At 38.3% G+C, this 144,179-nt stretch overlaps 2 protein-coding genes and 2 long non-coding RNA genes across 17 annotated transcripts; 1 reads left to right on the top strand and 3 right to left on the bottom strand.

Annotated features, from left to right (window-relative positions):
- Positions 1-11,155: 11,155 nt before the first annotated feature.
- On the bottom strand, positions 11,156-33,632 carry LOC309624585. Its single transcript, XR_014242035.1, has 3 exons — positions 28,574-33,632; positions 28,220-28,327; positions 11,156-16,810 (listed from the first exon to the last, which is right to left on the bottom strand). It is a non-coding gene; the product is annotated as an uncharacterized lncRNA (long non-coding RNA).
- Positions 17,040-18,700, bottom strand: LOC309624591. The gene is made up of 2 exons (XR_014242041.1): positions 18,433-18,700; positions 17,040-18,090 (listed from the first exon to the last, which is right to left on the bottom strand). It is a non-coding gene; the product is annotated as an uncharacterized lncRNA (long non-coding RNA).
- TCERG1 (transcription elongation regulator 1) lies at positions 28,442-87,349 on the top strand. Of its 14 annotated transcripts, XR_014241991.1 has the most exons (25): positions 28,442-28,555; positions 34,388-34,613; positions 36,837-36,989; positions 38,038-38,479; positions 38,790-38,909; positions 42,798-43,040; positions 47,277-47,339; positions 48,539-48,739; positions 49,466-49,578; positions 50,706-50,794; positions 60,710-60,870; positions 62,196-62,252; positions 62,397-62,463; positions 63,545-63,595; positions 64,985-65,120; positions 65,934-66,023; positions 71,742-71,860; positions 75,871-76,021; positions 80,141-80,305; positions 80,569-80,751; positions 82,701-82,880; positions 83,572-83,655; positions 84,977-85,077; positions 85,901-85,994; positions 86,273-86,408. XR_014241991.1 is itself a non-coding variant. In XM_082382645.1 (24 exons), the coding sequence occupies exons 1-24, from the start codon at positions 28,497-28,499 to the stop codon at positions 86,472-86,474; spliced, it is 3,456 nt and encodes a 1,151-aa protein (XP_082238771.1). In that variant the 5' UTR covers positions 28,442-28,496; the 3' UTR covers positions 86,475-87,349. The 14 variants fall into 14 exon arrangements, 13 of the variants coding, with proteins under 13 accessions (XP_082238771.1, XP_082238776.1, XP_082238772.1 ...); XM_082382645.1 differs by lacking the exon at positions 85,901-85,994 and having other exon boundaries at positions 86,273-87,349; XM_082382650.1 differs by lacking the exons at positions 63,545-63,595; positions 85,901-85,994 and adding an exon at positions 63,842-63,871 and having other exon boundaries at positions 86,273-87,349.
- A 1,544-nt stretch (positions 87,350-88,893) lies between these two features.
- GPR151 (G protein-coupled receptor 151) lies at positions 88,894-92,541 on the bottom strand. Its single transcript, XM_082382751.1, has one exon. It carries the CDS (start codon positions 91,994-91,996, stop codon positions 90,725-90,727), a length of 1,272 nt encoding a protein of 423 aa, XP_082238877.1. The 5' UTR covers positions 91,997-92,541; the 3' UTR covers positions 88,894-90,724.
- Between the last annotated feature and the right edge of the window lie 51,638 nt (positions 92,542-144,179).

The raw sequence follows: 144,179 nt of genomic DNA on the forward strand, positions 1-144,179 counted from the left end.
AAAGAAGTTAGTTTGGAGATTATTTATATGTGAATACTCTTTTAGAGTGATGCAAATATTTTTATTTACTTGTTTTGATTTTCTTATATTTTATAAGAATGTCACATTTGTTACATACTTCACATACCGTTTATTTCAATTTAGGGAAAATAGTTTCTCTAAATTCAAAAGAATTCATCTTAAAAAGGCAAAATAGCCAAACTTGTATCAGTTTGAGTTTTTGGAGTTTCTGCAAGCTTTGGCTAATATTATTATAGCAAGCAGCAGTTCACAGATAAATGTGGGTAGTGCAAATTCAAAAATAATTTTTTGTCAAAGATCACCATTCTCCTTACTTAAGGATCATCTTTTCTCTCTTGTACAATTCTAGTGCATCTTGTCATCTTGTGTAAATTAACTTTTATTGCTTTAATGGTGTTTAGTCAGCATTCCCTTTGTGTGTCTGAAAGTGGTTGTAGTGGTGAATATGACATGTTTTTCTTATCAAGATATTTCATATTTGGGCAAATATAGAAAATATCTTATGTAATCATTGAATTGCTCCAAAGATGCCATACTTAATACAGTTGAGAACATGTCTCTGAATAAGAAATTCAAATGATGCATTGTCCATGGATCACGAAAAATGCTTGTTCCTTCCCAATGGCTATTATTGTTAGCTTGCCCTCACTAGTCTTTCAATCAATGCCTGAAATTCAAAGTTATTTTTGCAGTTCAACTTTTTACAGTCGGCATGAAACCAATAAAATGTTCATTAATTTTGACTTCCTCGATTTTTATCTTTTGATAGTTTGACAATACGTGTGATGAATGTTATTTGTTCAATATGATTTGTCCCAGTATACACTAGTTAAATTAGTTATCATTAATGTTAAAAATTGTATGTGTAATTTCTTTTCTCACCTTTAATACTATTTTGAATTCTCTATTTTTATATGATTTTTTTAAAATTAGTTTTTAATCTATCTTATATTCTTGGCCATTCTGGCATCAAATTTGAAAGTAATTTTTTCTACCAAACTAGAAAATGTCCATTGTTTTCTATGAATGTTGTGCTGTTGCCACACAAAGCTTGGCTAAATATAGAACACCTATGATTATTCTTTTTTTTTAACTTGAAGTGTAGTTGATTTACAATGTTGTGTTAGTTTTAGGTGTACAGCACAGTGATTCAGTTACATATATATATACGTATATACATATATACATACATATACATACACACACACATATATATTCTTTTTCAGATTCTCTTCTCTTATAGGTTATTACAAAATATTGAGTTCTATGACTATTCTTTAAGAATATCATAGCAATATTTTATATCAGTATTTACATGTTTACTGGTTTCTTGGTTGATTACTATTTGCTATTCTTTTAGGTTTTTTTTTTTTCAGTTCTAGTATTTGCATATGCTGGGGTTTTTGTTTGTTTGTTTGTTTGTTTTTGGTACAGGTAACATTTTGTATTCTTTTAATTGAGAACCTCAGCATTTCCAGTCACAGATAGTTTCACTGGCCAAAGCTAATTGTGAAATATGTAACAATAGTAACAAAATACTTCGGTCTTTTTCAACTTAAAATATTAAAAAGTTTCTGTGGTTTCTTTCTCTATTTGAAAAACATTTTATTTTGATGTGAAGTAATTAAAATAATTAAATTTTCTGCCATGTTTATTCAATGGAAAATTCATAGCCAATAATTTGAGTCATCTTACATTTTTCCTGAAGTAGTCTCATGATTTCAGAAGACTATGACAGACTTTTTCCAGGATACTTTCCAACAAACAGTAAAGAGCCAAAGTTTTCATATTTCTCATCCAATTTGCCAGCTTTCTTGCAATTTCTTTATCTTCTGATGGGCAGGCCAGAATTGCATGTGTTTCTTCTGAGTTGTGAATTTTATAGGAAAAGTATATTTTTCATTGTTTTCTTTTGATCAGGAAAAAAATTTAATTAGTAAAGAACATAAAGTAACAGGTGTTTCATTCAACCTTTTCGAGTCGTGGATGCTAAGAATACATTGGTTGCGTATTTTCCTTGTTTTGCTCAGTAACTAAAATACATTAAATAAAGAACTTGTCATGCCTGTTTGTGAATTGTGTGTGGGTCTTGCTCAGCAAAAGTCTGTTTACTTTCAATGTCTGCAATTTAAAAAATTGAAGCAGACCACCTTTTTGAATATATTTTACTTATATCTTTTCAGTCCTTAGTATCCTGAGCCCCACTTTCATATTTTGTGGTTCTACCCCAATCTCAACTTGTTCTCATTCTCAGTGATCTATAGAATTAAAAGATAAAATGTAATCATATTCAAAAGATTCCAAAATTGAATATGTGTCAGCAAAAGTATAATTAAAGTAAATGTTAAAATATTGAAAAATTAAAATTATTTTTCTTATTTGTTGTGTCTCACAGAATAGGGATCCCTGAGGAGAGGGACCTCCTCTCCTCAAAAAGCCACTTTTTTTCTAAAATATCCAAAATAATCTATTAAAATTAAAAAACAAAATAAAAATAATAATTAATGATCATTAAAATTTAAACAAAAATTATTCAAATAAAGCTTAGTTTTTACTTTAGTTTTAAAATGTAATTATATCTTATAAAATATTCTCATAAACAAAATTATTTGCAATTCTTGCATTCAATATCCATCTGCTGCTAATGCCAAAAACTGGTATTATGCTTCATGCCTCAAACATGTTATATCTAGAGTATGCATAAAAATGATTTTTAAAAATATTTATTTATTTATTTATGTATGGCTGTGTTGGGTCTTCGTTTCTGTGCGAGGGCTTTCTCTAGTTGCGGCAAGTGGGGGCCACTCTTCATCGTGGTGCGCGGGCCTCTCATTATCGTGGCCTCTCTTGTTGCGGAGCACAGGTTCCAGACGCGCAGGCTCAGTAACTGTGGCTCACGGGCCTAGTTGCTCCGCGGCATGTGGGATCTTCCCAGACCAGGGCTCGAACCCGTGTCCCCTGCAGTGGCAGGCAGATTCTCAACCACTGCGCCACCAGAGAAGCCCTAAAAATGATTTAAGGATAATATTGTTTAACATTGCAAAATGTTCTCTGGCTGCCTCGTGTAACTATTGCAAATACTGCAGTAATTCGCGAGTGCTTACAGGTCTAGAAACTGGAACTCGAAGAAAGGAAGAAAGTAGATGCTCAGCACTCCTGGGAAATGATACTTTATTATGCAAGAATCTATAGCATTCATGACATCTGAAAGGAAGGATTTGACAAGTGAATTAATTTGTCTTTTCTCTTACCTAAATGCTTCCACAGCTCAAATTCTCCTTACACTCCTAAGCAGTGTCCTGTCACAATGCTGGCAGCAAGACAACCCATGATTCTTCTTGACATTTGAATCAAGTCACCTTTTGCTTTCAGGACAGAGGGCAAGAGATGTGGAGAAGCATTTCCTATGGCCTGAATGGTGTTAGTCATCAGTGTGGATGTTTAGGGTGATGGCTGCTCTGTGTCAGCAATGGGTTCCCAATCTCATAGGTTCTTTAATAAGCTTACCTTTTCATTGTGTGTTTGCAATTTTCAGACTCTCTAATACATAAGGTCCAAGGTAGGAGCCCCTCTTGACCAGATCTAAGGGTCATCCTGAGCTCAATAAAAGAATTCAACACTACCTATCTGTGCAACCCATATGTATAAAGTGGAAATAGCTAACCCCCACTAGTATCTGAATAAATTACCATATAAACAGTTGGGTGTTTCTTTTTCTAGGCAACTTTTACACTAACGTACGCACACATATATTTTTAACGTTTTAAAAAATATATAAATGATATCATACTATAAAAACTTTGTAAGCTTCTTCTCTGACTTAACATATTATATACTGCTTTCCATATTGTTATATAAAATTCAACATTGACTTCACCTTATTAAAAACTACAATGATATCACTAAATTTTTAAGCCAGTTCCTCCTTGATTGACATTTGTTTTTTCAAATTTTTGTTCTAGATGAACAAGATATTCTCATGAACCTCAAAATATGAGCAGGTGGAGGAAAACTACCAATAGCTCAAGAACCACATCGTATCAGTGTCTGCGCAGGAGGGAGCCGTGAGGTATCTGACAGACCTGAGAACAGAACTCTAAAACTGGCAATAGCACTCACTGAAAAGCAGGGTAGACCAATTTGAGAACAACTGCTAAAACTGGGAGGGGGTTTTCTACACTTGAGTAAAGATGTGGGTGTGTGGGGTCCAAGATAAGGCCTAAAGGAGCTGGTGTGGTTTTGGGCTCTGTGAACTTCAAATTACAAAGCTCCTTTTCAGAAGAAAGTCTCACACCAAAAGAATACTTCTGAGAGTAGAATCCAAACGAAGAAGGATGGGGTAATAGAAGCAAAGGAAAAAGAAAGTCTAGATAAAAGAGCAGAGGAACTACATCTCAGAAAGTACAGGCCATTAAAAAATTCTTGGTAAGGACACCACAAGATGGAAATCTAAAGTAATGAAGCCAGAAACGTTATCCTGATTCACCCTTCCTTCATAAAAGAAAAAGTAAATTCATATAAAAAGGAACAATAGAATAAGATTGTGTTCAAATCCAACACTAAGTTAGATGTGTTAACTAACCATATTGTGGTGATCATTTTGCAATGTATAAGTGTATCACATTATTACATTGTACACCTTAAACTTACACAATGTTATATATTAATTATATCCAATAAAGCTGGAAAAAATCCAACACTAAGTCATTATAAGAAAAAAAGAGGACTTCCCTGGTGGCACAGTGGTTAAGAATCCGTCTGCCAATGCAGGGGACACGGGTTCAAACCCTGGTCCAGGAAGATCCCACATGCCGTGGAGCAACTAAGCCCATGAGCCACAACTACCGAGCCTGCATGCCACAACTACTGAAGCCCATGCACCTTGAGCCCATGTTCTGCAACAAGAGAAGCCACTGCAATGAGAAGCCCACGCACTGCAACTAAGAGTAGCCCCTGCTTGCCACAACTAGAGAAAGCCTGCGCGCAGCAATGAAGACCCAACACAGCCAAATATAAATAAATTAATTTAAAAAAATTTTAAAAAGTAAAAAGAAAAGAAAGGGCAGAATAACATTCTAATAGTGAAAACGTATCAGAAAGACATGCTTATAAAACAGATGAAAAATTTATTATTTCAAAATGAGCTTAAAAACTAACAAAATAATATCAGGGAAGGACTATATAAATCAGAATTAGAGAAGCTTAGAAACGATGTCAGAGAACTCAGAATTAATATTAATCATTTGAGAGATGGAGACTAAAATAGAAAAAAACAGAAGAGTGAATAAATATATCAGATAACAGTAGGTGAAAAGGAGGGAATTCCAACAAATCAAAGAGATCTGTGAGAAAGTGGTAGATGTAGAAAGGTACACAAATGAACAAACTATGTATAATAGAAGACCCACAAAAAAAAAGCAGAGGAAATTTTAAAATAATTTAAATTTAAAAAGCAAACATTTAAGAAAAGTTTTCCTGAAGTAAAAAGAGATTTGACACTAGTACCTGGGAAAATCAATACAGAATGACCAATGTCAAGGTATATTCTCAGAAAACTTCTGGACTTTACAAGAAAAGAAAAAAATCTTTTGGGCATCTAGGCAAAATATCAAGTCACCTAAATGGGAAAGAAATGATTGTCTTTGAACTTTATTCCAGAAGAAGTAGAGAAACAGGGACTTCCCTGGTGGTCCAGTGGTTAAGAATCCGCCTTCCAATGCAGGAGATGCGGGTTTGATCCCTGGTCGGGGAACTAAGATCCCACATTCCACGGGTCAACTAAGCCCGCATGCTGCAACTACTGAGCCCACGTGCTCTAGAGCCCATGTACCACAACTAGAAAGCCTGTGTGCTCTGAAGCCTGCATGCCGCAACAAAAGATCCCGCACACTGCAACAAAGATCCTACATGCCGCAACTAAGACCCGATGCAGCCAAATAAAGAAATAAATAGAGTAACATATTGAAGATATTCAAGGAAAGAAAACATGAGCCAACGATTTTATATCTAGTCAACATGCCACAAATAATGAACATGAAAGAACCAGAGACTATTGCTCCCATGAATTTATTGAAGAAAGGTTTTTTAGACAACCAAAATGGAAAGACATCGACATAAGGACTGATGGTGGGCATAAGATATGTATTTACCTGTAAAACTATGATGGTTATAAGAAGAGTACATGACCAGGCAAAGTAGATATTATATAATAATTAAAAGGGAAGAATGGTAAGACGGATGAAATATAGAATATACTTGTTGCTGATGAGGATAAAAGGATATTTATTCAAATGAGATACTGCTGGATAGGGATAAGAGAGGAAAGAAGAAATTATTAATTAATTTCAATATTGTTGAGGAACCAATAGAAAATAACAAAAATAAGATGGGGGGGATGGAGTTTATTTTAGTTTTAGTATAAAAGTAACAATTAAAATAAAAATAAAACCTTCCTAAATACCAAATACATTTGAGAGAGCAAATAAGTGAAACACCAGTGCTATAAAACACTTGTATTTGTATAACAAAACAATATGAAGTGAAAACAATAGCGTGCAAAAGAGTATATGTGGTATACTAATATTTGAATAAAAAAGGCAAAAATGAGGATATATGTGTGTTTATGCATGCACATATACATATATATTATTTGCTTATTTTTGCAATTAAGAAAGGATAAACCAGAAACTTATGCGCAGGGGTTGAAGAAAACTACTCTCTGAGTTACATTTTATATAGTTTTGACTTTTTAACTATGCTACTGTTTTACGTTTTCAAAAAATTAAATTAGCTCTTGCTTTGGCAGCATGTATACTAAAATTGAAATGATACAGAGAAGATTAGCATGGCCCCTGCACAAGAATGACATGCAAATTTGTGAAGCATTCCATATTTTTGTTATGGATGTTAACTAAACTTTGGTAATTGTATCAATATATACATATACCAAGTCATTATGTTGTATACCTTAAACTTACAAATCTTATATAGCAGTTATATCTCAATAAAACTGGAAAAAAATTAAGAAGCCCACTATCACAAAGAAAAAAATTAAGTCAACAAGGAAAGGAAAACTCGAACACTGAATATAAAGAGAAACAAATGAACCTATTTCGAGGTTAAAAGTTTTTTTAACAGATCTTTTTACCTTTAGTGGGCTATATTCTAGGGATAAAAAAAAGCACTGCAAACAATCTGGAACTTTATTGGTAGATTTGTTGTTGGTAGTGGTACTGATACAGTAATTCTGATATATTGGGTGTATTGTAGGGAGGAGCAAATGAGTAAATATATTGATGTTGGATTGAAAGCCAGCTTCTCAATGTGGGAGAAAAGAGATAAAATATGGACTGGGAGGAAAAGAGGAAGAATCCTGTGGTGTTGGATTGGAGTTGGGGGCTCAAGATAAACTTACGATTTAAAATCAAACATACTTCCTGGCTCTGTCCACTGAAAGGACCTAGACACAATGACACCCCAATAGCAATGAGCACTCTTACCACCCAGTTTTTGCTTTGTATGAACTACTTCTCACTAAAAGTAATCAAGTTATCTTGGGGAAATGGCTGATTCTAGGTCTGAATCAAAGGAAAGTACAAAATGATCTTGGGGTTTCCTCTGCTAGAGAGCAAAGAAATGCTCAATGATGGGGTTATGTCTGAAGGACAGAGACCAGCTGGAAGGGGCTCCCACCTTGAAGGGGCCAAATTGGGACAAATTGAGAATCGAAAAGAAAATTAGTGGTAATGAAAAATCTGAGTTCATAATAATACTCAAGAAAATTAAAAAGTGAGTGTGAGGGAAGAGAAAGCTCTTTTCCTTAAGCAGTAGAATGCCAGCTAATAAATGTAGAGAGGAAATGATAAAATTCAAAAAAATGTGATCTTTGTAATCACATAGTTGATTCAGGCAAGGTTTACTAATGGCTGCTAAAACATTGGGTGAAAGTTGTTGGGGAACAAGATATTCTCAAAGTACTATCCCACAGATTACTTATTAATTGTAAAGACATCTTTTCAAACTCTTTATAATGGAGAATTCCAGCAGATAGCACCTTAATCAACTGATTAAACTTAGCACGACCAATAATAGGACACAGTGGCTTCCTGTGCCTCTTGTGATGTGCTAAGAAGGACCCAACATCACCTCTGTAGAGTTTTTGCTAAAAATCTTTAATGAAATCTAATTCTGAAGAAACAACCAGATAAAAACAACTGGCCTGAAAGTGACAGGAAAAACCAAAAAAAAAAAAAAAAAAAAGCAGAAGAGCTGTTTTAGAATAAAGGAGACTGGACCAAACAAACCAAAAAAATGCTCCAAAGGACATTACTGAGAAAACTGAAGAATTTAGTAAGATTTTTATATTAGAGAATAATCAGTGTTAAATCTACTATAATAACAGTTTGGTTATATAGGAAAATGTTCTTGTTTCTTAGAAGATAAATGCTGAAGTACTTTGGGGTGAAGCTTCATAAATTCTCTAACTAACTTTCAAATGGTTCAGTGAAAAAAATACCCTCATAAATATGGAAATATTATACAATGAACATATACAGCATTTAGCTGCATATGTTAACAATCTAGGTGAGGGACATTTCAGTGTTCACTGTATTATTTCCTCAACTTTTCTGTAGGTGTAAAAATTTTCATAATAAAAGTTTGGGGCAGGGGAATAAACACATGGATTGGAGGTAGGTGTGTGACAGGATAGCCAGCTAGTGACCTGGAACCCGAGTGACCTGGCCTGAAAAGATGAGCTATACTGTATCGGTCAGGATCCTTTTGGCTTCATGTAACAGGATACTGGAGTCAAAGTAGCTTAAACTGTAAGGATACCTAATTATCTCATGTAACAAGAAGTTTAAAGGTACATGGCTCTGAGGTTGGTTAATTTGTCAGCTCGAGGCTTTGTAGCCCGATTCTGCCAGTTCCCCTCTAAGTCTCTTGGCTTTACTTCATGGTTGCAAAATGGCTGCCATGGCTTCATATATCATGTCCTCACATGACATATCCAAAGTAGGCAGGAAGGGGATGGACTAGCTCCTCCTTGGGCTTTGCCTTCTTGTATCAAGGATAAAATTCTTTCCATAAGCCTCCCAAGAAGATTCCTTTTACATCTCATTGCCCTTAACAAACCAATTCTGGTTCATCACCTTGGGTTGTTCACCTGAACAAAACTGATTGGGAGGGATGATTGTGGGATGGGCAGCCAATAGTGTTTTGCCACATGAGCCAATCAGACTCTCTTGCTCAGAAATCTGAGCCAAGAAACCCAGCCTGGGTTTGCTGTTAGTGAATGGACAGCAAACCAGAAGTTGAGTTGAGGCCATGACACACCAGGCCATGTACAAGCTAAGGTTATGACAAGAAAAATTCTATAGAGAGGGTGAGGAAGCCATTTGGTAGAGAAAGGAGAATGGCGCACATCTGCAGAGGTGGGTGGAGCTGCCCTGAGGGATAGAAACAGTTCCCTAAACTGCCTAGATCCCTGATGTTTTCTGGTTATGATTTCACTTCCAGGCTAGAGAGAATGTACCAGTTAGACTCAGAAAAAAGCAAACCAACAAAAACTGCCCTAGCACAAAAGAGGAATTAGTTATCAATGTCTTTCCTACCCAAGGCAGGAAGTTTACCCTGTCCTTAGGAAGTACTGGAACCAGAAAGGGCCAGAATGAGGTGACTTCTGTCTGCCTCTTCCTCTGTGTTTCTCCGTAGTTTATTGCATTTTTTTTTTGAAGTATAGTTGATTTACAATGTTGTGTTAGTTTCAGGTGTACAGCACAATGATTTAGTTATATATATATTCTTTTTCAGGTTCTTTTCCATTATAGGTTATTACAAAATATTGAGTATAGTTCCCTGTGCTATACAGTAAGTCCTTGTTGGTTATCTATTTTATATATAGTAGTGTGTATATGTTAATCCCTACCTCCTAATTTATTCCCCATCCCCGTAGTTTATTTCATTCTTATCTCTGCAGTAGGATATCTCTGCTTCATATTCCCCATGTTATCATACATCCGCCCACACCTTCTAAATTTGCGTTTAAGTTTTGTCCCCCTGAAGAACCCAGCTGGTACTCAGTCCCTGGGTCCTAGTTTCAAATTCCCAAAGGAAAGAAGCTGAGACACCTAAGTTGGGTCAGATGTCCAATCTGCCCAGTCCATAGGCTTCAGGTCACAACACACAAGCATGGGATAGTGAGGAGCAGAACTAGGAGAAAGGGGTCATTGACTCAGGCTGGAAAGACACCCCAAAAGATTTCCACCATGATCCTTAAAAGAATGGCTTTCAAGATTGGGGGGTAGGGACTTCCCTGGTGGCGCAGTGGTTAAGAATCCGCCTGCCAATGCAAGGGACACGGGTTTGAGCCCTGGTCCGGGAAGATCCCACATGCTGCAGAGCAACTAAGCCTGTGCGCCACAACTACTGAGCCTGCACTCTAGAGCCCGCGAGCCACAACTACTGAGCCCTTGCGCCACATCTACTGAAGCCCGCACGCCTAGAGCCTGTGCTCTGCAACAAGGGAAGCAGCCACCTCAATGAGAAGCCGGCGCACCACAACGAAGAGTAGCCCCCACTCACCGCAAGCAGAGAAAAGCCCGCGTGCAGCAACGAAGACCCAACGCAGCCAAAATTAAATAAATAAATACAATAAAAAAAAAAAAACAAAAAAAGATTGGGGAGTAGGAATTTGCCCCCCAGGGACATTTTGCAATGTCTGAAAACATTTTTGGTCATCACAACTTAGGGGATGAGTACTACCTGTATCTAATAGGGAGAGGCCAGGGTTGTTGCTAAAATCCTAGAATGTTCTCACAACAAAGAATGATCTCATCCAAAATGTCCATAGTACCGAGGTTGAGAAACTCTGCCTCCCTTTTGATTCTAGTAACTGTTCTTTCAATCAAATGGAGCGTCTGTACCCACAGAGCACACACCCAGGCCTGGTAAGTCACAGGGCTCAGTAAATATTTGTAGGGCAGAGATCAAATGAAAACACCATCTTGGGGTTCTGTGGATGCTGATTCTACCGCTGATTACCTGGATTCAGGGTGCATTCTTGGTGAAGGAGCCCACAAAGGCAGGAGATGCCGAGGTTCCTGCCCTGGGTGGGGGATTGTTAAACAAAAAGGGAAGGGTTTCCCTGGTGGTGCAGTGGTTGAGAATCTGCCAGCCAACGCAGGGGACACGGGTTCGAGCCCTGGTCTGGGAAGATCCCAAATGCCGCAGAGCAACTGGGCCCGTGAGCCACAACTACTGAGCCTGTGTGTCTGGATCCTGTGATCCGCAACAAGAGAGGCTGCGACAGTGAGAGGCCCGTGCACCGCGATGAAGAGTGGCCCCCACTTGCCGCAACTAGAGAAAGCCCTCACACAGAGATGAAGACCCAACACAGCCAAAAAGAAAGAAAGAAAGAAAGAAAGAAAGAAAGAAAGAGGCTTTCATTAAAAAAAAAAAAGAAAAATCAACCAGCTTAAAAAAAAAAAAAAGGGAAGATGGAATAAGCAGAAACAGATCCAAGCAGAAGACACAACTAGAAACACACACACAACTTGCTCTTACAAATGCTCAAAACATAAACAGCAGCTGCCTAGCTGGTACCTGCCCCTCCCCAAGCACCATAAGGGAGAGCTGTAAATCCTTATGTCCCAAACAGCTGTCGGTGATGACAGGGGCGTCTTTTTTTCCACGCTAACTTGTCTGGCAGGGAGGTACAGGCTCCAGGCCATTGGGTTTCTTTTTGGCTTAGTCAGTACAACATCTGCTATCATCTCCTAAGGAGCATTGTCCCTGGAATCTTAAACAAACAAACAAAACAAAAAACCTGTAAATGACTCAGAGAGGAGAAGGCTTCAGGAATAAGGAGAAGAAAGAAATTTTAAGGCAAGACATTTCCCTGAAATTCCTGATAAACTCGACGCTGCTATTTGGCAAAGGGGAATATGTTTTCAAAAGTTTCTGGAGGAAACCCCAGAAATTAGATAACTTAGCATCTTTGCTGCCCTCTACTGATTATGATGAAGACTAGCAGGGGCTTCGAGATGGAGAGCGGTGTTTCAGTGGATTGCTTCATTCCTTCATTTAATTTTCAACACATATTTACCGTGTATAAGTATACTTTGCCTATACCCTGTGCAGGTGCTGTGCTAAGCATTAGTGCAACGGTAAAAAATACATGTCCCTGTTCTCCTGGGATGTACGTTCTAACAAACGAGACAGACTATGTGAAAGTCAACAAATAAGAAACATTTAAAGTTTGTTCAGAGGGCTCTGAAAGCACTTAATGGGCAATTTAAGATTCGGGGGCTGGGAGGTGACATGTGAGCTGAGACTGGAAGGTTGAGACAAACTCAGCTGAGCTGAGAGAAGAGCCCAGGGCTCTGCAGGCAGATTGAGAAGTGGGTCCCTGAACATGGCGTGGGAGCAGGGGCCAGTGCGGAGGGAACGCCAGAGGGGCGGGTAGGGGCTGGGTCATGCAGGGACCCTGCAGTCTGCGAAGGAACTTGGATTTTCTTCTGAATAAATCTTACCCAATAGAGGAAGCTGTTGAAAGGTCGCTATTTTTGTTTTTAAAAGATTATTCTGGGACTTCCCTGGTGGTCCAGCGGTTAAGACTCTGCACTCCCAGTGCAGGGGGCCCAGGTTCGATCCCTGGTCGGGGAACTAAGATCCCACATGCTGCGACTAAGCCCCTGCAACTACTGAGCCCGCGTACAGCATCGAAGACCCAGCACAGCCAAAAAAATAAAGAAATAAAATTTTAAAAAGATTATTCTTTCAGTAGGACATTTTCACTCTAGGATTTCCATAAAGATTTTTCCAGAAATATCAGAAAGTTTACAGGTGCGTACATGAAAGAAATAAGTAAACATCTAGAGGATCACTCTGTCTCCTGTGTGGATCATGGAAGGTAGGGCAGGGGACAAGCCTAGGAGGCAGAGCCAGGTGGGGGCTGTGTGGGAGGTAGGCTGGACCAGACTGGTGCCGTGGACATGGGCAGAAATGGATGGACAGAAGATGCCTTTGGGAGCTGCACCTTCAGGACCCACTGATGAGTCAGACGTGGCAGAGGATGACTGACAGCTGCCAAGGCTACGAGGGCATGCCGATCAGCCGTGACACGCGATTGAAGAAATGTGGCACCTGCAAGGCTCCGATCCGGGCTCTTTGCAGGCCCAGGGGCGAGGACCATTACTTGCAAGCCTTTGCTCTCTCCTTGTGCTCGGCCTGGGTGACTATACCTGACAGGTCTCAGGGAGGCAGCCCTCATAAAAATGGCTGTAAAGCCTTTTGCTAATACGCAGCCTCCCATAAATGTCAGGGGATGAGAATTACAGCCCCCCAGGCTCATCAAAGAGAGAGGGGGCTGCAGCTCGAGGAAGCCACAGCGACTGTAAGGGCACTGAGCTGTCTTTCCAAGCTGTATTTTAGTGTCAGGGAAGATGTGACCAGAGGAAGTGGAGTGCTAGCCGAGGCCAAAGTGGCCCAGAGCCTTTCTTGTAAGTTTAGTTATCAAATCTGTCTGCAGAGCTCCTCTTCACTCAGCCCAGGGCTTCTTCAAGGTGAAGTGGGGCACAGTCTTCACTTGTACCTATTCAGCCAGGAGGAGTGGGGATGTTAGGGAACCTGGCCTCGGGGCAGCCTCTCATTCTGGGAAGTAAACAACATACTGTTTCCCACCTTTTCCAACCCTTGACCCACCTGTCAGCTAATTAGTACCTAGCGCCTAGGAGTGTTCCCCTGCTCACCAGCTGTCTGGCGGTCCTTTGATGCACCGCATATGTCTCACAGCCCTGACCCCAAACTCCCTTTCTTTCTCCCCTTTTATTTCTCTCTTTCTTTAATATGCACTCAACATACAGCTAAAAATCACTGGGATCATATGATAAGCATGGCATTGTGTTGGGGTCCTGGAAACTGGGCTGGGGAGGGTGGGTAAAGAAATATGATATGAAGACCCTATTCAGAAGAAGTTATTCATCTAGCTGGCTGCCAGCTGGATGAGTAACTTCCGGGAGCACAGACGCACTGAAAAAGTAGAACAGTAACAAGTAATGGTGGCTAACATCTCTTCCAAGGGCAGACGGAAAGCCAGGTACCTGCCAGGGGCATTGTCTCAGGGGGTCCTCATGATAACCTTATGAGGTGAGTACTATTGCCATTCTTGCTTTCAGATGAGGAGGCTGAGCCTTGGGGAGGTGGTGACTTTTGCAGGGTGACAGCTAGTGAGTGATGGAACCCTTTCTTAACCCAAGTCTGCCTGATCCTGAAGCCTGTCTACTCTGTCTCTGGCCCATCAATTAGGTTAACAGGAGATTACTAATAGCATGGGGGATAATCTACATGCCGCTCCATTTCTGAGGCCATGCTGCTTTTTGTTTTTCCCTAACTTCTACATACTTGTGCACACAAACACACACACACATACACCCCTTGATCCATACCCCCATCCTGACCCTAATTTTTTGGACCCTAATGGCATTTTTGACATTGAATCAAAATTATACCAACACTGTTACATGTTCATTGAGAAAGCATTTTCAGGATCAAAGTCCAATAAATCATAAACCCCAATAAATAATCCTCCCCCCAAACACCAATACTTTTCTGGATCAGTTTTCTGTATTAGACAGTATTTTTTCAGTTTTTGCTATTAGTTTTCTTATTTACTAAAGTTTCTTTTTTAAAAAAATTACTTATTTATTTATTTATTTTTGGCTGCATCGGGTCTTCATTGCTGTGCACAGGTTTTCTCTAGTTGCTGCGAGCGGGGGCTACTCTTCGTTGTGGTGCGGGGGCTTCTCACTGTGGTGGCTTCTCTTGTTGCGGAGCATGGGCTCTAGGCACGCGGGCTTCAGTAGTTGTGGCTTGCGGGCTCTAGAGTGCAGGCTCAGTAGTTGTGGCACGCAGGCTCAGTAGTTGTGGCGCATGGGCTTAGTTGCTCCGCGGCATGTGGGATCTTCCCGGGCAAGGGATTGAACCCGTGTCCCCTGCGTTGGCAGGCGGATTTTTAACCACTGCTCTACCAGGGAAGTCCCTAAAGTTATTTCTGACAGAATTAGTTCTTCATTTAAATTTCAGAGTGAAGATTTGAGTCATCCAGCAGTTCTGTCTGCATCAAATTTTACCAATTGTTATACAGTTGTGTGAAGTTTCTTCAATGACTGTTATTTCTACCAGGCTCAACTTTCCTGGCTCAAATTTTGCAGATTTGCACTTTAAGATTTGATCTTCAGTCAATTTTTAGTCAATATCACATTTTACTACAATGCAATGATAGCTACTTTCAGTTTCAATTTGTATTGGTTATTTTTACCAGAAATATCCGTTATGAATTGGACACCAGACTAATAGTTTGTATTTATTACTTAGCTAACCTGTGAGAAAATTGAGAGCAGTTTATGCAACAGAGAGAGCCAGGTAAAACAGAGAGAAAGATTCAGACATGAGAGATAAAGACAGCAAGAGGAGGTCAAATAATAAGAAAAAATATTATACTTATAGAAATGGTAATAGCTAATGTTTATTGAGCACTTACTATGAGCCCTGTTCTAAACACTTTAAATAGGCTTACATTCATTTAACCCCCACAGAAACTCTGCGGAGATACAATTCTTATTATTATTTCCATTTTAAGATGGGGAAACTTTGGCACGAAGAGTGGAAATAAATTGTCCCAAATTACGCAGCAGGTAAAAGGCAGATCCAGGATTCAAACCCAGGCAACCTGTGACAGAGAAGCTGCAGCAGTCCTTGTATATTGCTTGCTTACTTCTTGGTATTGCAGCACTGAAACATTCCCTGGAACAAAATGGTGGGGTGAGTCAAAATGTGCTTCTTCCATCCCATGCTTTGCTGCTACCTGAAATGCCCACCACATTGTCTGTGCCTAATACAATCACATGCTTCCTACAGGGGAGCTGGCCTGACCTCAGGGAGGAGGGGCCACTGCCCGCAGGGCTGGGTCTCCTTACCCTCTGCTGGGCTTCCCAGCATCTGAGCTAATCCCTGTTGGAAATTTTATCATCTGTGCTGCAGTTTTTGCTTCTTAGTCTTCCTCAACTAGACCATAAGCTCCTTGAGGGCAGGAGCTGGGTCTCATTATACTGTTTCCATTTACAAGTGTAGAACTGTACAAGGTAGAAAGGCTAGGAATGAATGTGTCATTTCACTAATAGTGAATTCCACTAAAAGTGATTTGCTTTATTATTTACTTTTTAGTATGATTACTTTGGCCTAACAAGTTCTTCTGCATAAAGGGACCTGTGACCTTTCATGTTAGTTCTGGAAACTTCCTAATTCAAATCTCATGAAGTTTTGATGTTCTGATGCAAGTGACTCGGCTGTGGGTAAACTATTTAATTTCCACATTCCTCCATTTCTGTTTTGTTCTAAAAATCCTACAGTATCTGGTTAACAAGGAAATTTGAATATGATACAGAGAGTCCAAACCCAGCAAGTCTATTTAGAATTTATGTCTGTGACTATAACTATATACTTGATCTTGAAGGTTGGAGAAGTTATCCCTATGTAACCCAGGCTGCCCCAGTTAGAAATCTTAATGTGGCCTAAAATTCCCCACCTGTTCCACACTCAAATCCAATCACTCACCTAGTTTTGTTGATTCTACCTTTTAAATAGCTCCTGCTCTGGGGCAGTGTGGGAACCAGCAATCTGTCAGGTGAGGTGCCCCGGAGGAGGTAGAGCACACGTGCATCTCGCGAGGTCAGGCATGAAAGAAGGCTGGCGGAAAACAGCGCCGGCGAAGGGAGACTGTTGGCATGGCCTTTGAGATAAGGGGTGAAGTAACAGATTAGGTATGAAAGCTAGTCATTTTCCTTCAACATGTGTCACTTTGCTGCCTTCCCTTCTCTTAAATTGTCTTCACTTAGCCATTAGCTTCAGCAACGCAGATCTTCGGGGGCTGAGGCTTGTATAACTGACCATTTTGTGTTTCAACAATCATCATAATCTCATTGAGATTTAAGAACCCTCGGGAGTTCCCTGGTGGTCTAGTGGTTAGGATTCGGCACTTTCACCGCGGTGGCCAGGGTTCAATCCCTGGTCCGGGAACTGAGATCCCTCAAGACGCACGGGTGCGGCAAAAAAAAAAAAAAAAAGAAATAGGAAAAAACAACAAAAAAAACCCCTCGCTTTGCTTCCACCTGAGTGGAAGAAAGAGAATAGAGGTATGTTCCAAATGGAATATGCCAATATTTCAAGCAAGGGCTACCCACAAAAAAGTTTGCAGAAAAATGGACAAATAGCTAAAAGTTTCTAAAGTCTTCTTTTTTGATATTACACCTGCAACCTCCTTGTTTAATTACAGGTGATTCCATCCTGTTTTACAAAATATATTTCTGAAAAGTTATATACATATATATATATATATATACACACACACACACACACACACTTACATGTAATAAGGACGAATCTATAAGAGATTACAAATTCACAGTTACACTTAACTGTTTGTTTAGAGCTTATCTTTGATGATGTATTTGCAACATTTCATATCTCTGGTCTTTGACCAACTCAAATCAAATAACTTCTAATTGGAAAAAAAAAAAAAAGCTCCTGAACCTGTCCCCTCTTCTCCAGTCTTGCTGTCATTGTCTTAGCTCAAAGTCTCATTACGGTCAATCACAACAATTTCTACTGTCGCAAACTTGCTCTATTCTAACTCATCATACTGACTGTAGTCAGCAAATCTGATCCTGTCACTTCCCTACTTGAAACCCCTGAATAAAAACGTATTACCTATGGAATAAATATAACCTCACCCACCTTTCTAGTTCATCTCCTGCCACTCCCCTGTACATCAGTGCTTTAGTTCCTAAAATTGCTCCCAAAATGCTATCCTTTAATGCATCCTTTCCTGGTCCTTGTTTGCTTCCTCAGTTTCCATCTTCACAGTGGACTTTCCCTCCAATCAGAGCCCCTGCTTCTGTGTTTCTGCCTGAATTCCCAGCAGTATGGCATAAAGATTCAGGGCAAATGCAATAGTGTGGAATTGCCTGACTACACCACTTAAACTGTATGAGTTTGGGCAACTCAATGAACCTTTCTTTTTTTAAAAAATTTTATTTATCTATCTATCTACTTATTTTTGGCTGCATTGGGTCTTCGTTGCTGTGTGCGAGCTTTCTCTAGTTGTGGAGAGCAGGGGCTACTCTTCGTTGCGGTGCACGGGCTTCTCATTGCCGTGGCTTCTTTTGTTGCGGAGCGCGGGCTCTAGGCTTGCAGGCTTCAGTAGTTGTGGCGCGCAGGCTCAGTAGTTGTGGTGCACGGGCTTAGTTGCTCCGCGGCATGTGGGATCTTCCCGGACCAGGGCTCGAACCCATGTCCCCTGCATTGGCAGGCAGATTCTTAACCACTGCCTCACCAGGGAAGCCCTCAATGAACCTTTCTAATTCTCAGTTACCTCATCCATGAAGTGGGGATAAATTGTTGCCGCATATGATTGTCATGAGGACTTAACTGGGAAGTTCCATGTAAAATGCTTGCACGTGGTAATCACTTAGTCAACACTAGTCATTTGCCATGGCTATGATTTGGTTTATCTACTTCCTCTTCTAGGCTGTGTACTCCATGGACAGCGACCCGTTTCTTTAGCAACTGTGATAGTTCCTGGCACACAGTAAGTGTTCATCAAATGTTTGCCAAATGGACAAATGAATTATCTTCTGAATTCAAAATTAGAACACTTGGTCTGATACGTTTTTGTAATGGAGAGGAGTTCATGTAACTTCTAAGATGGAGTTATTGCTACAGCAATAACAAATTATTACTTTACTTTGTCCTGAGACTGGTGTGGTGCTTAATGATACACTACAGATGTTGAGTTTTGTAAATTTTAAGAGACAGAGCTTTCAAATTGAACTGAGGAAGCACAATGTTGTCAAGACTTGGGTTCTAGTCCTGTTTTTGCCACTAACTGGATATGTGACTGTAAGAAAGTTAATAATCAAACTCTCAGGGTCTCTGCTTCCTCATCAAATTTGTGCAAAGAATGTTGGACTAGATGATCTCAAAGATTCTTTTTAGCTTTCCAATTAACTGCTTTTGCAACTTCGCAAGGTGGCAATTTGGGGAAATTGTGTATGACAGTATTTAAAACAATTGCATTATAATAGAGTCTTAAATATTACTTTTATGAAAAAAAAATAAAGACTAAGAATGTTCTTTAGCCAACTTGAACACTTTCCCTTGGGTCCCAGGATTGCTTTAGGGACACACTGTCTAAGACAGTACACCCATTCATTTTACTATGTGTAGGGAAAGTACTTGTTGTTTTAGCTAGCTAATTAAAGTCTTTTAAAAATAATGTTATCTTTTAGAGCTGTCCTTTCACAGCTTTCAATCATAACACCTCTTAAAATAAACAAAATCCTTAACTTCCTAATTAAAAAAATAACCATTATGTGAGGATTCCTGAGATGATGTTGTTTTAATTTTGAAAAACAGAAAAATTTTAATAGTATGATTTTAGAGCTGGAATGAACCCCAAAAGACATAATTGTTGTTGCTAGAAGAAGGAAAGCGAAATGCCTCACCAATTTAGTAAGATAAATAGCAGTTACTTTAAACAATGCGTTTGATTAACAGTTTATATTAATGAACCAAGAGATTAGAAATGTGTCATTGAGTATTTTGGAACAAATCCAGAGTTTCTTTGAGTTAAACCAGTAAAATGCATATATAATACAATGGGCTTAGGTATAGTCATTTATGTTAATAAACCAAGAGATTGCAAATGAGTGGTTGATTATTCTAGGACAAATCCAAATGAGGGTAATCCTAGGGAATGTGATTATCATTTAATAAGTGGAAGCCTAAATAATTATATGGTATTCTATTGGGAAAAAATTGTGGAAACAAAACATAGATGGTCATCGCAGAGTACTGTACTCTGTGGCTTGCAGATCCCAGGAGGTCCATGAAATTATCTTAAAGGACTGCAAATTCATGAGCTCACTAATTATTTATTGTTTGTTGACTGAATCAGCCAATGATGTTAATAATAAAAATGACTTCCTTTCTGTTTGCTTCCTATAGAGTGGAACAGAAAAAAACACACCTCTTTTTAAATTTCCTATTAGCTAGAGAAGTAAGCTTAGCTATATATACAAGGAAGAGGCTCTTGGGTGGGACGGGGAGTTCCCCAATGCAAGAGTAGGCAAAGACGCTCTAAGTGGAAAGTATATCTCTATTTGGAACAGTGAATTTTCAGACTATCATGACCCAATCCCATTAAAGATTCAAATCAAATAACTTACTGCCCTTGTTCTGGTCCAATCACATTGAGCTGCTTTCTGATAATTTTGCTTGCTCTGTAAATCTGCCCACAGAGAGGATAGGAACGTCTGGCTCACCTGACAGGTGTAATTCTCTGTAAATAAATTGGCATTCTGGTTTATTGAAATGGATCTTTGGTTCTAGTGTTTGTTTGTTTTTTTAAATAAATATATTTATTTATTTATTATTGGCTGTGTTGGGTCTTCATCGCTGCGTGCTGGCTTTCTCTAGTTGTGGCGAGCACGGGCTACTCTTCGTTGCGGTGTGCGGGCTTCTCATTGTGGTGGCTTCTCTTGTTGCGGAGCACGGGCTCTAGGCGCGCAGGCTTCAGTAGTTGTGGTACATGGGCTCAGTAGTTGTGGTTTGCGGGCTGTAGAGCGCAGGCTCAGTAGTTGTGGTGCACGGGCTTAGTTGCTTCGCAGCATGTGGGATCTTCCCGGATGAGGGATTGAACCCGTGTCCCCTGCATTGGCAGGTGGATTCTTAACCACTGTGCCACCAGGGAAGTCCCTGGTTCTAGTCTTATTTTGCCAAGAAAATCGATTTGGAGAACTGTAAAGCTAGGAGTACAATCCTTAACCACACGTATTTCCCAAGGTCAAGGGTACCTTGGGTGCTCTCTTGGCACTCAGGTAACTGAGCCTTTTCTAGGGACATTTCTGTGCACTGCTTGCCCTGATCATTGGATCAGCATCTTGTCCAACCCTCTCATTTTATAGATGGATAATAAGGCATATATCACAATATGGCTGTGGTTTCCACCCTCTGCAATTGGCATCATTGAGAGTTAGCTATCTGGAAGCTGAAAACGTATTTTAAAAACTTTTTATTTTGAAATAATTTTGGATTTACAGAAGAGTTGCAAAGTTAATACCAAAATCCTCTGCACCCAGCTTCCCTTGGTGTCAACATAACCATGGCACATTTATCAAAACTAAGAGGTACAGGGGACTTCCCTGGTGGCACAGTGGTTAAGAATCTGCCTGCCAATGCAGGGGACGCAGGTTTGAGCCCTGGTCCACAAAGATCCCACAAGCTGCGGAGCAGCTAAGCCCATGCGCCACAACTACTGAGCCTGCACTCTAGAGCCCGCGAGCCACAACTACTGAGCCCACGTGCCACAACTACTGAGCCCGCACACCACAACTACTGAAGCCCATGCACCTAGAGCCTGTGCTCCGCAACAAGAGAAGCCACCGCAATGAGAAGCCTGCGCACCGCAATGAAGAGTAGCCCCTGCTCGCAGCAACTAGAGAAAGCCCACACGCAGCAATGAAGACCCAGCACAGGCAAAAATAAAACAAACAAACAAACCTAAGAGGTACAATACTAACTAAACTACACACTGTATTCAGATTTCCATGGCTTTTCCCGCTAGTGTCCTTTTTCGGTTCCAGGATGCAGGCCAAGATCCCACATCGCAGTTAGTTGTCATGTTTCCTTTGTTGCCTTAAACAGTTTCTCTGTCTTTACCTGTGTTTCATGACTTAGCCACTTTTGAAGAGTAGTGATCAGGTGTTTTGTAAAATGTTCTTCAATTTGAGCTTGTTTAATGTTTCCTCGAGTTTAGATGGAGGTTACAGATTTTGCGGAAGAATAGCACAGAGGTGAAGAGCCCTTCTCATCATGTCATATTAGGGGTGCATGCTGTCACTGAAGATGTTAATCTCCATCACTTGGTTAAGATGATGTCTGTTGGGTTTCTCCACTGCAAATGTAAGCTGTATCTGGTGGTCATTAAGTCTAACTTACACTCAAGGAGAGGGGACTTAACTCCATCTTCTGAAGGGAGGACTGTCAAAGAACTTGTGGACATATGTTAAAACCGCCACAGTGTTTTATAAATTTGGGGTGGAGATAGTTGGAGTAATGCAATATCCTGTTTCTCCTTAAAGTTTCACCCACTAATTTTAGCACTCATCAGTAGACCTTGCCTGCAGCAATGATTACCGTGGTGTTCTAATGGTAATTTTCTGTTTTCCTCATTCCTTTCATGTTTATTTAAAAACAAGGTTTTAAATGGATATCTATTTGTACCCCAGTGTGTTTTGTGACCTGGTGTCTTTTTATCTGGCTCCTCAATTTGGTCAACTTGGATAAGTCCTTCTCTTGAGGATATCTTTTCTTCTAGAAGACAGATTCACAAGTTTCTTATCCCCTTCCTTTTGTAGTCATCAGATTTTCTCTAAGTTTTGGCATTAAAAAAAAAAGCATACAGCATTGTTCGCTTTCCAACAAAAGGTCAAACATGAGTTAATTATATCTCAATTTTTAAGAAGTCAAACATGGGATTTTTGTTACCTTAATCTCACTTATGAAGATGTTTTTACTCTTTACGTGTGTTGGGGTACATCATATCATCTCCTTTACTTTCTCATCGACTGTCCAACTAAAAACTAACAATGTAAGCAGACACATTTTGCTGTGTATCAGTTTAAATACTTTTAGGCAGCTTCCTATAGTTGAATGTTTCAAGGGCTTAGAATATTTTCTCTATGAATGGACGATTTCAATATTAAAAAAGTAGAGAGGATAGTATCATAAACCCTCATCTCCCCATCATCTAGCTTCAACAGTTATCAAGGTATAGTCAACCTTGTTTCATCTATAACCTGCTGCCCTCCCCTCACATTCTCTCCCTGACCTTGCTGCTCCCCATTCTTGTTTATTTTGAAGCTAATCCCAGATATTAGTTTATCCGAAAGTCTTCAGTAGGTATTAGAATTTGTTTTTTTTGGTGTCAACTAGAAATGATAATCATTAACTAATTTGCGCATTGACTTATTTATTAACTGGCACTGAGCTATATTCAGGAGAACCTGATTAAAAAACATGAATGCATTCCTACTCTCTTGGAGTCTGTATTCAACTGCACATTGAAGTTACTATCTGAGCCACCTTAGTAAATTTCTTAGTTACCTAACTTCTCTTTGTCTCAGTCTCTTGATATGTAAAAGAGACAGTGATGTTACCTTACTTAGATGATTGTTGTGAAAAGAAAATGGATAATGTATGAAAATTCTAGCATCAAAAATGATTATTGATTGTAGCTAATTGAAACGGATTGAATAACTGAAAACCCGTGAGTCTGTAATAATACTTAAAGAAGTCAGAAAAAAGAATCTGTCCCCAGTTGAGATGACTATCAAACCATCATTTTATTTTGAAAGTTGATAAATAAAGGGAAAGAACTAAGCATTTATCCTCTTTTAGCATAGAAGCTGTATTTGGGGGCAATAGCCCCTGTTGTTGAAGGAAATCTCTAATTTACAGAAGAATTGTTAGCTAGTAAATGTAGAAAGTAACATGTAATTAGAAAATCATTATTTTGCTAGCCCTAAGGAAAGTATTGATTCAGGAAAAGATAAAATCATTAAACCATTAGGTTCATGGTGGATAGGTAGGGTGACCATTTGTTCAATTTTGCTGGAGATGGTCTTGGTTTATGACTGTTGTCCAAAAGGGATTATTAATAGTGCAGATAACATTCTGATTACAATGTAAGGATTGAGCTGTCATAACCTTAACCCAATGTCAGTGATTAAGGGTGGGTAATTTAGATATTCATGTGTCTCCTGGTATGATGTAACTGAAATACACAGTACTACTTATGAAGTCCTCTTGATAAAAATGTTCAATTTATATCTGATCAAGTCTTCAGATCTAACTTCCAACTTATAAAAAATACAAGGGTTAGAGGAGTCAATCAGACAGATCCAAAAGGTGGAACTGGCCTGGGATCTTCAGCAAGTCAGTGTCATGAAAAAACGGACTGTTCTAGGTTAAAAGGGTCTTAAGTGACATAGCAACCAGATGCATTACATGGTTCTGAATTGGATCCTGATTTGATCAGAACCAACCAGTTGAAAAGGCCATTTTAGGGACAGCTGGGGAAATTTGAATATGGATTTGGTATTACTGCTAATTTTGTTAGAAGTGAAAATGTTATTTTTGATATATAGAAAACTGGAATTTTTTAAAAGAGATAAATACTGATGTAGTGAGGGATGGAATGTCATGATGTTTATAATTTACGTTAAAATACTTCATAATTAAAAAGAATAAAGTGAGTTGACAGGAAAAGAAATAACGTAAAATATGTAAAACACATTATACACATAATGCTCAATGTTACAATAGGTAGTAACAAGTGCTTGGAATGTTACAAAGGCATCTTGTGTGCTATAGGAGAATATGATAGGGGAAATTACCTAGATGGGGGTGGCTAGCAGTCAGATTTTCTCTCTGAAGAATGCTTCCTGGAGGAAGTAATTGTGTAAGTTGAGACCTGAAAGGAAGTGTGGTAGGTGAGATGGCCCCCAGTGATACCACCTCCTGGTATTCAGCTCTTGTGCAATCCACTCCCCTTGATTGTGGGCTGGATGTATTGACTTGCTTTAATGAATAGAGTATGGGCAGAAGTGATGGAATTTCACTGCTAATATTAGGTTACAAAATGTCTGTGGCTTCCATCTTGGGTATTCTCTCTCTGTCTCTCTCTCTTCCTCTCTTTCTTAGATTGCTCATGCTGGGAGAAGCAAACTGCCATGTTGTCATCAGTCCCGTGAAGAGACCCATGTGGTATGTCCTCAGTCTAACCCACAAGGAAGTGACACATGCCAACAATCATGTGAGTGACCTCAGAAGCAGATTCTATCAATACAACCTTGGGTGAGTCTTACCCCTGAGCCTCAGTGTCCCCATATGTAAAATGGGGACAATATGCCTGCCCTGCAGGGGATTAAAAATAGTGTATGCAAAGTACCTACCATGGGCTTAAGATAAGTGTTCAAAAATGGTAGTTATTAAGAAAAAAAAAACTGACTCAGCATTGGAAACACTTCTCAAGAGTCACTTCTGAAGAGTGACTTCATAACAAAGACTTAGAGCCCTGATGGTATTAATCAGTTTTGAGCCAACACTGCCTCTTCAGTTCACTTTGATATACTAAATGTTAGGATCTATAACTCAGTTACTGCCAATTGGGCAAAGATGGTACTTGTTTTTTTGTTCTGTACAGCTATGCCCATCTGTAGTATCTGAAGAGTTATCAGGCTTTGACTACAGGAAGTCTATTTGGTTTCTTAAAAGAGTCACTGAATTTCTTTAATTCTTTTTTTACATTGATTTAATAAAATGGTTCACTGAAGACACAGCTCATATTTGCATTATGTTTTTAATAACTATTGAGTGCAAAATACCTGAATTTCAAGGACATGTTTATGTGAGTAAACTATAGTAGTGAAGCAATGAAATGATTTTATATCTATCTATCTCTATATCTGTATCTAATATGTATGATACGTCTACGTATGTATATATGTCTGCCCCACAAGGCATTCTTCCATCCATTCAAACTGACAGTTTGTTGTCCTCTTTTATTATATGCCAGTGACTATCTTTCTGTAAGGTATCCATTTTGAGGTGGGTTTTTTTTTTGTTTTTTGTTTTGTTTTGTTTTCCAGCAGTGGGGATTAGTCTGTCTTGAGCCATCTATATAAGTATTATTTTTGGAATAGTTTGCCAGGACTTGGAGATGCATGCTGATGTTGAAAAAGGGATCTAACCATTCACTCTCCTTCAAGCTCCAGTTTGTTCAAATGTTATGTATTTAGTGAAATTTTAGCCATACTTTCCTTTTTCCAGACGATCATGGTCAGAACTGTGTTCAGCCTTTATCACATTTTATCATACTTAGCTGATTTTGAATATTTAATTGGCATTCAGTATAGCATGGTACTTATTGAAATACTGTAATTCACATACAATAAAATTCACTCTTTAAAGTGTACAATTCAACAGGTTTTTTTTTTTTTTAATTAATTAATTAATTTTATTTTTGGCTGTGTTGGGTCTTTGTTTCTGTGCGAGGGCTTTCTCTATTTGCGGCGAGCAGGGGCCACTCTTCATCGCGGTGCGCGGGCCTCTCACTGTCGCGGCCTCTCTTGTTGCGGAGCACAGGCTCCAGACGCGCAGGCTCAGTAGTTGTGGCTCACGGGCCCAGTTGCTCCGTGGCATGTGGGATCTTCCCAGACCAGGGCTCGAACCCGTGTCCCCTGCATTGGCAGGCAGACTCTCAACCACTGCGCCACCAGGGAAGCCCTCAGCAGGTTTTAGTATATTCACCAAATTGTGCAATCATCACCACTATCTAATTTTAGAATATTTTTATCATCGAAAAAGAAATCCCATACCCATTAGCAGTCACTCCCCACCCCTATCCTGGAAATCTACTTTCCATCTCTATGGATTTGCCTATTCTGGATATTTCATTAAATGGAATCATATTGAGGCAGGAGGTAGATGGGCCCCCCCAGGGTTAGCAATTGGAGTTCATTCCCTGTGAACAGAAACTCCAAAATATCAACAGCAGGACAATTGAGAGAGGAGGCTGGGCCCTGCCCAGATAAAAGATAAGAGACCACATATTTCTCATTCTTGAAGTCAAGGAGACCTTCCCGACTAGAAAGCTCCTTGGAGGTCAAAAGGGGAATGATGTCAAGTCTACCCATAGGCCTCTTCGCTGGAATCCATCTTGACTGAGAGATGTGCGCACACACATGGGAGGATCCTGAGATATACCAAATACGGACTCTGAACCAGGCAAATCAAAATGATTGGCCAAAGAAAACCCGTAAGAAATACCCCACATAAATGATTGTAATCTACCACGAGGACACGACTCTATCAGCCAAGATTGAGGCAGGACATAGTTGGCCACACACCCTGCCCAGGGTAAGCAACTGGAGTTCGTTCCCTGTGGACAGAAACTTCAATTGCTTACCCTGCGGGGGGGCCCACCTATCTCCTGCCTCAATATGATATGTAGCCTTTGGTGTCTGGCTTCTTTCACCTAGCATAACGTTTTCAAGGTTCATTCATGTTGCAGCATGTATCAGTACTTAATTATTTTTTATGGCTGAATAATATCCCTTTGTATAAATATACCATATTTTTAAATCGATTCACCAGTTGTTTGGACATTTTGGCTATTGTGAATAATGCTGCTATGAATATTTTTGTACAAGTTTTTGTGTACATGTATGTTTTCAGTTTTTCTTGGATCACGGTGTTTAGCAATGGGCTTTGCTGACATACTGTCTCAGGTTTAAAGCCAGGCTCTGCCATTTATTAGCTGTGTAAACTTGGACAAGTTACTTAACTTCTCTCTGCCTCGGTCTCATCTATAAACTGTGGCTATTCATAGTACTCACCTCTTATAAGGCCTTTTTATGAGGCCTAAAACAGATAATACATGGAAAGTAATTAGGACAGTGCTTGGTATATATGCTTAAGTCTGAGTAAAATATATCTATTAGTTTAATATTTTGAGTTCCTTAATGGTAGAAATCATCTTCATCGTGACTTTGAAACTCCAGTGCCTAAAGTTTTTTTTTTTTTTTTTTTTAATAAAAAGATAAATGAATATTCAGAATTCCTTCTGGGTATCAGGGTATGCTAATTTCAGACAAGTGTATTTTGAAATTGAAGGACAGATGGTTTAAACTGTAAATTGCCGAGGCTTGCCTCCCACAACTTACTTAATACAGCAACTTACAACACTTCTTAGCCTGCAACTAATTATTTAATACAATTTGAGGTATTCTTGTAGTTAGTAATATATTATTTAATAACACGTGTATAATCCGGTGGTGCCTTAAGACTCCTGATTCTGAAAAGCGGGGAAACGGCTCATTTCCACAGCAACTCTGTGACTGGCTTACCGGCGACCCAGGTCGATTTTTGATTGGCTCACGCAATGGACATGGTCTCGGCCCGAGCCAATATGTCCAGTATGAGGCCAATATGGCTCCACAACTGACTTTTCTGGAAGCCGGCAGACACGTGGCTACCGCAGGCCGAGCAGTACGTGGGAGGACCCAGTTTCACTTACCGCGAGAGGGCGCCGGCAGTTCCCCGTTGCTGAAGTCTCGTTTCCCATAAAGCCTCCGAGCGACCAATCAACTGGCTGTCTCCAAACCGCTTTCAAAGTCGGCGGGCCCTTTCACCAATAATAAGGCAGATACCATCCTCAGCTCGAGGATTGATGGAAAATCTGACCAGTCATTTCACAGATCTCTGCTATCTCCGCCTCTCTCGCGCGAGATTGACGATCCGCCCGGCCAATAGGGGACGCTGAGGCGGCGGGTGGAAGAACGCGGCCCTCTGTAATGGCGGAGCGTGGCGGGGACGGGGGGGACGGTGAGCGATTCAACCCGGGGGAGCTCAGGTAAGGGCGCTGCTCTACCTTACATCTTGGCGCTCCGGCGTCTCAGGGGCTCGGCCCGCCGCGCGGAGGGCCGGGGTGGAGGGTGGGCCGAAGACGCGCGGCGACTGGGGGACAGGACCGCATGGGATTGGAGAAGGGGGAAGGGAAGGCGGCTTGAATGAGGGAGCCGGGCCGGGGCTGGGTCGCGGCCTCCTGCACGTTCTCGGGGCGCTTCCTGCGGTTTTCGCGGGGCCCCGGTGCCCTTGGCGGCCTGCGGCCCTTGGGCCGGACCCGGCGTTCCCGCTTTGGGGCCCCGCCTCAGGCGCGGGCTGCCTCAGCCTTGCTCCCGGCGCGACGCCGGCGCGGGCCCAGTTTTCCTCCCGGAGGCCTTCCACGCCGCAGGCAACTCCCCGGCTCGGCCTTCTCCACGCCTTTCGCCGCCCTTTGGGGTCCCCACGTCTGCCCTGTTCCTTCTTCCCCACAGTGCTTGCTTTTCATTAAGTTCGTGCGGCCTTCCTTTCTCTTATCCTTTGGTTTCTTACCCCGTATTTGTGAGTAGTAACAATAGCAGCAGCCGTTTGTTAGGTGCTTCCAGGGGCCAGAGGACCCTTTCTTTCGACTTGTCTCTTGTGATCCTCACACCCATCCTTTGGAGTAGGTGCTGTTCTTATTTTGCAGGCCCCAGTGCAAGAGCCATCTTCAGTTAAGTGATTTGCCCATCTTACAGGTGAGGAAACTGAGCCTCGTAGAGGTTGGGGAAGTAGAACCGGCTCGGTTTGGTGGAATCGTGGCTCCAGGAAGTGGCTTGAACCCAGGCAGCCAGGCTCGGTGCCGTCTTCCATTCCTCTCCCTTCTGTTTGTCTGCTCACGCCATCGCCCTAAGGATGGCAGTGACCTTTCTTGCCCTGGTTTTTCCCTGCCTCTGGAATTTGTAATTAAGTGTCTTGGAGAGAAAAATCTTTAGTCAGTGGTTTTTAAGGAAAACGAGGTACTGAGCTTTACGTGTATTTGATACTTTTTTTTTTTCTTTTTTAATGTTTCTGGGTGGGAAAATTGTCATGTCAGATGTTCAGCTCCCATTCTGAATTGTGCCAGTGTGAGTCTTTGAGAATGAAAAAGCGCAGAATAAGTTATGAGGACTCTGGTATTGTCTAGAGCACCAGATGAAATTGTATAAGGAAAACGGGTATTGTTACTCAGGTTTTCAGGGAAAAAGAAAAAGTCATGTCTTTTAGATTCTGAATGGTCACAAAAATTCTTACTTTGGCAGGAATAAAGTCTTATTTCAGGGATGTATCTCAAATCCTTTAAACCCCACGTGTACACTTCAGTAATGAGTGATCAAAGTGCATTGCCAGGGTCGTTCAGTGTTAGTGATGAAAGGTTCATTCCTGATTCTGATCTTAAGAGGTTACTAGTCTTACAGGTTTATTTGGGAACATTACTTTGCATTTTAGAGAGTATTTTTCTTCAGTTTTACAATGAGTAGCCTTTTAGACTTCGTTAGTAGTAGTCTAGACATTGTTGCAAAACTGATTTGAATAGGGCTTTAAATTAGGTGTGTTCTGTTGGAAATGTTTTATACCTTAGCCTGTTGGGTTGGAAGTTCCTTCCAGAGCATATTGTAGAGTTTTATTTTAACATTTGTCATGGTTTAAGAGAAATTAGTTGTTCTTGTGGCTTCTGATGGCAGAAATTGGGGCTTAATTTTTGTATTTGTATTCCGAATGCATGTCATGGTGTGTCACTATCATAAGGCCTGAAGAATAAGGTGTTCAGTGTATATATATTGTAAATAAATGAATAGAGGAGATTTAGAGGTGGTCCGTTTAGTGGACCCACATTTATTAAGTGTGTGCAGTGTGAGAGTCACTGACCTAGGTGCTGGCAATAGAGTCTGGAACCAGACTAAAAACCTTTTTCCTCAGGGACCTTCCATGCTAATTAAGATTGATCTAAATTCCAAACTAACCACATCAAATGAGGAAATCAGCCTGCAAGTGTGAAGAGACTTACACAGGGTCACCGAGGTATTGGCAGGGTCTGGATTAGAACCTAGGTCTCCTCACTTAGTCTTCCTTTTAATTTGCCTGCCATATATCAGCATTTAAAAAATTTTTGCTCTTCCTGTTATATTAAAGTATTTGCAGACTTGTCTTCACCATTGGGAAGATTGCATATCTGAATTTAGTACTTCTAAGGAAATACATTTGTTTTTGTAAAAAAATTTTTTGTGTTTCTGTTCATGCAAGTAGGCTTCTGTTTTCCTCAAGATTGAAAGTGGTAGGAATGCAAATAACCTACAATAGACAGAATTTATTTGGAGTTCCAAATGCCTTTCTATTCCTTTATGGTTGAGGGCCATTAAGATTTAGAGTTATATTTGTATAGGTCCTTTACCCAGGGCCTTTATTTACTTATTAGTGCTTTATGACTTATGACAAGGTACTTGCAGTCTAAATTTCCTCAGCTGTATAATGGGAATAAGAATATGTTGGTGTTACCACTGACTAACTACCATAAACAAGTTCTTTTTCTGTGCCATAGTTTCCTCTGTAAAAATGGTGCCAAACTTATCTCATTGGGTTGTTGTTAGGATTGAAAGACTTAGTACAAATAATGTCCCTAAAACCGTACCAGGTATATAGGAAGTACCCAGGGTTCACTATCATTATTAAAACAATAATTGAACACTACCATCCTGGACACTGGGATGCATCACTATAATAAGGAGAAACTATGTACTAGTGGGTAGAGATAATGCAAAAGTAAACAAGTGAGATTTTTTTTCATAGCATTTATCATAATTGTAAACTCAAATTGGGTAATGAAATAGAGAGGGGCTGGGAGAGACTAGGGTGAGAAAGGAGTTTAAGGTGAACTTTGAGCTGAGACTGAAGAGTGAGTCAGTTATATAAAGATCTGGGGAAAAGCATGCCAGGCAGAGGGAACAACTGCAGAGGCTTCAGGGTAATCAAGTAGTTGATCAGAAAGACTAGAGTCTGTAGAGAGGTCAGCAAGGGCCAGGTTATATAGAGCCTGCTAATAATAATTATAGTAATAGTTAACACTACTAATATTAATACCATTTAACAGTAATTTTAGTGTTTTACTAAATTATTAGTATTTTACTAATACTATACTGATGTTACAGCAACAGCAATAGTAGCTAATACTTATGTGCTGGGTGCTGTTCCAAGTTCTTTATTAGCTCATTTAATCCTCAGTGCAGGTCTGGTGAGGTTGTAGTGATGAAGCAGTGTATATAAAGAGCTCAGCACATACCTGTGCTATACATACCTGACATCAGAAAATGGCAACTTGAGGCTGTCGATAGAGGAAATTATGTGAATTTTGCCGCCATTTTCATGGCAGACTTTGAAAGCCATCTAGTCAAATTGGCCACCAAGTGCTTTTCAGGTAGAGCACTATGCTAGATTTTGTGGGGGAATGAAAGTAATGATAGTTAAAATAGTTTACTGTGTACCAGGTACTATCCTAAATGTTTCATGGGGATTATCTCATTGAACAGAGAGAGGTTTTATTTCTATTCCCCCCCGCTCATTTACATCTGAGTATATTCAGGCTCAGAAAACATGTGAACAGCCTGACAACAAAAGGCAGAGCCCTGATTTGACTCTTCATGGTTTTAGAACCTAAAATGCTTAACTTCAAGTTATAACTAGGAAGTGTGAAATTCTAAAGAGAAATAGTGTAGATTTTTTGAAAAGGAAGAAGCAGATTCAGGAAATCTAAGATTAAGACACATTATTAACTGAAGGCTGAAATGGAATATCTTTCCTTGGTGGTTAAGTTTTTTCCTGCCCCAAAGGTTAAGACATTGCTTCAATAACAGTGACCATCTGTCTTTTGGGAGTGCATATAATTTGAAAAAGACTGATTATTCTTTTTGCAATCACTTTTAAACTCATACTTTCTAACATTGAGTGTAGGATCATTTGCAGATTTGGTGAAATATATTTGGTATGGTAGTTCTGGATGTGTTTACAATCCTGGTGCTCTCCTAGAAGGCAAATTGGTTCTTTATTAGGATTTTTTGTGTCAGAATTGAATTACGATGTGGAAAATTTAGAGGGGTAGTCTTAAGTACAGGATTGAAAAATGTAGGAAAGTTGGAAGAGCCTGGTGAGGAGAGAGTATAAGAATGATTACCATCAAATGTACATGAGGAATATAATTGTTAATCATCTCTTGAGCACTGAAATGTAAATTTCATGTATGATGGAGAGATTATCGTAGCTACTTGGAAGACTGTGATAGATGCTCAGTAAATTGACTGGCAAATTATAGTAAAGATTTTATTAAGATTCTATATACTCTATTTGTAAGATACAGTATTACCTAGGTGTTCAATGGTACATTCAGCAAATACTTATTGAGCCTTACTATGGGCAGGCATAACTATGTGCTGGAGATATAAAGGTGAACAGGACAGACAATTCTTGCTCAAAAGGGGCTTAGATAGAAAGCATGGTATAGCGTTTAAGAGCCATTCACCTGTGTTTGAATTCTGGCTTTACCACTGAACCAGCTGTATGGCCTTGGGCAAGTTATTTTACTTTTGTGCGCCTTAATCTGTAAAATGAGGTTGATAAAATCGATCTCAGGGTTGCTATGATGATTAAATAACTTAAAAAGAGCTTATGGTTACTGCCTGGCACATACTAAGCACTTGTTAGAGTTAATAATTTTTTTTAAAAAGCACTTAGGAGATAGATAATGCCATCTTATGTGATATTGCTTATCTGCTTGAATGCCATGGAGAAAATACAGTAGGGTGTTTAGCTAGAGATTGAAGGGTGGGGTGGGGTGCAGTGTACAGAAGGGCTTTCCCTTTAGTTAGAGAATACTAATGATCTCTTAAGCTGCTACCCTCCCCTGCTATAAAAACCTTGTATTTGGAAGTAATTTCAAACTTCCAAAAAGTTGCAAAAACAAAAATAGTACGCTTAGTGTTAATATTTTACCTGTTCTGCTTTATTGTTTGGTCACATACATGCTCTCTCTTTCTCTGAGCCATTTGGGGGTAAGACACACACACACACACACACACACACCATTTGAGGGTAAGACACACACACACCATTTGAGGGTAAGACACACACACACACACACACACACACACACACACACAGACACACACACACACACACACACACCATGGCCCTTTACCCCTAAATGCTTGAGTGTTTATTTTCTAAGGATAGAGATCTTCTCTTAAAATACTTTAATCTGTTGTCCATATTCCAGTGTTGTCTATTAATCCAGTATGTCCTTTATAGCATTTCTTCCCTCTAGTTTAGGATCCTGTCTAGAGTTGGTATTGTGTTGTCATGTCTCTTTGGCCTCTTTAATCTAGAACATTTCCACAGCCTTCCTTTGTCTTTTTTGTATAACATCAATATTTCTGAAGAATATACTCCCTGCTGCCCCCTTTCTAATAGAACATTCTTCATTTTGTGTTTGTCGAATAGCTCCTTACTAGATTGAGGTTATGCATTCTTGCCTGGAATAGGTAATGTTGTGTCCCTCTCAGTCACATTAGGTCAGTTTCTCTATTGCATAGGTGTTTTGTTCATCCTTCTTTGCAACTGTAAGAAACATGTGGGAAGATACTTTAAGACCATCCAAATAACCTCCCTCATCTAAATTTCCTCCTAGATTTGGTGTCCATTGATCATTCTTACTGATGCACTCTATTGCAGTGGTACAATATGACTTTCCAACTCTACTTGCTCTTAAGGGCTTTTAAAATTCGATGTAATTAGAGATTAGGAGTTACATTTTTGTTACATTGAGAAAGAAAAATTTATTCATGGCTTTCCCACACAGGATGGCTCAACAGCAGGCCTTGAGGTTCCGAGGCCCAGCTCCCCCACCAAATGCAGTGATGCGAGGCCCACCACCTCTCATGCGACCTCCTCCACCTTTTGGTATGATGCGAGGCCCTCCTCCACCACCTCGGCCCCCATTTGGACGTCCTCCTTTTGATCCTAATATGCCACCAATGCCTCCTCCAGGAGGGATTCCTCCACCTATGGGCCCTCCACACCTCCAGGTAAAGAATATAGAGGTAGCTCTTTCTTTGTTGGCATTAGTGTCAATATTATATATGAGTTTTGCCTTTAAAACCTGCGTTCTTGGTTTTTTAGGAAAATGGGAACTAAAGAGAACATCCTTATATTAATGTGTTGCTCTAAAAGCACTGGTAACAATAATTAGTATGGAAATTCAGACTGGAAATGTATATGGTGATAGAAAAATGTATGTGTTAAGTTAGGATTGAATAAGGTAGTTCTAACCTGCCTTCGTCTCTGAGAATTGTCTTTAGTAATCCATCTTCTTTATGGGAAATGAAGTTTGAAATCTTATGTATAGAGTAGGGGAAATTTGTTTTCAGTGATACATATTGCAAGTAAATTTAAATATATATGTATGTATATTCCTGAGCAGTTCTCCCCAGAAATGATGCCTAGTATAGAATCTAGAAAGTGACAACAAACACATTTTTTAAGCACAATATTTGGATTTTTTTCCTTCCCCAGAAAAAAAAGTACGGTTATCTTACAATTTTAGAAATAGAATTGTTGTGGGATTTCTTTAAATAAAAACTTTTCTGGTGTTTTAACCTGAGGCATATATCCCTCTTAAGTGTAAATAGACCCAGTTATTGTCTGAAATGAGGTTATGAAGGTATCAACTCTCAAAAATACCTACTTTTGAGATTATATTCTTTTTGACTGAGTATGTTTCTGCGTTTTCTTAGTTTATTCAGCCTGTACCATTCTGAAACGAAATAAATACAGTAGTATCATCTCCCTTCTGTTAGCTTGGATAATCAAGAATGAACTTACTAAAAATAGAAAGAGATAATGAGCTACTGTTTAAGTGATGTTAACTCTGTTTCAATAGGGTTATATTTATGGAAGAAACACCAGGTTTTAATACTTTGCTTAGTAATTTTGTTGCCTTCCTAGTAATGAGCAGCCCCCCCTTCCCCCACCCCCCTTAAACAAATTGTTAAATGGTTTTATGTTTTCTTCAGGATTAGAATAGGAAGTAACTTTTTGACCTGCTGACTGTGGTATAGCTTGTTACATGTGAATTTATTCTAATTTGTGCCTTTAATAGTTAAAGTCCTTGCAGAATATTATAAAATGTAATGGATTAATGTAACCCTCTAATGGAAGTATATCAGATGTTATAATGGGATACTTTCTAATGTTGTGATGCTTTTCTTGGTCTTGATGGATGATTGTGTGGTTTTATAGTAAATCCAAGTGATTTCCAGCTCCTGGTGCATGAGATATATTTGAGGTGGATATTTTATAGAACATGGGCCTGTGTGCTGATGCTTGAAAGACAGCGAGCTGAATCCAGAAAAACTGGAGTATGGAAAAGAAAACATTTTTAGGAAAATGAAATACAGTTGCACATTATTAGCATAATGTCAATTCCATTATCCAGATTAAGATGCTTTGGATAATTGAATTCTAATGTTACCTGTAGATTATAGAGGAAATCTTTTAATCCCTGTTCAAAATCTGTTTTCAAAATGGCTGACCTCTTTTCTGCTTTAGTGAGTAAGATATAGTGGTTACAGTTAAATTGTTTGGTTCAAGATCTTGGCTTGGGTCAGCAGTCGTCGAAGGAATTATCAGAGATAGTGTTGAATCAGTAATGAATGGTTCCAGGAGTTGTTTTTTTTTTTTTTTAACTATAATATATACCATTTAAATTCTCGTTTTCCCGAAAAGTAAAAGGGATAATTTTTTTTATTGTATCTTTTAAACTTACTGATGTTAACATCTTTGGTGAGCTACATTATTATTATTTGAAAAATAGGAAATGATGACTATTTTCCTAGCTAATATTCTTTTTTTTCTTGTAGGAAAAGAGAACAAAAGGTTAGGTATATCTGGTTTTTCCTTTTTAGTTATTGCTATGTTATTTGTAAATAAGAACCAGTTTTTTTCTTTTGAAAGTAATCTAATGCCCAATGTATGAAATAGGCAGTTAAGGTATAAAGAACAAAGCAAAACTCACCCATAATGCTATAACCCAGAGATGACTATTGTTAGTATTTTGATGTACTTCTTTCTAGTCTGTTTAGTAATCATTTTTATTACAGAGAAACTTCTCTTACACAACCTAGATAAATGTATCTGAATTGACTATAAAACTAGTTTCTCTTACAGTGCTTTACTTTTGGGTAGAATTTAGTAATAATTTGAAGGAAAAAAGATAAACACAAGTGACATTACTTCTTATGAATTAACAGAGACCACCTTTCATGCCTCCACCCATGGGAACCATGCCTCCTCCACCGGGTATGATGTTTCCACCAGGAATGCCTCCTGTGACTGCTCCTGGTACTCCAGCACTGCCTCCTACTGAGGAGATATGGGTTGAAAATAAAACTCCAGATGGGAAGGTAAATTATAAAATGTATTTAGGTTGTTAACTTCTTAGTAACAGAAGAGTAAAACAGGAGTTCTGGCAGATTGAGATCAGTGACTGTATCTTTGCCAATTAAGAATGAGCCTTGGGTAAGCCAGGGTGGGGCAGGACTCCTGGAAAGGCTCACTGGATTGGACTTATGCACAGACATAAGGTGGCCTGGAGCACTTACATAGGTTTGCCTATGATTCTGGAAGCCTGTATTTTAAATATGTGCTTTGGGTCCCCAAAACAGCCCTCAGGTTTAGTGTTTGCTAGGAGAACTCACAGGACTCAGCATGTAGTTGTATTTGCAGCTAAGACTAATTACAGAGAAAAGATACAAAGCAAAACCAGCAAAGAGAAAGAGGTGCATGGGCTGCAGTCTGGAGCAACCAAGCACAAGCCTTCTGGAGTCCTTTCAGTGGAATCATATAGAATGTGTTTAATTCCTGCGACATGGCATTGTGAACACACAGGTGAAGTGTTGTTTGCTGGGAAAGCTCTCCTGAGCTGAGGAGTCGAGGGTTTTCATTGGGGACTGGTCCCATATCTGGCACCATCTGCCCGGCACATACCAAATTCCAGACTCCCAGAAGGAAGGCATGTATTCAGCATAAACTGCATTGTTTGCATAAACAGTTTAAACATAATGAGCCATTCTTATCGGTTAGGGAATGATGGGAACCCTCCTGAAATCTAAGTTTCCAGATGCCAGCCAAGGACCAACATTGTGGGCAGGGCTTTCTAAGGATAGCAGTCTCAGGCCCGCTATGTTAACTTTGTGCACAAAATATAACCTTGGTTCTCCTTTTTTGGTGTGTGTTAAAAATATAGTGTGCTCATTATAGAAAACTGGGGGGAAGGAAAAAAGGAGTGAAAAATTACCTTTAGTCTCATCATATACAAACAGCCAACTTTGATGTACTTTCTGTTTTCTAAGGTTTTTTTTTAATACTGTTTAAGACAAAATATAGTGTATTATTGTTTATAAATGATAGTTGGCAGATTCTTTGATACTGATGATTTTGCTTTCTCTGCAGGTTTATTATTACAATGCTCGGACACGTGAATCTGCATGGACCAAGCCAGACGGAGTTAAGGTTATTCAGCAGTCAGAACTGACACCTATGCTTGCAGCCCAGGCCCAGGTTCAGGCCCAAGCCCAGGCCCAGGCCCAGGCCCAGGCACAGGCACAGGCACAGGCACAAGCTCAAGCTCAAGCTCAAGCTCAAGCTCAAGCGCAGGCCCAGGCACAAGCGCAAGCGCAGGCGCAGGCACAGGCTCAGGCCCAGGCCCAGGCCCAGGCCCAGGCCCAGGCCCAGGTGCAGGCGCAGGCGCAAGTGCAAGCACAAGCAGTGGGAGCTTCCACCCCTACAACCAGTAGCCCAGCACCTGCGGTATCCACTTCAACGTCATCATCAACCCCATCCTCTACCACTTCTACCACAACAACTGCCTCTTCAGTTTCGCAGACAGTATCAAGTGAGTACTAGTCAGCATGTGTTTTCATTTAGGGGCTAGAGAAATGGACAAGTGGGAATGCATTCCAAAATGATCCTAGTGTTTTAGGTATTATCCTTGATGTTATTTAAAATATGTTTTTGACATTAAGACTTCTGGCTAAAAAGAACAGAAATTTACATTAGTAGAAGAAATTATTTGCTCAGTTGAAATTCATGAAGCTAAACTGGGGAAGTATAGAGTTAGCTATTCAACTTGGCCAACAGTAATGCTGGGTGATGTGGGGTTTGCAGAATAAGTGTAAGTCTTGGCCCCTGCCCCTATCTTGCAGAGTTTCCAGTTTTTCTAATTGAGGAGGCAAGAATAATGCATGTGAAACAATTAGAGAATAGCGTGCAAAGTTATGCAGCGAAAATAGAAGATATAAGAATTCAAGAAAACGGAGAGACAAGTGAGTGGACTACATGGGTATTGAGGTTTATCATAAAGGATGTGTGATAGGATTTGAATAGGTTCAAAGTTTCGGAGAGGTGTTTCAGGTAGTGGGAAACGTAGATCAGGAAATGAGGATAAATATAGTTTATGAATTGTTAGGTGGGAGGATTTATATTGGTTAATATATTGAATAAGAGACCAGGTTATGAAGAGTTTTAAGAACCAGGCAAATGGGTGAGGCAGGCAGGCACTAGGCGGTCTATATGAATGCAGTATTCTGGAAGATTTTTATGGCACTCGTTTTTTGGGTAGTGTTGAAATCAGGAAAACTTAGGAACTTTTCAGTAATCTTGTTTAGAGGTAGATGGGTCCCAGAATGGGATGCAGGCAGATGAAATGTGGAGTTGTGTTAGAAGCAGTTCGAAAGGTAAGAGAATTTTCAGGTATGAAGACACAGAGGCCCGAAGGTTACATCTTTTTTATAAAGATGAGAGACAATTAATAGATTTCAGGGATGAGGAGAGAAGAATATTAATTTGCTTAAAAGATTGTCATTAATATTTATGCTACTAGTTCTGGGTTTTATTTTGTTTTTGTTTTTGTTTTTTGATATAAGTATGCTGCTACTTTTTCTACAGGCTGAGATTGAGCCCCCAAATATTTAAATAATTTTATTGATTTGATTATTTATTATGATACTGGCATGAAGATACATAGTTATCCCTACAAGGCGATTATAATTTAGATTATTTTGCTACCTGGACAATGGGTGAGAATTAAAAAAAAAAAAGCTGTCTCTCTTCCCTCCCCCAGTAGCTTCAGGGACTAGGGAATTATTAGTGTATATTACCTTGTAAGAAATACGTACATGAGAGAAATTTAGTCATACTACTAAATTTAAATTCAAATTTGATTTTATTTTATTGACGTGAGTAGTAACCGAAGAAGTAAGGTACATGTGATACGGAGACAGTTTTTTTAAAGGCCCTATTTGATATTTTTTAGAGGGCTTGGGAGAAAATGTACTTAATAGGAAGATGTAAATAATGCTTTATAGGATTCTTGTAGCTAAGTTGAATTCTGAAAATACAGATTAACAGTGATACTAGCTAGTTGGTTGAGGATCTTTGCCTTTTTATAGGCAAATGCTTCTAAAACCTGTGGGGCAAGGCAGAAAACAGTCAGTTTTTATGGGGTACTTGTGGTGGTGATGGGAAAAGGAGATTAATTAAAAGCAGTGTGGTTCTACGTGGAGGCTCTGTGTTGCTTCTGTTTTGTTCCCTGCCTCTTCGGAAGGAAAAATAGTAGTACTTTGTTTTAAGGGAGGTGGGTAGCCAAAAACTTTTAACTGTTCTCTTTGTATTCCATTTCCATATCGGAGTGGTCTATCAGTAGGCCCATAGGTATCTTGTCATTACCAACCGTTCTATTCAGAATTCCTGTTTTTCATTTTTTGTACTACCCTTCAGTGATAGGGAGGCCTTTATTCTAAGAACAGAATAGCAAAATCTTGTTCTTTTTACTGCGTTTAAACATCAATTTTGATGTTGTCTTTCTGAGTATTCCTGATAGCTGTTTTTATTTCGCTTGATTCAGTGTCAAGAAGTGTTATCAGTCTTAATGTTTCTCCATCTGTTAGAGGTAGTCACTTGTCTTTTTTAGTTAAGATCTGAGGCTGGATTAGTAGTATATTTTGAGGTCTAGTGTTACACTAGTCATTTTAGCAAATGGAGTTAGTAGGAATTTACCTACTATAAAGTCCTAGCTACCATTCTCCCAGCCTCCCAGGTAGTTCTTTTGTTGCCTTTGTCCCTTTTCTCTCATGACGCATGGCAACTAATCAGATTCAGAAAATCCTGTGTCAGCAAGAGGAATAGGTTGAGTGCATACTTTTTGCCATCTCCATTTGGTGTTCCTTTCCCCCTGAAATTTGATGCCTTTGTAACTCATTTTATTTTCCTGACTCAGTACTTTGTATTGTGAGTTTAGCAAATATTACTAAATACTATTACCATGATTTTTTAAAAAATGTAATTCTGTGAACTGCAGTGTAAACCTGTGGGTAAATTGAACTAAAAATTAAGGAATTTATATTTTAACCTCAGTTGAGCATAAACTCATTTTATCCTGTGCAAGTTTGTGAAAAATGCTGATGAAATCCTCCTCAGGGAAGTTGGGAAGAATAACTTGATATATTTTCAGCCACTGCAGTAGATTACAAATGCTAAATGGTATATGTATGGGACTGGGCAAATGTTGCATGTAATTTGTATTTTTCATACTGTTATAAAATTATATTAATATGATACTGTACCCTAAGGCTAGGTCTATGCTAGACCACCAATTCATTCCTGGGCCCCTGAAGATACTTGTTTGGCCCTGCTGTCTATTTAGCCAAGGTGAGTCCCTCATTAACAAGTATGAAATTGCTGACATCTTCCCAGCCTAAGTGAGTTTTTCATTGTTAGGAGCTGAAGGAAAGACAGTGAGAAATTTTTTCAGTTGGATTATTGGGTGGTTTGCATTAAACAGTGTGCTTTTCCTTAGAATAAAATTGGCATAAAGATTGGGAAAGCACTGTTTTACTTAATTTGATAAATTCATTCTTATTCCAATATAGGTAAAGTTTGGCATTTTTCTTTATATCAAGATAAAGTATTAGTTACCAATGAATTATGAAAATGAATTTTGTTTTGGAACTGGATGGGTTGTGAATAAATAACAAAAAATGTTTTGTAATATTTGAGAACTGAAACTTAAAAAAAAGGAAATACGAATTTTAAATATTTCGGGGGTCACAAAGTGTGATGACTAGGGATGAGATGTTTTATTTTTGATATTTAAAAATAACATATTAGCAGAACCAAATTATCCTGAATTTCACATTTTGCTGGTCTCTCACACTGGAAACCTGAGGGGTTTTTTTTCTTTTTTTACCTTTTTCTTTTGAAATAATTATAGACAAACCCAAGTCGTTTTTGACTCCATTTGTTCATATCCAGTCAGTCATTAGTTATTGCATACCTTTTTCTCTCTGTTCTTCCTTGCTTGGACAACTCCAGATATGTTGAAATTGATTTTCCCACCTCTGTTCTTCCTTTTCTTCCTATGCATCCGCCAGGTTAATTCATCAAATGAACAGTGATTGTTACTCTTCCATAAAGAAACCTTCATTCTACCTCCCCCACATCCCTTTTACATTCATGAAGTCACATAAATAACACGTGAATGCATTCTTATAAAAAAAAAATCAAACTCTAACGAAGCATGTGTAGTAAAAAGTAAAAGGTGTACACAGATACGTTTTGGTGTTCATTCTTTTAGATCATTTCTCTACGTTTACATAAGTTCTTCCCTTTCCCTACCCAATCAAGTGCAGACTCCTTAGTCATCTGTTCAAGGTCTCCCACTTTATGCCTCTGGCCTGCCTTTCCAGCTGTAACTCACTGGTTCTGTTGGTATGCCTAGTGTTTTACTAGTTGACTGCTTGTCTTCTGTTTTCTAAACAATACCTTGTTGTCCCCTACTCTTTGCTTTTACTCACTTTTCTCACCACTTGCTTATTTTCTCCTTTCACTTTGTCATTTTCCTTGTTGAAATCCTAATCTTTCAAGGCCTATCACCACAGTATAAAATTTTCTGTACCGTCTCACAGTAAGAAATGGTCTTTGGATCTTGAGTTACACTCCTATACATTTATCCCATTTCACTTTGTGTTTTAGTTATTGTTTATGTTTCATTTAACTATTTTCAAGCTTCTTGAAGACAGAGACCTTGTTATAAATTCCTTGCAGTGCATGGAATGGGCCCTAAATACTTACATACTGAATGAGTGAATGATGAATGAATATAGTAAAATGGTTTAAGAAGGAGTGATACATATTTCTGTTTTATCTTTTATCAGCACCCACAACACAAGATCAGACCCCAAGTTCTGCTGTTTCAGTTGCCACGCCTACAGTTAGTGTTTCAACTCCTGCTCCTACAGCCACACCTGTGCAAACCGTTCCTCAGCCGCACCCCCAGGCGTTACCTCCTGCTGTTCCTCATTCAGTACCTCAGCCAGCAGCAGCAATACCTGCTTTTCCACCCGTAATGGTACCTCCATTTCGTGTTCCCCTTCCTGGCATGCCAATTCCACTTCCAGGTAAACCAGTAGATTATAATAGTTTTTCCAGCTATGTTTTCATATTGTCAGTTAGTTTGTTCTCATGTGTCTGTTGCATTTGAAATTTGCCTTGAATCTCACTTGTTTGAAACATTTTTGAAAGATTCATGGCTAACTGCAATATTTTTCTCTTCAGTTTTGGTAAATGTCCTTTTCTGTTGTTGTTGTTTACATGTCTTAAAATTAGAGCCACATTTAAAGCAACACTCATTTTGGATAATGGCCCCAATGAATTGAAAATGATCATCTTTTTGTGTAAATATGTTCTAAATGCAATATTTTAAGAGATTGAGTGTATGAAGTTGAGAAATCACAGGTCACAAGAAGTAACACAAGTTAAGTGATTTCTGTATCATACATTGGCCTAAGCACTTTACATGGAACAATTCGTTTAATTTTCACAACCATCTTATGAGGTAGATACACACACAGGTTAAGTTACTTGCCCGTGGTCACGTAGCTAATAAGTGATGGTGTTGGGGTTTGAGTCTGGGCACTCCAGATCCAAAAATCATGCTCATAATAATTACGTTTTACTGAAAAGAAAATGTGAGTCACTTAACTTTAAAAAAATCATCTAAAACAAAGCATAAGTTTCCCTTGTAACAATTGTGAAGTAGAACAGGCACCATTTTAACATTTAAATAATTATGGTGAGTTCATGTGTTTTATTTTTTTAGGGGAAATCATTTCAACTAGAGAAGGAATTAAAAGATTGTGGAGTAGAATTTTTCCCATAGGGATTAAACAGTGGTAGTGTTTGGCATCGTAATTTGAGTGTGTTTGCTGTTGTCAAACATACTTACTCCTTAATCCATGGTCCGTTCTCCTAGAATTACAGTTGAAAATGTTGACGCCTTAGAGACGTCAAGCTCACAAGGCTAGTTTGCAGCAAAGATGAATAGAACCTAGGCCTCTTATCTCCTAATTTCACACTCCTTCCACTATGATTGCTGCTTTATTGTACTAGTTTTTGTGTAAGAATAGGGTTGTGATACAGCTATTTCTTAGATTTGCACACATTTTAATTATCACATTGTCTATTTCCTCGTAACTACTTCGAAAAGAACACTTTCCTATATTACACCTTAGCAAGAAAGAAACCAAAAATTTAAGAATTAGTGGGTTTTTTGGAAAACCTTTTTACATATTGTCGATATAGTGTTAGGTAATTAAATGACCAGTATGTGATGTTTAAGAAACCGAAATCATTTAAAAGTAAGAAGAAAATAAAAAATGTTTTCTCTAATACTAGGGATTACCCTTTTTCAAAATTAAATTTAAGATTAAGCAACTGATACTTTCCTCTTTGGATATACTCTTTGTAGAAAATTAAGTGATGAATGGATAAAAGCTTGACATTTGTCATAACCTCTTGCAATCTTGGTCTGCTTTAGGGTCAGGGACAGTGTTAAGACCAGATCCTGGATTCTGAGTGATCATAAGGAGCTGAGGTTGTTAATTCTGTAGAGAGAAGATTGAGAGGTAGCATAATAACATATATGAGGTATTGGAAAGGCTGTTGTCTAAAAGGACTTTGGTTTTGCTTTAGAGGTTCTTAATAGGACCAGTGGGTGAAAGAGTAGCAAAATTTATGTCTGTAGAAAGTGGAATTTTGTCACAGTAAAATCCCTTCAGTTATAGCTGTCTTTGGATGTCTTGGTCTTCTCTGGTCCTCACCCCACCGTTAAATTTTAGAACAGATGGTAACCGTTTGTGTTACCAGATGAGGTAGTACCTATGAAGTTTGGCAGTAAAAGGCATTTAATAAATGGCAGCCACTAATGATATTTTGTAGGTCAGTTGGAAGAGAACCTGAGTTAGATAATCTGTAAAATTTTATGCAAGATACCAGAGATTCTTTGGAGAGGGAACTAATGTTTTATAGAAAGTAATATTTGTTTTATATAGTGAGGCATCTTAGATATTAGAATTCGTTCATTTTCTCATTTCCCCTTTTAATTCAGTCATCTAAGGTACTTTAGTAAAAAAATGAATGGAAAAGAAGACCTGTTTTTCTCCTCCCCAAATCTTTGGTTTTATGTATAATGCCATCTATCTCTGTTTTTCCTTTTTTATATCAATTCAACAGTAAGGTAAACAGGAGGAATTTGGATGTAATTTATCTTGGAGCCTTATATTCTATTTGAAATAGCAATGTATGGTGCTAATGAGGATGATTAAAGAAGGGATAGTCAAACAAGATGAAGAAAAGGAGTGGAAGAGTTAGGTAAAATATAGGAGTAAGAGGTGGAGTTGGGGATAGTGAATTGGATTAGGATTACAGGATTTCTACTTCTTAGTCTGTAAAATCTTATTTGGAATTTTAAGAAGCTTATGGTCAGTGACATCAGGATTATCCAGAATTCTAAATGGAATTTTCTAATTTCCTGGTAGAATATAATTTGAGGGTAGAGTTGTAGGAAAATTGAACAAATGCTCCTTTTTAAAGAATGTTAAAAATTTAGATGTTTGGTTATTTTGTGAGTCTTCATGATATGCATATAGTCACCCTTAGAAAACCTTAAGTTGGTCTTTTTAACATGAGAAGAAACAGACATGTCCTTTTATTATGGCCTATAATGTTGATAGTCAAATACAAGAGTTCTGTGTTGGCGCAGCTGATATTTAACAATGGCAATTAGGCCTAAACATGAATATATTTGACTTTCTTCTGTTTAAGTTATATAGTTGAAATTACTTATTAGGGGATGGTTTTGGAGAACAGTCTTTGAGAGTAAAGTTCATATAGTCTAAGAATTGAATTTCTAGTGCTGACTTAGTAGGCTCAGTGATCCTGCAGATAGCAGTATTTATACTAATTTAAACCTAATATATGCTGTAACTTCCTTAATCAAACGAATTTTTCCATTGCTTTCTTTAAACATTATGGAAAATAAAACTATACATATAACTTTACTCAGCATACTTTTTTGATCCAGTGCGTTTGTTTTAGTTTCATTGTTAATAGAAAGTTTAGCTTTAATATTTTTACTTAAAATAGTAATTAAGAAATTAAGGCACTTTTCAAAAATTGGCAGTATTTTGTGTGTGTGTGCGCGTGAACATAGGTATGTTATTTACAAATGCAAGGGTTTAATTTAATTTTTGTCTCTGAATTAGGAAAAATTTATTTTTATGTACTTTAGTGGGGAAAAGAATTTATTACTTTTAATTTTTATCAGTACCAAAATAGGTTTAGTTTTTTTTTTAGCCAAAACAAATAGAAAATAAAATTTAACTTCCCAACCCTTTGCCTTCAGCCTTTTCCTTTAAAAGTTTTAAAACATTCACTCTTAATTTTGATTTTCCTCAATTAATCAGTCTTAGTTTTCCAGCTTTTCCTTTCATTCCCTTTTTATCACCATTGTAATGCATCATGATGAGTCTTCATTCTTCTAAGAACTGTACGTAATTTCCATGCTTTAATACAAGTGCTACTCCTTTAGCTGGCTTAAACGATTGAGGTTTCTAAAGTAATCAGCCCATGTAGTCATAAATGATACTAAAGGGGCTGTCTTCTTCTTAATTTGTTAGCCTGCCCCCACAGTGTTCCAAGCCCATGGCATTCCATACAGCAGGCACTACACATGGATATTTTGTCATTAGTTGAATGCTACCCTCCTCTTCATCTTTGCCCTTTTATTTGAAGTATTATGTGCAGTGGTATATTTGGATCTGTCTCATACTTTATTTTCTTCCTTTTCCTCCCGCCCCTCTTTGTCCTATCTTACTCTTCTTCTACTTCTGCATGGTTATGCTCCATGCCTCTGCTTTTGCATGTAGTTCCCACTTAGCAGCAGCACAGAGAAAGTGTCTTGTTAGTGTCATGCTGCGTCTGCCTTTCACTGGTGTCTTAAGCAGCATGGGTTTGATGTCCTGTGGGAAAATGTCCCACATGAAAACATGAAAACTTGTTATGCATATGTAATGAAGGGGCTTTCCTTTGTTGAATTTAAACTCTTGAGACTCCTTCAGATATTATCAGCTGGTTTGATAAAAAGGTAATTGATGCTATAATTTAGAATTAGTTATCATTGGATTTGGCACCACTTCCCACAAAATGTCAAACAAAAAGAAATTCTACTCCATCCTTGGTCTTTTTCATTGGAAATAACATTCTAAATTGTAGTGGTAAATTATTTCCCTGAATCCCAGTGGTAGCCGACATACAATGGCAGCTTTCCAACGTATGCTTGCTTATCCATTTTACAGGTGTAGCAATGATGCAAATAGTCAGCTGCCCGTATGTAAAGACAGTCGCTACCACCAAGACCGGTAATTTTTAAAACCATCTTAGTTTGTTTTGTCTGTAAGTTGGCATGGTAGTGAATGTTGTTGTTTATCCTTTTATTTATTTATTTTGCCCAAGTGAGTGGATTTTTTTATATTTTTCTTTTTAATGAGCAGTATAAATGCAGTTGTCATATTTGGCCAACACTTAATTTTCCCAATTGCCTGTAGTATTAGCTTCGTTGGTTCACAAAAGCAAATAAGGTCAAATCACTTTATATCTTAATTTTTGTAATAAGTGTAAACAACTTCATTCTCATATTCATAACATTTAATTTTATTTTTTGATGTGTTTTTAAGTTAAATATAAAAAAATCATTTCCATGTGTAAAGTGATGTGATTATGCTTGCATGCTAGTGAGTATATGTGTGTGAATATTTGTGTGTATAGTATAAATTTGCATTTTAAAGTTACTGAAGTTAATTACCTGAAACTTAAATTCTAATATAGGATTTGAGGGTTTTTTTTTTCAATTTTGATTCACATTTTTGATTATTTTATTTATAATACCAGCTTGTTTAGCTGTCTGGTGAAAAATATAAATCTTGGCTTATCTTTTAAAAAAAAAAAAAAGAAACATTGCTCTCTTTCCGGAAAAGAATAAACTGTCAAAGAGTTTACAGGCATATCTCACTTAATCACTTAGTATATTAAAGTTGATTTGATAATAAACTCAGTCATTTACTTTATTTTTACTTATTTATTTTTTCAGTCATTTACTTTAAAGTAGAATTCATATCCTTTTTAGGTACCTTAGAACAAGAAAACAATTTTGCCTCAGGAAATATGCTTAGTAAATGTGCTTGTTGCCTTGATTTCATTAGAATTTGAGGAAATTCTTTATAAAAATATATTTCTATTAATAAGTAGAGAATATACCATTATTTTTATAATTTATTATGTTATAATTTATTAAGATTTCACTTATAGTTGTGACCCAAATTTCTGACTGTTCTTAAGGTACTTCTTGGGTTCAATTTCTGAACCTAATTGAATTTAGGCATTAGAAGTAAGCCAGGGATATAGATTTAAGTAATTAAATCATAATTTATATGATTTTTTTTGTTTCAACTGGCTCATTCATTATTAATGTTTAATAGAAAGATTTAGCTCATATCTTAAAGCTTTATTTTGTATCACAATTTGATACTTGGATCTAATTTTTTTATTATTCTTCTTCTAGGTGTATTGCCAGGAATGGCCCCTCCTATTGTACCCATGATACACCCCCAGGTTGCTATTGCAGCTTCACCTGCTACCTTAGCTGGAGCAACAGCAGTTTCTGAGTGGACTGAATATAAAACAGCAGATGGGAAGACATATTATTATAATAATAGAACATTAGAATCAACCTGGGAAAAACCCCAAGAGCTAAAGGAAAAAGGTATAGTTTTAATGACGTGGTGGGACATAGTATAAATAGAAATGCTATTTGAAATTCTGAGTTAATTCCTTTTTTAAAACGTTTGAGGGATTTTCTAGTTACATAGTGTTGGATTATTTATTTCCTCTGAATTGATAAATATGTATTTATTTAAAAAGCCAGTTCTTCTACTTACGTGTTTGTCCATCACTTTATCATCTGGAGAAGTTAAATTATATGTACACACTAATATATATATTTTACTCTTGTCAGGAATTGCATAATTATTCTACTGAATAATTATCGTTATCATTATTGAGATTGATAGTAATGATCAGGAAGGAATGTGTTTATTGTATGTGTTCTGAAGAAAAACTTTAGGCTGTTGGAATCTTGGGGGAAGAGGACTCATAATTTTCTATTTCACAAGTCCCTGTTTCTGTTTTTTAGTATGTTATCCCTTTCAGCAGAATGAATGATTGCTACAAATGATATGTGAATGACCTGAAAGACTTTATGTCCCTCTGAAATCCTAGTAGTTCTTTTCTGCTGACAGTTTCCTAATTGGTATAGCAAGGTATTTGAAGTTGAACATTACATTAGATTCAAATCAATGATATTACAAGGAAGAACATTTTATTTTTGTGGTTAATAACTAGAAATGGAATATCTTAACTGCTTAGTCTCTGAAAGTTCATCAGAAGTTACATCAGAACCACTGTGTGATGTTATCTCAATTTTTAATAGAAAAATTAGAGGAGAAGATTAAAGAGCCAATTAAAGAACCTTCTGAAGAACCTCTGCCAATGGAGACGGAGGAGGAGGATCCTAAAGAAGAGCCAATAAAGGAGATAAAAGAGGTAAAGGGCCATTACCTGTTTCCCTGGGAGCCGGCATTGATTGTTGGGTGCAGTTTACTTGTAACTGAAAATCCATTTGCTGTAGTTTCATTTTTATTTTTTATAAATGTATTTTATTTTTGGCTGTGTTGGGTCTTCGTTGCTGTGCGCGGGCTTTCTCTAGTTGCAGCGAGCGGCGGCTACTCTTTGTTGCAGTGCGTGGGCTTCTCATTGCGGTGGCTTCTGTTGTTGCAGAGCACGGGCCCTAGGCGCGTGGGCTTCAGTAGTTGCGGCATGCGGGATCAGTAGTTGTGGCTCGCGGGCTCTAGAGCGCAGGCTCAGTAGTTGTGGCGCACGGGCTTAGTTGCTCTGCGGCATGTGAGACCTTCCCGGACCAGGGCTCGAACCCGAGTCCCCTGCAGTGGCAGGCGGATTCTTAACCACTGTGCCACCAGGGAAACCCATTTGCTGTAGTTTTAGATAATTGCTGTAAATCTGACCTGAAATTTTAGGGTTCTTTGAAATTTCTAATTCAGTTTTTCCTTTGAAAGTTTCATTAAATTACTTCTTATACTAAACCAAGACCCCCCTAGAAAGAAAGGACCTTGGACCAGAGCTGATGTCCCCTCCTGACTTACAGACTGGTACATGTTATAATTAGAAGTACAACTTCATATTGGGGAATGATCGTTGCATTTTATTTGTCCTCTCGTGGCATGGAATAATCTCTCTACAGCACTAAAAGAGCTCTGCTTTTTGGAAGCTTTTTTTATTCAATGAGGGACCAATGGTAGTCTTGTCTTATCAGTAAGGAATTTAGCAGAAAAAAGAAACGACCTTAAATGAAGAGGTCTCCTCTAATCTTCTATACCCTTTTCCTTCTTTCTACTCTTAAACAGATGGTTAGTGAGTCTGTAAGATAGGACCTGCTGCTGATGGGGTCTACTGTTATGCAATTCGGCTCTGTCTAGGGGGCAAGGATTTAGAACTTATTTAGAAATTCTGACTCTGAGTCTCTCCTCTGTATGCTAGCAACAGACCTTATGTTGGTTGTACTTTAAGGTATTTGCAATCTTCCTTATATTTGTGGGATATTCAGGTATAGTTTTGTGATATTAATTTAATGGGAGTAATATCATTTCCCATAGGAGCCCAAAGAAGAAGAGATGACTGAAGAAGAAAAGGCTGCCCAGAAGGCAAAACCAGTGGCTACTACTCCTATTCCTGGTACTCCATGGTATGTACTTGCCTTAAGCTGTTTGACTGATCGATCGCCATGCTTGATGATTATTATCCAATAGGAAGAAAAAGTACTTTAAAAAAGCATGTGTCAAATACCTGTTTGTTTATTTATTATTTATTTTGGTTGCATTGGGTCTTCTTTGCTGTGCATGGGCTTTCTCTCTAGTTGTGGTGAGCGGGGGCCACTCTTCGCTGCGGTGCGCGGGCCTCTCATTGCGGTGGCTTCTCTTGTTGCTGAGCACAGGCTCTAGGCGTGCGGGCTTCAGTAGTTGTGGCACGTGGGCTCAGCAGTTGTGGCTTGCGGACTCTAGAGCGCAGGCTCAGTAGTTGTGACGCATGGGCTTTGTTGCTCTGCGGCATGTGGGATCTTCCCGGACCAGGGCTCGAACCCGTGCCCCTTGCATTGGCAGGCGGATTCTTAACCACTGAGCCACCAGGGAAGTCCTCAAATACCTGTTTTTATCTACTGAATATTTTTTGGTTCTTGTTCATTGTATTTTGGGTGCTCAAAATTCAACTGCTGCAGTGTCTTCCTCCCTTCATGGAACTCGCCATTAATATTTATTGTTTAAAATTATAGATTTGAACCACTAAGATTCTGAATCTACTTTTTTATTGTTTAAAATGTTTTAAAATTGCTTTTGTGTATATATTCTCATATGTGATTATGTTTATAGAACTTTGTAAAATTATGTCTTTTTATCTTAGCATTGAATAGTCTATTTTTTCTTTCCTTCTTATGTTTGGTTTTCCCTTTTCTTCCTCTCCCCACATCAGGGCTTTCTCTCCTGTTCCTTTTCTAACTTATTTAATCCGTGTACAGTCTACACATGGCAATGAGTTGGCTTGTTTCTTAAGTCTTATAATCTACAGATTCCCCTCCAACTTGTTTTCCTTGCTTTTTCCTCCTTGCTTTTATATTGAAAAAATAAATGTGTTTGTTCTATAGAGTCCCACAGTCTGGATTTTATTATTGCATTCTCATGGTGCTCTTTAATAGAATCCTCCATTCCTGAATTTCCTGCAAGTTAGCAGGCAGTTACAGAGATGTGATCGGATTCATGTTTGATCTTTATCTCATACATTTCCTATTTCAGACCTAGATTCAACTATTTTCCAAGGAGCCCTGGTTTCTTTTTGTGAGAAGGGGCATTTATAGGCCATGTGGGATCTAGGGATAGTTGTTACTACTGAATTAGTCATTATTTTTAGACCTCTTTGGTAGACAGAGGTGGAAGATACATACATTTAAAGATACATCTTAAGTTCACACCATTACTTGCAGTTCAAGTCTACTACAAGATTTTTACTGACTCTCATCATCTATCTTAATTCAGTATCTCCTTTTCTTCTGGAAACCATCTTTGAGTGATAGCAACATAATTACTCATTTGCTTTTCTCACAGGCAAGACCAGTACTATCACCGACAGTGTGATTACTGAATACGGTTTAAGCTTTTTTTTTCCAGTTATTTTTATGTTTAGGGTATATTACTCTAGGGATGTATAGTCAAATCATTGTGTTTTAAAAGCATTTTGGAATAGTTGTTTTTTATGTAGTTATTCTACCAACTTGGTACACAGGCTCCCTTTTAAAAATAATTGTGCAAAATATTTACCCAGTTCTAGAATCAAAGTTATGAAAACAATTTGTTTGAAAGAATGTACTTCTAGATTGTGGTTTCTCTGAGTATTGTACATGAAAAGCCGGTAACCAATTCCAAACCCTACCAGTCTGGAGTTTTGTGGCCGTTATCAGTTTTCAGACTTGGGTCTTTCCTCAGATTAGTAAAATTTTCTTTTGGGATTTGTTTAATTAATGCTTTTCTTCATCTGTTTCTTTCCCCCTTTCTGGAACATTTGTAACTTGCTTGTTGAGTATCTTGTATTTATTCTAAATCCCTTACTTTTTCTCTTATGCTTTATATTTATAATTCCTGTGCTTTGCTTATTTTCTCATTGACCTGATATGATATTAGATGAATGCATACAAAAAAAAGCATACAATATAAAGGAATTATATGAAGTAAAAAATTACTTCATAGAAGAATTCCACTGTCACCAAGCCCTTCCTCGTTAGTAAAAGTTTGGTACATATGCTTTCTGCACCTTTTGCTATATTGTGTTTTATGCACATGTGTGTAGAGATGTGTGTGTGTTATACATGCACATTACAGTGTCTTTAGAAAGTATATTATTTCTGAATTTTTTAGCAAATATGTCCTAGACATTTTGCAATTTTAGTACATGTAAATCTATTTGTGATAGCATAGTTTTCTGTTGTATGAAAATAGGTAATTTTCCTACAAATGGGTGATTAGGTGGTCTTCTGTTTTTGTATTGTTTGTGGGTTTTTTTTGTTTGGTTTTTTTTTTGGTTTTTTTGCCCTGGCATTACGAAAGTTTCTGTTTAGGGCATCCTTTATACATACATATTTCTTTGGGAACACATGCAAGTATTTCTGTAGGATTTATTTCTAGAAGTGAAATTGTTGAATCAAGTGATACAGCTATTTAAAATTTTGGTGAATATTGCTAAATAGACCTCAGAAAGGGTTTTTTTTGTGGGAAGAAGGGGGTGTACCAGTTAATATTCCCAGCAACAGCCTGAGCGTACCAGTTTTCTCTCACTCTCACCAGTGTAGGGATATTCCTTTTAAATCTTTAGTATTCTGATAAGAAAAGAAATCTTGTATGTTTCCAGAATGTTGGTATAATTGAACCTATTTTATGTCTATTGGCTGTGCATTGCCTCTTTACAGTTTTTGCTCATCTTTTTATGGACTTGTCTTTTTCTTATTGGTATGTGGGAGCTTTTTATGTATACTGCTGTTAACTCTGACATAAAGAACTCGCACACCTCGATAATACGGAAAACAATCCAACAAAAAAGTAGTCAAAAGACATGAACATGTACTTTACAAGCAGCACATGTGAAGGAAGCTCCTTGTCATTAGTACTCAGAGAAATGTAAATTAAAACCACACCTATTAGAATGGCTAAAAGTTTTGAAAACTGAGCATGCCAAATGTTTTAGAGGATGGTGAGCAGCTGAAACTCTCATACACTGCTGATGGGAATTTCAAAATGGTAGGACCACTTTGCAAAGCAGTTGGACAGTTTCCTAGGAAGAATATATAATAAATAATTCAGCCATTCCACTATTTATTCGAGAGAAACAAAAACATATGTCTATACTTTTACAAGAATGTTCGTAACAGTTTTATTTGTAATTTATTTGGGCTGTTTCCAGTTTTTGGCTATTACAAATAAGCAGGTATCTAGGAGTGGAAAAACAGAAAACTAGAAACACCCCAAATGTGCATCAACAGGTGTATGGATAAACAAATTGTGGCATGCTATTCAGCAATAAAAAGGAACAAACTATAGATACACTCAACAACACAGATGAATCTCAAAGTCATTATTGCTAGGTGAAATCTTTTGTGGAAGTCTTTTTTGTCATGGAATCCAACCAAAAACTAGGGCTTACTGATCCTAGGGAATACAAAATACTTCTAGTTTTGATCTCTCTTTATAATTAATTTAAAGGCAGGAGTTGGGGGGTGGTGACTGTAATACATTTTCATCCAATTATTCAGTGCAGAGTTCTCTTCAAGAATTTCCATTAGAACCATCCTGAGACACTTAAGCGATCTTGTTAGATGTTTAACTTTATTGGGAAAAAACTAAGCCTAAATTTTCGATTCCAATTTCTGAAACACTGTTTGATCCATATTAATAGCAATAACTACTTTGAGATGGAGGTGATATTCTACTAACTCATGTTGGCTTCAGAATACCTAGGTGTGCTAATACAGCTCCAATGGTATTAGTGATAAATGTGGAGTGAGAAACTGTCAGGACATTTCAGCATTAATAGAAAAACTATGGACAAAGAATTCTTGTGTCACAAAACTCGCTGTGCTAATAATATGCATGATAAAGTGATTAGGGGTGAAGTGTACTGATAATCTGCATTTTTTAATGTATCAAGAAAAATAAGACTGGCAGATGCATTGATGGAAGGATAGATAAGTGATAAAGCATATATGATAAAATGTTAAATGTAAAATCTAGGTGGTCAGTATATAGTGTTCATTGTTCTAGAAACAGTCTTTCGATATTTCTGTATGTTTCAATTTTTTTCATAATATTGGGGGTAAAAAACTATGGAAACAAAAAAAAACCCTAAAAAAGCAGCAGTCAATTGATATAAATATATATATAAATAAAAATAAAGTCCCTGTGCCACTATAGTTAAATACAAAAGTTTAAATACTATAAGTTCAAAGATAAATTTTTAATAAGTTAAAACCCAACACAGATTACAGACAAATAAAACATGGCAAATACAGGCAGCCCTCAATTTGCACTTTGTACGGGACTGTAAAAAATTTATGGCAGGCTAAATCTTTGTGATGCAATCTTAGTAAGCAATGGAAAAAGTTATAGTTCTCAATGACCTTAAAAATTTTTGTCAAAACATTAAAAACTCTCTTAGAACCAGAAACTAAAGCTTGCTGATCTAGGAAATATAAAACGCTTCTAATTTTGACCTCTCTTTATTCTTAAAACAACAAAAACAAAAAGTCAGATTGATGCTCTGAGATACCAGGAAAAGAATTCTAGTATAATTAAGGAAAACATGGAACTTCACGTTTTACATTTAGCTTATCTCTAAAGAAATAATAATTTGAAGAGCAACATCTAAAGATATCAAAAAAATAAACTAATAAAATTTGATTATCCAAATGAAGTAGCATACTTGCTTAGCTGAACAATTTGTTTAACTTAGAGTTAGCACTTACCCATCTTATAAGAAATAGAAAATAATAAATTAGGGAATTAAGGTTACGCTGATAGTACATTCCTTCATCAACAGAACTTGGAAGATAATTTGGACAAGTGGTTATCTTCCGTGTATTCAGATGGACTGTAAAAACACTAGGACCATATAGTTGCATTTTTGGAGAAGGAATGGGGTGCTTCCTAAGAAAGACACACCAAACCTAGAAACTGTAAATAAAAAGATAAATAAATTTGACCTCATAAAAATATAAAATTTATATGTGATAAGGTTTCATATATTAATTTTGTAGACTAGACTCTTGCTAAATGCATTTATTACTGTTTTGTAGATTCTCTGGGATTTTCTACGTAAATAATTCTATCACCTGCAGATGGGAGCACATTTATTTCTTATTCTCTGATCTTTAATGCCACTTATTTTTCTCTTCTTATTGCTAGGACTATCATATCAGAGCAATGCTAAATAGAAGAGGTGAACATCCCTGCGTTATTCGCCATGTAGAATGAGAAAATTCAGTCTTTTTTTTTTTTAAATATAAATTTATTTATTTATTTTTGGCTGTGTTGGGTCTTCGTTGCTGCATGTGAGCTTTCTCTAGTTGTGGTGAGTGGGGGCTACTTTTCGTTGTGGTGCGCGTGCTTCTCATTATGGTGGCTTCTCTTGCTGCAGAGCATGGGCTCTAGGCTCGCGGGCTTCAGTAGTTGTGGCACACGGGCTCAGAAGTTGTGGCTCGCGGGCTCCAGAGCGCAGGCTCAGTAGTCGCGGCACACGGGCTTAGTTGCTCCGCGGCATGTGGGATCTTCCCGGACCAGGGCTCGAACCTGTGTCCCCTGCATATTGGCAGGCGGATTCTTAACCACTGTGCCACCAGGGAATTCCGAAAATTCAGTCTTCTACATCAGATATAATACTAGCTATAGGTTTTTTTTTTTTAAATTTGCTAGTGTTTTTATCATAAATCTGCACCTTTCGAAATGAGTTTTTCTCCTTCATTCTTTTAATATGGTGAATTACACTGAGTTTTGAATGTTAAACTAGCTTTGCATTTCTGGAATAAGCCTTGTCATGGTAGATTAATCTTTTTAATATATTGTTGGATTTGATTTGCTAATGTTTGATTAAGTATTTTTGCATCTATACTCCTGTGGGATATGGATCTGTAAGTTTCTTTTGTAATGTTTTTTGTTAGGTTTTGGTATTAGGCTTATGCTGGTTTCATAAAAATGAGTTGGGTGGTGATTGGTGATTTCCATTCCTCTGTTTACTGAAAGTTTGTAAGATGATAGTAAGTACTTTTTCCTGAAGGTTTTATAGAATTAACAAGTAAACCATCTGGGATCAGAGTTTTCTTTTCGGGAAGGATTTTTTTTTTTTTTTTTTTTGGCTGTGTTGGGTCTTCGTTTCTGTGCGAGGGCTTTCTCCAGTTGCGGCGAGTGGGGGGCCACTCTTCATCGTGGTGTGCAGGCCTCTCACTGTTGCGGCCTCTCCCGTTGCGGAGCACAGGCTCAGTAGTTGTGGCTCATGGGCTTAGTTGCTCCGCAGCATGTGGGATCTTCCCAGACCAGGGCTCGAACCCGTGTCCCCTGCATTGGCAGGCAGATTCCCAACCACTGCGCCACCAGGGAAGCCCTGGGAAGGTTTTTGATAACAAATTAAACTTCTTTAATAATTATAGGACTATTCAGTTATTTTTGTTGTAGTTTCTTCTGTCAGCTTTGGTAAGTTTTTCAAGAAATTTGCTTATTTTATCTAGGTTGAATTTGTTCTAATTATTCTCTTAATATCTTTTATTTTTTATATTTTTATTTTTTTAAATATTTTCTTTATTTTTTCTTTTGGCTACGTTGGGTCTTCCTTGCAGTGCATGGACTTCTCTCTAGTTATGGCTAGCAGGTTTTCTCTCTCTAGTTGCACCGTGTGGGCTCAGTTGCCCCACGGCATGTGGGATCTTAGTTCCCCGACCAGGGATCCAACTTGTGTCCCCTGCATTGGAAGGCAGATTCTTTACCACTGGACCATCAGGGAAGTCTCCTCTTAATATCCTTTAGATGTCTTTGTTCTTAATTATTCTCTTAATATCCTTTAATGTCTGTGATCTGTGGTGATAACCCCTTTTTCTTTCCACATAGTGGTGATGTGTTCTTTTTTTGGATCAGTCAAACCAGAGGTTTGCCAATTTTGTGGTCTTTCGTAAAGACCACCAGCTTTGGGGTGGTTAGGCCCCTCCCCCTTTTCCCGCTCTTATTTTCTTTTTTCTAATTACTTTGGGTTTACTTTATGCTTTTTCTAGCTTCTTATGATGTCCTCTTACATCATTAGTGTTAGTTCTTTTCTAATATAATCATTTAAAGCTTAACATAGTTTCCTTTTAAGCACTACTTTAGCACCAACCTACAGATTTTGGTATGTTGTATTTTCATTACCATTCAGTTCTTACTATTATGAAATTTACTTTTTGATTTTTTCTTTGACTCATGTATTATTTAGAAGTCTGTCATTTCATTTCCTTAATTTGGGGTTTTTCTAGGTATTTCACTGTTACTGATTTAATTGTGGTCAAAGCATGCACTTTCTTTGGTTTTGATACTTTCAAAGTCACTGTCTTTTTGTTGTTGTTCAGCAGATGGCCTTTAGTACTGTTAGTTTTGGGGTTTGGTTGGTCTGTCAGTTGTTGAGAGAGAGTTCTATTAATCTTTTATAATGGGATTGCATATTCCTCTCTAATTGGTCCATTCTTCATCTATTTTTAAGCTCTGTAAATAGGCTTATATACACTTTACAGTTGTTATGTGTTCCTGATTGTCTTTTTTTTATCATTATGAAATGACCCTATTTATCTCATAATACCCTTTGTCTTCATCTGTTATTAAAATAGCCATGCCTGCCTTAATGTTGTGTGCATGGTATATCTTTTCCCATCCATTTACTTTCACCCTTTCTATGACTTTATGTTTAAAGTTTGTCTCTTAAGACAGCTTATAGTAGTGTCTTGTGTTTTTATTCACTCTGTCAATTCTGATGCAATTCATGAAATAAATGGAAGAGAAATATGAAATCAGAAATAACAGAATATAATAACAGAAATTAAAGCCACATTGGAAATAGTAGAAAGGTGAACAGGTTCTGCTTGGTACATAGTCAAGAACAAGAAGAAACATTTGAGAAGGCTGAGAAAAATAAACAGAAAGAACAACCACATGAATGTAACTTTTGGTTGGATTTAGATCTATTATTTTTTCTGTCTTTTCTGTTTTTGTTCCTCTGTTCCCCCTTTACTACTTGCGTTTGAATTATTTGAACATTTTCTAATATTCCATTTAATAATTTATCTGTTGGCTCTCTGGTGATATCTCTTTGCATTAATTTTTGTTGTTCTAGGGATTACATTGTACATACCTAACCATTATAGCCTACTTAGAGTTATTATTGTACCACTTCACATAAAATATGGAAACCTTGCTACCATATAGGTTCATTTTGAATAATTTTTCGTACATATTTTGAAGAACTTAAGAGGAGAAAATATCTTTGATATTTACCATTTCTGTTGTTTTCCCTTCATTACTAAAGATCCAGGGTTTTTTTTTTTTTTTTTTTTTTTTGAAGAATCATTTCCTTTCAGAAAAACTTTCTTATAGGGCAATTCTGATGGAGATGAAATCTCTTAGTTTCCCTTCATTGGGGATTGTCTTCTTTTCCCTTGTTCCTGAAGGATATTTTTGCTGTATATGGAGTTCTAGGTTTGCATTTCCTTTTTCCAGAACTTTTAAGGATGTTGTTTTACTGTATTTTTGCCTCTGATTTCTGGTAATTAATCCACGATCATTGGACTTGTTTCCCTGTTTGTTTTGTGCCATATTTTTCTTAGCTGCTATCAAGGATTTTTCTTTATATTTGATTTTCACCTGTTTGATTATGTGTGTCTAAAAATGATTTTCTGGAAATTTATCCTGTTTGGGGTTCACTGAGCTTCCTTAGTATTTATGTCTTTTACCAAATTTGGAGATTTTTGGGAGCCATTTTGTCTTCAAATTTTTTCTGCCCCAATATTCTCTTCTCCTTCTGGGATCCCAATGACGTGTCTGTTAGGCATTTTGATATAGTCCCATAGGTTTCTGAGACACTATTCATTCTTTTTTTTCACAGTTTCTCTGCTTAGAACTTCTGTCTTCATTCATTTCAAGTTTTTGCTCATCTTTGTTTTTGTTTTTCTTATCTCATCAGACGTAATTATAACTGCTGCTGTAAAGTCTTTGATTATTTCAACAATAGAGGCTTTGTTTGATGATTTCAGCATCTAGGTCACCTTGATGGCAGCTGTGGATTAACTTTTGATTATCTGGTCATAAAGACCTGGTTTCTCTTAGAGTTTTAGCTGCCTGTGCTACTATCACTGTGCAACCAGGGGCCACCTCAGGGCAGAGGTTTGAGGGAGGAGGGGAAATTTATACCCTTGCTTCTCTAAATTTTGACTCCATACGTCTGTTTATTTTTTTAAAAAAACCTTACAGAGTTCTTACGTACTTGTTTTTTTCTATATTGTTGCTGAGTTTCTAGTTGTAATTAATAGGAACAGTGGGCTGTAGTGGGCTACAGTGCCATAGCACGATGGGGACTTCTCTTTATTTTTTAATATTTGATATAGTCAAATATTAAAGCCTTCATAAATGATTGCATTTGAGTTTGTAATCTGGTTTGGTAAGAAATATTAAGAAGTATTATGTAATACATAGGGTGCCATGGTCTGTTCTTTAGCTTCAGAACTGCTTAATAGCATTATTTTTTGCTAGTAAATTCATCTTTTGTGATAGGTTAAAATTGAGTGTGCCAAACTTCAGTTCCTGAGCACTCTAAATTCTGATCACAAATTGCTTTGCTTTTCCTGGTTTTCTCCATTAGTATGTTGAGCTGCTATTTTACCCTCAGCCAGTCAGCTCTCTTCTGTTCTAAAAATCATATTTTGCTCTCTGTAAGTAATAATAATATGAGTGTGTCCTTCCCCACCATCACTTCCCCTTTTGGTTGGATGGTAGTAAAAGACCTAACTATAAAATAATGTTCCATTACATAAGAAAATAATGTTTGAATCAATTCATAGGTGTGTTGTTTGGACTGGTGATGAGAGGGTCTTCTTTTATAATCCTACCACCCGTCTTTCTATGTGGGACCGACCTGATGATCTGATTGGAAGGGCGGATGTTGACAAAATTATTCAGGAGCCCCCTCATAAAAAAGGAATGGAAGAAGTGAAGAAACTGAGTAAGTTTTAAATTAGGAGTTACCCTCTAATTTTAATACTCTTTTAATATTTTTATGGAAAATGTGAGGCAATTTAGAAATCCTCTCTGTTTTCAAGAAATATTTGAGAAATGGAAAATAGACTGCTCTTCTAGGTTGAGTTCAGTAATTTAAAAAGTAGAGAATTTGGGTAAAATTATGTTTTGTAAAATATTATATATATATATTTTTAACTTCTTGTCCTTTTCAAGGTTGTCAGTCCAAGATATGTAGGTACTGCTCATGCTTGCTCCATGCTTATTAAAATGCTCTTCAGTGAGCCTTTTAGCACCTTTTGTGATTAGTAATGTATATTTTGAAATAAACTGTATAGAGTATTTTTAAAATAAAGTTTACTAAAGTTTTGTAAAATAAAAATGCAAAGGTCTTTTAAACTTGATGAAATTTAGGGAAGATAAGCCTTATTCCTGAGACTAGGGAGACTCCTGCACCTTATTAAGAGATAATCTTTTAATCTACTTTATGCTCAGATAGCATTTCAGTATATATGATATATAATAAATAGAAATATTTGTACATATTTTTATTGCATGTGTTTTATTGGTAATTTGCCATTGTATTGAAATGATTGTGTGTGGTTTTTTTTTAAATAACTATTTATTTATTTATTTTTGGCTGTGTTGGGTCTTCGTTTCTGTGCGAGGGCTTTCTCTAGTTGCGGCGAGCGGGGGCCACTCTTCATCGCGGTGCGCGGGCCTCTCACTGTCGCGGCCTCTCTTGTTGCGGAGCACAGGCTCCAGACGCGCAGGCTCAGTAGTTGTGGCGCACGGGCCCAGCTGCTCTGCGGCATGTGGGATCTTCCCAGACCAGGGCTCGAGCCCGTGTCCCCTGCATTGGCAGGCAGATTATGATTGTGTTTTTAAAGAACCCCCTTGTGTAGTATAGAAGCATGATAAATGAATCATTTAATACTTGAATTGAAACAAATCCTGGTATGTCATTTATAATAATTGAGAAATCTTCGTAGATTATATATACGTGGTACTAACATTTTCTGCTTACTAGTGATTTCCAAATTAGTGAAACTTCATCTACCCGGTGCAGAAGATATAAGGGTTTGATTCATTTATTTGATAAATACATGTGTTAATAAACATTTCAAAATGAATCAAAGATTTAATGTAAAGGGAAGATGAATAGAGGAGGTGTAGAATTATCATGCTTTGTTTAATGTTTTATAAAGAAGTGTTATGAGATAGATATATAAACAGTAATTTTTTAAAAGAAAAGATTGTGTACCATGTGCATATAACTATTCATAATATTTGAAATGTTTTTTTTGCCAGGGCACCCAACCCCAACAATGCTGTCCATCCAAAAGTGGCAGTTCTCTATGAGCGCAAGTGAGTGAACTATAAGTTGCAGCTTTAAAAAAATGCTGCTAACACCAGTGTTCCAGTAGTGGTTAGTGGAAGGATTCATACCTAACTATTTAAATTTTGGCTTGCTTATTTTTATTCTGATAGTTTAATTAAATTTTCTTATAGTTAAAGAAGAACAAGAATTAATGGAAGAAATGAATGAAGATGAACCTGTTAAAGCCAAAAAACGGAAGTAAGTAATACTTAACAGTTTATGTAATTTAGGTAGATTTTTACCTTTTGGAAGCTGTGTTTAGGCGCAGTCAGTTCATGATTGGGACAGGTAATGTGTGTGTTAGGAGACAGAAGTCATGATTGCTCTCTTTAGGCCTGTTATTAAAAAGCTTTGCTTCAGGATGTAGAAATGGTGTCCCTTCTGTTGCTAGATGTGCAAAAGATTTGGTTATTTAAATATGTATTATGAAGTCAAATGACATTCTAGGAGTTAGTTGATAAATTATTTTCAGACATTCATTATGCCTGAATTTTATAAAAATGTTTCCTCCCTAATGTAGACCCCAACAGACACCATTCCAAAAATGTGATAAATGTAGACCCAGATTTCTCTCTCTTTTTATATACTGGTCACTTCACTAGTCCTTGTGTCCGTGGTCATTACTTGGAGGGAACCCATCAGCTTATTAGAAAGTGCTCTGAGAGAAAGAGAGTGGTATAAGTGGAAGTATTAGCTTGACCCATGCTTGGTAAAATATGAATGTTACTAACTATGGGGGGTGAAAGGGTGGGGTAGAGGGTGTTTGTGTATGGGCCGGGGAGGCATGGGACCATTATTTAGCAGCAAAAAGGAAAGTTTGAAGATGTTACTATGGACTGGTTTATCGTAGTCCTTATCTGAAAAGGACAGATTGAATGCAGCCAAATTATGGCAAAGAAATCAGTAAGACAACCCCTGTCAAGGGTGGTTCTTTTATTAAAAAATTTCTTTATTGGCAACAATGTTAAAGAAAGTAAGATATTAAAGAGTCACTCATAATTGACCACAGTAACAACAGCTGTTTGAATTTTTATAGTTGACTTTTTTAGTTCTTGACCAAATGTATAAGTATTTTTATTGGTTGTAATCAACTGAATTTGTGTTCTTTTTTTAAAAAAAGGAGGATAAGACGTTTGTTTTCTTAATTATTATAAATGACTGTATTCATTCTGTTTATGTACCATAATTTTGGATGTTCCTACAATGTTAAACTTTCAGGTTGTTTTTAATTGTTTGTTCTTATAGACAACTCTGTAAGGTTTTTAACTGCTTTTATCAGGAGAATGTCAAAGAAGTCCTTTATGTGGATTGCCCGAGCTTCTCTATTTAGGTACAAAGCTAAAAGCCTATTTTTCCTGGCTTAGTTTTTCTTTATTTCTTTTATTGAGATAGATAGTGATAGTTTGTATTGTGACATTTTCATTTAGTATAATTCTATAAAGGTTATTTGTTTTCATTAGTTGTATTTCTTGGATGTCTTTTAACTCTTTATTTAAATAGTTCTTAAATGAATTATTATAAGAGGGTATATTGTTTGGCAAATTGCTTTTACCTGTTTGTTTTGTGCATATCTTAGGTCACAGACTATCTCGCTAAGTTCCTGCAGGTCACGGACTATATCTTCTATTTTTGATTCATTCCCTAAATTGCCAATTACCTCTCACTATATTTGTGGGCTGGCCTTATTAGTTCCATTCATCTCCTGGGCTACCTTCATTTTCCTATATGGCATGCTTTTGAGTTTCCTGATGTTCTGTTTTCCTAATTCTCTTAAGTTTATGCAGGAAATATGAAGCAGTTTTATTTTTATACTTAGCAGATCAAATTTAAGAAGGAAGATCTGCTTAAACACACCTGAATGTTACTGAATTACTTTTTTTGATTATTCACATGAATGGTCCTTCTTCATAGGGCAGAGGTTTGAGAGGTGACTCAATTGCATGTTTACAATCTCACTTGAGTACCGTACAGCAGCAGGGTTGCCCTTAGCCCTGAGGTGCATTTTTGGAGAAACAAGAAGTAGTTTAGTCATTGATGAGCAGTTCTAATTCCACCTAACTACTCCGGGGCCTATGTTGCTCTCTGGGACCTGTCCTTCAACTTAAATCTCAACTTATCACCCAGAAAGTGAGTAAAAAAAATGTCAGGTAGGTAAGGTATATATCTCACATATCCACTTGGCCAGGTTTGCAGATATTTTCATTTTATTTTCAAAATAAATATTTGAGATTACTAAGACTTATACCAATTTTTATTAGATTAAAAATTGTATGCATTTATAATGTAAAACATTTTGGAAAATATTGTTTTTCCTGTATCATTTCAAGAACTAAAAATTATATTCTGTGCTGTTTGATTTTAGCACATAGAGTTTTAGTGCAATATTAGATAAGTTTTTTGTTTTTGTTTCTGTTTTTAAGTAAGGTAGTTCATTTTGTGTATCAGCTAGTGTCAGGGAGAGACAGCACATTAAAGGTATTTTTCATTCCTAACAATGCAGCCGCTGTAACATCATTAGAAGCTCATTGTAACTTTATTATTATTATTATAGTGAAAGTTGCTTATCCCTTAGAGTTTATTTGAAACCCTCAATATAATTCTTTTTTGCCACAAATATGCTGCTCAGTAGTGAGTCTTGAATATTCCAATGATTTTAAGATTTTAATAAGATTCCTTATTAATATTTTGTCAGTTGATGCCTATATTTTCTTTTTTATAGGAGAGACGATAATAAAGACATTGATTCAGAGAAAGAAGCTGCCATGGAAGCTGAAATTAAAGCTGCCCGAGAAAGGGCCATTGTCCCTCTGGAGGCCCGAATGAAGCAGTTCAAGGACATGCTGCTAGAGAGAGGGGTCAGAAAACAATCTTTGGGGGAGATATTTCTGTTTTGTATAAGTATATAAATATGTCTTGCTAAAAGGTCAAATCTAAGGTTAGTGCTCATGTTGTGGGGGGCGGATAAGGGAAGCCTGTCAAATCACTGTACTCTTTCAAACAGCCTTTTTCCTGGCTAATATCATGTTTAACTAGATGCCATTTTACTGTCCTTTTAAGTACAAATAACATTTAACATTTATTGGGTCATTAAATTTTGGTGAGTAATATAAGACGAATATTAACATTACAGAATGGCGGACTACGCGGAATAGGTAAGGTATATGTGATTCTTTTAATATCTACAGAATGGCTTTTGGTTAAAGGAGAACTGGTACTTTATGATATTACTGTTAATGAAGCTTAATTGAGAAGGGATTTCAACCTTTTGATTATATTCACAGATTCATTTGAGTAAGTAAAATTGTTCAACTTTAAATCCCAACATTGTTCACAAGGTTGGAGCAAGCTTGGGAAATCAAAATGCAAATCTTCAAGGCTTTTTCTGATGTACTGATTTTTAAAATGTCACACAGTAGTGGTTATTTTAATGAGTAATTAAGTGTGTGTTATTTCTATATAATATAGAAATGTTCAGAGCCAATTAGTGTGGAAGTGTGCTATTGCTAGCCTCCCACTGCTTGTCATTTATTAGTGATGGAAACGGCAGTATGGTTTTTATTATGTGTCCTTTTTAAGCAGATGTCCTGTAGATTTCAAGCAATATTATGTGACCTTTCTGTTTTTAGAGCCAACTTAATTATGAGGCAATACATTTTTTTATTTTAAAGGTGTCTGCTTTTTCAACATGGGAGAAGGAGTTACACAAGATAGTTTTTGATCCTCGGTACTTATTGCTTAATCCAAAAGAGAGAAAACAGGTAAAAGGAAAATAACAGTATTTAAGTAATGTATATCCCTTGCCAGCACAATTTTTTAAATTAATTAATTAATTAATTAATATAAATTTATTTATGGCTGTGTTGGGTCTTTGTTGTGGTGCGCGGGCTTCTCACTGTGGTGGCTTCTCTTGTTGCGGAGCATGGGCTCTAGGCATGCAGGCTTCAGTACTTGTGGCACGCGGGCTCAGTAGTTGTGGCTCGTGAGCTCTAGAGCACAGGCTCAGTAGTTGTGGCGCACGGGCCTCGTTGCTCCGCGGCATGTGGGATCTTCCCAGACCAGGGCTCAAACCCGTGTCCCCTGCATTGGCAGGTGGATTCTTAACCACTGCGCCACCAGGGAAGTCCCCAGTATAATTTTTATATTGTAAGGAATAAAGTACGATCCTTTTTTTTTTTTCTAACATAGTACTTTAAGAACAGTTTCATACCTTAGAACATAGTGATCCTTTGTGTGGACATTTCTGCCTCAGAAATACTTGGATTTTTTTGCCATTGTGGACATGGCTTTGCCTCATGCACATTTTGTCCTTATGCTTCATACATACTGATGTTATACCAAGGTTTCAGGGTCATTTCACATGCATTTATTAACTTAGTTTTTACTGGTTAAATGATGCAAATTTAGAGTAGAAAAGTAGCAAAATACAGATGAGTAAAAAGGAATAAAACCTACCTCCAATCCTTCCCAACTGATAGGCCCATTGTTGAACACTTGACCCATCCCAACTGTTATGTGCTAATATACATATACATATATATGTGTCTGTATCGTAGATAGACAAGACTCAGCATGTTTTTATCTCACACATGCTACCCACACAAAGTCCACATCTATTAAGTGGCAACTGTTAAAATGTCTTCTCATTGTAAACTTAGAGTAATAATGGACGCTTCAAGGTCTCTGCTGAACTAGGATTATAAGAACTAGAGTTAACTTGTTACTGAGCTGCCATTTATTTCCACGATGATTCAGTGACACATACCATCTCATAGTGATTACTGCTTCCTCTAAAGCATTGCACACTTCCAACTTATATACTTCCTGAATTACCTGGACCACCCTGACACTCATTTCTGTAAAATGGTGAGTATGTCGAACCACTTGCTATAGTGCTGATGAGCTACACGATTTCATTTGGTAGAAGTAGTGTCCATCTTCCATATTTATAATTTAATTGTTGTAATAATTCTCTGCACAGTTTGTACCATTATGCATGTAGGTCTAATCATAGACATTTTATGAAGAGATGAAAGTTACAGTGTGCCAGACATGTATTTTAGACTCATAATAGGAAGACATGACTTGCCATATGTATTTGCATCTGTGTTTCATACACTGTAGTCTTTTTTATTTTAAACTATTTGTGTGTGATGGTCTCATATTCACCTCAGTTGATGGCCCTATCAAAACCTATAAATTAGCTTGATTCTTTACTTTTCCCCACTGTGCATTTCAAGTCTTATCAGCAAAATCTACCTCCAAAACTTTTTCTAAATTATTTACCGTTTATTTACCTCTTATTTACCATTTCTCTCACTATACCCTAATTCAAGGTACCATGATCATCTGTGTGGCCTCTAATTGATCTCCTTGCCTCCTTCCAGTCTTGCTCTCCTCTGTAGTCAAGTTCTTTTTCCACACAGCAGCCAGACTAATTTTAAAGTTTGACTGACAAATTAAGGCAGTGTTCCCTTGCTTAAAAAATGTGCATTGCTTGCTATTTCATTTAGAGTAAAATTGAAACTCTTTTTCATGGCTTATAAGATTCTACATACACTCATGTCTGCATACTTCTCAAGCCTCTTTTCTTATGTTCATTTATTCTAGCCACGCTGGCCTTGATATGCCTTGGCCAATACAGGCATATTCGGGTACTTACTAGTCCCTTTTCCTGGAATGTTCTTCCCTTAGGTGTTTGCATAGCTGACTAAATCATTACATTCCGATACTTGACCAGGTGCCTTCTGATTAACCTGTCTCTTTGCCTTCTTTACTTTCTTTGTAGCACTCAGAATTCTATCTAAAATTATCTTAACCATCCGTGTTTTCCTACCACAGAGGGCAGGAACTTTGTTTTGTTCATTGTTCTGTATGTGGTGCTTTAACCTGAATATCCCTGAAGACTTTTTAAAACTTTTATGACTTACTCTTCATGGCACTGAGTGTTGCAGTTTCTGAGTTAAATTACAAGTGCGTATTGAGAACTAAAATTCTTTTTTAATTTTGAAGGCATTTTATAAGCTGGTGGTATTATTAACTCCTTAATAGAGTTACAGTTAGAAAGAGAAAAAGTATCAAGCATTATTCTGTTTTAAATAAAAACTCAAAGGTTCTCATACTTTTTGAGTAAAAGTCTTTTTAAAACTGAAGTATAAGGAATGAGGGAACGTAAAGCCAATTGTATTGGGAGGCATGGCACAAATAATTAGGAGAAACTTGGAAGCATACCAGAATTTCTAATTTTCTATGAGATGTTCATCTCAGAGAGTGAATCCTAACCTTGGTGTGGGATATCCTAGAGGAGAGGATATGAAGTTTTTTTCAGCTTCTGAAAGGAAACAATATAAATTCACTTGGCTTTTATTTATAATTTAGTACTTTTACAGGTAAGAAAGTATACACTGAGATAGGAGAGGGGTTGGAAACAACACTCTTCCCCACTTCTGTCAGCCTACAGATACTTTCATGAGCTACTACAGTGCTATATTTAGGTTTTGAAAATGACCTACATGCCTAGCAGGGGACTGGTGAGATAATTGTATATATTTCTATATAGCTTTTAAAGATTTGTGGATATATATGAACTTACCTGGAAAGAGGTCTTAAGTATTTAGTTAGTTAGTTACGCTGGGTCTTTGTTGCGGCAGGGAGGCTCCTTAAGTTGCGGTATGCGTGTGGGATCTAGTTCCCTGATCAGGGATCGAACCCGAGGTCTTAAGTATTAAAAAATAAAAACTTTTTCTATTTTACCTTTTTCCAAGATGTGCATGCACATTTTTAAGGGGCCACAGAATTCTTTAAGATATGTTTGGAAAAATATTAGAGTGTTTTATCTTCCAGAAGACATTTCTTTCAGAGCCTTCTGACTTTCTTCAGTCTGGACTGGTTGCCCTCTTCACCTGATGTACGGCTGTCATTTTTGAGGATGACAGCTCTTGATCATCATCCTGGGGATTCCTTCATCTCTCTTTTTTTGTGGAGGGGGTAGTTTACCTGTCTCCTGCATTGTATGTCGTTTCTTTCTTGGTTTACTCTCTTTTAATGCATTCCATCTCTGTAGTAGCTTCCTGAGAGAACGTGCATGGGAAATAAATTTTTGAGGCCTTATATATTTGAAAACACTTTTATTGTACCCTTATTTGGAATTGTTTGGCTTGCTAAGGAATTTGAAGTTGGAAAATCTTGTTCCTTCAGGATTTTGAAGGCATTGCTCTGCATATAGTTTTCAGTGTTATTTTTGAAACTTCTGTTTATTACCTGTTCCCTTGTATGTGGACCTTCTTATTTTTTCTGTAACATGTAGGATCTTCTCTTAGTCCTCAGTGTTCTGAAATTTCATGGTGATTATGTATGGCTGGTGGAAGGGCCCTTTGTGCTAGGCACTTGGTGGCCCTTTCAATGTAGAAACATTTATCTTTCAATTCTGGTAGATTTTCTTGCATTGCTTTTTTGATTTGCTTCCAGCTGCTTTATTTTTCCATTCTGGGCCCAGAGCATTTGTGCTCTGGGCTGGTCCTCAGAGTTTCTTATCTTTTCTCTCTTGTTTTCTATTTCTGTCTTTTAAAAAAATTTTCTGGATGATTTTCTCAACTTTATTGTCTAATAACCCTTCAGTTAGATTTTTTATTTTCTTTGTCACGTTTTAGTAGTTCTTTTTTTGTTCTTTGAGTTTTCTTGTTTCATGGTTGCAATGTCTTAGTTTTATGAGATTGTTTAGGATTTTTTTCTTATTTTTCATTTTCCTGTATAGTCTCTCTTTCCCCTAAGTTTTTTCTGTCTTGGTCTCTTTTTTCATGTTGGAGAGTATCCTTAGATGTCTTTGTGGACCCTAACTGCTAATGATTAAGAACAAGGCGCTAAGATGCTATTTGGGCATTCTTAGCATCTGGGTGGGCTCTCATGATTGTTGGCCTTACTGTAGAACAGTGGTTCTCAACCAGAGCATCTTTGCCCTAGGGGACATTTTTGTTTGTCACAACTGAGGGAGTGCTGCTGGCATCTTTTGGCCAGGGATGCTGCTGAACATGATCTGGTCCAAAATGTCAAAAGTGCTGAGGTTGAACCCCCCCCCCGCCCCTTGCTGTAAGGTGGTTTAGGCTGGTTTGTTGAGATCCTATAGAGCAAGTAATTTTTAGGCTGGTTAGATCCTGGATAAGGACTTTTAGTCTCCTTGCTCTTGCTGCATTGGTTCTGAAAGAACTGTGTCTTGATATGTGGTATGTAACTGCTTAATTCCCTGTTTTCTCAATCTGGTACGCCTCATTCTTAATTTATGTTCCCCCAGACCAGAGACAGTGTTTTGCCTTTTAGAGCAAGGGTCAGAAAATTTTTAACATAAAAGGTTAGATAATAAATATTTTAGGTTTTGTGGGCCATGTGGTCTCCGTCATGATTGTGTAACTCTACTGTTGTAGTGTGAGAAGATCCACAGATTTATGTAAAGGAATGAGCATGACTGTGTTCAAATAAAGCTTTATGGACACTGAAATTTAAATTACATTTAATTTTCGTGTATCATGAAGTTTTCTATTATTTTCCCCAACCATATAAAAATATCAAAACTATTCTTGCGCTGTAAAGAAACAGGCAACAGGCCAGATTTGGCCAGCAGATCGCGATTTGCTAATTAACCCTTGCTCTAGAGAATAACCCCTTGCCTTACTGAGTTTTAGGAGTGGCAGTGCCCCAGATACATAAAGTTGGCAAGGAGGATCTAGTGATTAAACTGCTTCTTAAAAAGCTTTATTGTAGCATTACCCTATCCTCACTTCATGGGTATCTGGTGTTATCAATTCTGGAGCTGTTTGAGAATTCTCTAATTTAAAAAATTGGTTGCTTTGTTTTCTTGACTGCTGGTTTAGGGTCAGCTTTCTTGTGTCTGCCAAATCCTTTATCACCTCTCCATGTGCTTTTCAGCTTCCAGAGTTGCTGTTTCTTTTTTGCACATTTCTGTGTTCTTACTGGTTTGTGACTTTAAAAGTTCATCATCTTGACTATACATTATTAAGTGGGAAAAAATATATAGAATATGTGTAAAGCAAGATTACATTTTAGGTGAAAATAATTATGTCTTAAAGATAAGCAAAGAAATAAAATATAGGTTCCATATTGTTAATGTTTTTTGTAGAAGGGATTTGGGAAGACTGATTTAAACATTTTATATTGCTTGAAATTTTAAAACTAAACCTGTATTCAATTTGTAATCAGAGAAAATGAAAATTAAAGGGGCTTTTAACTTTTATTCTGGAAGCCTAAACAGAGGGCGTGTATGCTTGTGTAGTTCTGTCAATTGAAGCTTTAAGGTTAGACTTGCTATAGATCGTCTGCATATAATTGAGTTACCTATGATTAATATACTTCTCCTATTTTTGGACAAAGATACTGACTTAGTATTTTTTTTAATAGATTCTACACTTTGGTATTTAGATTACCTATATGAAAGACTAACTTGTCAAATTGGTTTATTTTTGTAATAGGTATTTGATCAGTATGTAAAGACCAGGGCAGAGGAAGAACGCAGGGAAAAGAAAAACAAAATAATGCAAGCCAAGGAAGATTTCAAAAAAATGATGGAAGAAGCAAAATTTAATCCAAGGTATATGGTTTATTACTATCAAATATCAAAGTATGTATATATTTTCTCCTAGATCAGTTGAATATATATATGTGTGTGTACACACACACACACACACACACACACACACACATCTTTTGGACTTCTGGACATGAAAAACTTCTTGTTTCATTATTGGTTTCTGCCTTTCTAAGAATCTTCGTTCTTTGGAGGGAATCCCTGGTGCTCTATGAGGCATTGGTTTTCAAGAAAAGGTACCTTTGTTTTAAAAGCTTCCCTCTGAGAATAAGTTTCCTTCTCTGGAAACTGGTAAATGATTAAATATCTGTCCCTGTCTTCTTAAAGTTTTACACATAATGAATTGCAGAGTGGGAACATTATTTTGATTGAGTTGAAGTGGTGAAGGACCTTCCATTTCAAAAATTTCTAAGTGTCTAGATGATTGTCTTGTCTGACATTTTCATTTAATTGTTAATATATATTGAATATATGTAAAGGACTAAAGAAAAGGAGACATTTTAAACTTATGTGCTTAGCATTATAATAACAATAATAGCATCAGTTATTGGATATTTTAGATAGATGTATGAACTTACACATATATGCAGTTAAAGTACATGCATATGTGTATGTATATTATCTCATTCAGTCTTCAAAACAACCAGTGTGATTTAGGTGCTCATATCCTACCTATTTTACAGATAAGGAAAGTAAGATCTATGCAAATTAGGTAACTTCCCTGAGTGAATGTGGGATTTCAGCTAGGTTCCAGTATTACACAGAATAGTCAAGACAGGGAGAATCACTTTCTTGTAGAGATATTAAGTTGCTTTGAATATACCAGAACATGGAGAATCTCTAAAACTATGGGGTAGAATCATGGAGTCTCTGGGTTAAATGGCACTTTTTATAAAAGTTTATCTTGTTTAAACAGTTATTTTTGTCAGTGGAGACAGGGAAGAGTATTGTTGTTTGGAAAAGTGTATTTGGTACACTTTTTCAAAAGTGTATATTTGAAAAATGAGAAACTTAACAGTGTTATTAATACAGATTTCATAAAAGCAAGCTGAGTATTTGTGAGCATAAAGAATGTAATATTCTTCAGAGGTTAACAGAGTTTCAGACTCTCCAGGGGGTCTTGGGCTTTTTCTTAATCAAAAGGGTAAGTTCATGGGTCAGTGTAATTGCAACTGGGTTATAAAAGACGTTTTGGAAGGCAGTTGAGGAAATTGGAACATGAATTGGTATTATATAATATTAGAGATTAGTAATTTTCTTGGATATTGTGGTTATGGAAGAAAAAGGATTTAGTCTCAGGAGATGCGTGCTGAAATGTTTATAGATGGAGTCTCATGATGTCTACAGGTTATTTTCAAATGATTCAGCAAAATGTATCTATAAAAACCCTTTATGGGTCTGGGAATAATTGAGACTCCAATGAGATTTCTCTTTTGTGGATTTGACAAATTAAGTCTTGCTGTATCACAATACCCTACTGATATTCTTTTGGGGCAGATAGAATTGTTGAAGTGATCTTTACTATGCAGGTTGCTTCAGAAAGTAAAGCCATCAGGCACATAACTGGAAGTCTTAGCACTTGGGGCATTGTGCTGTATTGCTAAATTGATGCATTTTAATACTAGCATAGAGATTAGGACCGATTTTAGTAAGTAGTAGAAAACAAAGAGGAAAAACTTAAAGTTGAGAAAATACCGTCCATAGACCTACTTTGAATTGGGAAAAGGCCACTGGCACAAAGTTCTTCAGTAGAGTTCATAGATATAAAACACTGGAGTTTATTCCAAGGGAAAGAATGACTGGGGAGAATTACCTAACTTTAGTGCCTATTTCTTCTATGTCTTTTTTCTTTTTTAATGGAAATTTCAGGTATACCTCCTATGGTCAACTCCGAGTCACTATGCTCTTTCCCATCCCCTACCACCAACCAACCATCCACCTCACTTTTTTCCTGCAAAGGATTCTTATACCTTGTCTGTTATAAAGTAGCATTTTTGGAATTAAAAGATGAGTCATATGAAAACATCTGTATGGGAATCTAATGCTAAAACTTCATTTTAGTCTCTTCTCGTAAAAAATATATTTTACATATTTTTTAACCTATTTTAAATAATATAAATATGTATAAAATAATTGAATTTCTCACTTTTATACATTGATTTTACATTTTAAAAAGTTTATTTAATCAGTAATAATTGCTTTTTTTGTCTTAAAATTATAAAGCAAGGTATACTTAATTTATCATGAAAAGAAAATAGATTTAATGGACTACATATGATCCCTTTTCTGGGGTATGCATTTTTATTTTACCATATAATTTTATTATGGTTATGTATCCATTGTATGTATATGTATGGTGACATACCCAGTTTTGCAATGTATCCTTTTATTAAAAATGTTGAATTAATGACGTTAGATATTGTGAGTAATACCAGTTGCATACAAAAAGATTGTTAGAATCTGGCTTTGGTGAGCAAAGCTTAAAAATAGCAAATGTTAGCAGTGAGTAGTACGCCTAGTCTTCAGTTGATGTTTTAAACTCTAAATTCTAAAGTTAACCAGCCAGTTTTTTCTTGATAATTAAAGTAGTAATTTAATCTTTGTTTTAATACCTAAGAGGAGATGTTTTATTTTTGAATTGAGATAAGTAGTTTTATAGGGGAAAGTAAGCTTTATTTTTCACCTCTAAAAACATGCTAAATATGGGAGTGTTTATTATAAGAGTGAATTCTTATTATATAAGGTGAAATATATCCAAATATATGAAAGCATTATAAATGCCTTTTATTCATGAAGAAACCTTTTTAATACTTAGTTTCATTAGCCCCCATAGACCTTAATTTTCCATATCTCTGCTGAAACTCCCTAATTGTTCATCCATTAAGATCATGTTTTAAATTCTTTGAACATATTTTTTAATTCTTCCAATATAATTGTAATAGTTTTAAAGGATTTGTCTATACCTAAAACAACATCTGGGCATCCTGGGATAATTTCTATTGGCTTAAAATTTTTTTTTCGTATGGATTCCATGTTTCTTTGTATGTTTAGTGATTTTTAATTGAATATTAGAAATTGTGGATAATAGGTAGAGACTCGAATCTGTTACCTTTCTCTCAAGAGTGTGTATTCTTATTTTAGCAGGCCAATTACAGGCCAGTCACTTTAATTTTAGGTTTGATTTTATGCTTTGTTAGTATGGATCTCAGAAAGTGGGAGGTGTTTTTGTCAAACTTCCGACTTTGTCTCCCTTGTGAATCTTTTGTGGGCTTTGTTGTCTTAATATTGTTCTTTTTCCAGCACTACTCAGTGTCTGGTATCTCTTTTTTGCTCTTAAGCATGTAGCAGTTTGGTACCGGGAGTGGTCTTTCTGCTGGTTTATAGCTTGGCCTTGGCTGTCTACTTATGCATGAGGGATTTCAAAATGGTATTCTTTTGGGGTAGTACCCTCTTTCTATAGCTTATTCCCCTGCCATTTTAGCACCGAAACTCTGATCTCTGCTGCTTCTAGCTCATTGGGACCACTGTACTCTGCTTGGACTCTACCTCTTTGCATTTTGGGAAATTGTCCTGAGGCACAGTGCCACGGGGCTTCTTACCTCAGTCTTACTCTACCTGTTGTCCACTGCTTGAAATCAGTTGCCTCATATATTTTGTCTGGATTTATAGTTGCTTATGGAAGGAGAGCTAATTCAGTAAGAGTTATTCCACCATGGCTGGAAGCAAGAATTCAGCCTCATCTTAGGGTGGAAATAGATGGACTCTTTAAGTCTCTTGAAGCACACAAATTCTTTGCTCTCAGATGTCTATCCCCCTAACATCATGCTGATAGTATACAGATCTCTAACCACATTTTCACTCTTCAGCCCTTTTCACTCCTTTCTGTAGGCAGATGTTGGGACTCATTGTCTTGTTGGCACATATTCTTACTGGGAAGATGGTATCGTCTGCTATACCTTTCTACAAGTAGAAATAGCTCTACCAAAGTTAGCACACTTGCCATTTTGTTACAGAGCTACTTTTAGTGAATTTGCAGCCAAGCATGCTAAAGATTCAAGATTCAAAGCAATTGAAAAGATGAAAGATCGAGAAGCCTTGTTTAATGAATTTGTGGCAGCTGCAAGGAAGAAAGAGAAAGAAGATTCGAAGACCAGAGGTGAGAAGGTAAGATGGTTTTAGTTCCAGTGGTGTGATTGATGGGAGTGTGAATGGGAAGGGACTGAGCTGGTGCTGTGTTTCTAATCTCATTCATGGGCATAAATAACAGGACGCACATTTATTGTTTAGCTTTTTAAGTTAACTTTTACAGTTGTTTATAATATCACTTTACTTCCATAATGCATACATTTTAGTAGTGTCACTAAGCTGCATAGATTTTCTTTAAATTTTATTAATACTAGGATGCGCAGTAAACCCAGAACTGGTTATTAGGCCTATCTCTTCACTGGTGCCTGCCTAAGATTTCAAGGTTCTTTATAGGTAGTAACATTTAAGTTTTTCAAAAAGCTTCTTTATATTTTTTGCCCTCTAAAAGATAGCACTTTAGTGACTTTCTAATCTTTTAGTAAACATATCTTACATATGAATTATTGCTTATCAGAATTAAAGGTCAGCTATTAAAGATTAATGAATTCCAAATGTCATTTGATAGTGGTGTCAGGAGTGGAGAGGAGCTCACCACTGAGGAGGCAGACTGGTAGGGAGGTGGCACCAGTGGTGTGTAAACCATCAAAACATAACAGCCACTCTCCTTAGTGACCCTGTCTGCTTTGTGAATAGAGAAAAAGAACCTCTGAAGCTTTATCATTCTTGACATTTAAAATTGCCTCTTATTCTAGAAAGTTAAAATATTACAGATTCTATTAAGAAATGTTGTTATGGAAGTAACACCACTTTTGTTGGGAGGAAGCCTCTTTCATTGAAAATAGCAACAGTATTAGGTGAAATAACTTTTGTCAGAAATAACTGAAATTTCCTGATTATCTGATTTATTATGCTTCAAGGTAGATTTTTCCAGAATTATTTCACTGTTGACTGTCTTTGGTAAATGATTATGCTTCTCAGAGGAAATGTGCAAGGTTGAGTTCTGCATAAACATTTTGACTGTTGAATTAGAATCATGTCAGTGAATTGTTTGCTACTTTTGACTTTTAGTAAGAACCTGTTTTTTTAAAGAAAACCAAGTAAATAAATGATTGATATCGTATGATTGCTTTTAAACAAATTGAATGTTTTTCTCTTTGCATTTGTAACTGATGTTCTTTTTCTAAACACTTTTTTTGGTAATTATTTTATGTATTCTGTTTTATAACAAGTGGATAGGCTTTACAGTTTTGTGCTGTGTGGCCTGTCAATCAGTTTGGTCTGAGAGCTGTCAGTCACTGCTACGCAAAGTATTATGGGATTCTCTAGTGAGGAAAGCATTGATATCTCTCTGTGTGGTCACTTTAGCCTCCCACAGTTCCGGTACATTACATTTTTTTTAGTCTTTTTCCTTATGAAGTAATGAGAGTTGTGCCCAGGATGTGTTAATTAAAATAAGAAATTAAATAGACATTACATCTAAATAAACTTAATATATTCAGCTTTACTTTCTTTTGATTGTAAAATTTGAATTCTCTAAATTAAAGGTTTATCTTTGTACTATTACATTGAAAAAAAAGGAAATTACCAAAGTAAAACTTTCTCAGTCAATTTAAAGAATGAAAAATCAATTGCTAACTAGGTTATGAAAGCAGAAATCTTTGTAAAGGTTTAAATGTACTTTTTATACTCAAATTTTGAGAAGTATCTGGTTAATGAAGTTTTATCACTTCATGACTTTCACTGTGTATTTATTTTTATGAAGTACATTGGCAGTACATTTTTTAAGAATGGCATTTTAGCTATGTGTAATTGAATGGTAAACTGGTATATTGGAGTTTCTTTGTTCTTAAGATTCCTAACTGGTCTTTGTAACATTGAGACAATTGAATCAATAGCTGAATAGTAAAAATTTAAAGCTAATTACTTGCTGAGTCAAAAACCTGTGAAGGGCATTGACTTTTGGTGAAATCCTTTTTTTTCCCTTTAGGAGGCATTTTCAAGCTAAAGGGTGCAATCATCATTTTCATGTAGCTTTTCACTGGTAGTTTTATAAAAAATGCCCCCAAAGCTGTTTTATTGGACTGTTTTGTTTACCAAAGTAGCTACCCTCTAGTTTTTGTTTATTTGATTATAATTTATTATTATTATTATAACCAATTTTTATTAAATTATGTTTCAAATAATTTATTTTTTGGAACAACAGATTTGAAGTTGCATATAATGGAGTTAATCCTCTTATGACGTTGGCATTTTTCTCTCTTCCCTCTCTTTTGAATTAGCTGCTGAGCAATTTTTGTTTCAGTACATTAGGCTGAGGAAACTATTTCTCCCTTTTTAACTAAACAGCTTAGTTGGTAAGGTACTTCCATTTTTGGAGAGAAGAAAATAGGGACAGTAGACCTTGAACTGTTGCTAATGGAAATTGACATTTATGCAGTTGTTAAATAATTCTCATATAAAAAGCAGCTTCGGTAAGCCATTTGTAACCTGTCATGGTAATATCTACAGTGAAAGAAGTTAAATTTTATTTAAAGTTCACTTTGTTTATACATCATATATTTTTTTAACTATATGATAATTCTTTATAGGCTTCATGTCTAATGTTTGAAATATTTTTAAGTTAATGTATATTCTTATGGCTTAGAAAGATTCCTATTTGATACAGCTTACATGTTTCATTTAACGTAAATTTTGCCTTCTAGTTATCCCATGCATCTGGGAATTTGGTGTTCATTGTGTCAGATACAAAGTTAGACAGATGAACAGAAAAGTAATGTTACACCGCTACCTCAAGTAGTTTCTTTATTGCCATCTAGAAATATTGGGCTTATGAGTTATTTCTCATTAATCCAAACAGTCAAGAGCCAAGTTAGGTGAGTGGAGAAATCCACAGCTGAATAGCTCATCTTTTAAAAAGTTCTCTAATGCAGAAGCTCTGTTTTTTATAACCTTACAAGTGTTTTCTAGAAAGGACATTTACCTCCCTTTTAATCCTCTATTAGGAGAAATGAGGTTACAGTGAGAAGTGAGAGGGTTGAAATAGGCAGAAGGAATGATTCATTTATTTTGTGCCCACACAAAAATTCTGATTCCATTTCTCATTTCTCATTCCCTTGGTCAAGTAGGAAGGTAACATGTTTAATTCCTATGGGGAGGAGAGGTTCTTGACCTGGTCAGAATCCTCTGTTGAAATGACTTTAGCTACCTTGGAGGTCTTCCCTAGTAGCAGTACATAATAATTTAAATGCGACTGAATTTTAGAAGAGGTCCTCAAAGTGCATGAAAACAAATGCCTTGTTTATTCTTTTCTTCTCTTATTAAAAAGGTAAAATTTTTAACAATTCTAACAAATTTTTCCAGTTTTAACAATTTGGAAGAGACGTTCTAAGTATTGTATATGTTGACACTAAAAGGTTAATATTATTTAATACCTTTAGTATAATGTTACTAACTTGGTACTTGATTTGTTAAGAACGTTAATTTCATTGACACTTATATTCTGGTGAAGGCATACATGTTTAATGGCTAAAGAGCACAGGAAATCTGAATGTAGTGGTTTTTTTAGAAATGACTAATTATGACCATCGAAATTCTATAATTTTCTTACATATAAAGGTAAAAACATTGCTCTTTATTAAAACCAAAATGTAAAAGTTTATTGTTTGTTTGTTTTTACACATTTGACAGTATCATTTCAGATTTGTAATGAATAAGACTTGCTCTTTGTGCTCAACTGGTTCTAAATTCCCTTGTTAATTTTAACAAACAGTTTTATTCATCTACTTTTAAAAATATTCTTGCTATCTTGATGTTAAAGTATTTTTGCCATTAGTTCATAAGCCTGAATCTTATGGCAAATGGCAAATTCATATTCTTCATAAAAACGTGGCAGTTCTGAGATCAAAAGTTACAAACAACATAAAAAAGTTGTTTCTATATTTGAATAATTTCATTGAATATGATTTATTTTGAATTTGGTAGATTTTAAATGAGAGCCTGTATGTGTATTGATTTTTATATTTCTCGTAAAAGAGCAATTCTGATCTTTTTTACTAAAATTCTGCTCTAACTGCATTAAAAAAGTTATTCTCATCTTTAAGGTAAGTGAACTTTTTTTCTAGTTGTAAACATTTATATATGAGGAATTTCTTATGGCATATTGTTTTCCTCCCACCTCACACCTGTTTTGAAATACAGATAAAATCAGATTTCTTTGAACTATTATCTAATCATCACTTGGACAGTCAGTCTCGATGGAGCAAAGTAAAAGACAAAGTAGAAAGTGATCCACGTTACAAAGCAGTGGATAGTTCATCAATGAGAGAAGACCTTTTCAAACAGTACATTGAAAAAATAGCCAAGGTAACCATTGTGTTTACTCATATAGTAACCATGGAATAGTAAAATTCTTAATTGCAGTATAAAGGCATTTGCTACTGTTTTGGGTTTAGAATTTTTCTTGTTGGTATTCCTAATAGACTCTCTAGTAGTTGACTTTGAAATGAGTGTTTAGGTATATTGGTTAAAAACTAGGTTTGAAATTTTGTATTTGGCAAACTAGTTATTCTGTGGAGTCATATTTTGATGGAGTTAGTAAGAAGGTTAATGTAATTTCACTTTTACAGAATTTAGACTCAGAAAAAGAAAAGGAGCTTGAAAGGCAAGCCCGCATTGAGGCAAGCCTTCGAGAACGAGAAAGAGAGGTGCAGAAGGCTCGTTCAGAGCAAACAAAAGAAATAGATCGAGAGAGAGAACAGCACAAACGAGAAGAAGCTATCCAGAATTTCAAGGCTCTTCTGTCTGATATGGTATTACTATTTTGCTTTTTTCTCTGAAGTACTGGATATTAGAAATCTATTATATTACTTCATTAGTGGACATTTTAATATTCTTTAAATTGACTCAGAGATATAAGTTAGTAAGTTACCTATAAAGTATTTTTAAATTGAATACTTGGTATTAACACCATTAGAATAGGAAAACCCTAGTTATTTAAAATTTTCAGAGGTTTGATGTTTTGTATGAAAATTCATGATCTTTTAGTCTCAAAGTTTTTAAAAAAATTTTCCTTGATGAAGTCATCTTAAATCATCACACTTGCATGTCATAGTAATAAAGTGTTGTGAACATAAGTTCATCTTTTGATGATTTGGGTCATCATTGTAATGATCAGTTATTGTACATGTAGACAGTATGGAATGTAGGACTGGAGGTGTACTGACCCCTGGGATTTTTTTTTAAAATCCTTCTGTATTATCCAGGGTTGTTGAGGTAGGTAGGGTTTTTTGTCCCTACACCGAATGCCCCCAGACCACTCTGCTGTTCTACTTGTTTTTTCCTCTTCTCTTTGTCACTGTCTCTCCTACTGTTTCTTTTCTTTCTTTCAACAAGTCTCTTCTCATCACTCCTGTTGCTTCTTCTGATTTCTTCCCTTGCTTCTGCTGATCTGTTTTCAATGACTTTTTTCTGTTCTCTGGACAATTACAGTTGTTTCTTGTTTTCTCTCTCTGCCTCTGCTTCCCCCAAATTCATCCTCTTTATTGCAATCACAGAAGTCTTTGTAAAAAGCAAATCTGGTGATCTTGTCACTCTCCCTGTTACTTGAAGAAGGTTAAGGTCCTCCCTACTTCTGGAAGTTGCCTACATTTCAAATTCAGTCTCCTTAGCATAATATAAAAAACTGTTCATTCCTTGACTTCCTACCTTCATATTACCTTATCCTTTTTGGTTTCCTCTCTTGCCCCCTAAGCTGTAGCCTTGCTGAACTTACCTTTAATGAACCATACTTAACGTTTAATGAATGCTGTCATTACACATGCCAATCCCTCCACCTATAATGCTTTTAAATTTCCCACCACAGTGGCAAACTTTGTCATTCTTGAGGAGCACACTCAAGTATCTGTCTGTAAGGCTGATCCTGACCCATCTAGGCAGATTTGATCTCACTGTTGCCATTTACCAAACTTGTGCTCAGCATATACCTTTGCAGCACTTATTACATGTTAGTGCAGTTCTTTGCTTATATGCCTATCTTCCCTACAAAAAGTAAGCCCTTTGAAGGAGGACATAACTGTGTTATTTATTTAGTATTCCCAGTGCCAAGTTCAGTGTTCACCTGACATGTTTTTAGGTGCTTGATAAATGTTGGTTAAATAAATGTTTTTATATTTTTCTTCTTTCTTACTTTTCTGTCTTTTCAGCATCCCATATTTCTTAGCATTGGCAGAGGTGTGACTTAACTTGTAATGCCATTACCATCCATGCAGCATACCTTTCTGCTGGTTGCTGAACCAGCCAGACCTGTTATCTTGTTAATGAAGTTAATTCCTGCTTGTGTGTGAAAGTGTCACTTCCAGGATGTAGTTAAGTCCCAAATTGAGCTCAAGAAAAAATTTTTTTATCTGGTGAGCTGCTTGTGCTGTGAGATGGTGTATTTCCTCTTTTATTTATATCCATTTCTGCTACTACCAGAAGTTGGTAAGATGTTCAGGAGAGTACCTAGGTACTTAAAGTTCTTAGGGACCATGGTTGATGGGAGATATCCTCTCTTCATCCTTGCCACCTCTAAACCCATACTACATAGCTTAGGTGAGCTCTGGGAGGTGAGATTTTCAGTGACTGCTTGACTGAGATGGAGTCATCAGAAACTTCTTTTATTAATAAGTGTATTGTTCCTAAACCAAATAAATGATTCTTTTATTGATGAAATATGAAAAGGTAAGTCTGTTTGGTGATAGATACCATTCTCTATTTTTAGGTACGTTCTTCAGATGTGTCCTGGTCTGATACTCGGAGGACTCTTCGGAAAGATCACCGCTGGGAATCTGGATCCTTGTTGGAAAGAGAAGAGAAAGAGAAGCTTTTTAATGAACACATTGAAGCACTTACCAAAAAGAAGAGGGAGCACTTTAGGCAACTTTTGGATGAAACTTCTGCAGTAAGCGGCTCTTACTTTCCTACTTTAATCTAGATGAATCTTTGTTAATAATTCCCAAAGTAAAACATTGATATGACTTTTAATGTCCTTCTCTTTAGACCCATTACTGGAGTTCATGGGTTTTATGATACTTTGTTCTCCGATTTTTTTGTTCGTTTGCTTAAGTAAAATGTTGATGGTATTTTCACTGTTTAGAAGTTACTTCCTTTTGCAGTTTTTAAGTTCGTATCTGCTCCCTTAGTAATTCCATATGTCCTTAGCTGTGTGTGATCATTGATGCTTCCTGATGATAGAGTTAATAGATTCCTTCTTTTGCTCCATTTTCAATTTGGTACCGTGGCCCTCTTGTTTGGCAGTTTGTACCCTTTGTTCAGGTTTTGCTCCTATTTATCTGATCTCTCTTTGGTGATGGTTTCTTCAGAAGTTATGATGTTGCCCATGGAGATACAGGGTTTGCAGGTGATTGTCTTAGGTCACCTTGAAAGTATGGCCATGAACATAACTCTTGTGGTAAGCCAACAAAAAGAAACTGCATTAAAGCTGCTTCCCTGTCCCTAACTTAGTCCGGTTATGCTTGGGCATTACAAGAGATTGCAGGTCAGTGTAATATTATGTACCATATGTGCTGCACTTTGATCCCCTCAGTAAAAGTGAGTTCTATTTATGTTTTTTATTCACTTGTCTTTCAAAGATCACCTTAACATCCACATGGAAAGAAGTAAAAAAAATCATTAAGGAAGATCCTCGGTGCATTAAGTTCTCCTCCAGTGACAGGGTAAGAAAATTTTGTCTGAGATTTACTTTCAGTTTATAAATATTAATTGGGTGCTTAATCAGCAGCACTAGTATCTTGACTGAAATGAAGTTGATGGTTTTAAGTGAATAACTTTTAAGTGTATGAGAAATAAATCTGAATTTCAAGTTTATATTTTCTGTCTTGTACAGTATATTAACAAGACAGCACAAGAGGAACTTTAAAAATTTAATCCTTGGGGTTAAGCCTGTGTTTTGGGATCTTCTAAGAGACTAATGAAGCTATAGGTTTTATTTATTGTATAGTCAGGTCCCACTAGATAGATATATTGAGCCTGGCAATTGGTACCAGGCTATCAAAGTGCTTGACTCTTACAGCCACGCTAGCAGAAAAACATAACATGATCTCTAGTTCTTATATGCTCCAGAGACTTTGGAGTAGGGGAACCTCAGATGTGTGAGGTTTGTAGAAGCTGAGCTCTCTTCTGGTGCACTCTGGCTCCTGTGTAGGAGAAGAACTCACCAAGGGTCTGAAATAGTGAATGATGTCAAGGAAAGTGTAGCTCATTCCAGTCCATTTTGTCCCTCAGCCTTCATATGTTCCTTCTTCCCATCATTCTGTCCTGGTTGGTTTCTCTAGGTCTAGAGTCCAGAAAGCCCATGATCTAATAATATTCTTCCCCCTCCTACTCCATTAGGTGGAATTTTAGATGTGTGGACCACAAAATATACGTGGTTGGAAAAGAGTGGTAGACAGATAGCTGAGAGATCCAGTCTCAGTCTCTAACTTTTCTGATTTTTAGAATTGATAATAAGGTCTTTTTTTTTTTTTTTTTTTTTTTAAAGCTCAGAGTTTATACTTATTTTTGCTATTCCCTTACCAAGCTCCCTTACTGAGCTAAACGCTCAGTTGAACTTATTAAAGTTCTGAGCATTATCTTATAAATTATGCCACATTATTTTTGTGCTTGAAGATATAAATAGTCTTTAGGAATGCACATTTAACCCTTAATTTCCTTATTTTTCAGAGTGTCTACCCCTTGAGGTTGTTATGAAGGGTAAAGGAGATATCTTATAAAACCCTCAGCACAATGTAGCACATAGCAAGCCCTGAAGTTTTAGCTACTACTAATATATGGTTCCTCATTCTTGCTTTTTCCCCTAAAAATGTACACTGCAGATTTTCCTTTTTAATGAATGTTACATGGACAAAACATACCTTATTGCCTTTTTCTTTTGAATTTTTTTATGTCGTGACTTACAGGTTACTTGTTTAATAAATAATTGATACTAATTTTGGAATTAGTAGAATTTTCCCCCCTAATCTTATTGTCCTTTTGCAGAAAAAACAAAGAGAGTTTGAAGAATACATCAGAGACAAATACATCACAGCCAAAGCTGACTTCAGGACGCTTTTGAAAGAGACCAAATTTATAACATATAGGTGTGTGCAATGAAATGTTTCATATCAGCAGTCATTGTCTTTACTAGTCCTTACTCTGATGGCCAAAGCATACTTTGCATTCACACACATGTTGACATTATTAATTTTTAGGAGTAAGAAGAAGGCAACTTTATCAAAGATTGAATACAGCCCATATCTACCCTTACCTTTTTTCTTTCTTTTTTCTCTTTTTTTTTTCAAAGAAAGGGCCCAGATGTTAATTCTTATTTTGTGTTACCCACCCATCCAGTTTTTAAACATACTTTTGTTTTCACTTCACTGCTTTTTTAGAAGTATTTCCAAATATATAAGAATTGTATTTCATGAAGAGACTTAAAAAAAAAAAACTTTCACTATCAGTTATCTTTGCCTCCTCTGAAGACTATTCAGTGTTCATTCTAAAGTTTGAAATCATCTTATTTGAGCTCAGCAAAAACATTTTTTCTCAGAGGAAAGCAGTTTGCTGGATACTTTTAAATTAAAACTTTAAATTATAAAATCAGAGCTTTAAAACAAATTTTCTCTGTAACATACCCAGTAGTTCCCCACCCCCAGCAAGTTGTCATCGGGAGAACAATTTTACATTGCTTAGCAATCAGTATGCAGGAAACCATTTTTGTTTCATGCTCCAGCTTTTCTTCTTTTAAGAGAAAAATTTGAAACATCTTAATGAAGGGTATGTGCACGGGAGGATAGATAGTGCTGAGGGTGTGGTTTTTAGGTATTTTGTGATTGGATTTTTTGGTCAGGATCCTTAATGTTTTGCATCAGCTTGGGCTTTTAAATTAGATGTGAAGTAAGACTTCTTTCTACATTTTTATAGTTAATTTAGTGACAGATGTGAAAGTGAAAGCTTGTGAAAGATGCTGGGATTGGCAGCCCCGCAGACTGAAGTCCTCTGTTCATCCACAGAACAGGTACAGCACGGGCAAGATTTACCCACCCACCCTCAGCCCTGATCTGGAGGGACCACCAGTAGGGGTGGGAGGGTAATTCAGCTTCTGAGGCCCTTTCACTCCTTGGAGTCTTTGCTGAGGCGACTTACAAAGGTGACCACTGCAGTGAAATTTTTCTTAAAAAAAAAAAAAAAAAAAAAATGGAAACACAATTAGGAACTAGATGGACATTTCCAGCTCATTTCTGAAAGACCTATGAACAGCAGTCAGTAATTCTTGGACTTCTTTTCTTATTTCAGATCCAAAAAGCTAATCCAGGAATCTGATCAGCACCTGAAAGATGTAGAAAAAATTTTGCAGAATGACAAACGGTATCTAGTACTAGACTGTGTGCCAGAGGAGAGGCGCAAACTGATTGTGGCATATGTGGATGACCTGGATCGCCGGGGTCCACCCCCACCTCCCACAGCATCAGAGCCCACAAGACGATCAACAAAATAATTCTGAATACTCTTCCACAGGGGTGTCTGTTAATTCAAAACGCTTGCATGAGCCAATTTTCAGATTTTTACATGTATGTGCATTAGTCAAACTATTGCAAAACCATCTGATGAACAGAAGGAGAAGCATCCGTGAACAGTTTCTGAACAGAGAACACTTTGGAAATATTTATGCTTTTCTTTGTGTGGCATGACTGACTTGCATACTCAAATACAGGCTGTCTCTAGTAAATCTAAAATCTTGAAGCTAAAAAATTATCCTTTTATGAGGTGTGGAAGTCAGTGACTTTTGGTGACGTTCTTTCTAGCAGTGTTATAATACATGCAAGACGTAAGAGCATTTGTGGTTTGAACTTGCAAGATGCAGATACCACAGACTCCAGAAAAACCTAAGTTGGGGTTTGTTTTGTTTTGATTTTGTTTTTTAAAGCGGGTAAAAGACAAAACACTGAAAATTGAATTCTTATCTTCCAGAGGCTAAGCTTATTATAATGGACATACTTTTACCTTTGTCTCTAAAGAACACTTTAGTTTTATTTGTTCACTTATGTGCTTTGATTATCCCCTTTGAATTATAGGCCAAGTCTTGTTGTTTAGCCTAAGAGAAGATTTATTTAGTAATTTCTTCTCAGGTATGGAACCACGGTCATAACTAACATGTTGACCAGACTAGGACTGCTGTTAAACACATTTTATTCACCATTAAGCGATCTTTATCAATATTCTGGATTAGACAACAAATTACCTTTCTTGGGTGTTCCCTGTAAACTGTACTCCTATTTGAATGTTAAATTTTTGTTTCTAAAGTTTAATTTTAAGATGTTTGAATGTTCAGTTTATGTATTTGAACTACAATAAACCAACCCTTTTTATATACATGGATTGCATATGATTTTTGTTATATAATTTATAAATACTTCTTTTAAACCTGTTCTTAAAAGCAGCAGCAAATGTAATTTGGCACAAAGAAAGTTTAAATTTTGAATATCGCATCATTTTAAAAGGCTTGAATATAATAAATCACTTGCATCATAAAAGGGAAGGAATTTGTGAAGAGACATTTTGGTGCTCAGTCTCTTAGCGGTGCCTTAGTGCTTCATAGCAAGAAGATGCTGATTTTTGTCTGTTTTCTTGTTTTTGTCTTTTATATTAACATATTGATGATGAATGCCTTTTTGGACTCCTTTCAATGTGTCATGCACATCATACCGTGAAACTTACCTTTGATTCCCAATTGCTCTTTCTAGCTTTACCTCCCCAGTTTAAAAAGATCCCTCTATTTCATTACTTCATAGATTGCTAGTTTGAGTTACCACATAAATAAAATGTTTAAGAAAAATATATGTTAACAGGATAAATTGTTTTCCCTGTTAACTCACACCTGCTGTGATTGCAACAAAACCTAAAAAAAGGGACTACGGTATTTGTATTTGTTGTATGCATACAGACCCAGACACGCATCACACACATACAAAAATACAGTCACACCTCTGTGACTTAGTGCTTAGCTTAAATATATGAAGCGCCACAGAAATGATGTGAGTTCTTTATATAGCAACCTGGAGTGGGTTATCTGACTAAAGTCTAACCTATAAAATTGGTAATTAACAGGATTTTTTCTTTAATAAATCCATTGAGTGATTTTGAAGCTTGTCAGAAGTGAAGCAAAATGCGTGCCCAAAGGAACACAACTATTATAGAATAGGACTGTCCTACAAAGGTGAAGTTTCTAGAATGCTTTATTTTGTTATTCTGAATTCCACATAGTATTGTTTGCCTACTCACTATGTTCCGTTTCTCACCATAGAAAAGTGTGAAGAAAATGGTTTGGTGATACCTATTTTAGTTTCCTACTTTTGCTGTAAAGTATTTGGGATTGATTTTTCACTTAAGGTGTAAATCAAACTTTTCTGTGCAGATTTCTTTAAGGGAGCAAGGACTTTGTATATTAGGTTCTTTTTTTTTTTTTTTTTTAATTGAGGTATAGTTGATTTACAGTGTCATGTTAGTTTCAGGTTACAGCAGAGTGATTCAGTTATACATATGTATATACTTTTTCAGGTTCCTTTCCCTTATAGGTTATTACAAGATATTGAGTATAGTTTCCTATGCTATACAGTAGGCCCTTGTTGTTTATGTTTTATATATAGTAGTGTGTGTATATTAATCCCAAACTCCTAATATACCCCCCTACCCCCCATGAGGTTCTTAATGACAGGGTCATTTTAATTACATTGTGTTTTCAATATTTTCATTTTGATATGGAGCTTATCAGCAAGCTCTTTAAAAATACATGGTTCGTTGTGCTCTGATACCTGTGCAAGTGTTAAGGTCTGACCTCCCTGTAAAGCCCCCTTGTGCAATGATGATTTCGAAAGCAGCATTCAAGACAAAGACAGCTTTAAGTCTCCAAAACTATCTGAAGTAAAACAATTGTTTTTATTTGATTACAAGTTAAAATGTCACACAGTGAAAGCTTACATCCTACATTTACTATAGATAATGAACATAAAAATCTTTAATTCAAATAGTTCATCACAGTTTTAAAGGTAATCCAATTATATAGCTATTGTCTCACAAGACAGTATTTTAGGTACTTGGGTTAACTGTACTTTATGTCCTCTTGTGAGCCTTAAAATGAAATATGTTATGAACCAAGGCAAAAAGCCTTACCTTCTGTGTTAAAAAAGCAAATCATGACCATTTATAAAGGACAAACCAAAAAACCCACAGACTATACATTAAAAAAAAATTCCATCCACAGCATATTTTTATATTTTCTCCACTGCTTGCCCTAAATGCAGTTTTTTGTTTGTTTTTTCAGAGAGAACCCCTCAGTGAAAATATCCCAGAATTCCATTAGAGTAACCAAGAATCATGGATAAATGTCTTTATTATATTTAATAGGGGAAGAAATGTTATCATCATCATTGTTTTATTGGGTATGCTTTACCATGCTGTAAATTGAAGTTATTGCTTGTTACTCAAATTATACTGGTAATATGTTTGGGAACACAAAATTTAATTTTATTGCTTTTTCTGCATTGCCTTGTTTACTATTAGCCAGATTCTCTGTCTTGTGTCCATTGAATTTTCTCTTTTCCATGCTAACTCTCTTTCTCTCTTCCTTCCTCCCTTTCTTCCTCTCTCTCTTTTTCCCCACTCCCCGCCCCCCCCCCCCCCCTTTGGTTACTCTTGATAGTCTTTGTAACTTAAAAACCCTGAAGTATTTTAAAAGTTGGGCAGGGTTCATTGTTAGGGCTATGTTTAATGCTCATTTAACAAGAAAGATCACCATCTTAATATTTGAGGGTTACATTCACCAGTTAATACCTTTATCATTAACCATAATGATACGGTTAACATAGCTTATAGTTTATCTTGAGAGAAAGAAGATGTTGGGAGAAACATTGATTTCAGTTTGTAGAAGATTGTCTCCTGCTACTCTTTGGAAGAGGAGTTAATTGGAAGAGAATTAAGGGTGGTTTTTAAGTTCTTTCTCAAAATCAGAATATAGAATATCATGATAGGCTGCTAAAATCCCCAGACTTAGAAACTGAAGACTCACAGAGGTGCTTTAAAAAGATCAGTGAAGCAGATTTTAGTATAAGGCAAAGTCTGAATTTACTTAAACTTAGCCAAAATAAGCCATGGTTTGAAATTAGCCCAGAGTTGGAATAAGGTGATGTTCCTTATTCTTCAACCTTCAGTCATGGAAATTCTGTATGGATTTTCATCAAGTAAATGAACATTTCTTAAGCAAATGAAGATAACTCATTAAAATTTATGTGTTAAAAATCTCAAGTAGAAGTAGATTTTGAGCTCTGGTTATGTGCAATAAGGTTTGATAAGTGAAGTTAGAGTTAGCAGGTTCAGGAAGAAACTGAATGTAAAGAGATTGAACCTTTGACAGATAAGCTCCACTCCAGCCAGTACACGGCTGGTCCTAAGGACTACCCAGTAAAACAGCCATTGTGGACAAGTGACAAAACAGCTGGCCTTTCTAATCACTTGTGACAGAAGCATCTTCAAACAACACAGTTAATTCTCTGGATAACCAGGTTATAACATAGTTATTACTTCTAATATGGTGTCCTACTTACCAAATTGCACATTTTGGAAATGCAGACTGCGAAGCATTTTTGTAATTCCTAATGGTAATTTTATTATGTTTCATATGGCAAAGTCAACAATATTGATAAGCAGCATTACAAATAAATAACAGTAATCGCAATTTGTTTTGCTTTGAAACTATTTATCACCACCTCCTGTCTCTTGATCTTCGTGTTCCCAGGGGATAGGGTCATTGTCCTGTACACAAGGGACTGTGTCTCTCTCATGCCAAAACTGCTCTACATCAGGGAGGATGGGAATCTCTGCCTTCTCGGTTTTCTCTTTGCTGGATGAGGGAGAGCCAGTTTTCTCTTTCTCTGGTATGGATGATGGGGATTCTGGAGATGGAACATTGTCACGAAGGACCTGTGAGTTACCGGCGGGTGTTTCCTGAGGCTCTGAAGCAGTTGGATGTTTTTTGGTTATCATCCATTTCCATAAGCCTTTTAAGCCTTCCTTGAACTCCTCTGACATCACTAGAAAAATGAGAGGATTTGCTGAAGAGATGGAAAACATTAGTACTTGAGACAGGGCTATAAAACCTTGCGGTGGGGCCGGGCCTCCAGCCTTCAGGTGCCACATCCACAGCCACGCTATCCATTCAGGGAGCCACAGAATAGCGGAGGTGATGGCAATGCTCAGCAACATCACTGTGAGTTGCTTTGAGCGCATCTGGCTCCTGAGATTTTGAGTCTTAGTTCCTTGTTTCTGACATCGGCCATAAGCTCTCCAGAAATAAAAGCCGGCAAAGAATAACGGAAGGCAAAATACCAGGAGAGGGTAGAGCTTACCAAACGTGGACAGGAACTCTTCGGCCATAGCGGGTACATCCATGAGGCACATTTCCACACCTGCGTGATGCCTGGTGGTGCTAAAGAACCATTCTGGCAGGGGTAGCAGGCTAGCCACAACCCAGATGGCTGCCAGCACCGACCAGATGGTGCAGTTGTGGATATTTTCTTGCTTGGCTGGGTCACATGCGTACATGAAGCATACTTTGGCCACTGCAACGATTGTCAGGCTCTTGGCTGCCATGCACGTGTGGATGAACCAGTCAGAGGATTTGCAGACAAACCAGCCTAGATCCCAAACACCTCTGGAGTATGCTGTAGCTCGGACAGGTGCAGAAAACATCAGGAGAGAGAGATCAGCCAGGCTGAGATTCAGAATCAGGGAGTGGATCATGGATGGCTTTCCTTTCCAAGCACTGTGGAGGAGGATGCCAATCACACACAGATTCCCCACGAAGCCCACCAGGCAGACAGCCACCAAGAGAGCTGGGACTATGGTCCTCCAGTCCTTGGAGTCAGAGGGCAGGTACCCGCCGGCAAAGTGGAGGTGAGCAAAGGACCCGTTCATGGTGCTGGAGTTGGAGTCTGCCAAGGCAGCTGTCAGCATTCCCCTTTCCATCCAGCTTCTACTTGCAGAAGTTAGCTTCTATTTGTCTTTCTGCCTTGGCTCTTTTGTGTAAGAGGTAAATACGTCATCGTCAGTGTCAAATGACACCTCTGGACCCTCCCCTTGCAGACTGTGGAAGAAGTTTGACTGCTAAGCTCTTGTCTGCTGCGTGTGCTGTTTCTTGCCTGCACTGAGTGACAAGCAGCAGGAGAGTATAGCTGCTGCTCATTAGCAAGTCTAATCAGATTGTCAGCTCTTTGGAGTAAAAAACTCCCCGATATACCCATCAGTGATAAATGAGGAGAACGTACATGTACGTGAGTGATGTTCCTGGGGTGGGGGGGTGGTCACTGGAGCCAGTCAAGGCAATTACTTTCAACTAGCTGTTTCTAAAGCTAGACCTCTGTCTGTAATACGGCGGCAATACCACATCTGAATAACCGAGTCCTTTGCACTTAGGCACATGTCAGAATCAGCTGCATGGCTTGATCCAGCAGGTCTGGCGTAGGGCCCTAAAATTTGCATTTCTAACAAGTTCCCAGGGGATGATGATGATGCGGGTTGGGGGAACCACACTGTTTTAAAGGAAGAACCAACACTGCTTTCCCCCTCCCCTCTGCAGGGATGAGCTTCCTCTTCTTTTACCAAACCCTCACCACCACTTCAGCCCCATCAACGGCTGGCTGAGGTCAATCACACAGAGCTAGATAATGAAAAAAAGCTGCTGGTAAGAAGTCCTATTAAAAAAATCTAATTATGGGTTACTCTAAGTTTAGTCTATTGCGAATTTTTTAGAGGTATTTTGGAGCACTGCATTGGAATGAGTTTACATACTAATAAGACTTTTAAACAAGTGATGGTGATTAAAGCAACCAAATGATGAATTAGGCTTCTTTTCAGAGAGAATTCCTAAAGGATTTACTGACAAGTGAAATAAAAGGAAAATCATTTCTATGCAGAAGACATTTACGAGATTTTAAAGAAAATGACATTTTAAAGTTGGGAAAAGAAAAAATTCTTGGATAAAATGATTCTAGAACCAGTCTTGAAATTTTATAATGGGCAGTGGAAGGATACTCTGGAGGAGGTCAGAGGAGCTGGAATTGTTCAGGGAAAAGGGTTTGTGGAATTGAAAGGATTTTGTGTCCTACTCTGTGCTGAATCAGAAATGCTTAGTGTCATATAATGGAAAGTGTGCTGAGCTCAGAGTCCGACAACTGGGTTCTGGTTCTAACTCTGCTTTCACCAGTTTTTCTCTGGAAACTAAGGATGACATTTAAAATCTCCCCAAAGACCCAGAACTCAACAAATAAGTATTGACTCAATAAAAAAGTAGTGAACATTAGGAAAGCTGTCTGTGGTGCTGGGTTACCTTTTCTGTGTTCTTTCCCTTTCCCTGCAGGAAGTAGCTGCATCTATGAAACAGTAAACAGGGGTAATGTCTTGTCCCAGCAATTCACAGTAACCCCCAGTTAGTGCTGTGGACAATGAAATATCCTTAAGCCTCAATAGAACCACTTTTGAGGGTGAAGAGGCCCACACCATCTTCTAGGAAGGCAAACAGTGGCGGGGGGCAGTATGCAGAGAAACACGTTGAGTGCTACTTAGAGCAAATGAATGTTTTGTGAATTATAGGCTACAGCAGAGCCAGTCCTACCTGATGTATGTGGAAGAGATGAGTTCAGGACCAGAAAACAAATGCTACTTTACATTAGGGCTTATAAACTTGGCATGCTCAAGGCTCCTGAAGATACAGAAGACAAAAAGCTAAATGATTCAAGGAGGTTTTAACAGCATGAAAGTTTGATTCTAACTTTTTGTTTTGAAATAATTGCAAACTTATAGGAAAAAAAAAAAGCAAGAATAGTACAAAGAATTATCCTATACACTTCATTCGGATTTTCTAATTATGAACAGTTTGTGCACACATTCTCTACACACACACACACTTACTTGTATATATATACACACATAAACATATGTATTGTTTTCTGAACCATTTGAGAAGTGGAAATGAATTTTTGAGTTTTCTTCCTGGATTATCATTAGATATAAAAATCAAAATGAGACTATGTGCTTGTAGCAAAAAGGAATTCTCTCCTTTGGCAATCCTCATTACCCAATCCAAGTTTCTGTTTATCTTTTGATATATCAACACTTGTGCATGTAGGTATTTGACAAATGTAATATGTAGCTTGTATCTGCTCTTCGTTTTAACATCATTTCCATTTAAAAGATAAGTGTAATTTAGCCAACCTAAAAGAAGAATTACATCATATGAATTTTTCTTATTTACGTTATGAATTCAAGTTATTTTGATCTTTCTTGATAGCATAGTCATTTAAAATACAGGATTAAATTATATGCGTGGTGGACATTTGTTAGGTTTCCTTATTTTTATTTATTTTGGGGAGTTGCCCCTTTCTTATTTTTTTTTCTATAAATTCCTACAATATTGCATCAGATGAAATGAACTTGTATGTAGTAAGTGTCTACACACTGAGTTTTTTTTTTAATAGTAATCCTTTATTTATTTATTTATTTTTATATTTTTTATTTTTGGCTGTGTTGGGTCTTCGTTTCTGTGTGAGGGCTTCCTCTAGTTGCTGCAAGCGGGGGCCACTCTTCATAGCGGTGCGCGGGCCTCTCACTATTGCGGCCTCTCTTGTTGCGGAGCACAGGCTCCAGACGCGCAGGCTCAGTAGTTGTGGCTCACGGGTCTAGTTGCTCTGTGGCATGTGGGATCTTCCCAGACCAGGGCTCGAACCCGTGTCCCCTGCATTGGCAGGCAGATTCTCAACCACTGCGCCACCAAGGAAGCCCCCCCTTTCTTATTTGATAGAAGGGATCCTGGGGGAAGATGATACAGGTGAGGTGGATGGAGAAGTACAATACAGAAAAAAGACTGAGAGTGTTTGGGATGAAAACTGGAAACAACCCCTTACCCTCACCCCAAAATGCTGGAAAGAACTCAACTATCCACCAGTTGGTGAATGGATAAAGAAACGGATGTATTCATACAATGGACTACTATTTAGCAATATAAAGGAATAAATACTACAACATGGAGGAACCTCACAAATACTATGCCAGTTGAAAGAAGCCAGATGCAAAGATGACGTATTGTGAGATTCCATTTATATGAAACGTCCAGAAAAGGCAAATCTATAGAGATGGAAAGTAGAATAGTGGTTCCCTGGAGCTAGGGGTGGGAAATGGGAGTGACTGCAAATGGGCACAAAGGACCTTTTTTGGGGTGAGGAAAATGTTCTCAATTGGGATCGTGGGGATGGTTATAGAACTCTGTAAATGTACTGAAAACCTTGAATTGTACACTGAAAACGAGTGATTTTTATGGTACGTAAATCATACCTCAATAAAACTGTTTTGTTTTTTTTTTAAGAGTTATTTGGGATGGAGAAAAGGTAAAGCGCAGATGTTTTTGCTCTTAGAATGCTGAGTAACCTCCAGTATGAGGGGAGATTCCATTCTGAAACTGTGATTAAAATATATATATGGAACCAGGGAGAGATTGTGACCTAGAAGGATGAAGCCAAAGGACAGTACTAGGTGGGAAAGGGCAGTGGGGAGAAGGGAGACTCAGAATGCTGGGATTCCGAACTTGCTGCCCCTGTTGCCTGGCTTCCCCAGCTTGGAAATGGGCTTTCATCAGAGCCTTCGCCCTCTGCTTCCACACTCCTGCTAAGACACTAGCAACAGGGCAGCTGTCACACCCCAATACCTCAGCTGGGTTCCAGGCTACTTTTCCTTTCCCTGACAGGGACGCCACCCACAGTGATGATGCCAAGAGGTAACCCTTGGAAACTGACAAACAGTAACAAAACAATGGAAAATCTGAGCCATAGACCTCCTTTTTTTTTTTTTTTTTAATTTACAAGGGACCTCAGACAACTTAATCCTCAAAAGAACCCAGGCAAAGCAAATTAGTGGCCAAGATTGTTAAGTGGCTTCTGATAAAAGCAGAACTAGGTGTGAGCTCTTAAACTAGAGTTAACTAGGTAAAGTTTATCCTATAGCTCAGTTACAGGGAAGGGGAGATAATGAAAACAATCATTTATTGAGTGAGTCCTCAGTGCCAACTTCTGTGCTATAGATCACACAGCTAGTAGATGAGAGAATGTAGATCACACAGCTAGCAGATGAGAGAGTTGGTATAGAGACCCCCATGGGTCTGAGCCCCAAGTCGGGGTTCCAGAGCTGGTGTTCATAAGCTGTGTGCTGTCCTGCCCCACTAAGGACGTTGTGGGATACTCACTGTTCTCTAAGCATTGTGATTATGAAATTGGTCACTTCAACAAGCATGTATTGAGCCCTTTGGCACTGGGAATATAAAGCCCGTGTATTTTTCTTTTTTCTTTTCTTCTTTTCTGGGGACCTGGCATTGTGAGTGTAGGACAGGAGCTGGGGATCTGATATACCTTGGTCTAGGCGGTAAGTTGGGAACCTGGAACACCCTGGGTCTAAGAGGAGCTGGGTGCTTCTGACACCTGGGTCCAAGAGAGGATCCCAGCTATATAGGTATATGGGATTCCTGGGTCTAGAGTGCGAGCTGGCTGTCTGGGATCCCTCAGTCCTGGAGGTGAAATGGGTACCTTGGGTCCCCCAGTCCTGAATGGGAATTGGAAGCCTGGATGATGCCTGGGTCCAGGAGAGAAGCTGAGGGCCTAGGATCAGAGCTTGGACCTTATGTGAAGCAGGTGTGGGGTGTGGAATTAGAGTCTGGGATCCCTTGGTCCTAGGAGGGAACCAAAGGCCCTAGACCCTTGAGTTCTGGAGGGGAGATGTTCCATGAGTCCTGGAAGAGAAGTAGGGGATCTAAATCCGTCAGTGGAGAGAGAAGAAGGGGATCCCTGGGTTTCCTCTCGCTCTCGGGCCACCCCACCCCTGGAAGTACCTGTCTCCAACGCCTCAAACAGGCATGTGCCTGGCTCACCCACCCAGGCTCCTGGGGCACTAACCCAGATCTCGTGTACTTTTCTTTCAGTGAATATTTGCTGAGCCACTTCCCCTGGTCCAAACACAATGCCAACCCCTGGGAACCCACTGTGGTAGAAGGGTCCCTTTTCTAGAGGAGTTACCATGTAGTTGGAGAGGTGAACAAACAAGAAGTTGCAATGACTGTGCTGCAAGATATCAGCTAATGATGCCTGCACGAGGGGCGCCTGGAGCGAACACACCAGTAAATAGCTGCTTCTCATCAGAGAAGTTAGCATGGCTGGCTTTCGGGTTCTGAGAGTAACCTCCTTCCACCTGTGGGTTTTCAGGTTCTGAAGGTTGCAGGCGAAGCTCAGGGAGGAGCAGAGTGGGTCAGGTGGGGCTTCTTGACCAGCTGCACTTTGTTGGCTTGTAGAGCATGCTCAGTTCCGTCTCTGTGGGCAGTAGAGAGCGCAGCTCTCAGATGTGCACGCGCTTTACCACCCTGCGCTCCCACTCCCAAGGTCAGTAATACACAGTTGGCGGTTCCTTCTTTGACAACCGTCTTGCTTTGCTGAAGCTTCCTTTCTCCAGTCCTCTGAAGGTGCTGCTTTTTGGACCACAGTTCCTTGTTTTTGTGGAGCATCTTTTGCTGTGCGGCCTTCCTGAGAGACCTGTCCCAGTATTTCGTGTCCGGTGTCTTGGAGTGTCGTTCCAGGCTGCGGGTGCAACGCTGAGTGAAGCTCCATCTCTAAGGAAAGTGTTGGGTAGGTCTGGCTGGGTCTGAGTGGCCGCTCCTACAAGACAGCCCCTTCCCTCTCCCTCCTGCTTCTGCTGTTGGTCAGGTAGCTCTTAAGCCCACCGTGGGGAAGATGACGGAAGTAGATGGATCGTGCTGTTAGTTACAAAGCGGGCATCAGGTCTGGAAACATAGACCATTATCTTGCCGTGTTATTTAACATCAATAACCATTTATTATGTGTTAGCACACGTTTCCACACTGGATGGCCATCCTGTCTATTTCACATTCCACAGACTGGGAGTCAGGAGATCTGAACCCTTCCTTACAAAATGAGACCGTTAGATCTGCAAGGGACCCTTTTGGATTGTCTGTGTCACAACTTCATTTTCCAGATTCGGAGACAGATGCTCAGAAAGTGTTAAGTGACCTGTTCTAGGTCACTTGGTTCCTCGGTAGCTGGGCACCAGCTGGGATCCAGGAATCTCAGCTGCTAGGTGGATGCTTTTTGTTCTTCATACTGTTTTGGACTTTTTCCTGCTGGATTTTTTGCCTTTGTTAATAACTTGTGTTTTGACTTTATGGAGGATAAAATTTGGATGTAGATGCGAAGCCTCTTTGGAAAGCAAGAGGTTGGTGAGAACATAAGGTAGCTGCATTGCACCAGCTTATGTAGAACTTAAACTTTCTTTTCTTGAAAAAAACAAATTTCTTGTCCTATCAAAACACAGCTGTGGTTAATATGATGATGTATTTTCTTTTCTGTTTTTTTTTTGTTGCAAGAGTTTGTTTGCTTTTTACATTGTTAGAATGCAAATTGTAATTGAAGCTCTGATTTTTGTTGTAATGTAGTGAGAGGCGCTGATTGTCCAAAATGACCCTAGAGAGAACTGTCTCAGGGTTGATTTCACCACAGTGAAGATGACAGTCTGCTTTTTGTAGAGGCCATAGTCCTAGGAGAACAGCGAGTAAAGGACTAACATATATATATGGGCCCAGAATGGTTAAAATCATGCTTTGGATGCATGTTTTTGCAGGGTACAGTTTGCTGTGGGTTCTTACTGAATGACATGTCCCGTCATTTAGAGGAAAATCTAGTTGTTAAAAAAAAATCAAAAATTTATTGCTATATCCACCTTATACAGTGAATTTTTTTCACGCTTTTTTTTTTAAAAAAAAGAGCTTTATTGAGATATAATTCACATACCATACACTTCACCCATTGAATGTACAATTCAGTGGTTTTTGGTATTTTACTCTTTTCACATTCTTGCCCATCCTAAGTGGCTAGTGTAGATGTGATGCTCTCTTCAGCACTGCCTAGAGTTGTTTCCATGACTACTGAATCCGGCAGGTGGTGTGGCATCGTTGCACACGTCTCAGACATCCCAGGACTAGACGGGCTGGGGAGGGAATGCACTGTGTTCAGAGATCCCACGCTAACGCAGTTTCCCGGGGGCCTTTTAGAAAGGAGAGTACACCACCATCCCCAAGTCCCCGACTTTGCCCTCCTTTTTAAAATGGGAGAGGCAGCTCTTGTGTCTGTAGGTCTTGCCCTTCATGTTTACTCTTGGGAGGGAAAAAAGTTTAAAAAAAATTGTTTTAAATCCTCAATAATATCATATTCCAAATCCTGGAAAGAAAAGATGTTTGGATGGAGGGGAAGGAGGGGTTGAATTTGATTTCAAATGTTTCAACCTGGGTACAAAACACTGTTAATCAGCTTTTCTGCTGAGTGCATTAAAACAAAACCTTTTCACACTTTTCGATCCCTCACAAATCCTTGTTGAAAGTTCAGGAAATTCTTCTAAAAGTTTAAAACTTTCCACTGTATGCATTATTTTACCTCTTATTCAGTAGTTGTAATTGAGAAGTTGAAATATGGAAGTTTGATTTATTCTTGTAATGTCTATAATGTTTACCTTCATAAAATTTTTTAATATTAGGTAAAAGAGGTGATAATGTCATCATTTTGTAGAAGAAACTGAAGCACCCCAGAGGTTTTGACTTTCTTTCTGGTAGTTACAAAACTTCTTAGTTACTGAACTGAGAGAGACCCTGGATTCCTGATTCTGGTTCCATTTCTTCCCACCAGATCAGGCTCCCAGTGGGACATCAGTATATTGAAAGATGTTTTCAGGTATTCTGTTTTAGTTCCTGTTGCTGCTATTGAAATTATCATGAATTTACCAGCTTGAAACAACACATGCAATAGTCCTGGAGATTGAGAGTCCTAAAATAAAGGTCACAGCTGGGCTGCATTCTTTCTGGAGGCTTTAGGGGAGACTCCATTTCCTTGTCTTTTCCAGCTTCTAGAGGTCACCCACAGTTCTTGGCTCCTGGCCCCTTTCCTTCATCTGCAAAGCCAGCAGCATATCATCTTCATCTTTCTCTCTCTGTTTCTCTAACTTCTGTTTTCATCGCATATCCTTCTCTGACTCTGGCTTCTGACCCTACCACTTCCTCCTTATATAAAGGGCCTTTGTGATTACACTGGGCCCACCGAATAATCCAGGATAATTTCTCCATCTCCAAATCCTTACCTTAATCATATCTGCAAAGTTCCTTTGGTCATGTAAGGTAAATATTCACAGGTTCCTGGGATTAGGAATAGACGTCTTATGGGAAGTTATTATTCTCTCCTCCATGTAGTCTAAAAAAGTTTGGTGGTAGTAAATTTGGTATATGCTGTGTTAAATAGGACTTCTCGCACTTTAAAAAATATATAATCAAAAAAATAATAATAACCAAAGCTTACATTTGTTGAGACTTTACTATTTGTGAAGCACTTTGCTAAATTTTACATGTATTATCTCATTTCATTCTCATGACAATACTAAGGAGTTCTGTTCCCATTTATCAAATGAAGAAACTAGGGTGGGACGAATTGGGAGATTAGGATTGACACATATACACTACCCTGTGCAAAATAGATAGCTAGTGGGAACCTGCTGTATAGCACAGGGAGCTCAGCTGGGTGCTCTGTGATGACCTAGATGGCTGGGATGGGGGGATGGGAGGGAGGTCCAAGAGGGAGGAGATATATGTATACATATAGCTGATTCACTTCGTTGTACAGCAGATATTAACACAGCATTATAAAGCAGATATACTCCAATAAAACAAACAAACAAACAAAAAAAGTGAAGGAACTTGCTCAAGTTCACATTGTTAAATCAGTGGCAGAGCTGGGATTCAAACTCAGATCTGTTTCATGCTAGAGCATGAGTCTTGGAGTTTTTTTTTTTTTTAACATCTTTATCGGAGTATAATTGCTTTACAATGGTGTGTTAGTTTCTGCTGTATAACAAAGTGAATCAGCTATATGTATACATATATCCCATATCCTCTCCCTCTTGTGTCTCCCTCCCACCCTCCCTATCCCACCCCTCTAGGTGGCCACAAAGCAGGGAGCTGATCTCCCTTTGTTATGCAGCTGCTTCCCTCTAGCTATCTATTTTACATTTGGTAGTGTATATATGTCCATGTCACTCTCTCACTTTGTCCCAGCTTACAGTTCCCCCTCCCCGTGTCCTCAAGTCCATTCTCTACATCTGCGTCTTTATTCCTGTCCCACCCCTAGGATCTTCAGAACCTTTTTTTTTCTTTAGATTCCATATATATGTGTTAGCATACAATATTTGTTTTTCTCTTTCTGACTTACTTCACTCTGTATGACAGACTTTCGGTCTATCCACCTCACTACAAATAACTCAATTTCCTTTCTTTTTACGGCTGAGTAATATTCCATTGTATATATGTGCCACATCTTCTTTATCCATTCATCTGTCGATCGACACTTAGGTTGCTTCCATGTCCTGGCTATTAGTAAATACTGCTGCAGTGAACATTGTGGTACATGACTCTTTTTGAATTATGGTTTTCTCAGGGTATATGCCCAGTAGTGGAATTGCTGGGTCGTATGGTCGTTCTACTTTTAGTTTTTTAGGGAACCTCCATACTGTTCTCCATAGTGGCTGTATCAACTTACATTCCCACCAACAGTGCAAGAGGGTTCCCTTTTCTCCACACCCTCTCCAGCATTTATTGTTTGTAGATTTTTTGACGATGGCCATTCTGACCGGTGTGAGGTGATTCCCCATTGTAGTTGTGATTTGCATTTCTCTAATGAGTAGTGATGTTGAGCATCCTTTCAGGTGTTTATTGGCAATCTGCATATCTTCTCTGGAGAAATGACAGTTTAGGTCTTCTGCCCATTTTTTGAATTGGGTTTGTTCTTTTGATGTTGAGCTGCATGAGCTGCTTGTAAATTTTGGAGATTAATCCTTTGTCAGTTGCTTCATTTGCAAATATTTTCTCCTATTCTGAAGGTTGTCTTTTCATCTTGTTTATGTTTTCCTTTGCTGTGCAAAAGCTTTTAAGTTTCATTAGGTCCCATTTGTTTATTTTTGTTTTTATTTCCATTTCTCTAGGAGGTGGGTCAAAAAAGATATTGCTGTGATTTATGTCATAGAGTGTCGTGCCTATGTTTTCCTCTAAGAGTTTTATAGTGCCTGGCCTTACATTTAGGTCTTTAATCCATTTTTAGTTTGTTTTTGTGTATGGTGTTAGGGAGTATTCTAATTTCATTCTTTTACATGTAGCTGTCCAGTTTTCCCAGCAACACTTATTGAAGAGGCTGTCTTTTCTCCACTGTATATTCTTGCCACCTTTATCAAGATAAGGTGACCATATGTTTGTGGGTTTATCTCTGGGCTTTCTATTCTGTTCCATTGATCTATATTTCTGTTTTTGTGACAGTACTATACTTTCTTGCTTACTGTAGCTTTGTAATATTGTCTGAAGTCAGGGGGCCAGACTCCTTGAGTTCCATTTTTCTTTCTCAAGATTGCTTTGGCTATTCAGGGTCTGTTGTGTTTCCACACAAACTGTGAAATTTTTTGTTCTAGTTTTGTGAAAAATGCCACTGGTAGTTTGATAAGGATTGCACTGAATCTGTAGAGATAGCTTTGGGTAGTTTAGTCATTTTCACAGTGTTGATTCTTCCAATCCAAGAACATGGTATATCTCTCCATCTATTTGTATCATCTTTAATTTCTTTCATCAGTGTCTTATAGTTTTCTGCATATAGGTCTTTTCTCTCCTTAGGTAGGTTTATTCCTAGGTATTTTATTCTTTTGGTTGCAGTGGTAAACGGGAGTGTTTCCTTTATTTCTCTTTCAGATTTTTCATCATTAGTGTATAGCAATGCAAGAGATTTCTGTGTATTAATTTTGTATCCTGCTACTTTACCAAATTCATTGATTAGCTCTAGTAGTTTTCTGGTAGCATCTTTACGATTCCCTATGTATAGTATCATGTCATCTGCAAACAGTGACAGCTTTACTTCTTTTCCGATTTGGATTCCTTTTATTTCTTCTCTGATTGCTGTGGCTAAAATTTCCAAAACTATGTTGAATAATAGTGGTGAGAGTGGGCAACCTTGTCTTGTTCCTGATCTTAGTGGAAATGGTTTCAGTTTTTCACCCTTGAGAACGATGTTGGCTATGGATTTGTCATATATGGCCTTTATTATGTTGAGGTAAATTCCCTGTATGCCTACTTTCTGGAGGGTTTTTATCATACATGGGTGTTGAATTTTGTCGAAAGATTTTTCTGCATCTATTGAGATGATCATATGGTTTTTCTCCTTCTATTTGTTAATATGGTGTATCACATTAATTGATTTGCATACATTGAAGAATCCTTGCATTCCTGGCATAAACCCCACTTGATCATGGTGTATGATCCTTTTAATGTGCTGTTGGATTCTGTTTGCTAGTATTTTGTTGAGGATTTTTGCATCTATGTTCATCAGTGATATTGGCCTGTAGTTTTCTTTCTTTGTGACATCTTTGTCTGGTTTTGGTATCAGGGTGATGGTGGCCTCGTAGAATGAGTTTGGGAGTGTTCTTCCCTCTGCTATATTTTGTAAGAGTTTGAGAAGGATATGTGTTAAGCTCTTCTCTAAATGTTTGATAGAATTTGCCTGTGAAGCCATCTGGTCCTGGCCTTTTGTTTGTTGGAAGATTTTAAATCACAGTTTCAATTTCAATGCTTGTGATTGGTCTGTTCATATTTTCTGTTTCTTCCTGGTTCAGTCTCGGAAGGTTGTGCTTTTCTAAGAATTTGTGCATTTCTTCCAGGTTGTCCATTTTATTGGCATAAAGTTGCTTGTAGTAGTCTCTTAAGATGCTTTGTATTTCTGCGGTGTCCATTGTAACTTCTCCCTTTTCATTTCTAATTCTATTGATTTGAGTCTTCTCCCTTTTTTTCTTGATGAGTCTGGCTAATGGTTTATCAATTTTGTTTATCTTCTCAACGAACCAGCTTTTAGTTTTATTGATCTTTGCTATCATTTCCTTCATTTATTTTTCATTTTTTTCTGATCTGATCTTTATGATTTCTTTCCTTCTGCTACCTTTGGGGTGTTTTTGTTCTTCTTTCTCTAATTGCTTTAGGTGTGAGGTTAGGTTGTTTATTTGAGATGTTTCTTGTTTCTTAAGGTAGGATTGTATTGCTATAAACTTCCCTCTTCAAACTGCTTTTGCTGCATCCCATAGGTTTTGGGTGATCGTGTTTTCATTGTCATTTGTTTCTAGGTATTTTTTGATTTCCTTTTTGATTTCTTCAGTGATCTCTTGGTTATTAAGTAGTGTGTTGTTTAGCCTCCATGTGTTTGTACTTTTTACAGATCTTTTCCTGTAATTGATATCTAGTCTCATAATGTTGTGGTCGTAAAAGATACTTGATATGATTTCAATTTTCTTAGATGTACCAAGGCTTGATTTGTCACCCAAGATATGATCTATCCTGGAGAATGTTCCATGAGCACTTGAGAAGAAAGTGTATTCTGTTGTTTTCGGTTGGAATGTCCTATAAATATCAATTAAATCCATCTTGTTTAATGTGTCATTTAAAACTTGTGTTTCCTTATTTATTTTCATTTTGGATGATCTGTCCATTGGTGAAAGTGGGGTGTTAAAGTCCCCTACTACGGTTGTGTTACTATTTCCCCTTTTATGGCTGTTAGCATTTGCCTTATGTTTATAAATATTTATAAATACAAACATTTACAATTGTTATATCTTCTTCTTGGATTGATCCCGTGATCATTATGTAGTGTCCTTGTCTCTTGTAATAGTCTTTATTTGAAAGCCTATTTTGTTTGATATAAGAATTGCTACTCCAGCTTTCTTTTGATTTCCATTTGCATGGAATATCTTTTTCCATCCCCTCACTTTCAGTCTGTATGTGTCCCTAGGTCTGAAGTGGGTGTCTTGTAGACAGCATATATAAGGGTCTTGTTTTTGTATCCATTCAGCCAGTCTATGTCTTCTGGTTGGAGCATTTAATCCATTTACATATAAGGTAATTATTGATATGTATGCCCTATTACCATTTTCTTAATTGTTTTGGGTTTGTTATTGTAGGTCTTTTCCTTCTCTTGTGTTTCCTGCCTAGAGAAGTTCCTTTAGCATTTGTTGTAAAGCTGGTTTGGTGGTGCTGACTTCTCTTAGCTTTTGCTTCTCTTTAAAGATATTAATTTCTCTGTCAAATATGAATGAGATCCTTGCTGGGTAGAGTAATCTTGGTTGTAGGTTTTTCCCTTTCATCACTTTAAATAAGTCCTGCCACTGCCTTTTGGCTTGCACGATTTCTGCCGCAAGATCAGCTGTTAACCTTATGGGGATTTCCTTGTATGTTATTTGTTGCTTTTCCCTTGTTGCTTTTAATAATTTTTCTTTGTATCTAATTTTTGATAGTTTGATTAATATGTGTTTTGGAGTGTTTCTCCTTAGTTTTATCCTGTATGGTACTCTCTGTGCTTCCTGGATTTGACTGACTATTTCCTTTCCCATATTAGGGAAGTTTTCAACTATAATCTCTTCAAATATTTTCTCAGTTCCTTTCTTTTTCTCTTCCTCTTCTGGGACCTCTATAATTTGAACGTTGGTGTGTTTAATGTTGTCCCAGAGGTCTCTGAGGCTGTCCTCAATTCTTTTCATTCTTTTTTCTTTATTCTGCTCTGCAGTAGTTATTTCCACTATTTTATCTTCCAGATCACTTATCCATTCTTCTGCCTCAGTTATTCTGCTATTGCTTCCTTCTAGAGAATTTTAAATTTCATTTATTGTGTTGTTCATCATTGTTTGTTTGCTCTTTAGTTCGTCTAGGTCCTTGTTAAACGTTTCTTGTATTTTCTCCATTCTATTTTGAAGATTTTGGATCATCTTTACTGTCATTACTCTGAATTCTTTTTCAAGTAGACTGCCTATTTCCTCTTCATTTGTTTGGTGTGGTGGGTTTTTACTTTGCTCCTTCATCTGCTACGTTTTTCTCTGTCTTCTCATTTTGCTTAACTTACTGTTTTGGGGGTCTCGTTTTCGCAGGCTGCAGGTTTGTAGTTCCCATTGTTTTTGGTGTCTGCCCCCAGTGGGTAAGGATGGTTCAGTGGGTTGTGTAGGCTTCCTGGTGGAGGGGACTGGTGTCTGTGTTCTGGTGGATGAGGCTGGATCTTGTGTTTCTGGTGGTAGGACTGCATCTGGTGGTGTGTTTTGGGTGGTCTGTGAACTTATTATGATCTTAGGCAGCCTCTCTGCTAATGAGTGGGGTTGTGTTCCTGTCTTGCTAGTTGTTTGGCATGGGGTGTCCAGCACTGGAGGTTGCTGGTCGTTGACTGGAGCTGGGTCTTAGCGCTGAGACAGAGATCTCTGGGAGAGCTCTCACCGATTGATATTATGTGGGGCTGGGAAGTCTCTGGTGCTCCAATGTCCTGAACTCGGCTCTCCCACCTCAGAGGCTCAGGCCTGACACCCGGCCAGAGCACCAAGACCCTGTCAGCCACACAGTTTACATGTAAATGGGTTAAATTCTGCAATCCAAAGGCACAGGGTGGCCGGCCTTCTGTGCTCTGAGCAGTCCTCCAGCCGGACGTTGTCCTCTGTGCCTGGTCGATATGGAGAGCCTGTTTTGGATCCAGGTTCAGCTGCCTTCCCTAGCATCTAGAAGAAGCAGCCGACGCCCCCATCCTCCCTTATCCCCGCTGTAACTCGTCACAATCCTGGAGCACCCCAGTCTTGGAGTTTTATAATATTAATATTGTAATATGGAAAGCAGGGGGTTTAAGATGCAGAAATTTCCAGATTAATTTACCCAGAGCCATGGCGTCTTACCAGGCTAGTGTTCTTCAGAACACTTTATGAAACGTTAAACTTGGTGGCCTTTATATCAATGTTGTCTTATAGAACTTTGTATAACGATGGAAATGTTCTGTATCTGCGTTGTCCAATATGGGAGCTGCTAGCCACATGTGGCTATTCAACACTTGAAATGCAGTTAGGACAACTTAGGGACTGAATTTTAAATTTTATTTGATTTAAATTATTTAAGTAGAAATAATCACATGTGGCTAATGGTTTCCAAATTGGACAGCCCAGTTCTTTATTCTTCTGTATCTGATGTTTAAGTTTAGCCCAGGCCCATGTAGTTACTTTACTTTTGAGAATAATATTGTATTTGGTAATTCCTTGGTATCAAATGTCATTTGAAGAATGGTTGTTGATAGCTTCAAGAAATGCTTCTGAAAAGGAGGTGTCTTTGGGGTGGGAGATAATAGTAAGACAGGATTTCAGGTGTCATGGGCAGAGCCAACGGAGATTTGTAGACCACTGAGTCCTAGTCTTTGATGGAACTTTGTGGGGTGTTGGTTAGTTGACAGTCTCCCCTAAAGATGGATGTCCTAGTGAAAGAACTCTTCAACCATTCAACACAAGGTATGAAGATAGTCTAGAAATTGTGGGAGAATCAAGGAAGTAGGAAGGGCCTGTCAAGTCTTTGAAGAAACTCTGGGGAAACAGCATGCACTTTGGTGAAAAGATCATCTGTAATGTTATATAAGACTATATCATCGGAAACGTTGTAAAGAAAGTACCATGTTAATGTTACGGCCAATGATGTTCACACTTACTTTAGCTGTTGAAAATATTTTTTCAGATGAAATCGTAGGTAGAAGTCCAATAACTGGACAGATAAAAGGGGAGCTGTCCTGTGTGAAGCAAGTGTTGGGTGGAATCATGGTCCTATTTTCCGAGGCCCCCTCTTTTACTGCTGTGGCCGTTGAGGTACCTCCCTGAAACTCTAGGGGGTATAAGTCACTGACAAGGTCCAGAAAAGGGTTTAAAAGCTAAGAGGCAGGAGTGTTCCTGGGTTTCTGAGGGAAGGCTGCATGGAAAGGAGAGACATGATACTTCCCAGATATCTCTATATGCATACTTTCAAATACATTTTATACACATATATAATTTTGAAAGGATACCGCTAGATGCCATTGTAAATTTGCTTTTGCTTTTTCTATTATGTCATAAGTAACTCTCTGTGTTATCACCTGATCTGCATCTTTAAAATGGTGCTTGAGTGTTCTCTTTTATTGTTGTATGGGACAGGGCATAGGTTGGGGAGAAAGGGGCATCCTTAGGATCTCATGTCACTGATCTAAGCCAGGCCCTTCCCAACATCCTTGGGTATATTCTTTACTCAGAACCAGCCAATTATTTTTTAGAAAGAACTATTCCTGTGCATAAATGCCAAATGACACTGGAGATCAGTGAATTGGCTTTAAATCTTGCTACTGTCGTTTGCATTACCTGTGTTATGTGGGCACAGGAATTACATGAATAATTGAATCACGTTGAGGCTTTGAGTTCTTCATGTCTTCTATTTCAAGGTCTTGTCCCACCCAGTCTTGAGCATTCCACTGCATGAAGTAATGGATTCAAGTTTACATGGCTAGTGAGTGATAGGCCTAAAATTTGAACCCAGGTACTCTGGCTTTGGCATTTGAACTCCAACTCATTAACCTGTCTCCAAAATAGACTTTCTTTCCAATAATGGTAACAGTAGGTAATGAGTTATCAAAGGGAGGCCCCTGGTGAATAGGACAAATGTAATAAACACTGTCTCTCTTTCTCATTTGAAGTGGTTATTTCTCCCATCATATTGACCAGAGCCTAGATATGTCCTCCTTGGGGTCCCCTCTCAACAGCAGCCCTGCTTTACTGTAAAAATAACTCAGTGGTTTGGTGAACACCCTTCCATATGTCTTTATCCAAATTTACAAATAAATTATATACATGTATGTGATTTAAAATGGGATCCTACTAGATTCCATCATACAGGAATTCACTCTTTCTTACTGTGTGCTATGTGCAATACCATTGCTTAAGAGACTTTTTTTGCCAGAGGTGTGTGTGGAGATGACCTACGGGGACGATGAGACAGAGCTCTGTTCAAGGTGCAATTAATAAATATTATAAATTACCCAATAATAACTTGGCTCTAGAATTAATATTCAATCTGTTTCTTGGAATCAGACAAGGTCTTAATTTTTTTGTTTTTCATAAACAAACACAGCTGATTGTCATGAAGCCTCTACTAAGGCCAAAGAGTTTTCATTTTTATTTCATTTTGGCCTACTTAATCAAGGCTATTGCTGTATCAGTTGTGCTCTGTTTGAGACTTATGCTTCTGGTCACCACCTGCAATTTAATTTTTCCAATTCCCATCCATTTTTAATAATATGTTCATGTAATCATGCAGTTCCACAACTCTACCAAGCCTGCTGCCTAACCTGAACTACTGATGCGCAGGCAGTGCCCCTTGTGGACAGCTCAAAACACTAGTTCAGCTGATGGAGAAAAGAATGATTGTGGTGTTTGTTCTAAAGGTAGTTTTTTGGGTTTTTTTGTTTTTGTTTTTTCCCACTTGCAGCAACATGGATGGACCTAGAGATTATCATACTAACTGAAGTAGGCCAAAGACAAATATCATATGATATCGCTTATATGTGGAATCTAAAAAAAAAAAAAAAAGATACAAATGAACTTATTTACAAAACAGAAATAGACCCACAGACATAGAATACAAACATGATTACCAAAGGGGAAAGGAGGGGAGGGATAAATGAGGAGTTTGGGATTAACATATACACACCACTATATATAAAACAGATAACCAACAAGGACCTACTGTATAGCACAGGGAACTCTACTCAACATTTTGTAAAAACCTATAAGGGAAAAGAATCTGAAAAAGAATAGATATATATCTGAATCACTTTGCTGAAACTAACACAACATTGTAAATCAACTATACTTCAACAACAACAACAAAAAAGTTAGTTTGTGGGCATCAGTGACTAACATACAAAATAAAAGTTGAATGAAGGTCAGGGACGATTGTTGAATGGGACGTGGATGAAAAATACTTTTAGGATAAGCATGTTTGAGTATAGACAGAGGAAAATGAACACGGAAATAAGAAATGGTTAAAGATGCCCATGAGAGGAGCTGTACAATCTTCTTCTAAACTGTGGTTGGAGGACCAGCAGTGTGGGTACTGTTTGGGAGCTTGTTAGAAATGCAGAATCCCAGGTCCCACTCCAGACCCTCGAATCGGAATCTGCGTTTAACAAGGACTGCAGATGATTCATCTGCATGGTAAAGTGTGAGAAACGCTGGTGTACAGCATGGCAGAAGTGTTTGGCCCGTGGACTTAAGACTTAGGTAGAATTGGGTTGGAATCCCAATTCTGCCACTTACTACCTGGGTGAACTTGAGCAGGTAATATTTCTGTGCCTCAGTTTCCTCATCTGTAAACGAGGAATAATACCAGTACATCCCTCACAGGATTATTGTTAGGCAGCTGTCACCACCAACATCACCACCATCACCACCATCATCGCTAATGTTTAATGAGGGCTCACCACACTCCAGGCACTGTTCTAAGCAATTTTTTAAGAATTCATGAATGGGATGGGGAAGGTACATGCCTGGCAAATGGTAAGTCTCATCAAATCTTAAAAAATGATGAGCTGTGATTATTATAATCACTCTAAAGCATGGCCTTTAGCAAGTGGGATGGAATGGAATTTCTCAGCTAAAGAAGTGAAGACTGTAGGTTTGGTGAGTGGAGGTGGATCCTGGGCCGGCTGGAGCCTTGAGCGCTGAACTCTGAACACTTGACCCACACTTTTCATCAGTGATGCAAGAAGGATTATTTAAGGTAAAACCAGTTTTCTGAGAGTTTGCTTAATCTAGGAAGCAGCAGGAAAACTTTAAAACAGTGGTTCTCAAACTTTCTGGTCTGAGGGGACCCCTTTACCATTATTGAGGACCCCACAGAGCTTTTTGTTTATGTGATTATATCTATGGAAATTGACCTTATTCGAAACTAAAGCTGAGAACATTTAAAAATATTAATTAATTTAAAAGAAATAATAACCCACTACATGTTAATGTTAAGCAATACTTTTATAAGAAATAACTATACTTTCTAGAACAAAAAATTTAGTTCCCTGATGGCCTAGTTGTTAGGATTCTGGGCTTTCACTGCCTGGGCCTGGGTTCAACGGGAACTGAGATCCTGCAAGCCGCGTGGCGTGGCCAAAAAGAGAAAACAAAATTAGTGAGAAGAGTGGTATTTTTCCACGTTTTTGCAAATCTCCTTAAAGCCTGGCTTCATAGAATAGAGCTGGATTCTCTTGGTCTGCTTCTGCATTCAGTCTGTGGACGTATCACTCATCATGTGGCCTCTAGAAAAGTCCACTGTATACTCAGGAGCAAATGAGAGTGAAAAAGGCACATAATATTTTAGTATTACTAAGAATTGGGTTTGCTCTTGTAGACCCCCTGAAAATGTCTCAGGGACTCCCAGGAAACTGGGGATTTAAAAGATGAAAGTACATTCATTGCAAGCAAATATATGTAGTTGAAGTATTTATTTTCTACATTAATTAATTGCTTAATAGGGCAAAGCTCTGCTGGGATCCCACGCTGTACTTGAAATGCATGTAACAGAATTTCTGTAAGAATGATAATTCTCCGTTTTTGCTAATTCGGATTGGTCATACACACCTGTGGGTTTTTATCATATTTCCATGGGAGTCTTTGATTAGGTGCACTTGGCAATTACCCCTAGACTTCCAATTCAGCTGCAAAAATTGTAACATTTTGTATTCTTTGGCTGTTCCTGCTGCTAGTTGGGAATTGGTGATTAACTTACAGGGTATGATCAAAGCATTGCTTTCTTGTCATACTTTATCTTTTAGAGAGAAGAGAATGGTGGTAAAAAATAGAGTAGGGATCTCTTTAATTGAATATATGACTTTCCAAATAGAGCTGTTGAAGTACACCAAGTTGCAGTGGGCTATAAAATCTCTGCACGCAGATTGCGGATGCCTTGTGAGGTGGTGATTTCCCCTGCTTGGAGGGTTGCATTTGGCAGCAACTCAGTGACAAAGAGCCTCTTGTTTTGACCCCTGTGATGGCTACTGTGAGCACTGAGTTATGACATTAGTTTAGCATCACAATCTTTGGGATGATTAAGTGCAGTGTAGCTCACGGAAACTTCGGGATGAAATTAATGTGCCTTAATCATATTCAGGAATATGGTGGGAAATGATTGCATACGCTATTTTTGGAAAAAATTAAAGCTTTGTTATGTAAATGAAGTAATTCTGAATTCTCTTCACAAATAAATCTAAACTGAAATAAGCGATTTGTATTTGATGTTTGGCATTCCTGTGCACCTTTCAAATCGTGCTCTGTGGAAACCAATTTCAGTTTGCATTTTTTGAATACATGTCATCTGATGTTGGGAGGAGGTCAGGAATTTTTGTTTTGGTTTTGGTAAAGAATTTTGTTTTTTGAGCGGCTGACCTACCGAATTATTCCAATCAGCAGGCTGGAATAATTTGGTAGTTTTGTGCAGTTGCATGGAATCGTCAGCAGAGGGCGAGAGACTAACATACCTTGCCTATGCTAACACCAAGGAGGTGTAGCGTGTATGAATTCAGACGCCTAGATGGTACGGGTGGTGGAGATGTTAGTGAGCTGGAGAGGGGTTCCAGGTCTGAAAGCACAAACTTGCACTCAGTTTTCTGATGGTTGTCTTGTAAAAGAAAGCCCTCGTGTTGCCAGGTCTGATTTTTCAGGAGAGAAAACATTCCAGATTTCTCTCTGAAATTTTCTGATTTAAAAAGATTGCTTAATTTCTTTTAAAGCATCATTCAGGGCCAAAAAAAAAAAAAAAATCTGTAGGATCCCAGGATTATAAATGGCCCAGTCTTATTTGTCTCTTTTTCTAAAAGGACATTTCCATAGTATTTCTTTAAAAGGGGGGAGAGTGAAGTCTAGACAACAAAGGTAGAGTGGCTTTAATATTTCAGGGGGAAGTTGTGCAGTCTCCACTGGATTAAAATTTCAAGATGAGGGCTTCCCTGGTGGCGCAGTGGTTGAGAATCTGCCTGCTAAGGTAGGGGACACGGGTTCGAGCCCTGGTCTGGGAAGATCCCACATGCCGCGGAGCAACTAGGCCCGTGAGCCACAACTACTGAGCCTGCGCGTGTGGGGCCTGTGCTCCGCAACAAGAGAGGCCACGATAGTGAGAGGCCCGCGCACCGCGATGAAGAGTGGCCCCCGCTTGCCGCAACTATAGAAAGCCCTAGCACAGAAACGAAGACCCAACATAGCAATCAATCAATCAATAAATCTTAAAAAAAAAAAAAATTTCAAGATGACAAGAAGCTTTTGTTTTGGAATCCTGATAGGAGTTGACCTGCTTGTTAAACAAGAATTCTCCTTCAAGTAATAAATTACTCTGAGTATCTATAATAAAAATATTTTTAATAAGTACTTACAGTAAGCCTACTGCTGTAGGAATGACCACACACTCCAGGTTTTGTGGGATTGTTGGACTTCTAAATATTCTGCCTTGATTCCCTATAACTATTTCCACACTTGTGAGGATGGTGTCTTACTTTTAATTTGGGAGACGGAGTGACCCTCTGGCTGGTGACCCACAGCCCGCCCTCAAGTTCTACTCTGAGAGAGAGCCTCCTAAGAGGTCTGTCTGAATTTTTCTGGTCTTCATCCAGGTTCTTCTCGTAATTTTTCTCGGCACAGCAACCAGAGTCATCTTTTGAAAACTCCAATTTGATTAAGTTTTTCCTGCTTCCGCATTCTTCCTTGTACTCTTTATTTTTTTTTTTTAACATCTTTATTGGAGTATAATTGCTTTAAAATGTTGTGTTAGTTTCTGCTATATAACAAGGTGAATCCGTTATACATATACATATATCTCCATATCTCTTCCCTCTTGCGTCTCCCTCCCTCCCACCCTCCCTATCCCACCCCTCTAGGTGGTCACAAAGCACCGAGCTGATCTCCCTGTGCTATGTGGCTGCTTCCCACTAGCTATCTGTCTTACGTCTGGCGGTGTGTATATGTCCATGCCACTCTCTCATTTTGTCACAGCTTACCCTTCCCCCTCCCCATATCCTCAAGTCCATTCTCTAGTAGGTCTGTGACTTTATTCCCGTCTTGCCACTAGGTTCTTCATGACCTTTTTTTTTTTTCCTTAGATTCCATATATATGTGTTAGCATACTGAATTTGTTTTTCTCTTTCTGACTTACTTCACTCTGTATGACAGACTCTAACTCCATCCACCTCACTACAAATAACTCCATTTCGTTTCTTTTTATAGCTGAGTAATATTCCATTGTATATACATGTGCCACATCTTCTTTATCCATTCATCCGATGATGGACACTTAGGTTGCTTCCATGTCCTGGCTATTGTAAATAGAGCTGCAATGAACATTTTGGTACATGACTCTTTTTGAATTATGGTTTTCTCAGGGTATAGGCCCAGTAATGGGATTGCTGGATCACATGGTAATTCTATTTTTAGTTTTTTAAGGAACCTCCATACTGTTCTCCATAGTGGCTGTATCAATTTACATTCCCACCAACAGTGCAAGAGGGTTCCCTTTTCTCCACACCCTCTCCAGCATTTATTGTTTCTAGATTTTTTGATGATGGCCATTCTGACCGGTGTGAGATGATATCTCATTGTAGTTTTGATTTGCATTTCTCTAGTGATTAATGATGTTGAGCATTCTTTCATGTGTTTGTTGGCAATCTGTATATCTTCTTTGGAGAAATGTCTATTTAGGGTCTTCTGCCCATTTTTGGATTGGGTTGTTTGTTTTTTTGTTATTGAGCTGCATGAGCTGCTTGTAAATCTTGGAGATTAATCCTTTGTCAGTTGCTTCATTTGCAAATATTTTCTCCCATTCTGAGGGTTGTCTTTTCATCTTGTTTCTGGTTTCCTTTGCTGTGCAAAAGCTTTTAAGTTTCATTAGGTGCCATTTGTTAATTTTTGTTTTTATTTCCATTTCTCTAGGAGCTGGGTCAAAAAGGATCTTGCTGTGATTTATGTCATAGAGTGTTCTGCCTATGTTTTCCTCTAAGAGTTTTATAGTGTCTGGCCTTACATTTAGGTCTTTAATCCATTTTGAGTTTATTTTTGTGTATGGTGTTATGGAGTGTTCTAATTTCATTCTTTTACATGTAGCTGTCCAGTTTTCCCAGCACCACTTATTGAAGAGGCTGTCTTTTCTCCACTGTATATGCTTGCCTCCTTTATCAAAGATAAGGTGACCAGATGTGTGTGGGTTTATCTCTGGGTTTTCTATCCTATTCCATTGATCTATATTTCTGTCTTTGTGCCAGTACCATACCGTCTTGATTACTGTAGCTTTGTAGTATAGTCTGAAGTCCAGGAGCCTGATTCCTCCAGCTCTGTTTTTCTTTTTCAAGATTGCTTTGGCTATTTGGGGTTTTTTGTGTTTCCATACAAATTGTGCAATTTTTTGTTCTAGTTCTGTGAAAAATGCCAGTGGTAGTTTGATAGAGATTGCATTGAATCTGTAGATTGCTTTGGGTAGTAGAGTCATTTTCACAATGTTGATTCTTCCAATCCAAGAACATGGTATATCTCTCCATCTATTTGTATCATCTTTAATTTCTTTCATCAGTGTCTTATAATTTTCTGCATATAGGTCTTTTGTCTCCTTAGGTAGGTTTATTCCTAGATATTTTATTCTTTTTGTTGCAATGGTAAATGGGAGTGTTTTCTTAATTTCACTTTCAGATTTTTCATCATTAGTGTATAGGAATGCAAGAGATTCCTGTGCATTAATTTTGTATCCTGCTACTTTACCAAATTCATTGATTAGCTCTAGTAGTTTTCTGGTAGCATCTTTAGGATCCTCTATATATAGTATCATGTCATCTGCAAAGAGTGAACAGCTTTACTTCTTCTTTTCTGATTTGGATTCCTTTTATCTCTTTTTCTTCTCTAATTGTTGTGGCTAGAACTTCCAAAACTATGTTGAATAATAGTGGTGAGAGTGGGCAACCTTGTCTTGTTCCTGATCTTAGTGGAAATGGTTTCAGTTTTTCACCATTCAGGACAATGTTGGCTGTGGGTTTGTCATATATGGCCTTTATTATATTGAGGAAAGTTCCCTCTATGCCTACTTTCTGGAGGGTTTTTATCATAAATGGGTGTTGAATTTTGTTGAAAGCTTTTTCTGCATCTATTGAGATGATCATATGGTTTTTCTCCTTCTATTTGTTAATATGGTGTATCACATTGATTGATTTGCTTATATTGAAGAATCCTTGCATTCCTGGAATAAACCCCACTTGATCATGGTGTATGATCCTTTTAATGTGTTGTTGGATTCTGTTTGCTAGTATTTTGTTGAGGATTTTTGCATCTATGTTCATCAGTGATATTGGCCTGTAGTTTTCTTTCTTTGTGACATCTTTGTCTGGTTTTGGTATCAGGGTGATGGTGGCCTCGTAGAATGAGTTTGGGAGTGTTCCTCCCTCTGCAATATTTTGGAAAAGTTTGAGAAGGATAGGTGTTAGCTCTTCTCTAAATGTTTGATAGAATTCGCCTGTGAAGCCATCTGGTCCTGGGCTTTTGTTTGTTGGAAGATTTTTAATCACAGTTTCAATTTCAGTGCTTGTGATTGGTCTGTTCATATTTTTTATTTCTTCCTGGTTCAGTCTCAGAAAGTTGTGCTTTTCTAAGAATTTGTCCATTTCTTCCAGGTTGTCCATTTTATTGGCATATAGTTGCTTGTAGTAATCTCTCATGATCCTTTGTATTTCTGCAGTGTCAGTTGTTACTTCTCCTTTTTCATTTCTAATTCTATTGATTTGAGTCTTCTCCCTTTTTTTCTTGATGAGTCTGGCTAATGGTTTGTCAATTTTGTTTATCTTCTCAAAGAACCTGTTTTTAGTTTTATTGATCTTTGCTATCATTTCCTCATTCCTTTTTCATTTATTTCTGATCTTTATGATTTCTTTCCTTCTGCTAACTTTGGGGTTTTTTTGTTCTTCTTTCTCTAATTGCTTTAGGTGTAAGGTTAGGTTGTTTATTTGAGATGTTTCTTGTTTCTTAAGGTAGGATTGTATTGCTATAAACTTCCCTCTTAGAACTGCTTTTGCTGCATCCCATAGGTTTTGGGTTGTTGTGTTTTCAGTGTCATTTGTTTCTAGGTATTTTTTGATTTCCTCTTTGATTTCTTCAGTGATCTCTTGGTTATTAAGTAGTGTGTTGTTTAGCCTCCATGTGTTTGTATTTTTTTTTTTTTTAAGAAATTCACGTTCTTTAATTAATTAATTTATTTATTTATGACTGTGTTGAGTCTTCGTTTCTGTGCGAGGGCTTTCTCTAGTTGCGGCAAGTGGGAACCACTCTTCATCGCGGTGCGCGGGCCTCTCACCATCGCGGCCTCTCTTGTTGCGGAGCACAGGCTCCAGACGCGCAGGCTCAGTAATTGTGGCTCACAGGCTCAGTTGCTCCGTGGCATGTGGGATCTTCCCAGACCAGGGCTCGAACCCGTGTCCCCTGCATTGGCAGGCAGACTCTTAACCACTGCGCCACCAGGGAAGCCCCCTGTTTGTATTATTTTACAGATCTTTTCCTGTAATTGATATCTAGTCTCATAATGTTGTGGTCGTAAAAGATACTTGATATGATTTCAATTTTCTTAAATGTACCAAGGCTTGATTTGTCACCCAAGGTATGATCTATCCTAGAGAATGTTCCATGAGCACTTGAGAAGAAAGTGTATTCTGTTGTTTTTGGTTGGAATGTCCTATAAATATCAATTAAATCCATCTTGTTTAATGTGTCATTTAAAGCTTGTGTTTCCTTATTTATTTTCATTTTGGATGATCTGTCCATTGGTGAAAGTGGGGTGTTAAAGTCCCGTACTACGATTGTGTTACTGTTTATTTCCCCTTTTATGGCTGTTAGCATTTGCCTTATGTATTGAGGTGCTCCCCTGTTGGGTGTGTAAATAATTACAATTGTTATATCTTCTTGTTGGATCAATCCCTGGATCATTATGTAGTGTCCTTCTTAGTCTCTTGTCATAGTCTTTGTTTTAAAGTCTATTTTGTTTGATATGAGAATTGCTACTCCAGCTTTCTTTTGATTTCCATTTGCATGGACTATCTTTTTCCATCCCCTCACTTTCAGTCTGTATGTGTCCCTAGGTCTGAAGTGGGTCTCTTGTAGACAGCATATAACTGGGTCTTGTTTTTGTATCCATTCAGCTAATCTATGTCTTTTGGTTGGAGCATTTAATCCATTTACATTTTAGGTAATTATTGATATGTATGTTCCTATTAGCATTTTCTTAATTGTTTTGGATTTGTTATTGTAGGTCTTTTCCTTCTCTTGTGTTTCCTGCATAGGGAAGTTCCTTTAGCATTTGTTGTAAAGCTGGCTTGGTGGTGCTGAATTCTCTTAGCTTTTGCTTGTCTGTAAAGGTTTTAATTTCTCCGTTGAATCTGAATGAGATCCTTGCTGGGTAGAGTAATCTTGGTTGTAGGTTTTTCTCCTTCATCACTTTAAATATGTCCTGCCACTCCCTTCTGACTTGCAGAGTTTCTGCTGAAAGATCAGCTGTTAACCTTATGGGGATTCCCTTGTGTTTTATTTGTTGTTTCTCCCTTGCTGCTCTTAACATTTTTTCTTTGTATTTAGTTTTTGATAGTTTGATTAATATGTGTCTTGGCATGTTTCTCCTTGAATTTATCCTGTATAGGACTCTCTGTGCTTCCTGGACTTGATTAACTATTTCCTTTCCCATATTAGGGAAGTTTTCAACTATAATCTCTTCAAATATTTTTTCAGTCCCTTTCTTTTTCTCTTCCTCTTCTGGGACCCCTATAATTCGAATGTTGGTGCATTTAATGTTGTCCCAGAGGTCTCTGAGACTGTCTTCAGTTCTTTTCATTATTTTTTCTTTATTCTGCTCTGCAGTAGTTATTGCCACTATTTTATCTTCCAGGTCACTTACCCATTCTTCTGCCTCAGTTATTCTGCTATTGATCCTTTCTAGAGAATTTTTAATTTCATTTATTGTGTTGTTCATCACTGTTTGTTTGCTCTTTCGTTCTAGGTCCTTGTTAAACGTTTCTTGTATTTTCTCCATTCTATTTCCAAGATTTTGGATCATCTTTACTATCATTATTCTGAATTCTTTTTCAGGTAGACTGCCTATTTCCTCTTCATTTGTTAGGTGTGGTGGGTTTTTGCCTTGCTCCTTCATCTGCTGTGTGTTTCTCTGTCTTCTCATTTTGCTTAACTTACTGTTTTGGGGGGTCTCCTTTTCTCAGGCTGCAGGTTTGTAGTTCCCGTTGTTTTTGGTGTCTGCCCCCAGTGGCTAAGGTTGATTCAGTGGGTTGTGTAGGCTTCCTGGTGGAGGAGACTAGTGCCTGTGTTCTGTTGGATGAGGCTGGATGTTTTCTTTCTGGTGGGCAGGTCCACTTCTTGTGGTGTGCTTTGGGGTGTCTGTGGCCTTATTATGATTTTAGGCAGCCTCTCTGCTAATGGATGAGGTTGTGTTCCTGTGTTGCTGGTTGTTTGGCATAGGGTGTTCAGCACTGTAGCTTGCTGGTCATTGAGTGGAGCTGGGTGTTGGCATTGAGATGGAGATCTCTGGGAGATTTTTGCCGTTTGATATTACGTGGAGCTGGGAGGTCTCTTGTGGACCAGTGTCCTGAAGTTGGCTCTCCCACCTCAGAGACACAGCCCTGATGCCTGGCTGGAGCACCAAGAGCCTGTCATCCACATGGCTTGTGATCAGTATGGTCAATCTTGTGACATCACTGTTGAGAAATCTTTACTTTCGAACTGAGAGTTGCGGTGGATGGGATTTTTGCCTTCCCCAGATGGTTGAAGGTTACGATTTTTGTTTTTGGAAACCCTACCACGTCCTCATTTCTATTAGTATTTTTGCAAGAAAAGTATAAAGAGAGTTGGAGTGGAGGTGAGATTTGTGATCTGGAAAGCCCTGGATGCCCTCCTTCTCCATCTTCTTCCTCTTTCTCTCTGATTAGCTCCTATCCAGCAGTCGCCACATCTTCTTTATCCATTCATCTGTTGATGGACACTTAGGTTGCTTCCATGTCCTGGCTATTGTAACTAGAGCTGCAGTGAACATTGTGGTACCTGACTCTTTTTGAATTATGCGTTTCTCAGGGTATATGCCCAGTAGTGGGATTGCTGGGTCGTATGGTAGTTCTAGTTTTAGTTTTTTAAGGAACCTCCATACTGTTCTCCATAGTAGCTGTATCAATTTACATTCCCACCAACAGTGCAAGAGGGTTCCCTTTTCTCTACACCCTCTCCAGCATTTATTGTTTGTAGAATTTTTGATGATGGCCATTCTGACTGGTATGAGGTGATACCTCATTGTAGTTTTGATTTGCATTTCCCTAATGATTAGTGATGTTGAGCATCCTTTCATGTGTTTGTTGGCTATCTGCATATCTTCTTTGGAGAAATGTCTATTTAGGTCTTCTGTCCATTTTTGGATTGGGTTGTTTGTTTTTTTGATATTGAGCTGCATGAGCAGCTTGTAAATTTTGGAGATTAATCCTTTGTCAGTTGCTTCATTTGCAGATATTTTCTCCCATCCTGAGGGTTGTCTTTTCATCTTGCTTTTGTTTTCCTTTGCTGTGCAAAAGCTTTTAAGTTTCGTTAGGTCCCATTTGTTTATTTTTGTTTTTATTTCCATTTCTCTAGGAGGTCTTCTTTGTACTCTTATAATCCTCCAGGGCCCTCTTAGTGTTCCTTAGGTTAAAGATAGACCCTTCCATGCCTGTTTCTCCTGATTTATCTCAAGCATCTCCTCCTCTTTGCACTCCAGCCACCCTGGCCTTGCAATTACCATGTTCCTTCACCTCACAGCTTTGGAACAAAACTATTTTAAACCTCCCAAGAGAGCTTTGCCTGTGGTAACACAGGCAACAAGTTTTGTGGAACCGGATGAGAAGCACTGAGTAAAGGTGGTGTAGACACAAGGGTTTCGAGTTAGGGTTATTCTTTATCTTTTATTTAGAGACATAAGGGAAAAGGATAGGGAATATTGACAAACTGGGAACCATAAAATTTGAGTTAAATATGTACTGATTATCTTATCAGTAAAAAGTTGCGTTTCTAAGTGTTTACTTAAAAAGAGCAAAGAACCTTCTAGTAATATTCAGTGGTTGGGTTGAATAGTTATCTTCCAAGGATTGTAGACCTGTAACTTTGAAGCTGCTTATAAGTAAAACAGCATTTGTTGACATGTTTGTTGAAGAATATTGTTCACCAAAATTGTAATATTAACCACAGATCATTAGTTTACTGATCTTCTATAATTAATCCAAAAAACGTATTTACAAATAAAATCAAACAGAACCCCAAACTCATATTCACCTCCCTGCTTCCAGTGGTTTAGATCAGCAAGGTCCAATAGCCCTTTGTATGATGATAGAAATGTTCTCTGTTTGTACTGTCCAATACGAAATGTGGCTGGTGCAACTGAGGAACTGGATAGTTCATTTTATTTAATTTTAGTTAAAATTGCCACATGTGGATATTGGCTACTGCTATGGTCTGAGTGTTCGTGTCCCTCCAAAATTCATATGTTGAAATCCTAACCCCCAAGGTGACGGTGTTAGGAGGTGGAGCATTTGGGAGGTGATTAGGTCATGAGGGCAGAGCCCTCATGCATGGAATTAGCACCCTTCTCAAGGAGACCCCACGGAGCTCCCTAACCCCATCTGCCATGTGGGGATTGAATGAGAAGTTTGTGACCCGGAAGAGGGCTCTCACTTGACAATGCTGGCACCCTGATCTTGGACTTCTAGCCTCCAGAACAGTGAGAAGCACATTTCTGGTTTTTTTAAGCCACCCAGTCTGTGGGATTTTGTTATAGCAGCCGGAATGGATCAAGACAGCTAACAGATATAGATTACTTGGTTGTTATGTATCTGGAAGACTATCCTCCTTCAGAATTTATGTTTGCAAATAAAAATACATAGGTGATTCTAACAGTTGAATTTCAAAGTACCATGTGAACTCTGTTTTTTCATAGGATCTGTGAACAAGCAGGGTCCCACTGCCTGGGATATTATTTTTTCCCTTTTTTCCCAGTTAACTCCTTCTCATTCTTCAGATCTTGTTCAACAACTGCTTCCTCTGGGAAACCTTCCTGATATTTCTTGTGTCTCCTTTTAACAGCACTGGTCCCTCTTCTTCACTAGAGCCAACGTGTGTGTTGGAGAGAATGATGCAGAGGTGAAAGAGAGACTGATCACTCCAGACACACAGAAACAGCCTAAGGAGTGGCAACTGCTTTGGGAAGTCGGGAGGCAGGGGATCCAGATCCCATGTTGGGGACTGGCCTTAAATAGGAGGAGGGCAGTTAGTTCTCTGCTGTGGAAGAGGGCAGGTGGCAGATGGGTGCAGACACAGGGAGCGTTTGCTGTTTGGAGGTGGCCACTCCTGTTTGCTTGATAGCAGCCAGTAAGTAACAGGGGACAGAGTGTGGAAGGTTTGAGAATTAGGACAAATTAAGACCTGTTACTCTGGAAAGAGCAGAATTGGTGGGTCTGGCCGAAGGCTTATTTGAAATTAAGGATGCTGATTTATAATGATACCCACCTACCCAGGCCAGGCTTCACAGGTGTGGGCATAGAGGAAGCTGATGGTTGGGCTATTCAGGGTTGTGCTTTGGCCAAGTCTGCAGGTAAATGAGGACAGATCTGTCGAAATCAGGAAGGGTTGCTCTCTCTCCATTTGTGCCCCATTGTGATACATCTGGGAGTTCTTGCTGATCTTGCTAAAAATGTGAAGCTGGTGAATGTGAGTTGAATATGGACTTAAAATCTTAGTGACATGTCCCATGTCCTCCTACACTTGACTAATTAGCTTCCTGTCACTCTGTTATTTGGAGACCAGCAGAACTTGTAAGTCAGGCTTTTATCCTGGGCTCTTTGCTGACACAGGATGGAGTTGTATGGCGTCAGTCTTATCACACGGAAGAATGCCGAAACAGCATCATCTCTGTCACTTCCGTACAGCTCCCTCCCACCTTATAAATACTGATCTCGAAAGAAAAAACAATTCTCCGACAGGGAAAGTCATTGAACCTAACTCTTGCCTCTGGAGTCTGATGATTCAGTGACTACAGAGCCCCACAAATATCTCATCTGGTATTTGTTTTTATTGGGAGGGAACCAGGCTTATTGCCTGCTGGATGGTTTTAAGCGGTCATTCCACAGGTGAAATGTCTGTGATGGGGGTGCCCAGGTAAGAGTCCTCTGGAGGGGTGGTTGCTATGATGGCCCAGCCTTTCTGGGGCTGCAGCAGGCGAGCTTGGTAAAAAGCAGCTCTGGAGCTGCTGAGGCCCTGGGCTCTGCCAGCTGTTGCTTCCTCAGACTCTTTCTCTTTTTAATTTAACATGAATGTTTCCCCTTTATTTTAAAATCAGTTTTTAGATGTACAAACACATGAATGAATTCTAAAGAATCAAGTATGAAAGAGCCCTATTTTCCTTGGACTTCTCTCTGTAACTGCACTCCTTTCCTCCTCTCCCCAGAGATGATAACTGAAATTAGTTTAGTGCGTATCTTTGCAGACAGTTGGATTTGCCTACTCTCTTACTTAGGATTAGATTTGGCTGTGTATGATAGGGAAACCTCAAATAAGAATAGCTTAAAATAAAACAGAAGTTTCTTTTTCACATGCCAGGGTTGGCATGGTGGCTCCAGGATGTTGTCAGGGATCCAGGCGCCAGTCTGCCATCCTCTTTCCATTGTCTCCATCCTCAAGGTCACCTCCTGGTCCATGTTGGTGGCAAAGCACTAACCATTCTATCCACATCCCAGGCCAGACATAGAAGGAAGGAGGTCTTTCACTTCTGAGTACATCTCATTGACCAGAATTTAGTCATAATGCTATGCTTAGCTGCAAGAGATCCTGGGAACTGTAGTCTTTTGGCTGAATTAATTGCTACAAACCAATAAAATCACGGTTCTATTATTAAATAACAAGTAGACTGGGCAACTAGCAATCTCTGTCGTGCAAATGTGTATATAAAATTACATAGCATTATTTTTACATCTTCCCCACATATAATATTTCAACTTGTTTTTTTCCCCAGTATAATATGTTTTAGAGATCTTAGCATGTTAGTACATATCTACTGCATTTCACTCACTGCTGCATAGTATTCCATATTGTGAAAATATTGTAATTTGTTCAGCTACTTCTCCACGGGTAATCATTTAAGTTACTTCCAGCTTTTCACTGTTACAAACAGTACCGTGATGGATACCCTTGGACAGTGTTTCTTGTGCACACTTTGTTGCTATCTTAGTCTGTTCAGGCTACTGTAATAAAATACCACAGACTGGGTGGCTTATAAACAACAGAAATGTATCTCTCACAGTTCTGGATTCTGGAAGTCCAAGATCTTGGTGCCAGCATGGCCATGTGAGGGCTCTCTTCCAGGTTTGCAGACTGATAACTTCTTGCTGTGTCCTCACAGGCTGGAAGGGGGCTAGGGAGCTCCATGGTTGTATATTATAAGACCACTAATCCCATTCGTGAGGACTCCACCCTCATGACCTAGTCACCCCCAAAGGCCCCACCAGTTAATACCATCACATGGAATGTTAGGATTCCAACGTGAATTTTTGGGGGGAGTACTTAAACCTTCAGACCATAGAGGGTGTCATATTCCAGAAGAGATATTCGAGAAGTGAAACTGGTGGGTTGAAGTTTATGCTCATTCAAAATGTTTCAGATACGGCCAAATTTGCCTCTAAACTGGCTCTATGATTTTATACCCTTTCCATCTGTGGATGAGGGTTCTGTCTCACCTAACTTTGCCTATATTGACGTTCTATTACTGTAAAGTTTTGAGCACCTTCTATTGGATCCAAAGACATGCCTGCTGAGACTAATGAGTTTGCCACTAATTTGATTCATAAATTAGTTTTTATCTAAAACTTCAAATGTCCTGTCTATTAAGTAATTTTACCACCAACTTTGTTTCTCATTTTGAATGGAACTATTTTACAGCCACATGTTGGCCATCAGTGGAACAGGATTTGTGTCAATCAGAGAGAAGACCTTTGTGTATTAGGGGCCTATTACTAAGAGCTGACATTGAGCACTGACTGACTTGCTTGACACACTTATGTCCAAAGATCTTCCCATTATTGATCTTCTCCTGACACATGAAAAAGGTTAAGTAAATTGTCCAGGATTGTACACACAGAAGGTGGTAGAGTTGGGATTCAGACCAGGCTAAGATCTCTTAATCATTCTGAAATATTGCACATGCCCGTGGTAGATTAATATTTTAAACACATGATTGTTATTGAGTCCCTCCACATGCAAAGCATTCTGATAACGAGCAGTGTGGATATTGGGAGTAGGGAGAGGGACAGGAGAGTGAATGGAGAAAGCTTGGGAAGATCTTACGTACAGCCCCATCATCACCTTCAAGGCCCAGCTCCAAGCCAGAGGGAAAGCGTGTAGGACTCCATTAGTTGTTGCTGTAACCCTTCTGTCAGTCATGACCTTGTAGTTTGTGATGAACACGATGTGCTATGTGAGTTTCTGGGGTGGGGAAGATGCCTTTGCATAGGAAGAGGTAGGTTGGGCAATCTATGGCAAACCCTAGTTGAAGCCACTGTCTTCCAGACCTTTCTTCTCATCTCCCCCCTTCTGCCTTTGTCCCACATGGCACGCAGAGTGATCTTTTAGAAACAAAAATCAGATAGTATCACTGTGCTCTAACCACATTGATCTTCCTGCTGGAATATGCCAGAACACTTTCCCACTTTAACATCTTGACACTTTGCTTTTTCTCTGGAATGCTCTTCCTGGAGATCTTCTCCTGGCAGGCTTCGGTTCTCCTGCAGGTGTTGGCTTAAATGTCCTCTCAGGGAAGCTCTCCCTCACTTGCTCTGTGGTCCCGGCGGGAGCCACTCAGTCCCTCCCCCGCTGTCTCTAGTCTCTAAGGGCACTTCCTGGAAAGTTCTCATGCCTCACGAGGAGCCTGGGTGGGACCTCCACCTGGCAGAGCCCTTGTCACACTGCATCCCCGCCTGGAACAGCATCTGGCACAATAGATGGCCATTTCGTGAACGATGAAAGCTGGGGCTCCGGCGGATCAATGTTTAGTTTACCTGTAAGTTGGTTCCTTTTTGGAATCTGCCTTTTCCTTTACCATGTAGAGGGAAATGAATATGTAATAAGCAAATGTTATGTGGCACACATCGTGCTAACTATTTGACTTACATGATCTAGATCTGTCCCTCCAAAGCTCATGCCCTTCTCACTGCCCAAGAACTCAATGTTGCTAGCAGGTTTGTGTTTTTTTTCTCCTGGGACATAACACAGTTGGGTTCTTTAAAGATCCATAAGCAATTAAGTCTCTCAGCTATTTTTACCTTTTAAAGTCAAAGCAAGCAAAGCAGTCACATGTTTTCTTGGTATTGTCAGACTGGGCGGCACAGCATCTGCCCTGCTCAGCTCCCAGTCTGTCCCATTTCACCACTAAATAAATTTTCCTAGGCTGGCTTGGCGGGAGATCACACATGTGAGGTCGTTGTATTTAAAAAGTGGGTAATTCATTTGTTAAATGAATACAGCAATTATTAATTTCAATTTATCCTGTTTATTGGGAACAGCTGTTCATTAACATTTATTTAACTGCTAATTTTAGAGCCTAGCTAATTACCTCAAACACACAGCGCTGTGGTATCCTGTATGGAGACGTGCTCTAACTGCCCTGCGTGCCAGAATATAAAAATAGCGAGCTCTCCAGGGTGTTGTTCTTCAGGTGGCCAGGTGAGGGCTCTCCTCAATTGGAGTTCAGAGCTTATGCCGCAGTGCTGTCCTCAGGGCCTAAATGCTACCGCCTGGTCTAAGGCCAGAGAAGCAAATTATTGGGGGGTGGGGAGGGGCGGTGGTGAGGTTGCCCATAAAAATGATGAAATGGGAAGGTCTAAGACCTCACACAGCCTCACTGGTCTATATTTGTTTCTGTGCTTTTGATCAACGTAGAGCTACTAGAAAACTTTCTTTTTTCTTCTCTCTCTCTCTATCTAGATATATTCTTCTTCATATTCTTTTCCATTGTGGTTTATCCCAGGACACTGAATATAGTTCCCTGTGCTATACAGCAGGACCTTGTTGTGCATCCATTCTCTATGTGATAGTTTGCATCTGCTGACCCCAAACTCCCAGTCTATCCCTCGCCCAGCCCCCTCTCCCTTGGCAACCACAAGTCTGTTCTCTATGTCTGTGAGTCTGGTTCTGCTCAAGAAATCTTTCTTTATGGTAAGAAAGACTATTTCAAGCATGGTGATAAGGGCCATTGACCCTCAGCCTGAAATTCCAGGAGACAGTAAGGAAGGGTGGAGATTGTAGTAAAGCAGAGGGGTTGACATCTGCTTCCCAGAGGAGCCAGCTGTCAGTTGGGGATGTGGTCCCCAAATGGTTAGTTCTTCTACTTTTTCAAAAGAAACCAGATAGATAGATTTTTACATGAAATCTCCCAAATTTTAGATGTTAGCTCAAATGTTAAAAGAATACACAGTGTATAATATCAATAAAAGAATACCGCTGTGGCTTGAGAGCTACCCATTTGTAACTTCTGCATTAAGGGTTTTCTGGGATCTGTGGGTAATACTCAGGTGGCTGGTGAATAGACTTGCCTTCTGAGGTTAAATCTGATTTATTTGGTTTTCAATCATTTCTTTGGTCCACAAAATTCTCTCTCACTAAAAGTATTTTAAGGAAAATTCTTAACCTGTCTGTGTTTCATTTTCCTAGTTTTTAAAATGAAGGTGTTGGGTTTTATTTTCTGTGAAGTCTAAATCTAACTTTTATGATTTGCAACTTTAATGTGATTTAAAACTATGCAAGAAACACGAGCCTTATAGTGGGCATTAAAATATTAAAACAATTTTCACATAGGAGCCATTTTGCTTTGAATCTTTTTCTTCCCACCTCTCCCATCACTTTTATAGGTAAATTCCTTTTGCTATAATCCAGAGGATCTCAATCTTTAGTGTGTGTTGAAGGATTCTTGAGGCCCTTGTCAAAATGCAGATGCCCAGAGATTCTGACTGTATATGTTTGGCATCTGGTGGTAGGCACCCCCAACAGTTCTGAGGCAGAGCCTCCCTGGAGCACACTTTGAGAATTTGTGCTAGATATTGTGTCTTGGCACTCAACATCTGTTTCCATCAACTTCTGTGTCCCCATACCCCTCCATCACAAGGGCTAGAAGGCTAAGAACCACATTCTCCTGACTCTTTGGCCACTAGGATTCTGGATGCAGTTTAGATTTTGGTAAGGAGATGCCCTTGAGATCTTGAAGGTAGAAGAGAGGCAAAGACCATCCTTTTCCTTTTTTTTCTTTCCCCTTGAGATTTTATGCTGCTGATATATGTGAATGTTGGCAGTAGTTGGACTTCACAGTCACTGTTTACTTAGCTTCACCATCTGGAGAAGCTGTGGCTTCAGCAGTGGTGATAGCTGTGGAAACGGCAATAACCTGACACCTCACTGGCAGTAATAGTCCCTGCCCTCTGGATCATGGCTATGGGAGTTATAATTTTGAAGTCAGAACCCATTTCAGTCAGCGTAGGCACGGTGCTGCTGTGGTAACAAACAACCTCGAAATCTTAAGTGGTTTTTTTTTTTTTTTCCCTTACAATCAAGCTTTATTTCTTGTTTCTGCTATGTGCTGGCTGTGGATTGCTGAGGGGCTGTGCTTCGTGTCTCCTCACGCTAGGATCCACACTGATGCAGCAGCCATTAGCTCCATCTTTGCTGGGTACCGAGGGGTGGTGAGGTGTAGGGATATTGTGCTGGCAATTAAATGCTCTGACCTAGAAGCAGTACATGTCACTTACTCTCAAAATCCAATGGTCATAACTAGTCACAAGTCCCACCTAACCACAAAGGGGCTAGGAAGTGTTCCCAGAAGGTGGAAAGCTGGAAAGACTTGGTGAACAGTTCTTATACTCCTACAGGAACCTAGAGGCAACCTTTTGAATTCCATTCAGCTAACTCTTCCGCCGATTTTGCAAGCATCTAATTCCTGATTTAAATCTCATTCTTCTCAAGATATCTAGAGTGGTTTTTGCTTCCTGCACTAAACTCCGACCAGTAAATAAATATTACCTTAGACGTTCTCCCTCCTTCCCCACCCCGTGTGTATGTATGTATGTATGTGTGATATATATATAGTCAATCACACAATCTTGAATTTGTATTTAATACACTATATTAAATTATGTTCTTTGAAAATGTCTATTCGTATGGTGTTCTTACCCATGGAGGCCCTACCTTAACTTTCTCTATTAGTTAAATGCTATTCTCTGTGTTCTTACAGCTGTGGGGTATATGCAATACGTCAAAACTCTGCATTTCCAGAGGCCCTCCTCTCTGTCCCTGACACCTTCAGCAACCTGTGAGGTCAACCTTCCCCCATCACTCTACAGAGATGCTTCAGTCTCTGGCCAGCCAGCATAGTGTTCTAGTTAGAGGATGGCCTCTGGAGCTAGGCTGACTGGGTTTGAATCCCAGCTCAACCATTTCCTGGTAGTATGACCCAGGAAAATTTCTTAACCTCACATCCCATTTTTTCCCTCATATATAAACTGGAGTTGTTTGGAATATAAAGCTTTTAATATGGTGACCGGTCCAGGTTCAGTAAAATTTAGCCAATTATGCATTGTCCAGTGTTTCAAAGATTTGAAACTTACATGGTCTGATAGATGGGTTTTGGGGGGCACACAGACCTAACATAGGTAATGTTTAACTCACACAGGTATACGTTCTTTCAATTCTTTTTTAAAGACTTTTTTGATGTGGACCATTTTTAAAGTCTTTTTTGAATTTGTCACAATACTGCTCCTGTTTTATGTTTTGGTTTTTTGGCCTTGGGGCATGTGGGATCTTAGCTCCCCGACCAGGGATTGAACCCGCACCCCCTGCATTGGAAGGTAACTGGACCACCAGGGAAGTCCCTCTCTTTGAATTCTTCTTTCATCTTTCAAGGACAACTTCTTGGTTAGTTGCTAGTATGTCTCTTACCACCTCTTTTACACTCACTAACAGGAATGATATAAATGAATGAAGTTTGAAAAACCCTGATCCAGTCCATTAGCAGACTTCTGCATTCACTCATTTCGCTGCATGGTTTCCATGATTATGTAGCCTCTTAAATGAAGAGCTTACTCATACCTATCCAAAGTAGCCTGACTGTGGTTTTCTCTAGCAAAAAGGGCTCAAGAGAGTGAATATTGATCAAGAAGCATCTTTCTGAGGCTGATTCCCAGGTTAATAGGTCTTGCTGAATTTTACTAGTTTGCTCCTAGACACAGCCTTACCAACAAATTAAATTAGCCCTTTGCATTTCCCTCCAATCTCAGCTCTCTTTCCTCTCTCCCCTGTTTCTGTTAATGGTGCCACCATTTTGCTGGATAAGTTTCATATTTCAACTTACCAGGAGTGGCTGCCTGGAAAGAAAGATTCCTGAAATCAAAGAAGAGTGGAATGGACATCAGTTATTATTTTCTGCCTTGGGTACAGAGTGGGCAGAGTTGGCCAACTTGATCAACTACTCAGCTACAACTAAACTGCGCATTTTGTCCCTTTTCTCTGACTTTATTTCCTCCGTTACATCTCCCTGGGCTATATTTCTTTTTTTTTTTTTAACATCTTTATTGGAGTATAACTGCTTTACAATGGTGTGTTAGTTTCTGCTGTATAACAAAGTGAATCAGCTATACATATACATACATCCCCATATCCCCTCCCTCTTGCATCTCCCTCCCACCCTCCCTACCCCACCCCTCTAGGTGGTCACAAAGCACCAAGCTGATCTCCCTGTGCTATGCGGCTGCTTCCCACTAGCTATCTATTTTACATTTGGTAGTGTATATATCTCCATGCCACTCTCTCACTTCGTCCCAGCTTACCCCTCCCCCTCCCCGTGTCCTCAAGTCCATTCTCTATGTCTGCATCTTTATTCCTGTCCTGTCCCTAGGTTCTTCAGAACCATTTTTTTTAAGATTCCATATATATGTGTTAGCATACGGTATTTGTTTTTCTCTTTCTGACTTACTTCACTCTGTATGACAGTCTCTAGGTCCATCCACCTCACTACAAATAACTCAATTTCATTTCTTTTTATGGCTGAGTAATATTCCATTGTATATATGTGCCACATCTTCTTTATCCATTCATCTGTTGATGGACACTTAGGTTGCTTCCATGTCCTGGCTATTAGTAAATAGTGCTGCAATGAACATTGTGGTACATGACTCTTTTTGAATTATGGTTTTCTGAGGGTTTATGCCCAGTAGTGGGATTGCTGGGTCGTATGGTAGTTCTATTTTTAGTTTTTTGAGGAACCTCCACACTGTTCTCCATAGTGGCTGTATCAATTTACATTCCCACCAACAGTGCAAGAGGGTTCTCCCTGGGCTATATTTCTTCATTTTCCCACCAATCCAATTTGTCCTCTCTTTGAAGATGCAGTGAAAACCCTATTTTCTTTCTTCCATAAAGACTGTTTTTTAGAGCTGTTTTAGGTTTACAAATGTACAAATGTATAATGCCATGTATCTGTCATTATATCATACAGAGTATTTTCACTGCACTAAAAATCCTCTGTGCTCTGCCTATTCACACACCCCGCCTTCCCCACAACCACTGTTATTTTTATTGTCTCCATAGTTTTGCTTTTTTTTCAGAGCTTTGCCTTTTTTATGTAGTTAGAATTATATAGTCTGATTTTCAAAGAAGTAGCCTTTTCAGATTGGCTTCTTTCATTTAGCAATATGCATTTAAGATTTCTCCACATCTTTTCATGGCCTGGTGACTCATTCCTTTTAGTGCCAAATAATATTTCATTGTGTGGATAACCCACAGTTTATTTATCCATTCACCTACTGAAGGATATCTTGGTTGCTTCCAAGTGTTGGCAATTATGAATAAAGCTGCTGTAAATATCCATGTGCAGATTTTATGTGGATATAAGTTTTCAACTTCTTTGGGTAAATACCAAGTTGCATGATAACTGGGTCATATGGTAAGAGTATGTTTAGTTTTGTAAGAAACTGTTTTCTTTGGAAACTGTCTTCCACGGTAGCTGCACCATTTTGCATTCTCTCCAACAATGTATGAGAGTTCCTGTTGCTCCACATCCTCATCAGCATTTGGTGTTGTCGGTGTTCTGGATGTTGGCTATTTTGATAGGTATGTGGTGAATCCTATCTTTCTTGACCCAGATAATGAGTCTCAGTCATTTTTTGTTTTCTACACAATGTTGAGTCCATAATAGTTGCTGAATAAATACCTGCTGAATGAATAAAAGACTACACCTTCTGTTGTTGCATTGAACAACCTACACGTTTTTTCTTAACTATTTATGAATTTCTATTGGCTTCAAAACTAGAATGGGTACTATGGAGGGCAGGGATGAACCAGACCTTATTCTCATTTGTATAATCGTCATTGACCTGTTCATAGAGACTTAAACAATAGTGTTTGATTTGAGAGTTTTGTCCTTCAGGTTGTTGGCATTCCACGGCTGGGTCTAGGGGCATATACTTTCCAGCCTGTAAATGATGATGTTCAGGGACCTTTGAATTTCCAAGAGAGGGGTGAGGATAAGGCAAGGTGGATGACTACCTGACCAAATATCCTCCTCTCCACCTACCCCCATCCACTCTTTACCTTGGTACCAGCTCATATCCCTTGGGTATCAACTTACTGGCCACGCTCCCTCAGAGAAGTCCTTGTCTTATCTGGGTAGCTTATCCCTCTGATAGTATTGGCAACTTTTACTGCTTTGTGTTTCTTTATACAATCACTAGCTTTTTTTTTTTAACATCTTTATTGGATGTTATAATTATAACATCTTTATTGGACGCTATAATTGCTTTACAATGGTGTGTTAGTTTCTGCTGTATAACAAAGCGAGTCAGCTATACGTATACATATATCCCTATATCCCCTCCCTCTTGCGTCTCCCTCCCAACCTCCCTATCCCACCCCTCTAGGTGGTCACAGAGCACCAAGCTGATCTCCCTGTGCTATGCAGCTGCTTCCCACTAGTTATCTGTTTTACATTTGGTAGTGTATATATCTCCATGCCACTCTCTCACTTCGTCCCAGCTTACCCTTCCCCCTCCCCGTGTCCTCAAGTCCATTCTCTACATCTGCATCTTTATACAATCACTAGCTTTTTTGTCCACTAGCCTGGGAACTCCCTGAGGTCCCTGACTACCTTTGCTCTTCATTGTGGCCCCAAACTCTGTATGATTCCTGGAAGATAGCAGACGTTGTGTCGAGATTGTTTGGATGAAGGAATGACTACCCAGTAAGTTAACTTTTAATTGAATTTTGATTAATTACCATCATTTAGCATTATCACTATCACAACTTGAATTACAACTTTAATATATTAGGATGGGTGAAAGATTTGGCATGGTGGGGAGGTGGAGTATGGTTTCTCTAAATAATTACACATTCTAGATTACAGTAACCTTACACCCAATACTAAATTTTCTTTTAACTTCACTAAATTTTACCCGATACTGAACATGATTTCTTGCTTTTTTTCTTTTCTCTTCCTTTTTTTTTTTTTTTAATTTTTATTGGAGTATAGTTGATTTACAATGTTGTGTTAGTTTCAGGTGTACAGCAAAGTGAATCAGTTATACATATACATATTCTTTTTTCTTCTTTTTAAAAACTGTGATGGCCCTTCTGAGCCTTTCAAGGACTCAGATTCATCATGTACATACCATCATATACCTTGGCTGTGAGGAAGGACCAAGAAATACAGGGTCAGCTTAAGACTGTCAGAGGTAACTCAAACCACACATATTTAAGAGAACAATTCTCTTCTTCTGCAGTATCAGAATGACTTCAGGACCATGGTTTCCGAGGTAGCACTTCACTTTGAATTTTAGCTCTAAGCCATTGACAAATAGGACTTGAATCTATGGTGAGAACTCTGCCCTTAGGAAAAAAAAAATCCCCATTGTAGACAGCAGAGGGATGCAAAGAATTAATTGCCACATCAGGCTTCATTTTCTGCATAGTTACACTGGGCTAATCTTTAGACTTCAGCCAAGTGTGCAAGCATACCCGTGTCCTTTTTAAATGGCAAGGTTGGAGCCTACTTGTGAACCCCACGAGGACCTCAGATTTCTCTTTCCTACACATGGGACTTGAGGCAAGTCATTAAAATGGAAGAACCCTCATGTGCCAAGCTGAGGAGCCGGCTTGTGGCACGGTGGAATCTGGAAAATGCAAGGGAGGCCCTGGCATCACAGCGCCAGTTTAGCTGCAGAGCAGACGATGGCCCATAGGTGGCCAGGCTGACAGTGATATCAAGGGTAGTACACAAGTGGCCTTGATGTTCTCAGGTGTCAGAGGCACTGGCCTATCTATATGTTGAATGTCTATAGTTCTACCCTTTCCCCATGACTCTCATCATGAATTCATCTAAAATGGGTCTATTTCTATCATCTGCCTGGATCACCCCCAGTGGCCAGAGCAGTAGTTGCTGAAAATAATGCTAATTATAGCACTAATAATAATAGCTGCCATTTATTGGCCATCTGCTAGGTTCTAGTAAGTTGCTAAGGGCTTTCTGTGCATTATCTTGTTTATTCTCCACAGCCATCCTATGGTCGTAGGCATTTCTTTTGGGGGAGAGTTGCCCTTGTGCATGTCTTTATGTGACTCTCCCTTGTGTGGGGGAATCCAGGCAGGGCTCTACCTCCATGGATGTCTCCTCATCTTCCCTCTCCCTGCCGCCAGCCGACAGGTCAGCCAGCAGACACTCATGTTGGATTCTTTGAATGTGAGCCTGAGCCAAGAGGCGTGAGGGCAGAGACAGGATGGCAGAATCTGTGCTGCTGTAGCAGCGTTCTGGACGATGCACTGCCCAGCGGCCAGAGCGTTCAGGGCTGCTGCTGTTTCTGCACGTGTGCACGTCTTTACTTCTGGGGATTCTAATACATTCTTCTTGCTTGCAACCAAGTACCCTGTCACATCTACGAATCGAGTGCTGTTATTCTTCCTACTTTCCGGGAGAGGAGACTGAAACTCATATAAGATAAATAACTTGACCAAGGTCATGTGTGAGCATGTTGCAGGGCTGGGACTCAATCTCACAGACATCAGATACTAGAATCGTTCCTTCCATTGGCTGATTAAAGGGACCCTTACCTCTGCTTGCCTGGTCTGTTAGATGGGGTTGCAGCATCTGAGAAAAACAACAGAATGACCTATTCTTCAGAAAAGACACATGACTAGGTATTTCCTCCCTTTGACAAGATAAGAGCCGCCTTGATTTTCGTTACCCAGTTGATGTCTTCAATTCCCAACCCCCCCAACCAATTTGTTCACCCCTCTTTTCCCCCTTTTAATGCACCAAAGGATTGCAAACCCATGAGTGATTTTAAATTAAACACTATTTTTTTGTTTCCTGAAATCTAAAGCTCCAATTAAAAGAAAAAAAACAAAACAAAACCCCACAACTGCATAAAACTTTATCACTTGAGCCCCAAGACAGGAAGCAGCCATAAAACAGTGACACGCTGGAAACAAATTACATGCATTTATCAGTCAATGGGGTTGTGTATGCTAATGGGCTTCGGCTTGGGAACTGGAGGCCTGGCTGCATCAGGCTGGTTAAAAGCACAATTCATTACCAGGAGCCAGTGAAGGATAAGACTTGCAGTGGTTAGTGCCTGCTGCAAGTCCCACAGGAGCAGCTGGGCGTGTGCATTTACCTTTGGGATGAATTCTGCAGAGCTATAGTTGTGAAGGGGCTGGGATTGAGTGGAGACTTCCAGGAAAACACAACCACGCTGAGCCAGCCAAGGCAGGGGAACCTCAGACCAGCACTTGTCAAGCTCTTGGGATGTGTCAATTACTATACTAGGAGCTTTAATTATTTATTTATTTTCGTCATTTAATCCTCAAGGTAACTTTGGGGTACAGGCAGTATTAACCCCATTTAAAAGGGGAAGAAATTGGGGATTCAGAAAGGTCAATTGCTGAAGGTCACATAGGGAAGAATAAGTAGGACTTGAACCCAATTTTTACTCCAGAGCTCTATCTTATGACCTTGGCAGTTGGTTTATCTCACAGGACCTGTTTCTGAGGTAGAGGATCTCCAATAGTCAAAGGATGGTCTTTGATATTGGGCCGACCTGGTTTCAAACCTCTTTCTCTAACTACCTGTATGACATCTGACAAATAACCTCTCTGAGAGTCCGTTTCTCTGTTTGTTACATGGAGTTTTAGTTAGTTATCAAAAGACATAAGATCGCACCAGTATATGACATAGTTAGTGTAGGACACGTTTGACAATTGATGGTCGTTGATATTGCCCTTCTCCTTACTTTTTAACTTATTTTGCCTCTGAGGGCTATACATTCTTTGTATTTATTTCCCTCTGGGCTTCCTCTTCCTGGCTCTAAATTCTTCTGTCATCCCAATGCGTGAGCATTGACATAGAGCCCTCATGTTAATGCTGTGAGGCTGGGTGCTGCCAGGAATGCAGGTGAGAATGGGACTGTATCCCATCCTCCTTCTCCTTTTCTTTTTCTGCAAGGGGCCATCAGTCTTGTACATTAAAAAAACATCTGAGCTCTTTCTCTTCCTCATATGTGAGCTTGGTGGAGGCAAAGTAAAATAGGGTTGAGATTTCAAGGATACCAGCATTTAAGACTATGCACTAGAACTGCTTTGCAATGTTTTTCCTTTTCTAGTAAAGTTTGAAAAAATCAAGATACTATCTTGAGTTATTCATAAAGCTGAATTTATTGTTTTAAAGGATTTTGTGTGTGTGTGTGTGTGTGTGTGTGTGTGTGTTTTAAAGGATTTAAAAAAAAAATCCTGAGACTATGTTCTTCCTGCCTTTTATCTTTCTTTCATATACTATAGTAAAGGTAGGGAACAATACTTTCTTCTTTTAAGGCAAAAAGGCAAAAAACCAAAACCCCCAAAATGTGTGTCTCCATTTTGGGGGTAGGTGGGTAAATTTCATGAAATTTGAAGGTCTAAAATAGGAGAGGGGGCTCTGCATTTTTTAAGTTATATATCTCTTTTTATACAAAATTTTGAGCAGGAAATCTTAGCTTATATATATTTATTTATACATTATGTCTGTTATTGATTCAACATAGGTTAAATATTAGTAAAGTATAAATGCTTATTTTTTTGATTAAAACAATAAATATTTCCATACTTCAGTGGACCAATTTGCATTTTACAGGCCTTTGGTTTGGTTTAGAAAATAAAAAACCTCTGAGCTTTGAACAAAGAGTCTCAGTAAACATCTCTCCAGGGCTACCTACCCTGGCTCCTATGGATGGTCTTCAGATCATTTTCATCCCCATGGAATCCTATGCAAAATGGTGTATTTATAGTCATTTTTCTGTAGGTTTGGTTCATTGCTTGAATCAGATTCTCAAAGATTAAAATCTAAAGACAAACCCACTAATCTAGTCCAGCTGGTCCACAAGACGGAAGAGAGAGCAAATTGCCAGGGTGAAGGCAGTAAATTCAGTACTGAGATGGGATTTGCATTTACTGAGTTCCTATTCATTGCTTTTAGGATTGCAGAGATTTCTGTTTCAGTCTCATTTTGGGGAATTAGGTATTCACAAACAAAACTGTATAACACATACCCTCAATTGTAAGGTAGATTTTTCACATTTTTAAATGCTAACAATACTTTCTTAAGGAGTAGTTTACATAGAGTAAAATGCACAGATTTTAAACACGCAACTTGATGAGTTTTGACAAACACATACGTGTGTGTAGCCATCACCCAGATTAGGATACGGAAGTTTTCCACCACCTCCGAATCTTCCTTTGCTCCCTGTTGCAGTCAACCCTTCCTTGCCACCAGAGGCAATTACTATTACAATTTCTACCACTGGAGGTTATTTGGGCTAGTTTTGAATTTCATGTAAATGGAATCATTTGGTGTTCATTCTTTTTTTTGGTGACTGATTTCTTTCATTCAGCATAATGTTTTTGACATTCATCCAAGTTGTTTCTTGTAGTAGTCCATTCTAACTGCTGAGAAGTATTTAATGGTGTGGATATACCACAGTTAATCCATTCTCCTGATAATGAATATTTAGGTCATTTCTGTCTTATGCTAGTATAAATAATGATGCTATGGACATTGACATAGATGCATTTTTGTGGACATATGCACTCACTTCTCTTAGGAATATAGGAGTGAAATTTATGGGTCATATGGTAGAAAAGTACCAAATGGGTTTTGAAAGTCATTGTACCCTTTTTCATTTCTGTCAGAAGTATGTGACTGTTCCAAGTGCTCTGTATCCTTGTCCACACTTAGTATTGTCTTTTAAAATTTAGGCATGCTAGTGGATGTGTTCTTCTCCTCCCTGCTCTTCATTTTAACATTAAAAAAAAATTTTTTTTAACACTTTTGAAGTTAAGATGTTTTTTGAGTTAATATCAAAAGAAATTTACCAGGCAGAAGAATAAGTAGTGACAGGTCAGAGGTTGTCTTTGACTGTTCAAATTCAAACTTAGAGTTCATAGAAGGACTCTGTCCACTGATTATCACCTTGCCTGAGAGATTTTTTTGGTAGCACCTTTCAAAGTAAATCTAAAATTAAATGTGGATATCTCATTGCTGGTTAAAGTGTCTTCAAAAAGATCATACTGTCATGCAACATAGAAACAAAATTATTGTAAATATACATTGCCACAATTGCAACTAAATGCAGTAATGTTTTCTAAATGTCTTAGAATGGTTGATAGAGTTTTCTAAGCTCTAAGAGGCTGGTATGACAATTCATGTGCTTGAACTTCCTATGATTGACTTTAGAAAGAAGCTATTTAATTTCCAGTTGCATATATTTCAGTTAAGGAAAACAGAAATGATGAGTTTAACCAAACAGGAAATGAAGGTGAAGCCTTGTTATACTTTGAGTTGTCTTGAAAGTATTTAAAAAATTATACCTTTACATGATTGCAAATTCAAGAGTTATAAAAGTAAACAGTTAAGGGTCTCCCTCTTACCCTGTTCTCCTCCCTGGAAGCAGCCAGTGTTAGTTTCTTGTGTGAAATTTATATGAAAATAAGCAAATATGATTATCTTCTCTTGCTGCTACCTCATCCTCTTCCTCTTTTTAAAAAAACAAACAAAAAACTTCCAAAGCAAAACAAACAAAGCAAAGAGACACATACAAAGCATGCTGTTCAATACTCAGCTTTTTTCATTTAACAATATGCTTTGATTTACTTCGAAATTTTACTCCTACTCCTGAAGTAGTGTCATAAAGGTCAAGATCACAAATGTGAGTTAGGGAAATCTAAGCATTGCTACAATGCCAACAAGACTGCCCAAGGCCAAAAGCAATTCAGAAGAATCTTTGCATTCTGAAGTCTGTCTCAAATACTGCTCGAGAGGACTCAGGAAGAAAGAGTTATGTTGTTATATGCGTAAGGGTATACAGTTATTAGTGAAGTTAAAAATCGTGTATCTTTAATAGAATTTATTTTTTAATTCCTTGAAATGTTGGTATTTTGTTGGTGGGCACCTCCATCATTTCGAGGAAGGTGAAATTTCTAGGAATTTTTCTTTTGGTGTGGTATCTAAATATTGTCTGTCTCTAGTGTAGTGGTCCTGTAGCCCTTTGAAAAACTGGTTAAAGCTGTGAAATTTCATCCCAGAAAAATCCATGTAGATACAGATAAATTTAACTTTAACTTTAGGGGGTTCACAGATTACCTGAAGACATTGGTGGCAAATACCTTTAAGCAAAAGTCAGTTCTGATCTGCCTGGGGAATAGGTACACAAACAAATGTAGTTTGTGGTCTGTTGGTTGATGGTCTCTTGGGATTATTAGCATGGAACCTATCATTTTTATGATTTCAGGAACTGTAGTAAATAAAAAAGATGATTGCAACTTTTTGAGGGGCCCATGTGTAAGCTTCCAAATGATTTCATTCCACCATTTCCCCCCAAAATAATGTGTTTGAATTTGGCCACTTAGAAATAGTATACATACAATAATGTAGTTGTTAAGAGAGTGGGCTTTATATAAGTCAGATCTTGAGGACGGGGAGCAAGATCCAAACTTTGTTCTGCCACTTACCTAGCACAGGACAGTTGAATCTTTCCTAGCCTCACTTTCTTTCATCTGTAAAGTAGGGTTAACAGTGAATTTTATGGCATGGGGTGAGGATTACATGAGATAATGAATGAAAAGCTATATGTATACAGTAAGTCCCCTACATACGAACCTTCAAACTGCGAACTTTCAAAGATGCGAACGTGCATCTGGTTCCAGCAAGGAACCACAACCTGTGCCATCAACGTCAGGCATGAGTGAAATTGCAGCTTGCCCTCCATCTCCTATTGCTGACGATCCTTCAGCTCTACCATTTCCCACCTCCTCTCCCTCCTCCAGTCAGTAACTCCTCTTGCCTGTTCACTTGATGCCAGCCCCTGTATGCCAGCTGTTGTATTGTATGTACTACTGTACTTTTCAAGGTACTGTACTGTAGATTAAAAATATTTTATTTTTTGTGTTTGTTTGCGTTTTATGTATTACTTGTGTGAAAAGTATTATAAACGTATTACAGTACCATATAGCCGATGGTGTTATTTGGGTACCTAGGCTAACTTTGTTGGACTTACGAACAAATTGGACTTATGAACACACTCTCAGAAAGGAACTCATTCATATGTAGGGAACTTACTGTAGTGTCTGGCATGAATAAGAATTCAGTTAATAATATCTGTCAATTCTTCCCTGATGTTTGAGATTCTTAATATTTTGGAATTGTATCAGATGGATCTATATCATCTTCATCATTATTTTAAGTTATCTAATCACCTTGAGACTAGTTGAGAAGTTCAAGACCATGGATTGCCAAGTGGCAAAATTGTAGTTAAAACATATGGTTGGAGTACTTTTGGGCTCTTGGAGAAATGGGTTTTATAGGGATGCTAGAAATGTTAAATAAAATTTTAGGAACAGAATAATTATTGTAACAGTAACTTCAACATCTTGTATTCATACATATTGGTCTTCTCACTGCTAGGAAGACTTTTATTATCATCACTGTTAAACAAGTAGGTTAAATGGGATCCCATTCAAAAAAGCAAGCTGAGAAACTTCTTAAAATTACAACATATGTTTGTCCTTGAATTGGTCCCATGATTCTTGAGAATTAAAAGGAGGCTTATGAATATTTCTCAAAACCTAGTTTGAAGGAATTTATTCATATTCACAGAAGGTTTATTGAAAATACCAGGTTTCCCAAATTTGGGAGATTCTCCCTATCTTTCTTAATTCCAAAGACAAAACTCACCCTGCAGTCAATTATTTACTTATTTTTTTTTAACCTAAGCAGGGAGCATCCTAGCAGGCCATCTGAAAACTAAGCAAGCTTTTGCCAAACTCAGGTTGTGTGTGTCTCTGTGTGTGTGTGTATATGTATTTCTGTGTACATGTATCCAGTGTGTATGTGTGTATCTGTGTGTATGTACGTATCTGTGTATCTCTCTGTATGTATGTATCTGTGTATGTGTATGTTTCTGCAGCTATATTGTTTCCCAGTCATCTTATGACTGAGAAGAGAAAAAACACTGAGAAATAAAGGTATGAGAAGACTGTTCATCACTGGGGTCTGCCTCTCAGCCTGACTAGTAGCTCCCCAGGGAGTCTTAACAAGGTACTGCTGAGTCCAAATTCTTCTCCCCATGCCCACAGAATCCCAGGGACACTATAATTTGAGGCTGTTCTATCACCTTCACCCTCAGGCTCTGCAGAACCCCCACCCCCATTCATTTCTGGGCCCATCAGGGATGTGGGCAAAGGGAGCATTAATATGGATAGATTGATAGCCTTGGGATCACATTGATCTTCATACGTGTTGAATATTATGTCAATTATTCATCACTCAGAGATATCATTGCAGGGGAAAAAATCACATTAAAAGGAGCCAGGGAAACTAGAGGTTATAAATTCTAACCCCGGCATAGTCACTGGCAGCTCTGGAATTCAGTGCCAGCTCCTTTGTGGTCTCGTTGGAATGCAGGAGTCTCAGACCTTCTTTTAGAAATGTTTTCTCTCCTGTCTTTCCTTCCACCAAGCAGAGAATCAAGCTATCCAGAAGTGAAAAAGAGCTGATAAATCTGTAAACACAATGTTCCTAAGTCTCCTTTGAATTCTGACATCACCTCCAGTTGGCTGTCTAAAAAATACAATTTTCTCTCAGTTGACTCACGGAAGCATTTTCTGCAGGGCTAGATGATACCAAAAATGAGTGTCTGAGAAGATGGAAAATGCCACAATGTAAATATAACTCAACCCAGCATACAGAGTTGTTGACAGAGAGAGAGTGGGAGTGTAAGAACTCTGCCACCAGGCAATGACTCAACCTTTCTAAACCTGCATTTCCTCATCCTGTGAGTTTAGGGATCCTGCCAATTCCAGTGGGTGGTTGTGAAGATTAAATTAGGTAACCTAAATCACATAATTCTGAGTCCCCCAACCTTATGGAGCTGCTATTACTTTATACCACACTTTGTGGGAGGGCCACCAAGTTGTTCTTCAGAGTCTCTGAAGGTTCCCATGGTGAAGCTTAGGTGTCTTCAGTGTTGTGACGTCTTCTCGTGGACGGCTGGTCCTGCAGACACTATTCTCCCTCCCCAGCCTCCTTTTCACAACTAAATGTGACTCTTATTTCATTCCGTCAAAGAAACACCAATACAGGGACCATCTATCTATCCATTCACGTGGTAACTGCCTCTTGAGCTCCTACTATGTGCTATGGAGCAGCAGTTTTGAACAAGATGAAAGGTCCCCCTCTCTAGGAGCCTATATTCCAGTCTGAATGACCAAAAATGAGTCCACAGCAGGTGCACCAGCCAATTCAGGTGGTAACGGGTGCTTTGAAGGTGATAATACCAGGTGATGCAATGCAGAGTTTGAGGTCAGGGAAGGCATTTTCAGGAGATGACAATGAAGCCATCACCTGAAGTGTAGGAGGGGACCAGTTATGTGAAGACCTCAGGAAAGAGTGTTCCAGGCAAAGGGAGCTGCAAGTTCGAGTCTGATATGGGCGGAGATGAGGTCATTTTAGTAGCAGAAAGGAGAACAACATGACAGGAAAGTGTGGTCTGAGATGATCAAAGGGATAGGCAGAATTTGAGAGGCCATAATAAGGAATCTGGATTGTATTCTTGTACAACTGGACGATTTTCAGCAGATGCATGACACTTTTTTATTCGTGGTTCAGGTGGGGAGATCGCTTTAGCTGTCTTGGACAGAATAGGTGGTGGGGGGAGGAATGGGAGTGGGAAGAGCAGTTAGAGGTTCTGTGGTTGTTAAGTCCAAGCTGATGATGACTTGGACTAGGGTAGTATCAGTGGAAAGATGTAAATAAATGGCAGGGCTCAGGAGCTATTCTGGAAGCTTTGGAATTCGGTGCTAATTCCTGTGTACTGAGAGAATCTACCAATGGATTGGATGTGGGCGAGGGTGGAGCGAGGGAAAGAGAGGATGGCTCCTAGGTATTTTGTAAGCTTTGGCTACCCCCAAATCTAGAAAAAGAGGGCAAATGTGGCTCATGAAATGTATCAGTTTTTCCCTGCCCTGGGAATTTTCTCACTGGCTATGCATCTCCATGGGCTCTGGTCTCCTGCCGCCTCTGTCTGTTTTCCATGGCTTTCTCCTCTTCTGTGTGTGCTCTGTTCTGAGGGCTGAATATTTTTAAGCAGAGGGTGACATTATTCAGAGCTTTTTTTTTTTTTTGAATTTTATTTATTTTTTTAAACAGCTGGTTCTTATTAGTTATCCATATTAGTGTATACATGTCAATCCCAATCTTCCAATTCATCACACCACCCCCCCCCCACCACTTTCCCCCCTTGGTGTCCATACGTTTGTTCTCTACATCTGTGTCTCAATTTCTGCCCTGCAAACCGGTTCATCTGTACAATTTTTCTAGGTTCCACATGTATGCGTTAATATACGATATTTGTTTTTCTCTTTCTGACTTACTTCATTCTGTATGAGAGTCTCTAGATCCATCCATATCTCTACAAATGACTCAGTTTCATTCCTTTTTTATGGCTAATATTCCATAGTATATATGTATCATATCTTCTTTATCCATTTGTCTGTCGATGGGCATTTAGGTTGCTTCCATGTCCTGGCTATTGTAAATAGTGCTGCAGTGAACATTGGG

Source organism: Balaenoptera borealis (assembly GCF_965194805.1).
Source record: "Balaenoptera borealis genome assembly, chromosome: 2".
Lineage (NCBI taxonomy): Eukaryota > Metazoa > Chordata > Mammalia > Artiodactyla > Balaenopteridae > Balaenoptera > Balaenoptera borealis.

Bases quoted from the DNA above. Each gene is read 5' to 3' on its own strand.
- TCERG1 (XM_082382645.1), top strand. From the start codon at position 28,497: ATGGCGGAGCGTGGCGGGGACGGGGGGGACGGTGAGCGATTCAACCCG. The intron at 50,795-60,709 runs GTATGTACTTGC...ATCAATTCATAG, and splicing joins CCTATTCCTGGTACTCCATG to GTGTGTTGTTTGGACTGGTG. The intron at 65,121-65,933 runs GTCAGAAAACAA...TTTATTTTAAAG, and splicing joins ACATGCTGCTAGAGAGAGGG to GTGTCTGCTTTTTCAACATG.
- GPR151 (XM_082382751.1), bottom strand. From the start codon at position 91,996: ATGGAAAGGGGAATGCTGACAGCTGCCTTGGCAGACTCCAACTCCAGC.